General features: G+C 39.8%; 2 protein-coding genes across 2 annotated transcripts; one reads left to right on the top strand and one right to left on the bottom strand.

Moving 5' to 3' along the window:
- The first annotated feature begins 18,163 nt into the window (after positions 1 to 18,163).
- Positions 18,164 to 104,408, top strand: GTF2F2 (general transcription factor IIF subunit 2). Its single transcript, XM_051778758.1, has 9 exons — positions 18,164 to 18,334; positions 23,778 to 23,851; positions 24,348 to 24,366; positions 25,165 to 25,309; positions 33,421 to 33,459; positions 57,708 to 57,789; positions 90,652 to 90,751; positions 98,676 to 98,819; positions 103,533 to 104,408. The coding sequence occupies exons 1-9, from the start codon at positions 18,269 to 18,271 to the stop codon at positions 103,650 to 103,652; spliced, it is 789 nt and encodes a 262-aa protein (XP_051634718.1). The 5' UTR covers positions 18,164 to 18,268; the 3' UTR covers positions 103,653 to 104,408.
- Positions 45,814 to 47,446, bottom strand: KCTD4 (potassium channel tetramerization domain containing 4). Its single transcript, XM_051778759.1, has one exon. The coding sequence runs from the start codon at positions 47,042 to 47,044 to the stop codon at positions 46,271 to 46,273; it is 774 nt and encodes a 257-aa protein (XP_051634719.1). The 5' UTR covers positions 47,045 to 47,446; the 3' UTR covers positions 45,814 to 46,270.
- Positions 104,409 to 107,651: the final 3,243 nt, after the last annotated feature.

Raw genomic sequence — 107,651 nt, 5'->3', positions numbered from 1 at the left:
GTCAAACATTTTCTGTTTGCATATAACATATATGGTATATTTCATGGAATATATGTAGCTCTAATACCGCACAAAGTTAAAAACTATTTCCTAAAGGGTTACTTCAGAAATATAAAAATTTTCACTGTTTTCTCTTCCCTGCAGTTTAGTCTAAAACTTATTTCACATGAGTCTGCAAGACTGCCTTGTAAAGATTGCATTTGAGGTGTCTTGTAAAGCTTTGCAATGTGGCTTCGTCTCGAACTTCATTATGGCAGAGCATCGAACATAGGTAGGCTTTCTTTGGGTGATACTTTGCAGAAACTAAAACTATCACATTGTTTCTAATTGAGGAAGATAATATATGAAGGATATCCTGCACTACTTTGAAAGTGTTCCGTACAAATACAGCAGAAGGAATTCAAAAATTGAGGATGGCTACCCCTCTATCTGATAGTTAATGGTGGAGCCCTTGGCAGCCCAGTGGACTGTTTGCTTCTGAGCCTTGTGGAATTCCCATGCTTTAACATCCCCTCCTGGTTCACTCTTTTGACTAACATTACCTTCTAGTGATGGATGATCTTTATCAGGAAACAAGCATGGCCTTCTTGTGTCTCTGTTCCAACCTGTAGATCTGATTGTACCTCTTTCACATTAGTGCAATCCATACATTTTGTGACGAACCTGTGTCTCCGCAGAGCACTCAAGAGCCCAGAGCAAGAAAAGCTTAAGGGCTTTGAAAGGAAAAATTCTTGCCTTTGGAGTTGTGATGAATTTAAGGGTTCAGATCTGTCCTGCTGTGCTGACAATTGCTTCTTCCTATCAGGCTGGTCTCCCCACCTGCCAGAGAAGCCTGCTGCCCCATTCTCTTCTTCTTTGACATCGGGTTAGCGTTGAAGACCATTAATGGTACGTGGACATGTACATTTACACACAGAGGCAGCTGTCCTTGGACACAGCATCCTGTAGCTGCTTCCTGACTCCCTGCTCTGCTACCCCATAGCTGGTACCTGGATGTGCAAGCCCCTGGCTCAAAGCCCTGCTGCTGCAGTGTTCAGCCCTCTGCCGCTGCTCACCAACCAGTCCAGGATCACGTTTGCTGTGCTCACACACACCCACTCGGACAGAAAGCACACTCTGGTTTTACCTGACAAAAATAGGTTTTAATGAGAATACAGAACAGATTGGAGTGATCACATGCAGGTAGGGCTCAGGAAGAGCATACTGACCTGCCCTTTCTATACTCTTTTTTTTCTGACACTTGCTCCTTTCCAATCCACCTCAATTCCATCCTTTCCCCTCTTCTAATCCATCCTCCAACATCCTGAACTAAGTCCTGTATGTTCCCATAGCTCTCAAAAAACATCCCAAAACATGCTTTTCCCACAACATCTCACTATGAGTCTTGTACACATCATCTTGTTTTAAGTACCTTTAGGTGTTTCTCCATGTCCCACAAGAAAGTCACGTGCCTGGTCTGCAGGGCCTCACACAGGGTTGTTCACAGAAACAAGAAAGATGATAACAGTGGGAGATCCTGAATGCCATTCATCATTCAGAAGGGGACTCTCATTGTGTAACTTTTGGGAGTTATATATATGTTTGGGAATAGGATCTCCAGAACTCCAATAGAGGCTGGTGTTGGAAAAGGAACTGGGCTCCTTGTAAGAAACAATTTTCATAGGACAGGACAGAAGCTGGTTCTTCCCCTCCTGGCCATTCCCCATGTCTGCCATTTACTGTGATTTTGAGTTATATTTGTTGGCATCTTCCTCTTCTGACTTTCCCCTCTTTCCATTGCACAATACATGATGGAGTTGTGGATGGCACATTGGCCTCATGGACAAGGACAAAACAAGGTCAAATGCGTGAGCCATATACTAAGCCACGGGAACAGAATCCTGTTGCAGCAGTGGGAGGTCTGGTTCCAGCTTAGTGGCCATCATGGACAATCGCTGCACAATGCTTAGGAAGCATGATGAGGAGTGAGGACTCTCCACCTTACACAGAAGCTGAGAGAATTGACACTGAGGCCATGGAAGACTAACGATCCTTTCCACTTTTTAGAGTTTGCTTTTTTCTGTTCAGCTGCTTTGTACCTCTCCTTGAAGGTTTGGCTGGACTTAGAGGTACATCTGTGAAAGCAAGCAAGTCCACTTTCTCACTGCTGTTTCCCAGTGCAGCACACCGCCCCACGCCTAGTGCCCCACAGCACCAGGAGAATCCACAGTGGTGGGTTCCCATCTGGGGGGAAAAGGCATGATGGAAAAACAGGAACTTACAGAAAGGAGACCAGCCTGATGCTGGTGTGTACAAAGCCCAGAGCCTCACGGAAGCTGTCCAGAAGCCATCAAGGTCTTGCTGCGGTTTCCAAGGCAACTTCCATCTTCCACCACCCAGGTGAGGCTCAGCTTTTATCATCATGCGAGCAGAATACAAATAGTGGGTCTGAGGTGGAAAACAAAATGCACACAAAATGCCATGTGTTACCCCAGTTGCTCTGCTAGTAGTTTCTCACCTTCCACTGTTCCACGTCTGTCCACTGAGGCAAAGTGCCAGGAACAAGGAATCCATCTACTGCAGCTGAACCTCCATGACTCATTTGCTGCCAGAGGGAAGTCAGGTAATTCAAAATTACCTTAGGTGGCTTTCCAACTGGAGTTGCGACTCAAGAGCCCAGGGACCTCATTAATGGACAGCTCCTTGATGCCCACAACACATGGATCTGACCTTCCATACGTGCTCACCTGACAGGATCAATGAGTCCTCCAGCTGGCATTAGCACCAGCTGGGCTTGACTGTTGCCTCAAGGCCATCTCAGGATCTTCCAGGGACATAAAAGAGTGAAGGCCTCTCAGACTTCATCTCCATGGCAACCATGGGAGACATGGACTACTGTAACAGAACCGAGTAGCTCCTCATGCATACAGTCACACAGGTCAGTTGCTATTCACCTCTGGACCACCTGTGACAAAAGCAACTGGGTTTTAATTGCCTCTTCAGCATGAGAGAGGAAAATAAGAGAAGTGAGAGGATGCGGTCACAGCCATGTGCCATACTTTAATTCTTTGATGTACTCATTATTGTCCACAAAAAGAGAGTTTCCAAGAGCAAAGAAACCAAGGCCATCGCCAAAGACTTTGGGCAGTTCTTCCTGTCATTATCATGCTGTGCACAGACAGGGAACTCACACCAAAAATGCCAGATTTCCATAGAGCCCATGGACACACTCCTGGATTGTGATACTGTTGCTTCCCTCCAACACCTTTTCACAACACAGACCTTGCCTCAGAGAGGGATGCAGGTGCCAGACAGAGCCTATTAGGGTAGAATCTAGCACAAGACCACCAACTCAGTGCTGAGGGTTATGGGGGATGCTCTTGAGGAGGTTTCTGCTCAGTATTGATGCTCTGGCAGGAATAAGTGCATGGCCAGGAACCAGAAAGGTACCTAGCAATGACATGTTATGCAAATGTTGCCTAAAAAACTGCCAGCGAGAAGCCCTCTTTTCCAGGTATTTGCAGCTTTTCTGGAACGTTCTGTCAGCTGGCATTACCTATTCCAGGTGTCAGCTCTGAACCACCCACAAGACTCCGCATCACTTTTCTTTTTCAAGTATTTCAGAGTATAAACTTCAGTAGCACTGCGAATATTAAAGCATTCCTAGCTCTGTGTTGTTAAAAAGCTTTGGTTTGGAATATGGACTTAAATTTGGGAGAGGCAAATTTGGGAGTCTCACCAGAATCAGGAGTATTTTTTTACTTTTTAGCGAATTGACCCCACCTACAAGTCTTGGACCATCTGGAGTCCCAAATGCTGAGAAGAGATGGGCTGGAGCCTGAGGAGCAGCTCCCTGAGACCTCAGGTGATTCTGTATCCCTAGACAAGGGGGTTGTCTGAGATCTGCTTCCCCACCAGGGGCTGCAGCAATGCCGGGGTGAGTGGATCTGCGAGCAGTGAGACTGTCCACCCCACAAGATCAGGCTTCTCCATTTATGTGGCTGGGCTGGCCAGCAGGAACCAGATGGTCTTGTCCATTCCTGGGATGAAACGATGAATCACCATCAGCTGAGGCAACCAGTGAAATTTCTGTCCCATCCCCATTTGTCAAATTCTGCTCATCAAGGTCCTGGAAAACTGGGTGTGGAAGGAGCTACTCAGTCATCTACCAGTTGGGGATAATTTTCACTAACACTGGGAGATGAGTACAGCTTAACAGATTGATACCTCCTGGGACATGGACAAGTGAATTTAGAACCTCTCATCTGGCTTTAGGCACATAGGAAAAGCAGGGATCCCCACCAGCATCCAAATATCAGTAGCAAATGAGATGAGACATGACGCAGGCAGCTGAGGCATTATCCTATTTTGACTGCTGCACACCCTCAATTAGCAACTGAGCAGTCTTGATTAAAAAGTCATATTAAAAACTCTTCACCAGGAGGAATTCTTGGTTTAGCAGCTAATATAAGACAGCCAAACGATCGGGAGTTTGAAATGCACTAGGCACAACTTTGCAAAGGCAAAAGAAAGCTGCTTTCTCAGCCTGTCAAAAGATACAATCTTCAACTCTTTATATGAGTCAGCTGGGATGAAGTTCTTCCAACAGACAACACTTCTTACAGTGTAGTTGTTCTACCTCTGATCTCCCAGTCCTGATTCTCAAAGAAAATTCTATAAAACATTTTTCAGGTAAATATGGGAGCTGTATTATCTCATCCCTTCCCTGAATACTAACATTTTTGAATAAGTTACCATCCTCCTCTCTGCACCTTTTCCAATAATCAATTTCTCAGTGCTCTACATCATGCTGCTATTATTCTACAGATTACCTGCATCTCTTTTCCCCTTAGGAGATAACTACCAATATTGTCTTTATATTCCAGAGGTGCTGTCAGATGTCTAGCTCAGACACAGGTCTAATTAAACCGAGAACAATTGTTCCCCATGTGCAGTTAGGTTTGAAATTCACCTCACCTTTCCTGAGGAGCGTACATGCCCCCAACCTCATCTGCTTTCTCCAGCTATATTAATTTGCCTCATAAAAGTTATTGCACCTACCTAAAAATCTTTAAACCTTTGGTTCTAACAATACTGCCACACCAAAAGGCTTCATAGACTGCAAATAGAAGGGACAGCATGCAACTGGGCCTGGTTCATAAAAAATAAAGGTGTAACACTATGACATGCTTTACAGAGGATCTTAAATTCTGTTTCACAGGACACGGAGGGGTTTGAGCACAAGTTTAAAATTGGTGTTCATCTTTGACTAGCAACATTGATCCATGGCTACAAACCCCTGTGCAGCTCAGCCTCCTCTTCACTCCTTCAGCCCCTGCCTGGAAGAAACACCTCTTCACTTCTTCATAAGGCTCCTTTCCATAAGGGAAGCAGCATCCAAGTTGCCCTTTCACTGATCCTCAGTTTCCCATTTGTAGAGGTAATGGTCTTCCTCTGTCTTGGGAAGACGGGTTCAGGCTTAGCCACTCCAGGCTGCTGTCCCTCCATCCTGCTTATCCATTGCTCCTCATGTTTGCTCCTGACCATGGCCACTCTCTCCAGAGAGCCACCTGCACTGCTCTCCCCCAGAGGTTTGTACAGCATCTCACAGTCAACTTACTGTATGAGAAGGACCAATACCTCCCAGGGCAGCTGCATAAGTCTATTGCACATTTCCACAGCAGGAGAGGACTTGAATCTCTTCCCCTTGAAGCCAGGCATCCTGACTGGGAGCTTCAAAGATGGCTTACCCCGTGTTTGCAAAGCCCTCATGGTTTTGTGGCAGCAGCTGCCACAGCAGATCCCATGGAGAAGGAGTGTTGTTCATGGAAGGCAGCGGGCAGGGCAGAGGCTGAGGGACTCCCCATAGCGTGGGCCAAGCCAGTGTTGTTGCACTGCCCCCATGGGAAGCGCTGACTGTGTGGGTCTGGGCTGTGCAAAGAAGCAAGGAGCTCCGGGACCAGCGGGTACCCAGTCTTCAGTGTCACCATGATACGTATTTATCCCGTTTAAAGAACCATCAGAGGAGTAAACTTTGACTGCACCCAAGTTTTTAATAAAGCATGGAGATCAGCTGAGGCTTTTCTCATACCTGGAGTATTTTAAGCATCTCCTCCCTCAGGCTGCTCTGTTAGCTCTGAAGGGCTGGGTTTATACTTCTCTTGCTCTCTCTTACCAGATCTCTAGCAGGATGTCTTTCCTCAACTGGACCTTTAATTTCCATATATTTATGGCAGTATAGTATCTTTAGGATTTAGCTGAAACTGGTGGGTGGTTTCAAAAGCTACGGAGGGAACGACTGTCAAGTAGACACATACCTACACAGACAGCATGATCCCAGGGACCTCCCTCCCACAGAAAAACAAGCTAAATGCTATGTAGTCATGACATTCAAGGCTCTATTGCAACGTTGAAACATAGAAATACAGAAATAATGGTGCGTGAGCAGCCTAAATTTTGGCCTCTTTTGTTTGGCTACTTGACTTTGCAATTTTAATGACTCTTTCAAGGAAGCATTGTTATATGCAATGCAGCACTTTGTGAAATGGCACATTAACTTTGATAGACTATGTTTAGGTGGGGGAAGATCCCTTTTAAATTTCTAGTGATTTTCACCTTATTTGCATTTTCCCACACACACACTCTTGCCCACTAAGAGTAGATTCTCAAACTCATGCAAAAATACACAGAGGATCAGCAATGCAAAAGCTGTCCACATCTTTGTCCCATGCCACAGATGATGGGAGGCCGATGAGTCTGATCCTTGCACAGACAGGCCTATTGAACTTGACAGCACCACTTGTGTGCAGAGAGATGACTCACTTGAGTAGAGGCTGTGGGATCTGCCCCTAGTTGTGGAGACACTTAGCAAATTTGCTATTCTATAGCAAATACTGGCTGTTCAAACAACACTCATGTTTCTATTTTCTGTCACTGTTTACAAGTACAGACTAACAACTGTGGAAGAATGGAAATCTGCTACCAGCCAGTGGTCTCCCAGAGCTCTCAAAAGCAGTTGACAGAAGCTACATTATTGGTCAGAATGGACAGTTGCTTTAAATACCTTAAAAAGAGATGTAATTAGCTACCAGAGATATCACATTTCCTAAGAGGAAGGTAAGTATCTGGCACTTTCTCTAGCAGGTTAGAGCAGTAATTATTAGTGCGGAGACTTAGACACTGACTCTTATCTTTGACAGGTTGTCAACGATTTCTGAGACTAGGGAAGTATCATGTTTTCAAAATATCAGCAAATTTTCTAGTGAAGAGCTGCACAGTTATGGGTGCTTAACTGCAGCACCTCTTAATGGCTATCAGATATAACTTGCACTGTCTCTCAGCAGAGGCAATGGATGGTTTAACATCCAGGCCTTTTGTTCTGTACAGACATATCAGCTAAACACTCATTGGGCCCAAGGGAAATTGCTACCCATTCTTTTTACATTTGCTTCTCTGGGTGTGAAATCTCCTGCTACTCCAACAGCCATTTCAAAGTCCCTCATCAAAACCGTAATGGTGGTTCAATCAACAATGTTTTACAGGAGAGAAAATCACTTGATCCACAAGTACTCAAAATGGAGTTCATGCCAAACTTACAACTTATCAAAGCACGAGGGCATTTCACATGATCTGCCTTGATCTTCAAAAGCTGAGTTTTATTGAGCAGTCATCTTAATGATTTCGTGTTGTCCACCTTTCTAATATAGCAGTGGGCTCCTTTTTTTAAAGGATTCTGCATGCCTAGAAAGCCCACGATGAGCTGGCAGGCACAAATGACTTTCTATGTCTGTGTTTTCTTCAGCAAAAGCATGGTTGTATGTCACTGAGATCAGAACAAAAAGACAAGGAAAGCAAGTCACAGAAATTTAATCTCGGGTCTGGTACTCGTCTCTCCATATAGTAAGGAAATCCTTAAATATTTCCCTTTTTCAATTTCAATCATCTAGATGTTGAAAAGTATTGCACAGTTGTTAATGTAGTATTAATATTTAAGGTTAATGATGACAGAAAAGCCTGTTTGAGCCAAAGGAAAGACTCTAAGTCAGTCAAATGAGATTTAAGTGGAAGAGAAATCAGACTTCATTATTCCTAGCATGGTCAGAAAGATGTCTTCTCTCTCACCCTAGATGTTCTTCATGTGAACAAAGAAAGTTCAGGTAATGTAACCATCATGCTGTTAGGGAGTTGTTATTGCCTAGCATAACATACCAGCAAGTGAGGATAAAGTCTATGGCTGACTTCAAGTCATTGCTGTCTCCACTCCTGATCAAAAGGGTTAGGATCTTCAGTGGTAGCCAGGGCCATCAGAGGTGCCGGTGATGCACAGCAGGGACAGCGAAATGAGTGAGAAGCTCAGCTGGGTCCGGAGTTCTTTCTGGTGTTTTTTTATAAGATGGCTGAGTCAGATCAGCAGTGATAGCAAATCTATAACAGCAAATCAGTAAATTAGAGGCAGAGGTGCTGAAGGCAGGAAATGTGGTGGTTCAGATTGAAGTGTTTCTAAAAGGATTACGTTCTTTTTGTTCTCTAAGAAATAACTAGCTGGTGTGCCAAGCAGACATGAATCAGATCCATGGGGCAAGGCAAGGCAGGCAGAGAGGAAATACTCTTTCTCAAAGAACAGCGTAGAAAAGCAAGACTGGTAATTTGCTGGGGGATTCTGAGCCCCAGACTAAGGACAGGCAAATTAGGCAAATGCTCTGATAATAAGAAACCGAAAGGATAACCTTACATGTGCTTGGTGTTAACACTGGTGCTGCAATACAGGAAAGGGTTTTAAGAAGGTGTATGATAAGAATAAGAATATAATGGTAAGGCCCTGAAAAAGCTGTAACAACCAGAAAGGTTATTTGAGTGAGGAAAACTATCCCTGCTAAAAAGAAGGGCAACTAAGTAACACGGTAAAATGAGGCCAAGAGCTTGAATTCACAGAACAATGATAGCCACTGTAAGCCAAAGGGTGAAAGGAGGAAAGGTCCTGTGAGCCATAACAGCAGGGAGAAGTAATGGGATTAGGTTTACAAAGCTAGTGAAAATACTGCAGGCTTGGAAGGGAATCTCAGTGCAGACAGAAAAGGCCTATTGTTATTTAAGTTTTTTTCTTCTGGTAACTTTAAGAAAGAGTTTAGCATTCAGCTTTGTTACATAAAGCTTCAGTGACTCAGCCTCAGGAGTACATGAAGCAAAGAGTTGATCTGACCATGTCAGGACTCCAGAAATGACACTTGCATGTGAAACAGCATGTGAGCTTCTGGAGAGAGGCGGACGTATCCTGCAAGCTGCAAGTGCTAATTTGAGGGCTGCTGCTGCCAAATGCTCAATCTCCAGAAGAAATTGTTCTCAGTGATAAGCCTGAGGTTTTCAGCAAGAAGTAGACTGAGGAAATGGCCTCTGATAATAAATAATCCCAAAAACATCATATTTCTTTCTGCCAGCCCCATGTGTCATTTGCCAGAAGATAAAATGAAGCAACAGGAGGCCATCAGGGTTGGCTGTGGTCTCTGCCCCTCTCACACTGTTTGACACATGTTCTCATTGGATCTTCTTGTCCTCACTGGTCTTATTTTCTGTTTTCCTTAGTCCTTTTCTGCTTATTTTCCTCCCACTAACTGAAATGCCATTTTTTTCCCTTTTTTTTTTTTTTTTAATGTTTAACTCATAATAATTAACTAGAAGGCAAAATTTCAGACCTTATTTAACCTTATCCATCAACAGAAATCCAGTAAAATGGGATCCAGTTGTAGGTCTGTAACACTTTCTACTCATTCCAGTTTATTAATTTCAATTTACTGGGAAAGCCATTCTTTCTGGTAAAGAGAATGTATTTTGCTCTGGTCTGTAGTAGCACTGTTAGCTTATGAAGTGAGGAGACAAACCACTCTTGCATAATCATATTTATTAGATCATTAGCACTGTTTTAGAGAAGTGCCAACAATCAGCACATAGGGAAAAAAGAGAGCTGACAGCAAAGGCCATTAGGTGAAAAGGCTTTGGAAAGAACCTGCAGGCAGTACACAGCAGTAATGAAGCAGACCTGTCTGATGTCTCCAGTTAATTATATCATTGAGAGCTTGTTGTGAGGCACTGCTGTGGCTGAGCTGCAACCAGGTGCAAGGGTGGGATACCAGGTTGGATGTACACATAATCTCAAAATTATATACACCTGCCTATGCTTTCAGCTGTGGGCAGCTGCAGGAGGTTGTCAGCCAGTCAGTCCAGCTCAGTGTGACCCCTATAGAGCAGGCTGGCTTGGCTTCCCAACAGAAATGTCTTGTTTTTCTTTAGTAGCCATGTAGATTTGTTCTTCTGGTCACTAATGTTGTTTTTGCTCAGCTTAGTCACACGGCCTTCTCCTAGTCTCATTGGGAAGCTCCCTCTGCAAAACAATAGTCTGTTAGAATATCACAATAACATACTTTGGTGACTGTGCATTGTCTATACCTACATAATAATGGGAATATCAGTGGCATATAATCAAGTTTGTTTAATTATAACACAAGGGAATTAAATCCAATGCAAACAATTTTTTTTGGTAGCTGAGCAGAAAATGCCTTGCTCTTCAACAAGTCATTTGTGCATTCAGCAAGTCCAGGAGACAAATGAATGTAGATACCACTGACCTTTCATGCTGAAGTAGTACGTCACCAGAAAAAAGGCTCAGAAAAGAAAGGTAAAGGAGTGGAGAACTGGAAAATGGGTAGCACTGAGTTCTATATAACATCTACACACCTACAGTGAAAAGGCACTTTAGAAAGCAACAAGTTGCTCAGAGCTCATATTACTTTCGTACAATTACTGAGTTGAAAATGTTGATGCTTTAAAATCTTTCTTGAGAGACACTGGTGAAAAATACTAGATAATACTTTTTCATGCAGAGAGAGGCAAAACGTAGCTTGAGTTAAAGAGATAATGTCAATTTTATGGTCACTTTTAAAGAAATTATTTTAAATGAGGTTCAACAAGTATCTCTAAATTCTCTGACAAGTGTTTTCTTCCTTTAAAGAAAAAATGCAGCTGCATCTTTCAATTCTCTCTTCTTTTTTTTTTTCTTTCCTTGATATGGTGAAAATCCAAACAAACTAGAGGCCAAGATGCCTGCAGTCAAATTCACTGCACACTGTTAACATGATGGAAGACATAGTATGGGTGAAACTGTAAGCAAGCTGCAGTGCCACTACCCTGAAAATTAAGTGTTCTCCTATGCATAGCATAGATAAATATGTGTGGCTGTAAACATATAGAAAGAATTAAAAATTATTAATTAATGAATGAAGATTGCCCTCTGTTCAGAACTGGGAGGTTTTGTGTTCTGTTTTCAGGCAGAAGTGCCATGTTTAAGATTTCATACCGCCTAGCATTGTATTGAAATGGGCGCTCTGCCACAATCTTGATGCTTTCGCACCCTCCGCCACAGAACAGCTTGGGGTGAACAAGTCTGTTATTAACGTGTTGCTCAAAAGCAGTTTGAAAACACAATGGCTACAACATATATTTTGGCCTTAAAGAGACACTGAGAATCCTTTGTTGCCTCAGGAAATAGATATGCAGATTGGCCCAAGCCCTGTTTTGGGAATAAACAACATAGACTTTCTTTTCTCCTATTCCAAAATAAATGATCATGATCCCCCCCGATGTTTTTTGCCTCTCTGCAGATTATTTCCTCTCTTTTTTCCAGCTTACACAGACCACCTGCAGTGCAGGCAAGCAAATGATATGTCACGGGTGAAGATGGCAAAAGTTTGCCTTCTGCTTACCCTGGCAGTTCAAGTGTTAACGGTAGTTTTGAGATTTAATTCTTGCACCCTTGCATCTTTGCTGGGCGAAAAATCAGATATTCAGGCTATAGGAGAGATCCTCACTGGCCAGCAGAGCTCTGCTGATGCTGTGTGGAACTTGTAATGGAGTAGGACAAGCAGCCCTCTAATAATCTCACTCCATTAGTTTTCCTCTTCCAAAGTGAGTTCCCTGCTCACCTTAATTTGTTAATGAGAAGGCTGGCTGACAGGAATGAAGGAAGTCAGAGCATTAGCTGATGGTAGAATAGTTTTCCTGGCTCAGCTCTCCCAAATCAGAGTCAGCTTCTGCAGGAGCTTCCCTCTGTGCCTGGCAGCAGATCTCAGCTCTAACTCCAGACCCAAATAATTTGACCCTGTGGTTGCCTAGCATAGCTCCTGTGAACACAGCTGAACTGCTGAACTCAGGAATCCTTCAGATGTGGGCAGCACTCAGCTCCTCCAGCACCTGGACATGTTAGAAAACTAACTGGGTGTGTTACCTCATCGACAGAGAAGAGGAGAGGTGAAACCAGATTTCTGCAACATCACAGTCTTTACCTGTGAAATGCCTTCTCAAAACATGAGGACTAAGAGATGAGGAAAGATCACACACCTACCAGGAATCACTTGCAAATGCTAAGGGCTCCCATCAAATATGAAGTGTGTCTCAAGGAGATGGTAATTCTGCAACTTGCTCAGTGCTAGCAGCCAGAAAAGGAGATGGGTGGTCCAGCTGTCCCCCAGGAGACCTGCTCTGAGGAGGAGTGAGAAATCACCAAAGCAAGGTGTTCTAGCTGCGTGAATCTAAGTGAACACTTTGGTGTATCTAAGCACAGCATCTGGGCTGTGAGATGGCCAAGCTGCATCTGGTCATAGGAAGGAAGTTGTGGCCTCTGGCTTTTAGGGTGCCCAGTTTTTTGGGCCAGTCAGGTGGCCAGCATGACCTGGGCAGCCTCATTACCCATCCCAAAGTCTTCCCATCCCTATGTGTCTCCAGCCACTCAAGCATTGTGATGGGATGGAAGCTTGCTGGCTGTGTTCCAATTCCTTTCACAGGAAGGGGAGACTGTGGCCCAGGGGTGTGGTTTATCTTGCTGGGAGAGCCCATGGCTCGACTCTTGTGGCACATCTGGATTCTGAGTTCCAGAGCAGCAAAGCTGTTGCAGCAATTCAAGGTAGGAAGAGGCTTTCATGTGTTTCATGTGATTTCACAGGACCATAGTTAGGAGCTGTAGTCCCTCTCCTCTTTGCCTGTGCCAGACACACTTCACCTCCTCATCCACCATGTGGAAAGTATAATAAAGACAGGAAGTCTGCAAATGCATTGCTGGCAGAGCAGTGAAAAGGAGCCAAAGTCAGCTGTGACTCTGTTTTTCTGTCACTCAGGGCAATATCTTCTCTGTTGTCATGCATGTAGGGAAATTTTGTTCCTCTCATTTAAATTCCATGCACTCTGCCTTGCTTAGAAACTGAAACACAAGTTGGGATCCACCTGCTTGATATAATTCAGTGCTTGTAGTTTAGTGTGATTAGAGTTGATTTGTTTAATCTGATGTATAAAACTGTTTGTCGTCTGCTACTCTATCCAAATTAGAATGCTTGGGGACATCTGCACAGAGTGCAAAACAGATCTCTGTGTTGTATTAGCTTATAATACGTTAATTATTTTGTGCCCTATTTTTTTTTTCTTTTCTACACCAACTGCTTCACTTCCCCAGGTTTTTCTCTGCACCAGGAAAAATATATTAAAAATGTAGTTTTCATCAAGACCTCTGATGTTTCTAAAACAGCATCATCCCATAGTTTCTTCCTGACAGGCAGGGAATAAGAACTGTGTTGAAGTACCGTGTGCAGTTTTGAGCACCACAAGATAAAAAAGACATTAAGCTATTAGAGCTCATCCAAAGGAGGGTCATGAGGATGGTGAAGAGGTCTGGAGAGGAAGCCATATGAGCAGTGGCTGAGGTCACTTGGTCTGTTCAGACTGGAGGAGACTGAGGGGAGACTTCATTGCGGTCTTCAACATTGTCACAAGGGAAAGCAGAGGGGTAAGTAACAATCTCTTCTCTCTGGTGACCAGTGACAGGACTTGAGGAAACAGCATGAAGCTGAGTTGGAGGAGGTTTAGGTTGGATATTAGGAAAAAGTTTTTCACCCGGAGGGTGGTTGGGCACAGGAAGAGGCTCCCCAGGAAAGTGATCACACCACCAAGCCTATCTGAGTTCAAGAAGTGCTTGGACAATGCTCTCAGGCACATGGTGTGACCCTCAGGGTGTCCCAGTCTGGGCCAGGAGTTGGGCTTTATGATCCTGATGGGTCCCTTCCAACTCAGCATATTCTATGATTCTATCACTCTACGAATCATCTTGCAACCAAAACCAGTGAAGCTGGAGCAAAGGAATCCTGACATCTTCAAGAGCTGTCTTTGTGGAGGTTCCTCTGGTGCTATTAGGGAGGCTCAGGAAAAGAAAGCCTCCAGGGGTTGCTGGTCAGCTCTCTACCTGTATATCCAGATCTCCTTTCCTCCAGTGTGAACCAGTGAGTCACAAAGTAGTGACCAGTGTGTGCATGAGTGTTGTCCCTGGTGACACCCTTGGGAAAATAAGCTGAAGAGACTTCCCAGGTGTCCTGCTTTAGTGTTATCTAGCTATAAAGCAAGATTTCTCCACAGAGGATACAGCTGAATGGTTTGAATACTCTCTTATGGAAAAACCCAGCAGGTTTTTTCCCCCCTAAGAGCTTCATTTTATTGCTAAGAAGTGTTTTCAGTGGATCTTCTTTGATGGTGTCCATCACTGACATCTTAGATGGGGCCGCCAGCTTTCAGAAGCACATCTCCCCTCATTCTTGCCAGTTTTTGAGGAAAGCACGAGTTCCCCTTGGCAAAACTCCCGTCAGCTTCAACAGGACAGCATCAGGCCTTTTGCCTCTTCTGCTGTGCTGGTTTTCACCCAACACCATTAGAATGCAGTGATTAGCCCGGTCCTAAAAATCATAAAGAGAAACTTTGTGCAATGCTGATGATGTTGCAGACTCTTTATCTCACCTCACTGGACAAGGGGAAAAAAAAGAGAGAAAGGTTGTGCAAGTCTGAATTTGGCCACCTCTCTCCTCAGGCATAACATCTGTTTCAATGCCTGCAAGAAGAAAACGGTTGATTAACTCACAGCTCCGCTGCTCAGCAGCTGGCCCCTGAATCCTCCTCCATGGCACTAAATGTGTCCCTGGTAAACAGAAGGTTGAGATTTTAAATGATGAATTAATGAAAATGCACTCTTTTCCTGCTTGTTGTCCCTTCAAATTCAGTTTCCATGGAAACAGGTACGGAAAGGCTGCCTGGAGGGAGCCAGGAGAGATCTCTGCCTGGCCGCCTTCCCCTCTGGGTTGCCAGCTGAGCCACCCCCATTTGCCAGGCTTTTACAGAGGTTTTTACTATTGTCTTTTCTGCCTGGAATATGAATGATTCCTTCTCCAAGGAGTCTGAGGTGGTCAGCCGTGCTCCTGTCACCTGCCACTGAGCTGCTTACAAGTGGAGCTCCTCTTCTTCCATGGCCCATCTGGTGGAGCACAGGCTCATCTGTAAACCTGTGACTCCACTTTGCTGTAAATGTCACTCCTGTTAGAAACATCCACTCCACTGTTTTTTCTTTTTGAAAAGTGGTGGCGGGTGTGATCTGAGCACACAGATTGAGCTGGGAGTGGTGGCAGAGGGACAACTTTGTTGTTAATTCAGTGTTTTTCCTGGGGGAATATTTGAGATCCCACCTGGGGTACTGCATCGAGCTCTGGGGTTCCCAGCACAAGGCAGACACAGACCTGTTGGAGCTGGTCCAGAGAAAGGATGCTAAAATGGTTAGAGGGCTAGAGCACCTCCTCTATGAAGACAGGCTGAGGGAGCTGGGGGCCTGGAGAAGCTTTAGGGAGACCTTATCGTGACCTTTCAGTACATAAAAGGGGCCTACAAGAAAGATGGAGAAACTTTTTATCCAGGGCCTGTAGTGAAAGAACAAGGTGCAAAAAGGGTAAGTTTAGAAATGTTTTAAAATGAGGGTAGTCAGACTTTGGAACAAGTTGTCCAGAGAAGCTGTGGATGCCCCATCCCTAGAAATGTTCAAGGCCAGGTTGGATGGAGCCCTGAGCAACCTGGTCTAGTGAAAGGTTTCCCTGCGCAGGGCAAGGGGTTTTGAACTAAATGATCTTTAAGGTTGCTTCTAACTCAAACTATTCTATGATTCTATGAGTAGAACCCAAAGCAAACTGCAAAATGATGGTGTTTGTCTGTGTAGATCCATCCTTTTTTTAGGTGAACAAAACCTAAGGGTCTTAGACCTACAATATTTGGAAGTGGCACAGTCCTAGGAATCGTGGCTGGTTTTACAATTGTTAAGATGCATCTGCTTCCATTTTTGTTAGCATTTAAGGAGATGATCTGGTATGTCTGTGAAAGGTTGTCTTAATGAAATCTGAATTTCTACTGAAAGCTGACTAATAATATTAAGCTCAACCCACCCACCCAGGTGAGTTCTGCAGATAAATACAGTTCCAATGTAAAAGCAAAAGTAATTTTTAATTTTAATTAATCTTAATCATAATAGTTCAATGTTAGCTGTTATTTCTTCAGATATACATAAAAGCATTGCCCTCCTTGGTTACCTAGATGCTTGCCTATAAATAGAAAGGCAGACAATCATATCTGAGATGTAATATTGAGATCATTTTCTGCAAGCTAGATGAGCAATTTCTTGCATATTGTACCAGAAGAACTCTCTGCTTGCTGCTGGTACAGCCTCAGATGGAGTACAATCTTCATATTGAGCAATCAGACTTCAAGGAGGATGTAAATCTGTACTGGGGGGGATTTCAAAGAGCAATGGGCATGACCAGAGGTCTAGAAAATATGACCTATGAGGCAGAGCTGAACGAACTGGGGTTATTTACTATAAGTGGAGGCAAACCAAAGGGAAATAGTGAAGGGATAAAGTAAAACTGCAGAGAGGAAGGCAATAAAATGCTTTCTATGCCATAGAATCACAGGATCATAGAGTGGTTTTGGTTGGAAGGGACCTTAAAGATCATCTAGTTCCAACCTCTCTGACATGGGAAGGGATGCCACCCACTAGACCAAGTTGCTCAGAGCCCTGTCCAACCTGGCCTTGAACACTGTCAGGGATGGGGCATCCACAGCTTCTCTGGGCAACCTGAGGACCAACCAAAGTCCATGCCTTTCTTGTGAACACAATGGATAGAAGAGAAATAACAAGTTCAAATTGCAAAGAGGAAAACTTCTCCATGCATAGGGACAGTCATAAAGTAAGGACTTAAAGAGGTTTTTCTAAGCCAAATACGCCCCACTTCAAAGCAGGATGGGCAAGCACTTGCTCTCTCCTGATACAGAACATTTTCTGTGTTCGAGACACTATCCCACCTTCAAACACCCTGTTCCAACACTACCCCATGAGTTCCCTTTGCAGAAAGCTAAGCTTAATTCTTTACTTTTTATCCAAGGAAAGCGATTCACCAACTGTGTTTTCCTCACTTTTGTGACCTTTGGGTACACTATGATGCTCTGACCCTTTTCCTGGGAGCTGGTCCTCTACTGGCCATTTCCCTTTCATGCAGAAGAGTACTGTCATGGTGACACCTCCTCTCTCCAGGCTGCTCCTCCAGTTCCCCTAGATCATTTTGCATGCTGCTGTCGTTCTTCAGTGTGCTTGGATAACTTATCCTGTACAGGGAGAGAATAACTTCCCACTCTACCCTGCACTGGTGCAGCCTCATCTATAATCTGGGTGGAGTTTTGGGCACCACAAGATAATGGTATAAAGCTACTCAGGAGTGTCCAAAGGAGGGCTACTGAGGGGGTGGAGGGCCTAGAGGGGAAGCTGTATAAGGAGCAGCTGAGGTCACTTGGTGTTTTCAGCCTGGAGAAGAGGAGACTGAGGGGAGACCTCATTGCAGTCCACAACTTCCTCATGAAGGGAAGAGGAGGATCAGACACTGATCTCTTCTCTGTGGTGAGCTCTAATAGGACTGGACGGAATGGCCTGAAGCTGAGTTAATGCAGATTTAGGTTGGATACTGGGACAAGGGTTTTCAGCCAGAAGGTGGTTGGGCACTGGAACAGGCTCCCCAGGGAAGTGGTCACAGCACCAAGCCTGACAGAGTTCAAGAAGTGCTTGGACAACACTCTCAGGCACATGGTGGGATTCTTGGGGGTGTCCTGTGCAGGGCCAGCAGTTGGACTCGATGATCCTTGTGGGTCCCTCCCAACTCAGAATATTCTGTGGTTGCGCGATTCTGCAACTTTCTGCCGCCGCCACCGGAACCGGCCCCTCCTCGAGGCCCCGCCAGGGCGGGGACTCGAACCCGCGGCCCTGACGGACACAGTGAGGGCCCGCCCCTCCGCGCAGTGCGAGAGGAGGTTTGTCCGCCGCGGGCCGCCGTCTGCCGGGTGTGCTCTGCTGCCGCCCCTCTCGCTGCCGGATCGGCCCGCGCTGTGCCCGCCCGGCCCCGCCATGAGCGACAGGGCCGAGCTAGACCTCACCGGCGCCAAGCAGAACACGGGCATGTGGCTGGTGAAGGTGAGGAGCCGCCGGCGCGCCCGCGGGCCCGGCCCAGCGCGGCCTGTGACGGCCGGGCCCCTCCGCTCGTCCCCGCCCCGCTGTGCCCGGGGTGGCTGCCGGCGGGTCCCGCAGCCTGAGGCCGGGGCTGCCCGCGTCAGGCTTACCCTGTGCCCCGGGGCAGCCGCCCCCCCCGGTGCCTCTTCTCGAGGACAGCGCGGGACTGGGCCCGGATACCTGCTGAGTGAAGGAAGCACCGCAGGGAAAGCTGGGTACCGGGGGCCGTCATAGAATCGTGGAATGTGAAAGGGTCGGGATGGGCTTTAACGGTTATCTGGCCCAACCCCTCCCCAACCCAACCTCCCCCCACCCGCCATGGGCAGGAACATCTGTCTCTAGACCAGGTTGCTGAGGGCCACATCGAGCCTGGCCTTGAATAGTTCCAGGGGTGGGACAGCCACAAACCTTCTTGGGCAACCTGTGCCAGTGTGTCACCACCGTCACAGTAAAAAATCTCGTCCTTGTCCTTGGCTGGTGCTTTGTTACAAGTAACAAACATGGCAGCGTAACTTTATTTCCCCAAAACTCTGAGGCTTGAGGAGAGTTTGAGTGTGCCCAAAAAAAACCCACAAAAACCCCCAAAAAAACCAAAAACCAGTAAGGAAAGTGAATGTCAGTATCTTGTCACTACAGCTCCCTTTGGTGCTGGAGAAGTACAGCTGTAGTGAAGGGGCTATGAAAAGATACTGAGATCATCAAATCAGACCTGTCTGATGCAGGGCCACACTTATGTCTGGCGCTTCCTTTCCTTCCTCCTTTAGGAACAGGCTCAGACCATCCACTTCAAAGAACCTGTGGGGACAGGGTGGTACCCAAATACTGGTCCTGGGTGGTGAGGGAGGTGTGACATCATCATACTTCAGCTACCAAAACATCTTATTATGGCCCTTATAAATGATGGGGAATTTCAGACTTGATTTGCTGTGCAGAATTTTTGGTGGGCAGATCACTGCCTCTGTCTCCCTCTTTTGTAATGACACTGGAGTCTCTGGTGCGTCTTGTACTGCCACCCGAGTGTCATGAAACCACAATAAATGCTGCATAATGCTATAATTGTAATAGCTACCCAAGGCAGTATCAAGGAAAGCTGACAGGAGAAAGCTGCAGAAGTATATCATGATACACCAAGTGACAGGATGATAAAATGGCAGATAGAGTTGAAAAATCTAATCCGACGTGCAGAGAGAAGCATTATCCTACTTATACATACACAGCAGTTTGGTCTCTGCTGGTTATTGTCATTCAAGAAGAAATTTAGGTTTTCAGTATATGTGGGTAACTCTAGGAATGTCATGTCAGATGAGCAGAGTCAACATTGGACGTGATTACAAAGGATACAGAAAACAAAAGAGAAAATATTATTGCACCATCATGTTGCCTCTATTTGGAATGCTCTATGTATTTGTGGTCTCGTCCTCCCCACTGTGGAAAGTGTACAGTGACCTAGAAACAGTACGGAGGAGAGTACCAGGGATTGTCTTGGGAACAAGGAATGATGGCTGTGGAGGGAGCTCCTAAATATGTTATTACCTTTCAGGTTGGCAAGAGGACTAGTTTGGAGATCTTATAGAGATCTGAAGTAATAAGTAATGTCATGTGTGGACAAGGAAGAAGTGAATAGGCAAAAATGAATAGGAAAGAGTCATTTTGAACACAAGAATTAGAGGTGTGTCATTAATTCGACTGATGCGGCTTGGAGCAAACAAAGCAGGTACCATTTTGCACAATATCTAGTTAAATTTTGGAACTTGTTGCAATAAGAAGTTGTGAATTTCAAAATTGCAGAAGCTCAAACGCCATTAATCAAGTTCAGGCAAGAAAATTGAATTGAGGGATTAAAAATAAATATGCTGCAATAACCCAAGTCTGCTAAAACATCCTAGAAATTAGAAGAGCATGCTGGGGAAATATCTTTTCTTCGTATTTTCTCCTGTTTTTCCTGAAGTATCCACTGTTGGCTGCATTTGGAGACAGGACACTAAACTTACTTGTCCTCTAGTCTGATACAGTTTGGTGTTTCTTAAAGCAAGCCAGGAATTTTCAGGCACGTGCCTGCTTACAGTTGGTACCACTCTGTGAGTAGAGAGCGCTGCCTGGTTTAAAGAGAAAATGGGACTAAAACGAACGCTTAAAGATTACTCTTCCAAGTAAGTGTTAATGTAATCCTTTGTGTATGTGTTCTGAGCTTATCATTTGTCTGTCTTCTTGTATAATAGTGATAATAAAAAAATATTAAAATGTGGCTAACACTGATGGACCATAACAAGGGACATGCACGATTTTATCCTTTGATTTCCTTCAGACTTGAACTTTGAAACAATCATCCTTGTTAGTAGGACTTCTAAAACACTCAGAGGCACAGTACAGGTACTGTCTTCACTAGCTGGGATAATGAGGCTGAATTTATTCTTCCTTTGAGGGAGGGAGCAATCAGTTCTGATGGAATAAAAAACCTGACTTATTTGATTTCCTTTTAGCATGCATTCTGCTAGCATGGGAATTATTCCAGGGAGACTACTTAACAGGCAATAAAAACGCATTGATGAGTGTTTTAGAAACATGAGCAGTAAAAGGAGGTACCGTAGAGTGAGTTGCTTTAGTACAAGTCCAGAAAGCAGCTGTATTTTTTTCTGCTAATATAGAGAAATACTATAAGAACTTTTAGTTATGTACTTGTGGTAAAGTGAAGCCCATTTAGTGTTAGCCGGTAGAATTGTCAATTTTTTATTCCCTGTGTGTTGGTCAGGTTTTTTTTATTTAATGTGCTGCACTTATCTATAGTTAGAAAGATGATATCTTTATGTAATTATTTTTGTATGTTCAAAGGAAAATTAAAACATAGAACCTGACAGCAGCCTTACTCAGTTTCTGATGTACACACTGCATATGGATTGCTATATAGAGAAAGAGCTAATTTAGTTTCTTACAGAAAAGTGGAAGTAGTTTGTTATAGGTAGGGGCTACTTTTGTGTTTTCTCTTGAAGGTGGATAGGAAGCTGTGAATAAGCTGAAAGATGTGTGAAGCAGCAGCCCTCATGTCATACACTATCTGCAGGGTGCATTGTGTACTGGAGCCTGAGCGTGTTTGTGCAATGTGAGTAGCAAGAGGAAAGCAGCAGTGTGAAGAGGTCTTGAAGTGATGCTCCTTAGTACGTCAGATTTGTTCTAGTGATTAAAGTGTATATTTTTTTTTGAGAGAAGAGTATTCTTACCAACAAACCTCAGAATAAAGGCCTCTTGTCTTGAAAACGTTCAGTAGCCTTAATCCTGTTGTGGGATCTTTGAAAATTCTGCTCTGTAAAAGCAGGTTGCTCTTGTTTTCCATATGCTCTTTCAGGTATTAAGAGTTTGAAAACTGACTCTTCTCCATAAGTTAAACTTTTATTATGCTGAAGTTAGGAAAAAGGGGCAAAATAAGATGTCTACAGCGTGTAAGACTTTATTTAATCTTTCCTGTAATTGTTTATGACATTAGTGTGGTATTCCAGAGTTTATTATGTGGTTTTGTGAGTACTGTCTGGTTTTATCTGAAGTATCTGTGGATAGCTGGAAGTAATCCTTTGATCACAGTCCTTCATAACCCTTTGTCTTTCTCTGCATAGCCCTTGATTGCAGGTAGGCCAGCAGAAAGATGATTAAATGCACTCTTTGAGGCTCTTTCCCTTGCAACTGAAAAAAGCATGATTGATCTGCCACCTCTTAAATAAATTTCCTGTCTGAATATATTACATAGCAAGTCAGTGATTTTAAGAGCATGACTGTCCTTTACTCCTTGTGCACTCACACTGAATGTGCGTCTGCCTTACTACCTGGCAGTATAACTTAAATACAGGTTAGGTGCAAGTACATAATAATATTTCTATTGAGTCAACTGGAGCACATGTCATAGCATTTATCTTGGCCTTAGAAAGAGAATTATATGTGATCTGGTATGGAATCTGCTGTAGGAAATTACTACTTTGAAAACTGTGGAAAAATATATATTAATAGATGGTGCCAGTTCATGGCTCTCTATTGTGCTTTTGTGGTCTTTTCTGACCCACTGTCTGAACTTTATGGGAACCTGGACTGACATTCAGTTAGTCTGAACAGTTGGAGGACATCTGGATTTTCTAGGTATTCCACAGTACTTTATAGGAGTGCTGTGAGTCTAAAGGAAAGTGCTAAACACCAGTTCCAGGATATCTTCTGGAGTTTTTGAAGAATAGGTAAATGCAAAGTTAGTGTTAAATTAATTTGAGCTTTAGGAAGTTAGCAGGTTTCTTTTTGTCAACAAGTTCTTGGACCATCATCTTTGCCTTCTCAGCTCTGTAGTGAAACTTGGTTTTGTTTTATTCTATGCAAAGTCAGACTTCAAAGTGCTTCTTTACTGCTTGAAACAGAAAATACCACAGGCATAGCTTAGTGTGTTTCTCGTTGGCTGTACCTCACACCATTTTTCTACGTAAGCACAGATGTTTTCAGTAGCTATGGACTGTGTGAGCCACAATAAGCTTTGCTGTACAGTAAAGAACATTGCTGCAAAGTTCTGAAGAGCACACTACTTCCCAGAGGCCTTTATTGTCCATTATGAGCCCAGGTCAATCGATGCTGCAGATACCAAAATCTTTGTAACTGAAGGAATTTGTGTGTAGGTGAGTTAACATCACTGGAACAGCTTTTAATTCTTGGATGTGTCACGTTAAGCCTCCTTATTCCTGTCCTTGTACTGACCTCTAATTTGTGCATGTTTGGGAAAATGGGTTGAGAAGCTCATTTGGTTGTTCCACCCGCTAAATACAAAATCAGCACAGCTAAAACATGGAAGTCCCCCACATCTCCCAGGCAGATTGGTCTGTTTTCTGTATAATGACCAACTGCACAAAGACTTTTCCCCATACAGTGGAGGTGTGGGAATGAGTGATGGGAGGCAGATTTGCCTCAGGTAGTTCTGCTGTTGGTGAAATGGACATCTCGTAGAGTGGGGCTGTGATCTGCTGCTCAGCATTTCTGAGGTTTCCAAACTCTAAGCCTTCCCTTCAGAGACACCTTTTGGTCTTTGACTTGTAGTTCTCTATATTCTCATCACTGTGATTGTTTGGTTCATGGTTTTTTTTTTCCTGGAGAGAGGCTAGTGAAACACTGGCAGAGGTTGCCCAGAGAAGTTGTGGAAACATTCAAGGTCAGGTTGGATGAGGCTTTAAGCAACCTGATCTGGTTGCAGATGTCCCTGCTCATTGCAGGAAGATTGGGCTTAGATGACTGTTAAGACCCCTTCCAACCCAAACCATTCTATGACTATATTCATTTACCTCATACTGTGTTCTGAAGTGGTCAGGGTAAAAGCATTTGAAGAATATACACATACACAATTAATACAGAATTTTAAAATCTACTTTTTGTGAAATCTGTCTTCTTTGATTAGGTCCCCAAATACCTGTCACAACAGTGGAATAAAGCTTCAGGAAGAGGTGAAGTGGGAAAACTAAGGATTGTCAAGTAAGCCTTTAGTATACCTTTACTGGTTTCATTTATTAGAAGAAGTTACCTGCAGTAAAATAGTTGCAGCTATTGTAATACATAATCCAGTTTCTTGCCAACAATGTACATATTTCTCTGATACCTGAATGGTACTTGCTCGTATATGATTAGGAATATAAATTGTACAAAATTATGCTAGGGAGTCACTGTATCCCATTACATGATGTTTGGTTTCTTAAACCTAAGAAATGTAACTGGAGAATTTTCTTTAACTTACATGTGTTTTGCTGCTTCTGTTCTCATGTGCTGACTTTTCACGTGTATTCTTGGGCACCAGAATAAAAAAAATGTTGAGCAGCTCGGGAGTGAAGATGAGTAACAAAGCTAGAATTTGAATTTTCTTTTTTATCAGGAAAGCTAAACTTGAGGAATTAGGTTATGGAAATGTTGTTAAATATTTTAAATATTTATATACTTATTAAATATTTAAATATTTAAATATTTTCTTTTGCAGAAATCAAGGAAGAACGGAAGTGAGTATTTACTAATTAAAAAGACTATGAATGTTTATATTTTGAATTCTAAAAATTGTTTAGAGCATGTTGGTTTCTAATGTCACATACTTTTTGTTACACCTGTACCATAGAATCATGAGGAGAGAACTCTGCTAGTAGTTCTGCCTGTAGACTTACTGTGGGACTTCCATCTGGTCTGTCTGTTCCCTCAGTTTGTTTACCCATCTGTAAGCAGCAATCATAGTGACAACATTCTTTCTAAACGTTTTGAGATGTGTTAGTGCTAAAGGCTGTTGGATCCACAGGAGAAGCACACAGTGCTGGTCTGAAAAATCCCTCTTCAAGTTTCTTTCTGTGGCCTGTGATTCTGGTTACCCAGTCCCCCACTCCTTAGCAAAGGAGCCATGTTTAAATCTCTTCCAGGCTGTATGAAATTCAGGAGTCCCAGGCTAATAACACTTGTGATACTTTAGCACTTTTTCTGGAACTCAGCTGGCTGTGTGAAACATTTTTAAGCACTCATACTGTGCAATGGCTGAAAACTTATTATGCCTTACATTTTAATCAAATTGTTCTCTGACTTAAGGAGGAGGTAATTTACAATTTTTTAAAAGTTGAGTAAATTTTATTAAGTACATGAAAGCTTTAAATTCTGTATTTCAACAAGAGATTAATCTAGGACTCTTATCCCACTTGTTATGTTTTTGAAATGGAAATATGCTATACTACTTGTATTTTCTCTCTTTTTGTTTCCCTGTAACTAGTAAAACAGTGTAATTGAGTCTGTTTAGTAACGCTGGCAATTGTGACTGTTAGGTGTCATTTACTTTGAATGAAGAGCTTGCAAGCATCAATGATATTGGAGGAAAACCTGCTTCAGTCAGTGCACCAAGGGAACATCCATTTCTTTTGCAAAGTGTGGGAGGACAGACCTTAACTGTGTTCACAGAAACTCCAGTAGGTAAGTTAGAATTAAAGTTATTTGTTATGATTCCATTATTTATGATTTCAATAAACTTAATGCTGTAAAAGAAGAAGACTTGGAAGTAAGGTTTTGGCTGTGTTTTGTTGCTGTCTGCATACAGAGCACTGTTGTAATTTTTTTGTGTCTGCTGTCTCTTTTCTTCATGTGATTGAACAACTGATTTATGTTCTTCACAAAGGGTTATCATGTACAGTTCAGCTGTGGGTCTGCTGAAGAGAACAGAGAGTGTGGAGTGCAATACAGAGTGCGGTACATTGTGTACATTCCCATTTAGGGTTTTCACTGCGAAAAATGTTTCTGTGTTCTTATGTGTTTCTGAGATGAACTAGTATTTCTTTTTCTCCTTGAGTTGGTCTCCGCTGTGAACAGGGTTTTATAAGAATGTTGATTTTTTTCTCTATCCAGTTGAACAGATGCATTTGAACAATAAACACATCTGTTCAGCACATTTTCTGGAAGTATATACATGGTTTAAGTGTATTGAAGCTTAATAAGGTCATAATAACCAAACAGCAGTGAGGTTATAGTTTTTCTTACTGGATTTCAGATGCCTGCCTTAATTTCAGATCAGTAGCTGTATGAGTGATTAGGATATTCAAGATTGTATGCCCTAAACTGCATGTCAGACTTAAGAGACGTGGTAGTGTTATACTGTACAGTAAATTCAGCAGACTGCCTTGTATATAAGTCCCTTATGCTGTAAGGTTTTCTACTGGAATTACATGAGCAAGTTCTGGATGTTAGAGTGAGAAGGCAGGTGTCTGCAGAGCATATCTCATTGTCTGCAGAAGGTATCCCAGTTTCAGGAATGTAGGTTTCAGTGTTTCCAGAAGACAAATATACTAGTATTGTTTGTTACCTCTGTCTTCTGCAGGGCAGCAAACTACAGTGTGACCAGCTTCTGATTTTTTTGATATTCGTAGGCTGGCAAGTAATTGCTGTGATGTCAGTGTGATAAATAAATGAAGGAAGGAGAATTGTAACTCATAGGACAGACTTAAAATACTTAGTAGGTTTGACCACCTCCTTTTTAAAATCTATTTTAAAGCTTTAATGACTGAACAGTGAGATATTAAGGTACAAGTAGCTTGGCTATCTCAGTTGTGTTTAGGTATAAAAGCACTTATGCTACAACACAGGGGCTTTTCATTTGTTATCCCTTTCTCTGAAATTAATGTGATAGTGTTATTGGTTTTTCACTTTAAAAAATTTGTATTTTTCTGTGTATGACTTGCAACTTTTTAAAAATGCTGGAATTTGTAATTCATAGATTACAAATGTGGAAAGAGACAGGAAGCAAGTTTTCAAGAATTTTCCAAGCATTTTAGTAGTACCTCATCCTTTTTCCTTTCTCTGTGCCCCAACCTTAGAATGCTTGACAAAAGAAAGAGATTTTGGGTTTGAAGATGTGTTTAGAATATACATTCAGTGACTTTTGCATGTTTGCTGCAAATCCCAAACACTTTTGATACAAAATATTGCTTCAGAAACCTCTAACAGTAACTTAAACTACAGTGAGTGCTGATGCTTACCTGGATTGTGGAGTATTTGTCATCAGTTGGAATGAAAGTCATTATGTGGTAGTTAGAAGATGCCCATTTATCTCTGTTCTATCATCTGTTAATACCAGTGTCTCAAAACTTTTAGATACTCAGAACCTGTCCAGTTGTTTTATTTAATTAGTTAAAAATTTTGCATTTCTTAGCAACCAGAAAATGTTATTCAAGGGCTATGGATCTACTGAGTAGAAGTTATTATTTTAATTGGGAGCAAAGGGTAGTTAGTGACATGAGAAATGTTTGGAATGAAGCACTGAATAAGCGTAGACCCTGTCAAAATTGTTTTTGCTTGAGATTAGCAAGCCTAACATACAGTCAGTGAGTTTTCATGGAACTGGTTTGGGTGCAAAATGGCTAAAATCTCTTGCTGTTGTGTTTAAGTTGGTGTTGAGAGTGCAATCAAACATAAACTTTATTGTGCTTTTCTTGCCTGACTTCTTTTGCTTGTAAAAATGAATGTGACACAAATATTCCAAATTCCATGCAGATTCCTTACTGGCACTGTGTTTCCGCAGCCATACTTGTGTTTTTAAATGTGTATCTCCAGTATGTTTTGAGCTCCATGACTAATTTCAACAAATTTCATAGTGAATTATGGCTAGTGTGGAAATAGGTGTCTGAAACTGTATGGATATCCCAGCTGAAAGAAAGGCTGCTACCCTGTTTTCCATGCAACATGGAAAACCCCACAATGTTTATATCAACCATGGAAAAACACTCAAAAAAACCTTACACATCTTTGCACATCAGTCAATCCACAGTAAGAGACAGTCATAGGAAGCTGAAGTTCATTAATTTGTAGGTTCACAGACCTAGTACTTGTCTTCATATTATAGTTAGCACATTTTTTCTGAAAAGCATTGGTGGTCCCATTCCTCTTCCTTTTGTGAAGTGTACCATGTAACAGAACCAATATGCTGTTTGAACCATGGGCCAGAGATTAAGCTGGTATGGAACTGCAGATGTCATGCATCTGGAAGGATACATCTTGGGAATTAGGCAAATGAAATATGAATAAAAAAGTGCTTCATGCACTATTGCTCTCAGTCCTTCTTGAGGACTGAATTTACCTAAAATGGAGCAAATGGCATAAAGCAGTTTGTTTTATTTTGTAAAGGGTGTGGTTTATTTGTTTGTGCATTTGTGTTTTATTCCCCTCCACTCGTTTTTTTGAGCACATTGAATGCCTTAAGATCTATTCTGTGTACAGTCCTTTAATCCTGTGATCCTTATGTTGTAGTGTCTTTCTTATGGTCTTTCTGAAGTATGTTATAATTTTGGAAGACGCTGCAGGGAGTTCACATATTCTGGATAATTCAGCACTTCACATCGACTCATCAGGTCATTTAGAGCAAGCAAAAAAGATCAAATTTGACAAGTAATTTAATATTTTCTGTATGATGTAATTTCTAGACTTCTGAATGGATATTCTATGGGGTTTGCTTTGCTTTGTCTTAACTGAGCTTACTTCTAATACCTGTTTTACTGGAAGAAATCCTTTAGTTCTTTCACTGTAAACCTCTGCATCTCTAGGTGTCCTGTATTAGTTAATGGACAGCAGCAGGCTTTTCTGAAGTGCAATTTGTTATGTCCAACACCTAATGAATTGGTTTTTTGGTCTTCTGCAGTGTATGTACTAGATCTGAGTTAATATAAAGCTGGATAAAACGGCTCCCATCCCAGATACTATTAAAAATCTGGTCTATTTGCACATGCTGCACGTTCTGTTTGGACTAACTCTGGGGGTTTCTCCCGTTTCTTTTCTTTTCCTGTTTTTGTATTTTGAAATAGCTCCAGTGAGTAATACAGAGTAGTACAATGTAATCTGAAAGTAGTAGTTCCTGCTTCCTTTGCAAGGCTGTTTGCACATGTGAGACACTGCATTGTCTTCATTGCTGGGTAGATCGCTAAGGCCTGCGGGATGGTGTTCCTGAGCATCAGTGTAGCAAAGCTGGTGGGAAGTGTGGCTTCCTTCATGTCTGCAGAGGGATCCGAAGCACAGTTGTCTCTTGCTGTCTAGGTCTTGCTGTTGAGGCTGGTTTCAGTATTATTTCTGCATTAAATATGAACTACATTCTGTTCCATAAACATGACCATATGTACATCAACAGTTGCTATGCAACAATGCTATTTGTGCTTCCAGTCATTTTATTTTTTCTTTGTCATCAGCTATCATAGCTGTAATTTTTAGGGTGGGTGGAAAGGAGAGCATCTTGCTTATATTTTAATGTATTGAATAAAAGGAATCTATCTTATGTATAGCTACAAACTATCTAGGGGCAATTCATGGGCCTGGTATATAGAGTATATTTGGTTAAAATTGTTTTCTGAGCTTCCTACTGGCAGACACCCTGGCATAAGATAGTGCTGTAATTTAACAGTTTCTTTCTTGGTTGAAGGAAGAGGAAGACTCTTTTGTTAAACATTTAACAGCAAACATTTCTGATTGTGATTTTAAATTAGTTCCCTTCCTGCTTTAATTGCCTGATGCTTAATTTTTCTGTCAGCGTGTAGTTTAGGTTTGCAGGATCTAAATATAAATGAAAAATGCGGCTTTGTTAGAGATAATGATAAATGTTTCTTACTGAGCTGTTTTTTGGAAAAATGCGCTACTAATGTGACTTGGGAAAACACAGACCTTGGCAAGCAATTGCATCCCAAACTGTAAAGGACTGATGGGTGGAGAAGAAGATTTTACAATGTAGACACAAATAAAGTATAAGATATTTCTGTAAAGTTGGGTGAGATGATTCATTTTATTGAAATTTTGAATATATCTTCACAACTCCCCCTTCATAAGTGGGATTGCCTTAATGTCTGTTTTTGTGTCTTTAAAGTCTTTCATGCTCTTTCAATCTTGCCGAAAGTAAAACATGTTCAGAGAATTCCATTGACAGAATACCTGCCAGAGCTTTGCTTCTGAGCAGCATTCGTGCATGGATTGTCTCACTGTTTCATGCTTCACAGAACATTTCTGTCTTTTAGCATTGTGTTTTTCTCCTGTTTTCTGAGTCTTCTCTTTCAGAAACTCAATTCATGGCATTCAATTCTTTCTTTTGTATTCTTGTTCAGTAAAACACATAACTCCGCTATATACCTTAGAACAGCTTCTTTATTCCCACATTCCTTGAAAATTCTCCCACTGTTTTGAATTGTTGGGTTTTTTCCCTTTATGCAGCTTCTCATTTACAAAAGGACCTTTTCTGAGTTTGTACATGAATCACACCTGCCGTATAATGTACAATGCACAATTGTGTTCAGTGAAAATGAATATTCGGAGGTTTTTATTCTGTATTTTGTATATATGTATTTTTACATATCAGATATATCCAACCATTAAAGTAATGTGAGGGGAAGAAACACTAATGAAAATCTTTCATTCAAGCAGCTACTTCTTTAATTACACTTAATTATTTTCGGTAAAATACATAGTGCTCAGGATCTTGATGCCTTGTAATACTACTTCCACTCTTGTTAGATAAATGTTTGAATTCTGAAGTTCCTCATCAAACTGTTACTTGGGAAATAAACACCCTCGCTGTTTCGCCATCTTAGCACAGCCTGCTGAGGGGTTTTGATGTTTACCTGTATACTATAACGGTACTTCCCAATTGTCTCTGTTCAGGCTGTCACTTAACCACATATTCCAGCCTGCAAAACACTTTGGGATCTTACTTAATGCTTCTTTGTTCCGTTGTGTACTTTAGTCTTTTGTGGACTGTTAGCAGAAACAGAAAACCTATCAGCAGCCTCACGATCAAAAGAAATAGAAATAACAGCAGCCTTTCAGATCTCTGGCATTTATGCAAATTTCCAAATATTTTTGAGGATCATAAAGATGAAACCTGTGATCAGAAGAGCAGAATGTGTGACTCAAGCTAGTCTAATTACAGACATCATTTTGATGGCTCAAAATTTTGTGTGTATTATTGTGTCAAAAAGTCCATTTAGAAAACAATTGCAACTGCTTACATCATACCCCTTCTCCATGGCAAAAAAAATGGAAATTATATTTATTTAATTACTTTATATGCATGTTGGATGATTAAAAAATTACTGTAAAGGAGGCTCAGCTGGCTGGCAGGGATAAGCTAATCTTATTTTCATTTCTGTTATTAAAACTACAGACTGTTAATTCCTACACAAATTTAAACAATTGAGGATATGACACACAGATTATATGGTATGTTAGAACGAGCTCCCTGTGATGAGAATAGTCTTTCTGCCTGCTTTATTGACTTAAAATATCTTTGTTTTTTTCAGTTTCACGGATGTACATGTAAAAAACAATATCCCAACACCCTGTCACCACAACAACAGCAAAAAAACCCCCAGCAAGGACAAAAAAACCCAACTAACCTACCCCAACCTATTGATCTTTATCTGTGACAAGTACACTCCCCCTGTAGACATAATATACATGTATTGTTATTTGAATCAGAGATGCTATTAGCAATGTTTAAGTGTGATTCTTTGGCTATAGTTTTGGCTAGGTGACTGGTCTTCCCTTGAAACAGAGTTAAAAATGAAACAGCTTTTAACCCAGCTGCATCTCACATCTCAGTCCAGACAGGTGTTCATATCTTGGTATGTTCTTATGTTCTTCATTAACCTCTTTGCATCTCGTGTACTGAATGTTTCCTTAATTAAGTTACAACTGAGTTAGGGTATTGGTTGGGTAATAACATTATGATGTAATTGTGCTAAATACACACCAAAAATAGTGTCAACAAGAAAATGCAGGGTTTTCTGCAAACAGGCTATCCTGCATGTATATCTGAAAGTTATCAGGAATCTTTATTCACTTTATGAAGGCTCATAGCTCGGAGGAGACTATATAGTGATGGTTTCTGATTGAAAAAGCAGATGCCTTCAGTTGCTGAGACCAACGACAGCCACCTGGTATAAAGAAAGAAAGATTGGTGGGAGACTGGTTTTTAGATTTGCATTAATCTTCAGGCTGTCAGCAATCTCAGTGAGAAAAGAGGGACATCAGCCTTGAAAGCCAGCAAGAATCAGTGGCAAGAAAAAGATTTTTTTAAAATATTTCTTGTTTTCAATTCTATTAATACTCAGCCTGTAAGTGGCAGAAATGATCAACCTAACAACTAAAAAATTAGTCTTTGAGTTAGAGCAGTAATTCAGTTTTGTCTGTAAGTAAATAGCTGTGACTTGTTTGAGTTGAAAGCCAAAGACAAGTATATTTTACCGGTTTTAACTGTATTTTGGGTAGGTGAAAATGTTCTTTATATCCTCTGCCTTAGAAGATGTGTAAAAAGGAGAAATGTAGGAGGAACAGTCAAATATAAGCTTGACAAATTTATGTAGGGGTTTAATTTCATAGGACTGTGTAAGTGTTAGAACTCAGTTCACCAAAATACATCTACTGTCTGCCATTTCTTGAAACTTGGGATTGGAATTTCTTGCAGAAAACTGTTTCTGAATCTGACCCTGCCATTCACTTGAGTGATAATATTTCGGCAAGTCACTCTGCAGCACTGTGCCTGTTTCTCCTTCTTTCATACTTAAGATTCTCTGCTCTGTGGAAGAGGTGATGTTTCAGATTATGTGTATTTGGTGTACTTGACAAGTACAAATACGTGACAAACAGATAAAATGGGCTATAATATGGTACCATTTGAGGACAAATGTTATAGGTTTGAAAAGAGAATCCCCCTTCATTTTTTGCCGTGGCGCCGCCGTTGCTCCTGTGGCTGTGAGCAGTTGTTGAGCTGCCGGGAACAGCCCGCAGACAGCCCGTGAATCTCACAGGGAGCCACAGAGGCCACCAGCTGGGAAAGCAGGACTTGTTTTGAAAGTTTTGGTTGCACCACTGTTGCTTATTTGGATTTGTTATATATATGTTAATAAAGAGCTATGTTAATAAAGAGCTTTTCCACACCTTTCACCTGAAGCCTCTTAATTTCAAAGTTAGAATAACTTGGAGGAGTTTGGTTTCTTGTTTCTTCCTAACCCGCCGTCCTTAGCAAACATTTGTGTCATTTTAAACTAAGACAACAAACAACCGGGAAGGAGAAAGGTTGAAGAAATAAATTTTTGTGTGGTTTGTAAAAAGAGTAGAGAAGAGGTTGATCAAGTTCAAAAATCTACCTAGTGCCTATTAAGAGCATTCTTTTGCAAAACCTTGATTATTTTTTTAATATACAAAAATTGTATTTGTTTTATCTAGGCTGACCAGTGAGATAGATTAATAATGTGCTTTGCTTAAGCATAATCTTACTACTGATTTTGCATAAATATGCAGCTTCATTCTTGCAGACCTCAGTCAGAGGTGTAATAGAGTTCTTTCATTTCTCTCATTTTGAATTTGGGCACTAAAGGAATTCTTTTGTTGCTACTAGTGGCAAATTATTCTTCAGAAAGTAAATTTGTAAATATTAATCAAGTCCAGTGATTGCGATTTTGTCGTAATTTATCATTCTTTGCTTTCCAACCCACTTTTCAGATGTAATTTTGAATAAACAACACAGAAAGATTGATTCCTTTTTTTGTTTATTTTTTTTCCAGAAAGCCAATCAGAAGAAAAATCAGAAAGTGGCAGTGCTGGTGAGTATGGACACTTTCTTTGAAGCACTTAAAAAATTACTTATCACTGCAGCTTTTCAGTTTTACTTTAAAAAAAAGATGGTAGATTAAAAAAAAAAAGTCTTTTTTGTAATATCTGGTGGATACCATAAAATTGAAAAATAACTTGATAAACTGGTTATCTGCTGTGACCTAAAGCTTAAATTATTAACATTTTTTATTTAAATGAAGGGGAATAAAATGAGAAGGGAGAGGTTTAGAAATGTTCTTTGGATTGTTTTATTTATTTCTGAACTCTTTTACTTAGGTTCATTGTATGTATTTTTTACTTTGAATTCTTTCTTTTTGATTGGAAAGTTTGTAGCAAACTTCCAGATGTTTTGTTATTCTATTTCAATTGCATAAACTAAGCAGTCATAAAAGCAGTCCATAAAGACTAAGTTTTATCTCTGATGCACACATATTAAATAGTATTGGAAGTGGGATGGCACTCGAAAGTGCTAATTGCACAGATAGGAGATGGGTGGGAAGAATCTCACACCCCTACCTTTCTTAAAAGCAATTCCTAAACGTAAGACTAGTGCTAGTGGGTGTTCAAAATGTCTTCTTGAAAGTACTGTTTTGGACACTTTAACATGGAGATATATGCTTTTTCCAATATTTGACTTCTTTTGAATGGTATTTCAGGATCAGATGTTATCACAAGTGTATACTTTGTGTCTGGCTAGAAGTAGGGTTTGAGTTTTGTTTTCTGTTGTAGGGAATTCTTTGTAAAATTGAGATGCCTTTTATTACACTGGCTCAAGCATGTCAAAAGACTAGTGCTAGAAATGTTAAAGGCTTTAGACTTGTACTGAATCCAAGGTGGTTTTTATAGCTTGCAATTTTTCTCAATTACTTGGTAAAACCTGTTCAGTCTGATTCTGTGTTAATTGTCGTGTGGTTTTAAGGTTATGAAGGGCTACTTTCTAAAAATTAGTACTTTATACCACTTGGAAACAGACTCACTGCTATGTAATGACTCAGGTAAAATGGATGTTGAAAGTTTAACTGCTAAAATGAATCAGAATTTTGATACTTACATTTGGTTGTTTTGTAGTTTTAGGAATGCACCCTTGGTTTTGCTTGGGTTTTGTGATTTATTTATTCTGTTTGGGTTTGGTTTTGAATTATTGAATTGTCTGCTCTTTACTCGTGGTGCCTCTTCCTTGTTCTGTGAATATTATGTAAAGTGGCCACATGTTTAGTTGGTTTTTTTTTTGCTTCAGCCAGAAGAATGAATTACTGTGTGCTGTTTAAGTATGCTGACAAGATGAGTGCTAAACCCGTTTGATGGAATCAAGCTGGCTGTGGATTCAGTTTCTTAGTGATGGTAGCGGGTTACCCTGGGGCGTGTAAAGGATTCTTAACCGTCAGTTGTGATTATTTGCTTATTCACTTTTTTCCTCAAAATTGTTGTGGAACTCAGATGACCTTTACCAAACTAGCTTTTGAGTACTCTGTTTCTCTGGTAATCCACTTTATCCTGGCCTACAACAAGTACTTCTGAGGTGAAGATGATGTCTTTCATGTATTTATGTAGCATTTTATTATATACTATATATATAATTTATTGGTATTTATGTTATATATTGCATGCATATAAATATTAACATAAACATTAAATTTATATATGGTATATAATAAATAATTACATAAATAAATTAAAGACAACAATAAATTATATGATAAATTAATATCATATGATACATATATTTAATATTTTAGAAACAAAACTTTTGAGTATTACTGTAATACAACTGTGTGAGGTTTATTTGTAGCTAGAAAGTGAAGGCAGTAAATGAGATAAATAACATTCAGAAATTGTTTGATTTATATCCTTAAAAAAATTTCGTCACATTTTTACATTGTTAAACTTATGTCATAAATCATTAGTATTATGTATGATATTTTAAATCACATTTATTAATGGGATGGTTGTAAACCACTTATAAAAGGCAAGATAGTACCAGTGTTACTGCTCAACTTCATAAACATTTGGAGACAGGCAATGTAAAGCCCACCTAGTCCAACCCCCTGCAGTGAGCAGGGTCATCTTCGACTGGATCAGGTTGCTCAGATCCCTGTCCAGCCTGACCTTAAATGTTTCCAGTGATGAGGCATATTACCACCTCTCTGGGCAATCTGTTCCAGCTTCTTCCAACCTTTAATGATTCACAGTTCAGAGAGAAACAGAGGTGGGGGTGACAGTGTATTATTTAACAGGATCTCATGGATTTTCCCTCTGTGAAGTGTTCCTCTTGATTGAGCCCATGTAAATTTTAGTATCCATAGTATCTCAAATGATGCTATGGTTACAGTCAAAATATGCAAGAATCAAGATGTATGTGTAACAAGTTTACTTAAACTAATTTTGAACTCCTTTTGCATATTATCATTTTAGATCACTTTTCCACACAGAAATCCTATTTGTTTAGTGCTTGTGATAAACAGTGCTTGGTGATTCAAGAAGTGTTGTTTAGTGCCTGAAGGCTGGTTTATGTTAAATGTGAAAGGAATATAGCAAGCTACACACACAGCTAAAGGAAAAGAGAATTGAGAATTGGCTTTGCTTGATCACGTATGATGATAAGCAAGTGATTTTAAATCCAAATATACGTATGTAACTCTTGTTTGTTTATGGCGTTTCTTGCACCTACCTGTAAGTGCTGTCTGTGGTGACAGAAGCTGTGAAAACCAAGCATTTGTGCCAATATAAAGTGTGACCTGCTCCTTCCCCCCAATAAAAATACCCAAAAGCTGCTGCTCTGAGCCTGTACAGTCTGTTAGGAATGATACAGTAAAGGCATGCATTCTCATGTAACAGCAAATGTAAAGAAGTGCTGTCCTTGTGGAAGTGTGTTAAGTGGAAGTTGCATGTGAAGGAACTGAGTATATAGTGTTGCCTAAGCTTTGAGCATGTAGACAGACAGTATAGTATCAACTTATTTATTGATTTATTTATAATAACTTATTTATAATAACCTATTTATTTATAATGACTTATTTTTATTCACAATTTTACTAATTGTGAATGTACTTGTTTGACTGCAGACAAAAATACACAACATTTGATTTGTCTGTAGATCACACTTACTTAATTTTTTGATTTTGTAATAAAAAAAGGATTCACGTGTTGTTTATACATGTGTTGGAATATTTGAAATTCAGTGTAAGCACTATGATAGAACACTAAACTTCATGTGATAAAATCAGCAATTTTTTGTTAAAGGCACAGAGTTCTTATGTTATAACGTGGGGCTATATTAAGCTACTCAATGTACATTTGAGTTTATCCTCTTTCAATCAGTTAAAATACATTAATAATACTTCAAAAGAGAAACTCCAAATGAAAAATGATTGTCAAGAGGAGTAAAACAGTAATTCTTAATTTAAATACTAGCTTGAAACTCAGTGTTGAAGATAACTTAAATATGGATTCTGCCATTTTCAAGCCACAGGAACTGTTTTTGTCTTGGAAATATAACTGATTTTGTTGGCAGGTAAATACAACAAAACTTAAAATACAAGCTTTTCGGTACTTTTCCAGGAGTTGTAATCAGTGAGACTCCATTTGTAGCTGTTGAAACACAAAGAAGCAACAATTTCTGCTTTAAGGTATATTATACTGGTTATAATAAATGTTGTGGAGGAACAGAGAAGGTGTACTAGTACAACAGCAAAAAGGATATGGATTTAATTTAGGTCAGCACTAACTGAAGTTAAATTTTATAAGAATTTGCGTAAATATCCTTGGTGTACTTAGGGTCTGGCTATTTGTTTCAGTATACTGTATGAGTATTCCAACATTTATGCTTGTCGGAGCGAACTGATGTATTTGTTGTCATACAGTCGCCATCCTGAGAACAAGACCTGATACAAAACAGTGGGAGTTAATCCCACAATGCTGTTCTGTCCTTCAGTGGTGTCCAAGTTGAGCTTGTTGAACTACTGAACTAAGCTGAAGTGTGCTTTTGGCTTGTGTCAGAGTTCTTGGTTTTCACTTATGGCTCTTGAGAAATCCCAGGAATGTCAGCCATGCCTGGCGTTGCAGGCTGTGACTTCACAAATTGTGTTTGTCTTCTGTGAGGGATTTTGCTGATTACTGCAGTTCACCCACCTACCAGCATGATCACATTGGATGGGTTCAGACCTTTGCAGCATTGCAAATTAGAGCCTTGAATGATGGATCAAAGGAGCTGAGAAACAAGACTGGCGAGTAGCAGTTGTCTCCTAGCAGGAGGCAGTTTCAAAGTAAATAAAATGAGGTGGTTCTGCATGCAGAATGTAAGTGAGCAATTGAATTCCTTGACAGAAGATGTGGACATGAAGGTGGTATTTGCTAAAGGTGTACACAACCTTAGAGGTGACCAAAAAGATGTGTGAAAGAAGATCACAGAATGTTAGAATGGTTTGAGTTGGAAGGAACCTTAAAGATCATCAAGTTCCAACTCCCCTGTCAGGGGCAGGGACACCTTCCATTAGTCAAGGTTGCTCAAAGCCCTGTGCAACCTGGTGGGGAACACTTCCAGGGATGTGGCATTCACAACTCCTCTGGGCAACCTGTCCCAATGTGTCATCACCCTGGCAGTAAAGAATTTCTTCCTAATATATATAAATCTGCCCTCTTTCTGTTTAAAGCCTTTGCCTCTTGTCCTATCACTGCTTGCCCTTACAAAAAGTCCCTCTCCAGTTCTGTTGTAGCCTCCTTTAGGTACTCGAAGGCTGCTCTAAGGTCTCCCTGGAGCCTTCTCTTCTCCAGGCTGAACAACCACATCTCCTTCAACCTGTCTTCATAGAAGAGGGCTGCAGCTCTCTAATCGTTTTAATGGCCCTTCTCTTGACTTGCTCCAACAGATCTATGTCCTTCTTATGTTGGGGCCACCAGGGCTGGAAGTAGTATTCCATCTGGGGTTTCAAGGGAGTGGAGAGGGGCAGAATTACCTCCATCGACCTGCTCATCACCCCTCTTTTGATGCAGCTCAGGATACGGTTGGCTTTCTGGGCTGTGAGTGCACATTGCTGGGTTACCTTGAGCTTCTTGTCAATTCAAGTCCACCAAATGGTACTAAGATTGAGAGGACATTGGATTTAAGAGACCCCGAGCCACAAAAGCCAGGTGGACACTGGGATGCATACCCAGTAGGTGAATCATACATGACTGCACTTCTTTGTGGATATTCAGTTGTGACCGCTGTGCTGCTGGAGTCATGATGTTGAGCAGAGCAGCAGACGTTTAGTCTGATACAGTTCTCTTACTCTCAGGCTCTTACTCTCCTGTCCCGTCCCTGCCCGCCTTCCCCTTAGTTCTGTTCTGTTGTTACAGAAGTTCCAGCAGGGATAGTTCTTTCTTCTTTTTAGCCATGGAAGTAGCTTTTCTGGGGGAAGGCAATGAAGGCAAAGGCAAGAACAACTCTTCTAAGAGTAATTTATTTCTGCCTTTGCTGACTGCAGCTACAAGAACACTGTAGGCTGTAGTGCAGTAGAAGCTGAGCTTTCTGTATGTTTCAGTCTGGACACAGTCTGTCAGAGCTGGTTTGATGTTCTTCCTGAGCTTACAAGGCTTTTTCAGCCCCAGTATCTTGCCAATATCAGATACAGGAGCAGGAACAGTGTGTAGCTGTGCTACAGCATATTGTCTTACTCATGCAGGTTGTCTTGCCCTGTACTGTGTTGGCAAACCTAGAAATCATAATCTCTGCATGGCAGAAAAGGTATGGAGGTGGACTTCATATTAGAAGGCATAAAATAGCCTACATGTTACATTTCTTCATGTTGGGAAAGAACTTTATTGCAGTTCATTTTAGAAAATGTGTTGGAAATATCACAAGACCTGGCAATGCTGCAGGCCTTAGATAACATTAGTATTGATAAGACTCCTAACTTGAGAGCACGTTTTTCTCTGTTCAGCTGACTCTTATCAACCTGCCTGGCAGAACCTTTAATTTGTCTCCTCTGAGATTACCAGTTTCAGCACTGAGAAAATGTACTGCTTTATCCCTAATACTTGCCAAAGGCTTTATTTAAGTAGTAGAGAGGCAATAAATGACTGGGTTTGGTGTTAACAGTTGTTTGTTCCGTTTGCATTTTCTGATGCTTAGCCTGTTCATTGCTAGTTTGTGTGCTTATTTTTTTTCCTCCTGATTGAGAAAGTCTGTACCCTCCTCTGACCTGTTCTTTTTTTTTCACTTCATCTGTTCCCTATGGTACAAAATCAAGAACCCCCTAGGAGCTAACAAGCAGCTTTCTGTGGAGCTGCAGCAGTAGATTTGTAGCTCAAAGTTTTCTATTAACAAAGTTTTAAGAGTTAATTCCTCTGACTTCTACAATACAGAAAATTGCCTCTTTGAAACCTGATATATGAAAAGTCAAAAGAGAATTTTTTAAAAACTTTTTTTCCCCATTATTTATTTGTTAATTTCAGGATTATTAGACCTTACTTGTACAACCTCAGTGTTGCACTGTGTGGGCATCTGCCTTCTGCATAAACCCAAGACCCTCAGGTAACACCAGTTCCCTTCCTTTTCATCTAATAGTGCTCAGGTATTGTAGGCTCTCTCACCACACTCCTTCCCCATCCTCACAGCTCAGGGAGTCCAGCACTGCAAACTTCACTAAGCATCAGACTCCAGACTCTAGCAAGTCCCTTGGACCTCATCTTTCTGGGGTGTTTCCCCAGCAAGCAGCCTTGGGTTTTTAAATTAGAATTCTCATCTCCTTGTTGTGCTTCTGTAGCAGGTGAAGTGCCACCTCTCTTCAGGAGATGTGAGCAAGAAAGTCTTATGCTGCCTTTTGGCTAGGCTTTCCATGCCTGGGACAAAGCTGCTGCTGAAAGCTTGGGGTGGGGTAGTGGCAAAGGCAAAAAAAAAAGATGTATCCTGGAAAAGCATGGAGATCTAGCTTTTCACATAATTAAAATAATGCTTGGGGTGGAACTAGTGGAATGCCCCTTTAATGACCACAAGGATGATGGCTTTCCTGAACTCTCTGTAAACCAAGGTTATGTCCCCCAAAGTCATACCGTTGGCAAAATTTGCAAACAAACAAGGCAATATTGTTGTAATTTTTAGCATTACCAGGAGAAGTTTACAGACATTCAGAATGACTCAATTTATAACAGTCATCTTCCAACTACTTGGTTTTGAAATCTTAACATGTTGAACTTGCGTATCATTGTGTCATGATAGTGTTTTAAATGAGTAGATGCTGTTTACAGCTATATTTGTTGTACCAGCTTTGTGAACAGTTTTGTTTCTGGACTGGCAAAGCAGTATTCTTTTCTGAAACTTAAAATGAACAAACATGGTGTTAAATGGTAATGGCAATGATGTTCAACTGTTACCAGCGCCAGTAGAAACAGCTTCTTGGGAGACTGTTGCATTAGCTGTGTGTGATACTCCTACTATACACGTTTTTAGGAAAAGCAATCAACTGTTTAGTTCTACAGAATATTACACAATTTCTTGCAGAAAGAAAGGCAACTGCAGTTTCTTTTTCTGAGTGCTTGCTCATCCACATTCCTCAGGTATCATCATACATCTTCCTCCTAGCTTCCCCAGTCCTTGTCACACTGCTTGTTTTCTGGCATTTTGTTGTGAATGATGATGATTTGCAGAGGCAGTGTTTTGAGACAATGTTCTCTGTGATATACCACTGCATAGGAGTTAGTGTCTATTTCAAAAGTAAATAAACCCCATAATGTTATTTTTTCTGATCCTAAATTTCTTGTGTCTCATTTATTGATTTTGTTTCAACCCAGTGGATTATGCAAGCCTCTCTCTTCGTATAAAAATTCCTTCAGGTTTTTAACTAGTAGTCACTTTCCTATGAATCTGCCCTGTGTTGCAGGGCAGGAGACAAAATTAGGATTATGTAATAGTTATTTAGCAAAGATGATCTAGCCTAGGAAAATAATATTTATTGTGTTATATACCCAAGTTAACATGTCCTCTTCATCCCCAATCCTGATTCTTGAATCAACAGAGTAAGGGCAACATGACCCTTCTACACAAAATAGATAAGATGAGATACTGCTCTTATTAAATTGTATTATTTATTGCCTGCCATTATTCTGCTTGTATACTAATGGGGAGTGGAGAAGGAAGATAATTCTCTCAAGCTGTTCTCATCTTACTGAATGGAAACCTTGCAATGCTTTTAAAAGTGAAAATAATAATACCACTGATTGCTGCAAATGATGATGTAATTTTTTTTCCATTTATGATCTAGAGGGGCATTACCCACTGTAGAAAAGAAGAGACCAATTGTCACTTAAACAGTTGTAATAGGTACAAATAGTAAAAAAAATAAGACATGAGTGTTTGAAAATGTCAATAGTGCAATTATGGTGCTGTGAAACTTTGGCCAACGGATGAGCTAGAACTGGAGGTGCAGAGTTGGAGCTGCAATTGGACTTTGTGCAGCCTGTGTATTTCACAGCATCGAGGCTCCTCCTAGAAACCAAATCTAACTCTAGAAGTCATTGGGCAGTAAGTGTTTGGAGACTGAGGAAATACTTCGAGGGGGCATAATATATGTTTCTTCTAGTTTTATATTCTTTCCTAGGCATCCCTAGGAATGGCCTGGTGAAAGAAAAATGAAAAGTCGTTGTATGATGGGAGGAGAGAACAAGGGGGAAGATATGAGGGTCAAAGGATCAAAAATGGGGATTTCTACCCGGAGATGGGAAGGCTCAGGGGTTAGAAACAGTTCACAATGACCAGGGGACACTGGGCTAAACAGACCTTAGTCTGGTGTAGTGCAGCCTTGTAGTTTTGTCCTCATATAGAAATCCATGCAGTTGGTACCTATGCCAGTGTACTGTCAAGTGTGATAAGGAGCCCTTGGCTTCTCCTCTGCCAGTGGGGAAAGATGGGCATCCAAGTGTCAGTATTTTGGTCAGTTTGGCAACTATTAATATTTTTCCATGAGCAGTCATTCAAGGAATTCATAGGGGCAAGGATATTCTTTTTTGGGGGGGGTCCTACCTTCAACTGCCTCTGTCCTTTCTGCTTGGTGGCCTCTTTTCTCACCCAAGAAAATGGACAGGAGGCAAGTGGAGCTGACCAAGCCTGGGAGCAGGTTAAGTGCTTCCTTGGGGAGAGGGGAGGAAGTTCCTTTTTACTCATAGCCAAGCAGTTGAAGATCATTGGATAAATTTTGATAATTGTCATTCCTTCCTGATACTTGCAGGAGAGTTCTGGTAAGTTCATAGTGATCCAAGTCCTAATGACAGAAAGAAAAATAGAAATACTTTGCATGCACATTGTGTCCTAAAGGATGTTGTTAGAACAACTGTTGATATTTCTGACTTAAGCACTTGATTTTGCAGCTTTCCTATTGTCATGGCAGTTATTGAATTTGAAATTTCCAGCCTTAAAGAAAAGACTGAAGAGATAGCTGATGTATAACTGGGTACCTTTTCTGGCACACCCTACTATGGTGGAACACGAGTATCCACCGGACTGTCACAACATATGCAAAATATATTTAAGTTTTATTTAATACCTTTATGGAGTAAAAAGGAAACATTATTCACGGTATGGAGATTTTATGTGATCATTTTATTCAAAGCAAGACACGCCTCCACCCTAGTTTGAAAAATTACTCAAGTTTATAAGTACTTTGAAGTGTCTGTAGCTGATATGGCAGCTGATATATTCAATATACTTGTGGATTTGTTCAATGTGAACAGGGAAAAGAACGAATTTTTTACTCTATGTTCCTTTCTGCTGTGTAATTCAAAGAACTGAGTGAGGTGCCTCTGATCAGAGATGGCATGTAAAAATTTCAAGCCCTGACACTTGCAGAAATGCATGAGTGCTCATGAAAATGGGAAAAGAAGACAACACTGAAGTTAGTGTTACAGCAGATGACTTCACATGTATGCCATAGATGTCAGTGTTATTTACACAGAAATATAAAAAAGCCAGTTAAAAGTGTGTAACGTAATGAGTCATTACGGCACAAAAAAAGGCAACAAACCAACCAAACAACGCAGGTGTTTATTTTTACTAATGATTAGAGCTGTACATTTTTCACTTAAAAAAAAAGGTTTCGAGTTCTCTTTCACAGGTTAAGAGGGCAGTAGGTACTCTGAACCGAAAACCTCACAAATAAAGGCTTTCTGTAAATCTTTTATGATAGAGTATTGTATAGAATATTCTTAGAAGATGCATTTTACCTGTGATTACCAGTTTATGAATAACTTTGATTCAAAAAGTATTTTCTACAACAAATGCAGACCTATCAAATTCTCTACTGGTTTTTCATGAGTGAAGTCATGCTCTGATAAAATACAGGTCCTGCTTTCTGATATAAAGTGCTAAGGATTGATTCCTTGATGTTTGGCATCCTAAGAGCCCAACTGAAAGGCGAACAACCACAACATATTTTAATTAACATATATTAATTGTTTGAAATCAAAATTGATTTGGGCTTTTTTTCTTTTCAACTGCAATGACGTTTTTAATGTCAGTCAAAGATCCATTACAAACGAAGGTTATAACCACAAGCATTTAAGTGAAAATGGATGATTTGACATCCTAGGAGCAACAGCCTCCTCCACTTTGTGCTGATGCAGGCTGTATATTTGACAGCACTGAGAGTGTGCTGCTTTGAAACTTGTAGATTCGTTATGGAGCTTTTTTAGACTGTCATGTCACTTTTTCTTGCTCATGTAGAGAATTGTGTCTACAAAGGCCTTTTCTTGTAATTGTTCTGTGTGATGGTGTTTCTTGATCTTGTCCTAGAAGATCAGCAGGATTTTGGATTTCTTTTAGGGGAGCTTTCACATTTATTTTCACAGAAGTTCTACAGATTCTTATAAGCACAAGATTAGTGGTTAATGAGGATTTTTTTTTTAATATATCAATTAGAAAAGAACTTGGAGGGGGAGGAGAGAAGGATGGCACTTTGATGGCATATGTAAAGAATAGTACTTTACTATATTATACCTTTTGTTTGTAGATAGTTAATGCATTTAGACAAATTCAGAAAAGTTTTGGGATACATGGACAGTTCTTCAGCTTGTACACCTGAAATGTAGAGTGATCTGATTTTTAGATAGTTGAGTTTGGAAAAGTTCCACTTAGAACCACATCTTTTATGAACTGTAAGTCTGTACTGTGGGGACTGGATTAGTAAACTTGATCATTTCTAGACAGTGGATTCATTCTGAGGGAGTATTCTGGAGAGGTTGAATTTTCCCATTTGATAAAATCATACTGGAATATGGTTCAGTCACTGCTGCCTGGTCTGGAGTTGTGGAGTCCCCTCTTAGTTCATGTCTGGCAAGGAACCTAGTTAGCAACACTTGTTGTATGTTACAAGTGAAACAGTTTCATGTTGAAGGATAAATGGACCTTGTATTTATATTCGTAGTCGGTACTACTAAGGATTGATTTTTTTTCCCTCTAAAATCCAAAACAAAACTCAGCCTGTCTTGTGTTAGCTGTTTTTCTTGGTTGTCGCTTCTACTATAGATTGTACTGCGTTCTGTTGACATTCTTAGTATTTTTTCCTTTACAAAATTGATGTTTTGGGAGAACTACTTAGTTGGGTTTTTTATTTCTTTATTTTTTATTCTTTTTTTATTTTTTTATTAGCATTTTACCCGAATTTTGGGTTCATATGAGCTGTGAATGATGATTGTGTTCAATGACAAAGCTTAAACTTAGATTTAGTGAAGCTTTTTTTTTGCCTTTTGTGATGATTTTTCAGTTTGCTTTTGTGAAGTGACTGCTTTGTAATGCCTGTGGTTAAATTAGTTACAGTTGTTCTATAGAAGCTATTACAACTTTGTTTAAAATATAAATGAAAATATTTGATAAATAGTGGAGATGAGGAGAATGAAGGTTTATTCACTCTATTACTTAGAGTGAATAATCTTAAATGCCAGCAGGTGGTCTATTCAAAACTGATAGTACTAGTTGCATTTAGTAAGCCACTGTGCAAAGCAAGGGCTCTGGTAATTGCCTGTCCTTATGAGCACAAATGATTGCTAGGAAATAGTGACTATAGCATTGTAGGATGTCATTACTGGAAACCTGTTACATTTAGCTTTATGTCAAATATTTTTATTAGCCATTTGATATGTATATATATTAGAAAATGTAGCATTCTGTGCAGATTGAACTCGTTTCCCATAATAGAATGAATCTCCCTCAGCATTATTTTGTTGGTTTACATCTTTTTGGCAATTGTTATTAGTGTAATAACATAGTATAAACTTGGTTGTGAGTTGAGAAATCATTTAAAATCAAGTTGATTAATTTTAAACTCTCTTGCAATCTTGTTTTTTGCAAATGCAGTACAATAGATTAGCATAGACACTAATGAACAGTCAAAATCATTTATTCCAGTTAAAATCCATTTTAAATTTGTTATAAGCAAAACATATTTTAAGCCTATTTATTATGTGAAAATACTGCCACTGCTGTTCAGCAGAGCAGTTAGGTGTATGCATGTTAGTCACACAGGTACATAAAAATTCAGCTAGACTCTGCTTGAAAGACAGCAGTGGGAAAACATATTACAAAGAGCATAAAGCATTCAATCTCTGTTTACAGTGTTAACAGGTAATTTTTATTAAATTCAGACATAAAATTTTCATTCAGCTTAAGTAAGCCAGAGATAGATGTCATTATGAGATTTACATACCATTAGCTCACATCAGTTGATTAGCAGCTGAGCTCTGTGGTACAAGGCTAGTTAGATACATTATTTGTGATGCCAGGAGGCTGCAGCTGAAGGAGGTTTACTGGCTGCATGCTTGTGTCCTTTGCCTTTGTGATTACTTGATAAAATGCAGTGCATCACTGTGAACAATTGACCCTTTTGAGCAATCCAGACTGGTCAGCAGTCTAAATCCACATTTTAAAGCCGTCATTATAGCCTCAAACTTAAGAGTTTCCAAGGTGCAGACAAAGGTGTTATCCTCCTTCAGTACCAGTCGTGTACCATTTTCAGACTTTATGAAGTACTTGAATTGAATAATATTTGAAGATACTGAAAACTCTTCCGGAAATCCATCCAGCCTGCTTTTAGACACCAGTACAATTCTGGATTTTATTTTTGCAATGAAATCAGGAGCATTACAAAAGATTCTGAGTCCCTGTGAACGGTCGTGGCTGTCAGTTATTTCCAGGAAAGTAGTCTCTCGAGATGCTAGCTGTTCCTTCTCCCACCTTGATTTCACTGCATCCGAGAGTACCTTAAGCTGGAAAAATTCAGCTTCTTGTGCCAAAAGTTGATTTTCTCGAAACCCTTCTGGTAGAAGAAGTTCTCCATTTCGTAGGAAGTTGAGTATGTGTCTGAAAAGGAGTCCATCTCTGTCTATGAAGTAATGACCGTCTGCATCAAATGGACACATTATTCTTCCGTTTATGATCCCTTCCAGAAACGAATCAGGATACTTGGTTAGTGTCTGTTTTTGTGTGATATATAGATAACCACCAACATTCAGAGTAATCAGAGACGTTTTATATTCCTTGTCTTGCTCAGAGCCTTCAGAGTTGCTGGTTTTTTCTTCGCATTCATTTTCCCTTCTGCTTGCTTTTTTCTCCATTATTGAAGCTGAGACAAAAAGCCAGCTATCCTGCTTTGTTCTTGTCAGCTTGTAAAGAGGATGTTTCTTTTTAAAAAGCACCTTTATTCAGCTCCGGAACGATGTTGGAATGGAAATGCTGCTAGCATTGCTCTGACTGCCAGCTTGGGTTTGCAGTAGGTGGCGTATCAGCTGTGTGTGCAGGGTGATAGCAGGAATATGACTGTAAAGGAGAATTTGCATTTAACTGTATAAGGGAAGAAGGGTATAACAGCTGTTTGTCTCCTTCTTTTCTTTAAGTCTTAAGAAGTTTACGTAGCTTCTGGGCTTATCCACAGAAATGCATACTACTGTTCTAAATGACACCTTATCTTTAATACTTGAGGATATATTTGTAGTATCAGCTAGCCAAATCATATTTAGTGCTTAAGGTGTTAAACAGATAGCTTCATTTATGTTTCAAGGATTTTAATTTTCACAAGGCCTCTTTTGACATTTTTTTTTTTTTGGTAATGAGTATAGTATCTGATGCATACAGCAGGACAATACTGAAAGGAAAGGTGTCCCTGTCTGTACAAGGGGGCTGTCATCTATGGAGTGTGTGCACATGCATGACACTCATTTATTGGACACGTGCACAGCAGTGAGATGTTTCCACAGAAGATACTCTGGAGGTAATGCTTAGGGCTTGTTGGTCTGACTGTTTTAAGTTTTTGGTGAAAGCTCTCATTTGCAGTCACAGGGAATATCCTCAGCAACACAGGATATTCCAACAAGGAGCTGCAGCCTGATTAGGTTTTGCTTACTGCCTTTCTGTGTGCCACCGACAAAAACTGTTTTAGAGGGGGTATTTACTATTTATATTTGTGATTGCTTTTAAGTCATCAAGACTGTCTAGCATCAGTTTGTTCTTTTTTGATAGAAAAACTGAGCTGCCCTGTGGAACAAAGGGTTAGTGTGCCTAGAGATAGCTTTGAACATCACATAACATTATAGCTTAGCAACACTTGAGTGCGGGGAGGGGAAACATCGTCGGAATCGAATGGCTGTCTTCCCTCCTGTGCTTTAAGCCTCTCTCTCAGTTGCCTCTTAAAAAAAGGTTTCCCCTTTAAACATTTGCAGCTTGGAGCAGGAAAGGGAAAGCTCTCCACACATCTCCATGTGCCTTTCCTTGGGGAAGCGGACGGACGGGAGCCACAGCATGCATTCCCCAGCACAGGTGGAAGCAAACGCTTACCTTGGGCTAGATCTGGAGAGGAGATCCCATCTTTTTCAAGATGTATTTTTCACTTTACAGGTAGATGTGTCCTGTTTTGCCTGATTAGCAGTGGAAAGGCAATTATTCTTATGTAAATTCTTCTGCTTTATTTCTAAATATTTCTACTGCTCCCACTGTCTCTAAGGCTGTTTATTGATACTGCAGGGTAATCACTATCATATTTTATTAATTGATAACTGAATCTAGTGCAAATAAATGCACTTTTTTTTACTTTCTATTCTTCTTGCCAGGGTATCTCTAGCACTTACGCACTAAATTTTTCTGCTGCTGTATGTGATATATTAAGCAGATATTATTCATTAGGTTTGATTTATCAGGAATTAGTCATGGTTTTGCTTTTAACTCTTTGATATGATGGATATGTTCATCATAACTTCAGTTGAAGGAATTTCAACTAGTTTCTAATTTTTAAACATTTGGATTTTTTTAAAATTAAATCCTTTCATGGTTATTGAATTAATAATTGAGAAAATGAAAGAGCCAATTAGTTTCAAGTATGATTTTTTTTTCTGTTACAGGAGACATCCATTCAAATTTAGTTTATTGTCAAGTAATGGAAAATTTACTTAATGGGCTTAGATCAGGCATAGCTACAGTATTAAACATCTTATAGTCTGTTAAACTCTAAGAGAATGATTTCTGTGGTGCTTGCATCTTACACAGTGAACTTGAAATACTCTGAAGCTGAACTACGAGTGTCCTGGCACAGATGAGCAGGAGTTTAAAAGGAGAGCAGGGATTTGTAAAAGATAAGAAATTTTCCATGGCCAGTTAAGCTGTCTACACTTTAGGAGACAGAAGTTACAGAACAGTATCTCCTTACTTAAATTTTCATCATCTTCTCACTGTTATAACTCTTGCAGTTGAAATTTTCCACTTTGGTGAACGAGTAAGTATTCTTTGAAAGATCATGCAAAATCGTTCTAGTAGTTTGTATGATAAAATATTCAAAATGAATTTGATGTGGAAAATATACTCTGTGGAGTTCATGAATATTTACATTTAAACCTTTGAGACTTGAAAAATTTAGAGCTGCTGTAAAATTTTCATCACCACAAACCCATGTAACTTTATTTCACTTCAGCTGACAGTCATCTGTGATACAAAATTAAAGCCTGGCATTTCTTGGTGAAAATTTTCCACTTTCTGTGCCATACTACAAGACTTTTCAAAAAAACCATGGTTATTCCTGTGCACTCAGTGATACATATGGTATTGTCGTGCTTGTAGTTTTAGTGGGGCGGTTTCATATAGCTCACTATTTTTTGAAGGTGTAGCTATGCTGGATTTCCTTTTTTCTGTCTTTTTGTCCATGCACTGGAAGATCATCCAGAAGTTCATTTTGGCAAAGATATGGAAGTATTTCTTGCAATCAAGTTCAAGACTTTGACCGTTTTTGTGCTTTCAGAGTCTTTTTTTGTTGTGTACCAGTGTGACAGCTGAGTTATGCTAAATGCATCCCTGATCTTCTTCCTTCCAGCTTGTATTGAGACAGAGTAACTTGTTGCTGGGTGCATTCCCTTGCTGTGAGTGAACTGTCTGTTTCTGCCCTATCCAGCTGAAGTGTCCCGCTTGCTGATGTGTGTAGCTAGCAATCCTGAAATGACTGCTGCTTCACAGATTATCAGTGTCACCTGTATGCTGGGATTGGCCATTCAAGTAAGGAGTAGTGCTGGAATCCAGCAATTGAAAGCATATTGTTTTGGTTCCATATTAAGCCAGAAAATATACTAAGCACCCTTACACACACTTAGGAGAGTGGCTGTAGTAGTACTCAGTTTCCAAGTTAGTCACCCTTTGGGTTGCACCAAAGGGCAATCCACAGAGCTTTTCAGTTTCTTCTCGGTCAGACAAGCCATCCTGGAGACAGTGAAAATGCAGTGCTGGTATTTATCAGTTACACAGAAAAACAAAACCAAGGAGGAAGAGGCTAGCCTGCTGCTCCTCATTCTGCCCTACAAATTTCCTTTTGGAAAATAAGGTCACTCCCGCTCAGTTTCCACCCTCTTCCTGAACCTCCTGGTCTGGAAGCTTGAGCGTGCCATGGAACTGAGAATTCAGGTCCAGAGCACACTACAGAAAAGTTGGTGCTTTACCAATGTTTCAGCTTACCTATCCAAAGAGTACCAACCTCACTGACAGTCTGCTGTCAGTGAAAATAACCTGGGTTACAGAAAACAGCTACTTTTATTTATTACAGTACAAAAGGATATGAGGAGAAAATTCAGCTATAAGACAGAGAGAATTTTAGATGTGTATTAGGAAACCATGCTAATGAAATCCATTCGGGTTATTGAGGCAGCTTACTTGCCATTTAATGTCATAACACAGAAAATTGACCAGGTTGTTGGACAATTAAACCATTCAGTAGCTTCTGTTTCACAATGTTGGTAGCATAGATATTCTCATTCCAGTTATATCTCCAGATGTTGATTAACAGCCATTGAAGCTGTTACGTAGTAACAGCTCTACATAGTAATTAAAATTGAAGATTTTCAAATCAGCAAGTCTGAAAAATTTGCATTCAAGTGATGGTTTAAGGTCCATCTGTTTTTTTATTTTTCTAATTTTTATAAGTTTTATAAGTTGTTATATAGCAGAAGTAGGTTTTAGAAGCAGCAGCACTTATTCCCTTACCTTTAGCATAGTAACTACAACCCTTTTACCCCAATTCCCCATATCAAATATCCCCTGAATTCCTTTAGCAAATGTTTAGTCTGTTGTCAAGGTAGGCCTATTCTGTTTAGAGAACACTCGTATTTTGGCCTAAACCGCAGAGTACAGTCAAGAACTAGATGACTATGTGCCCCCTGTACCCTGAAAAAGATGAAGAATGATGAAGAGAGGGTCTCAGAGACCCCAGGCCCAATTCCCAAGAGGTGTGACTGAGGGTGGACCAGGGCAAAAACCGGGGGTGGAAAATCTGGGATTGGACAGACAGTATTATAAATTGTGACATCTATAACAGAGAGGCACACTCGCATCTTATAGCTTTATGCTTAGGCACAAATTAAATCCTTTCCTTATCTCACCTTCAAAACTAAATTGTCTTGGAGTTTTTTCTCCCTGAATTTTCTTTTAGGCATCAAAGAGTTTTCAAAGGGCTTTCTAAGAAACTATTCAGGTTGCTGTTGGTATTTTTAATAATTTTAGAGCACTGCAGTGCTACAAGACTGGAAAAGCAAATGCTGTACCAGTATTTGAAAGGTGAATTGGATGACACAGGTATTTAAATATGAAAAGGTACTGTATGAAAAACAATAAAATATCTGACTTGGAAATCAATCAATTAAAAATTAAGGGAGAATAATATAATACTGATCAATATGGGTGGAGAGAAAATGGGTGGTGCCAAATTTTTTTGCCCTCTTTTTTAGTTAGAATTTGTTCAGAAAAGCAGATGATGCTTTTTCTGTTAAATCTTGCAGTATGTTTCATTTGTCATTTTGTATTAGAATGTATACCATATTAGTTTTCCTATAATTTAGCTATACAAAAATTGTCTACAGGCTTCAAACTGGGAAATGCTAAGTAGAGAATTATCACTCAAATGTTCCTGTGATTTGGTTCTTGGTCCTATGTTTTTTAGTGAGCGATCAAGAAAGAGATAGTTACTGGTGATCTTGGAGATGATACTGATGAGAGTGTAATCTGCATTGCTGATGCAGAACCATTTGGATTGTTGGTTGGGATAGTATTTTAACATCACCAAATATGAAGTTCATATGCCCAGGAATACACCCTAGACAGGGCTTGCAGTGTATATGTTTGTAGGAGAGTTAGGGCAGAAGCTCTGATCTATATATAATACATCACTGGCAACTGAGCATAAGGTCATTTTTCTGTGCAGTGATCAGTAAAACAAATGTAGGATGCATCCTTGGATACCTAAATAAGGGAATGCCAAGTGAAGACTGGGTGATCCTCTTCTCTAGTTGCATAGCTGCTAGGGAAGGGTGGTCTGAGAAGGGCACCAGCTTTGAGGCAACCTTTTGAATGCAAGAGAGGTGCCATAAAATGCCTTTAGTCTGTAAGAGCAGAGCTTAGGTCTAGTGTAGAAGGGGGCTATTCCATGTCCAGCCAACGCATGTTTTAGCTGGGAAACTGCACAGCAGTTTAAGTGAGCAGAGTGGACTTCCAGGGCTTCCAACTTGGATGCTGGTTTTGGCTGGGGTAGAGTTAACTTTCTTCACAGTGGTTGTTATGAGGCTGTGTTTTGGATTTGTGCTGAACACGAGGTGGATAATATAGAGTTGTTTTTTTTTATTGCTGAGCAGGGCTTACACAGAGCCAAGGCCTTTTGTGCTTTTTGTACTGCCACGCTGGCAAGGAAGTTGTGGTGCATGGGAGGCTGGGAGGAGACACAGCCAGGACAGGTGACCCAAACTGACAAAGGGGATATTCCAGACCATATGACATCACACTTATATATGTAAACTGTGGGAAAGAAGGAGGAAAGGGGGAATGTTTGGAGTGATGATGTTTATCTTGCCAAGTAACTGTTGTGTGTGATGGGGCCCTGCTCTCCTGGGGATGGCTGAACACCTGCCTGCACGTGGGAAGCAACAAATTAGTTCCTTGTTTCGCTTTACTTTTATGTGTAGCTTTTGTTTTCCTTATGAAACTGTCTTTACATCAACCCACAAGTTTCCTGTCTTTTACCCTTCTGATTCTGTCTCTAATCCTGCTGGTGGGGGGGAGTGAGTGAGTGGCTGTGTGGGGCTTGGTTGCTAGCTGGGGTTAAACCATGACAGTCCTTTTTGGTGCCTAATGTGAGGCTCAAAGGGTTTGAGACAATGACAAATTTGATGGGAATGTGCTAGATTGAATTTATCACTTAGTGGTGTTCAGCTAGAAATGAGCAGGCTCATGCTCAGTCTGTGGGGCCTGGTTGCTGACTGGGGTTAAACCATGACAGCTGGGAAGCAACAGCTCAGCTTCTACCAGTCGAGGAGCTGGAAGCACATGTGCCCATAGCCTGTCCTTACTGCACTTTCATCTGCTTTTTACCACTGCCTGAGAACCATGCATACTGAGTAAGGTATTCATCTCCTTCTTCCTTGGCACTGCCCACAAAGTGAAGGAGTTGGTAAAGGACCAGATCCTGTCCCACATGCTGGCAAGTCTGGCTGTGATAGACAACGTCTCGGGAGAGACATTCATGAACTGAACTTTTTCAGGCCAATAGGAATGATTAAGAAGCTGAAAAATTGGCATAATGGAAGATTCAAGGAAACATGATTTATTTTTATTAGGCTTGATAAAGGTGAAGAGTACATAAGTGCATGGATGGGCAGAAATGCTTTCCTAGCAGGCTCTTCAACCTAGCAGTCAATGGTCTAATAAGACACAGTGGCTGGAAATTGGAGCTGAGTGCAGTCAAATAGAAGACTGATACATTAAAATCTCCAAGTCAGCCCATCTCTCTCTAAAAACTCCAACAATCTAATCCATCGTATCAGACCATATTCTGCACAATTTCAGTAAATTTCTTTCATGCCTGTTTGTGAAAATTACCTTAAATGCTTTTACCGCATTCTGTTCATTTGATAATGATTGTCAGCAGGACTTGAAGCTGGAATCAGCATCTCCCCAGCATATCTCTCAATTGTCTCACTGAGACAACAGTTGAAATTACTTTATGACTTAGCACCAGGGCATTTGGGCAGGGACGTCAGGGTGAGCGTGCAGTTGGCAGCTAACAATGAAGCTATGGGTCACGTAGACCAGCCTGTTGGGAGCTGCACTGACTGTGTATTTGTACCTGCCATCCCATTTAGGGCAACTGAGAGCATAAGACACTTGGGAAAATGTTGTATTTTCCCTTCTCATCACTGATCTTAGCTAGTCTTCCAGACCTATTTATTTATCTTGTACTACCTGCATTAATTTGAGTAGGTATTTTTAACAGGGAATTGCCACTTTTGTGCCTTATTCATCCGTTACCTTCTAGGCTGATGTGACTATGGAAATACCAAGGCAGATGTGTAGCACTTTGGATGTTTTCCAGTGCAGCTGTGGTCCTGCAACAGGAGAACGCAGACTCAAGTCTCTGAATTTGAGTTTGGTGAATGAAGGCTGAGTGGGCTGCAAAGATAGTAAAAACTGTATTCCCCCACTACAATCTTGTATCAAGAGGTTTGCATGTGTCTTTGCAGATTTATTCTGCTAGACTCTCTGGGTATGTTAAAATCCTTAAGAGGGTCCAGGGAAAATGGGACATAAACCTTGGCTTTTGGACAGTGGTTGAGCTTAGACATCAGACAAACTTAACTGCAAGGCTGTGTTCTTGGAGACTGTGGACAGCCTCGTACTGTGAGGCCATTGGAACATTTGATCTGGATTCGACTGCAGAAGTCAATCTGGATCAGTGGTAATTAAAAGAGGGTATTAGCCAAGACATCGAAGAGGAGATATCCAGAGAAGTCGTGGATGATGCATTCCTGACAGTGTTCAAGGCCAGGTTGGATGTGACTTTGAGCAACCTGGTCTAGTGGAGGGTGTCCCTGCCCATGGCATTGGGGTCGGAACTAAGTGATTGTTAAGGTCCCTTCCAACCCAAACCATTTTGTGATTCTATGATAATACTGAGAATAAACATGCTTAATTGGCAAGTTCATTTCCTAAATAGTTGGTATGGGGGAGCTCTCTGCTTTACCTATCCTAATCCCTAAAACTTAAAAATAATTTGAAAATTCTGCAAGGTGCAGGGAGATTGATGGTGACATGTCAGTGTTCAGGCAACTGGACTGGATGGCTCAGATGAATATAGGTTAGCAAGCCTTGAACCTGTGCCAGAGAAACTAGTGGAAAAATTGTTATGGAGTTCAAGAGGTAGATAAGATTGGAAATAACGCAAATGCTAGCAAACATGGCTTTATGCAAGGGTTTTCTGGTCAAACAAACCTAATTTTGTTTATTTGTTTATTTTGAAGATTGTGAGTTTAAAGTAACAGCATGTTTGCAGCCTGCTTAGCTTTTCATATTGCACATAGAGTCTTGTGACATTCTGATTTATGTATAAAAAAAATCAGCAAACACAGAACAAGATGAAAAACTGACAGTTATCAGAAAGTAATTATGAATAGGAAGCCACAGGGGTTGTAGTTTGAAGGGCTTCCTCCAGGATTAGCGAGGAGGATAATAGTGGTAAGTGAGAATCACTGCTTATAAAATGTCATGATTGACACAAATGGTGGTCAGGCAGTGAATAGCTATGACAGGACTGTCACGGTGTGACTGGGATCGCTTAATTCACAGAGTCTGCCAAAGGCAATTATACCCCTAGGAACTGGGAATGCAGAGCACATAGATAAAATGTGAGGTTAGAAAATACTCAAAGTAGTTGTGTTAGTAATATAATAGCCAGTCAGCTCCGTAAACCCTCAGATCTTGATTTTTAGAGACAAACTGATCTTAACACAGTTTAACCATCTAAGCATGAAGTGGTCATGGGACACAGACACCACTGTCCTGCCCCACCCCCTCAAAACCAAACCCCAAAAAACCACAACAAAAAAAATCCAACACAAGGCAGATCACTGAATTCTAAAAGAAGTGGGACCAATTTTCTTTCAGCGGTCTCCCTTCCTCCCTCTCTCAGCTGAATTCAGAGATTGAATTGAGATGGCTGAAGTGAGGTGAGAGAAATTCCAGCTCCTGTATCTGTTATTTAACCTCCATATATGTTTTTTGTAAGATCAGTACAATAGTATTATATCTGGTTTCTGGTCTCTGTATTCAACTTTATTTCAAGATTGAACAAGATGCAGAAAAGAAACCCGAAATTGATTTAAGTGTGCCATAAATGCCTTGTGATGAGATAATGCATGGGCTTAAATTACTTCATTTATTGAAAAGATGGTTGAGAAATGATTTGATTACTGTGTATAAGTACTTTCAAAGGGAGAAAACACCAGGTACTGAAAGGCTCTTTATGATTGTATAGAGAGTCATAAGAAGAACCAACTGCTAGAAGCTGGAGTCAAATTCTTATTAGAAATTAAGCAGCAATATTAGTACGACTAGCCACAAGGTTCTGTAGAGAAGAAAGACAATAAAATTTTTCTATCTGTAATACATAGTAAGTCAGGCAAATTTGCCAAGTTGTCTCTCCTGACCATAAACCTAAGAATCTGCAAAACCAGAAGTGTTTTAATACAAATTTTCTTTCTTTCATTCAAAACTATCTGAAAAAAATATGGCATTCTTATTCCCTTCAAGGATTACCAAGAAATTTTAGATTAAATCATTTTAAAATACATGCTGTTGGAGTAATTGCTCTCTGCGTTATTCAGGGAGAGCAGACTTAGATTTGCAGATGTAGTAATATTTCAGTCTATAAGATAATAGAAAAATCAGAGGCTTCTCTTGGCATCAGTACATCTAAGCATTTCTGTTTTCTTTTGTGTTGCCAACTGAAAGTGACAATGGCAATGTGGTGCCCTACCCCAACAGCAAGACAAGACTCTCTGTTGGAAAGACATTTTAAAGAGTGAGAGCTAATGAAGCCATTAAAGCCCATTGTTTGTTGTATGGCAAGGCTGTTCCAGAGGTGTTTGTTTTACACATATTGTACTGGCGATGTCCAAAAGAGAGGAACAAATTGACAGGCTCTCCCCTCCCCCCCCATCATTATGCATTAGAACATTGCAGTAGAGATGCAGGTGTTTGCCCACCATCACTTCTCTCTTCCTTTCTACATCAAGTTGCTTTTAATTTTTGGGCTGTTACTGCTCTGTTAGTCATCATCACTTCAGGTAAAAAGGTGGTCTCGTTGGATAACAGCGACTGTCACGGAGGTGACTGTACGGAGACAAGCATTAGCTAAAATACATGTACGTGATGTCCTAGGTTATTAACTGAAAGTTTTTATTTCTTTTTCCTGAGTGTTAGCATATGTTGTTCCTTTAGTGAATTTTTTTTTTATATTGTAATAAGATGAAAATGTGTTACTCTTTTCCTGAGGATAGGAATAAAATTAACTTTCATTTTACTGTCCACTAATTTTGGATACTTGATAATTGATTCTCTTTGTACATTATGTTTTTATAGTCACTGACTATATTCATTGCACATTTCCAGAAAGCAGTTCCTAGGTAATCAGAGTGCAACATCTAGAGAAAGGAGTTGCCACTTCTTCAAATTTGATCTTTGTGTTTCATTCTTAATATATAAAACATCTGAAGGCAAAATAAGGAAGTCTAGAGTATACCAACTGTGCAAACATGTTTTTCCTGCTTATTTCTTTGGTGTCTAAATATCAGATATTTTAGAACTTTATTTGAGAACTTATAATTACATTTTATTTAGTAAATTCTTACTTAGTGAAAAATAATTCAAATTTTGACCATGTTGGTGACACTCATTTTAATGTCCAGTTTTGCTTGGTTTTTTTCATTTTAGATAAACTTGCCTTGGAAGGAATAGTCGTACAACGTGCTGAATGCAGACCTGCAGCTAGTGAAAATTATATGAAGCTGAAAAGGTAGGAGTGTTTCATTACGAATGGATATGTGATATCCGACTTTGATGCTTTTATTATTGCCTTACTAGGGATGGATGACTTCAGTATTATCATGGTCTTCACATTTATACAGGATCGGAACTGGTCTTGCTTTTGGGGTGGATTTACAGTAGGGAGGGAATGAAGGCTGGTGTGGGACTTGTACCTCCCTCTGATTTTGTCTGGTGGGATGATGCAGACCTCTCTGTCCTATCATAGGCAAAACTCTTACTAGAGCACGTGCTGTGCCTCTTCAAACCTGAACATGTGAATGTATGACTATATTCAAATATGATTGAAGCTGAATTTCCTGAAGACTTAAAGGTTTACATTGGTCTGTTCAGGACACACTTCTTGAGTATGGGTTTTGCTGTGGATCGTCCAAGTTTAATTCCACTTAATACTGTGCCATGTTAGACAAAAAGAATCTCTGAAAAGATATTTAAAATGTCCAAAATAGGAAAGAGTTTGTGGAGAAGTGCTGGACATAAACTGGCATGCTTGCTAGAAAAGGTAATGACTGAAAGTATCAGAAGTGGTATGGAAACCACAACACATACATTTAAAAAAAATCATTTAGTGACTTCTGAAAAGTTCAGCAGATATGTCTAGAATTGTGATATATGTGATTCATGTATCTTATGGATAATTAACTTTATGATGTTCTCTAGTAATAAATCAGATTTGGGATTGAAATGTGCATTGTATTAAGTGCTTCTTTATATATATTAAGCATGTGAGTTTTCATTAAATCACCCTTTTGTACTGTGAGTTTGTTGTAAATAGAGAAATTCAAAGCAGGACATTTCAGGAAAAGAATTATGTGTGACTAGTTTTAGAATTGTCAAAAGAAATGCAGAAAAGGCAAAGCGATGTTTTTCTCTAATTCCCGATCTGTTTTCTATGTATCATATACATTTTCAGTATCTTATGTTTTATTAACCTCCTCTGTCATCTAAATTGCTCCAGTATTTCCTTATTGCATTCATTCATTTTCAAGACTTTATGTTCTAGCTGTTGGCCAATCAGTACCATAAGTTTGTTCCTGTGCAGTGAACTGCTTCATTTCAGACTGAGTTTTGTGATTGCTATCATGGTTTTTGTCATCAGGGGGAAATGGAGTATGAGGCGAACGTGATGGTGGCAGAAAAGGACTCATTTCAATCTGGCAATTTTAAATATACATGAATATAATCTGTGGGATGTATTTGCTTCATAATTGTTCTAATTACAGGTTTCCTGATCCAAGTGCTTTTTTGCATTTTGCACATAGTTGATCAGATAAGCTGCTTCTGGTAAGGCCTCAGCAGGAGACTGAAACAGAACTGATAGCTTTAATTATGTGCTACCCAAACTTTGAATTTTTCAACATTCTGCTTTCTGTCTCACATGCATGCAGCCCCTCCTGGTATTCAATTTTGTCATGTTCAACTCCTATAGGAGCAACAGAAGTACAAACATGAAGGCAGATTTTGTGTTTGGTATTGTTGTTTTTTCTTTCCTGTAGAAAAATTGTCAGGCTGTGTATGCCTACTTTCTAGTTTTCCATGTTTGTAAAGATTTTTTACCTTTTACCAAGAAGTTTTAAAAAAAGTAATCTGATCTGTTGGGAATCAGCATGAGATTTAGCAGATCTAGCAGTCACAGCTTCAGAAGAAATTGGGTTTAGTCCAAATACTGTGTCTGGTATTTGAGTAGTAGGATCGAATTTTTCACTCCCTTTACGGTCTCCCACCCTCAACATGCTGCAGTCTGTACTTGTGCATAAAAAAGGGTGACAGTATTAAAGATAAAACACATGAGTTACACAACCATGTTATATTAAACCATTTTATTCATTTTTCTGTTTACTGTTGTGCTTTATATGAGACAGACTCTCCAAAGATGAACTTTATAATATTGACAGAACAGCAAGTCTATTGTGTAGGCTTTAAGTGTTACAATATTAAGTTGAGTTGGGGAGGAAATAAAATTAAAAGATAAATACAGTTGCTTCAAACTTTTAAGATCTAGAAAATGAAGTTAAGCTGCACGCTCTCAACAGCTGTAATCGTTTGTTTTCTGAGAGCTAGCAATGACCAAAAGAGATTATATATCTCCTGGTATTAAATGCAGATATGGATCCTGTCTATTTTACCATCTGTATCTGGGTCAACAAGATCAGCTGATGGATACATAGTATTTGATTTCCCTGCTGCTCAACCGAGTTTCAGTGAGAGGACAAAGCAATGGTCTTGTGATGCAGTTGCCAGCAGTTAGGTGGGAGATAAGTGTGACATGTGGGTTTCAGGATGAATAATGAAAACACAGAAATTGGTGAAACGTGTGAGTGAAAGTGTTATCGAGTGTAGTAGCTGGGAGAGGTTTTTCCCCAAGAAGCAGCTTTTGATATGATTACAGGAAGGCTGTAGATGGCTGATGTTCACAACACTTTGAATACAAGGTACAAATGTGTGTCTAGGGATAACTAGCTGGAAAGGTAAAATAAAGGTTGTGTGACCTTCACTTGGTGTTTTCTATTTTGGAAGTTTTGTTGTTGGCAGATTTATTTAATTTTTTTCAATTTTCCTGAACTTCAAGTTCTAGAAGGAGAACAAATACCATGAAACTCCTGCAATCCTGCAGGAGTAAAGCTTTGTGCTGTTGAATTTCCTAGAAAATTTTTATTAGCAATGTATTTGTTCTTTGTAACAGCTTAATGATTAGTTGTACATTTGCAATTACTGCTGCTGATGCTATTGAGGCTAGCTGGAAAATAATGTGTGGTTTCCAAGCACCTGTCCTGATTTCTGTCTTGTGGGAGTGGATCTCATGATCCCATTTAAAATATTTTAACTGTGTGGGGGGAAAAATGAGCAGTCTATTCCCAGCTGCAGACAGTTTTACTGTGCAGTGGTCACAGAAAATACTGTGTCTACACTATACTTACTGTTTGATAGTTCCCCTCTTTACATCCTCCCTAGCCGGTCCTACCCAACCTAGACTTTTTTCTTCATCTTACTGTAGTTGACTTTCCACCATGAAGATGCATTATCTGTACCTTCATTTTTTCTTTCTGTGCGCAAGAGATTTTTGCTTCTATTACATTAATTTCGTGATCCCAGTGTTTAACCACCTTGGGGTTAATGGCTCTTCAAAAAGAAAGATCTCCCAAGAGGCTTGTCTGTACTGGGAAAAATGGGGCACAGGGAGAGAGGAGTCCCCCAGACATTCAGGATCTCTTAGGTTCCAGATGATTTGAGAGGAGATGAGAATAAGATGTTGATACTCGCAAGGGGCTTTTGCTATTCACAGAAGAGGGGAAATGGGGGACTGGCATGCACCCATCTCAGATTCTTTCTGACAAATTACCTGTTTCTATCCTTCACTGGTCCTCATGTCTATTCTCTTCATCCTTCTGATCATAGCAAACTCTCTTCTTCCCCAATTCTTTCTCTGTCCCCCTTTCCCATTTTTGTTTGCTTCTGTTTCTCCATTTCCTCACAGGAAAAAAAAAATTTTCAAAAATATTTGGAACACATTGGTATCATATACCTCAAACTACATTTCATTTTGAGGTAAAGAAAAAAAAAATCTAAGAGCAACTTCTGCAAAGCTCCAATTCAAACTGATATTGTCAAGTTCAGTAGCTACAGAAAGCTCTAGAGGGCTGCTCAGGTCCTCTGCAATGTGGTGGCCAGGCACCAGACCCACAGTTCTCGCGGGAGGTTTTGAAGGTACATGAAACTGCAGCTCTGGCAGTTGTCAAATGCACTGTTGGATAGCGCTTCCCCAACAGCAGAGGATGGCAGGCAAAAACCGAGATAAAATCATAGCCCTTGTTTCGTTCTCAAATGTGCTGCTGAAATACTGGTCACCTTTCAGAATGGATTTTGGAAGACTGATTCAACAACACCTAATCTGAACTACCAAACTGTCACAAACTGTACAAAATGAAGAAGATTAGGTAATCCTGGGACTCTTTTTTTTTAAAGCCTGCAGGAGCCAACATTTAACACTGCAGTGAGGCTGGTAATGCCTACAGTTCTCTTAAGTAACTTAAAAATACATTTTGAAGTATGGTTAGTCTAAAGTGGTGATTGTCAATATGGCAGCTTGTAACAGGATTGCAAGAATTCTGTATATCTTTTTGCTTTTTCCTACAAGAGTTTTTTACAAAGAGTAGGATGAAAGTCCTTAGAATAAGCTAGTGGAAGAAACAAGCATGATAGGGTTTTAGAAAAAATGAGTTGCAAAATGTTCTAGAATAGTTAAGGAGCTTCCATGTTTGAAAAGTCACATGTCTTTACAACTACATTGTGGAGGCCTCTAGAAGTCCAGACATTTGGTGGTCTGTGTCAAGCAAGTGAAATTTATTAGTGCATATGAGTTGCTCACCTTCTCTAAAATACTGTGAGAGTATTGACTGACTGACAGTTCAGTATATTTCTGAAAATGAGCATTATACCAGTTCTTTTTTCACAAATAGCCCCTACTAGCAGAATAAGATTAATAACTTGGCCAGCATACTGTTTCATATATGTTCTTGTAGATATACTTAGTTGGCTATGAATTCCTTTCCAAAATGAATATGTGTGCATACATTTGCGCATTTTCCACAAAAGCTGACATGCTGCACAAAGGCTGCTCGGTTTGTTTGAGGTGGGAGGCCATTTTTATGCAAAGCTGAGATTGCATCTGCCTCTGAGTCAATACAACCTTGATTTTTCAAATACCGAAGATCATTTTCTATGGCTCGAAGTAAGATTCAGCATAGTACAAAAATACATTCCTCAGGATGATTTGAGTTACTCATCCCATACAAAAATATAATTTTTTTCCATGTGCTAAAATGTTTCCAATCACAGTTTGTCTGGAGAATTTTATGCAATTTGTGAAAAATTATCTATTAATCATGTCCATAAGGGTACTGTTAAAAGACGTATTTTATATTATTCTTGTGTTCCTGGACACCCACCAGTTCTTACAAGTCAAGCAAATAGTTTTCTGGTTGTGAACAACTGAACTGCAAAGTAACAGCCACACTAGTACTGAAGTCTCTTTGTCCATTTTTAGTCCATTTTTCACATTTCTTGAAGAGACTAGTGGAGAGAAGCAAGTGAGAAAAATAAGGTTAAAGACAGATCAGCTCGGCAGCACAGAGGAGTGGTTATTCCCCGTTTCAGGGGTCAGGAGAATTGCTTTTGTTGGTTTGCTATCTATTTCTTTGTGCTCTTAGGTTTTCTCTGTCTCTCATCCTTTTCATTTTGCCCGTCATGTTTTACTGTTCTTACAAGTGGTGTTCTGAGACTGGATTTTAATTAGTCTTTTATATTACCATGCTTTTTGTTCAGTGATATGAAAAGGTCGTAATTTTGGTCTCTGCTTCCGGCCATTATAATAATGCTAATAAATAAGGAATAGCTAATGTTGGTAATGCAGCAGGTATTTTATCATATTCCTCTTAAATCTGCAGCTGAATGCAGAAGGTTAGTATGTTCTTTTTACCCCATTCTTGTCTTCAGCTTCTAGTAGCCAGATGTATATGGGCTAATTGGGGGGCGGGGTGGGTTTTGTAGGGAAAAAAAAGAGGCATGGTACATTCCTTCTTCTTTTGATACATTTTCTGGCATATGAATTATATTAGTTATGGAAACAGATACTTTCTTAAATTCTGGGAGATACCGTTGATCTGATCACTGGATCTCAGTTTCCTTCCTTTTTGTAAATGTCTGAATACAAAAGATGAAAAGTGTAGGCTTACTTGGTGGCTGACTTACCATTCTCCTTTTGTTTTAACTTAAAATGACTTTGTTACGTGTGACATGAAATTTGCCTTCTTTCTGTTTTTTAAATATCATCATTTCCAGGTTAGAGTCATAGAATCACAGTATAGTTGAGCTGGGAAGGGACGTCTGGAGGTCATCTGGTCCAAACACCCCTGCTCAAGCCAGGCCACCTAGAGTTGGTTGCCCAAGACTCTGTCCAGACTCCCCCTTGTTTCTCTGGAATTGAAATAGTTTCTTAACAGTGAGCATAGTGAGTGTGTTCTGTGCCTTTTTAGAAAGGCATATTGCTGAGAGAAGCCTAGCATGAAGGTCATTTTCAGAAAGAAGAGAGATTGCATGTATCAGAGGGAAGATACATATTTAAGAAGAGTTTATAGCAAATACTTTTCCTTATACCTTGGGGAAGAAAATCAATAGTTGTGATTGGAGAGTTCTCATTGTTCTGGTTTTTTAACACCAGAGTTCATGAAACAGTATTCCTCTTCTGCTGGTTATACTACTCCTTTTCCCCTGCCATCGGAGGCATTGCATTTAAGAACATACCTAATTTGCTTTTATGGTAATTAGCAAAAAAGCATCCATTTCCTTTTTATCTGCTGAAAGCATTGAGGCTAAAAATAGTCACTCTGGAATATGTTCAGGCTTCAGTCGTAACCAGCTTCTTCAGGCTGAAAAAAAGGCTCATTCAGTACCATTGCTCAGCACCAGAAGTTCTGGATATTTGTAATTCCAGTAAACCTATATTCCTGTTAGTGGCACACATTCCTTCTCTTGAAACCAATGTCTTTGGTGTCGTACAGTGCTGGAGGGCTTTTAACCTTACTGTTAACAGGACTACAATAATTATGAGGATGTCTCTGCTGTTAAGGTGCTTTGCAGATTTCAATGAGGGACTTGTTTAGTACATAGGGACATCCTTCCTCTTCCCAGGGCAGCACCAATTCCTTCTTTTCATCTCTTTTCCATCTGTAATATGAAAGTCACACTATAGTGGGTGAAAATCTGAAAGAGCTTTCAGTTTTAGCTGTCATGAGTTACATGTTGTTACTAGACGTGTTAACCTTCTGTTCTCATTTATCATCATGTTTGACCCTCCCAGGGAAAGTGGGATAGCCAGGTGATCTAAAAAAGGCCATTTCTGTATCGGTGTTAGCCTTTAGATGTAAATCTTCATTTTCTCTGTTGCAGAGCAGAGCTCGCTGAAGCTCATGTGTCTCTTCCTGGCTCCCATGCCAGATGCTATAGTCATGCTGCGTACTGCTGGTGTTCTGGGTTCTGCAAAGCTGCTTTGGCAACTACTAGGCTGATAAGTTTAAATTTTCACAATATGTAGAATGTCAGCACCATAGCACATCTTCTATTTTTAAGCAACTTTGCTCGCATACTACTGGTGATATTTAGAGTTTGTGACATACTACTGATGATATTTGGAGATCAGTAGACTAGTATCGTCCAACAGTAACCCTGATGCCAAGGAGCTCCCAAAGTTATATGATATCACTGAATACTAAAAGTTATCCTAGTGCAAAATCAAATATTAGAATCAGGTGGCAAGTTCTGTCTGTGGCATAGTAATTTCCTGGCTTACTGAAGTATTTCTGGAACTGATGAAACTGCAGGAAGGCAGTGAAACAATGGCCTGAAAGATGACAGGGTACATATCTGTCCATCCAAATAGCACTTGTTACTTGGGATGTCACCAAGTTCAAAAAAGTTCATAGATGACAAATCCTCTGGTTTCTGGTTCTTTTTTGAAGGAATGTCTGTCTGTAGGACTCCAGCGCTTCTCAGACTGGACTTGCCTGTGATCAGTGGGTGATTTAATTCCTGAAGACATGGCAAAACTCCAGCAGGAGCTTAACTGCCAGAGTGCCACAGGACCAGCTACACCATGGGGGAAGCAGTGGCAGTATCTCCAGTGCTCTTCAAAGACTCTGTGGGAGGAAAAGATGCCAGCTTTAGAAACTAATCACAGCATTACATTTTATGGAAGAATCGTTCATTCTCTAAATATCTCAGATATTAATACAAGATACTGAAGCACTACAACCATCAGTTAATACTCAGGCACAATCCTGAAATATTTTCCAAAGGAGTGGATACTGTGCAGCCACCTGCTAATACTTGAGTCTGGGATGTTTTTAAAATGGCTTAGGAGTTGAATTCAAATGAACAACATACCTGAGATTGAAATTAAATGTTTTTTTCTGAATGCTGTGATGTACCCAATAGGAAAGCATAAAGAGTGCTTGTGGACTGCTGCTCAGTTCCTCCTTCCCTGTTGCCCAGGGCAGAAAGCTGGAACTAAGCAGCTTTCTGACAACTACCTGAGATCATTAAGGTTTAGGATCAGTGTTATTTTACATTAAATTTTTGTATATATTTGTTCTATAATATGGGTTCTGTAGAACGCATAGATATATGATAATGTGCAAGGTCCTGCGCCTGGGGCAGGGCAATCCCCAGAATCAGTACAAACTGGGTAATGAGTTGACTGAGAGCAGCCTGGTAGAGAAGGACTTGAGAATACTGGTAGATGACAAATTGGGCGTGAGCTGGCAATGTGCACTCACAGCCCAGAAAGGCTGTTGCACAGCAGTCGTGAAGATCTGTTTTGCCTTGGAATACCATGTTCTAGGTGACTGCTCTGTGCTTTCTCAGTGCCTAACAAAAGCCTGAAATGTCCAAACACAAAGTTAAAATGGATAGTGCAGTACCTGGGAATTGTCAGCTTCTCCTGCTTCAGGTGCTTGCAAGCCATGAGTTGGAAGCAAAGTATGACATAAAGTAGTGGAACTTAGAGATTGTATGCTGGTATTTGAAATTAAAGTTTCCAACAGAGTGTAATTAATACAGCAAAGCCACTAAATGGAAATAATTAAAGAAGAGAATTATGCTTATCTTCACCTAAGTTGCTGACGCACCTCAACGTTGATAATGTTATGTACTAAAAGTGATTCTGCATAACTGAATTAATATCCTACTGATACCCATGTGTATCACATTGGTAGATACAATATATGTTACCTGCTCTATTAAAATTTTTAAGTTTTCTTCTCTTTGGGATCCATTGTCTCTCCTAAGGTGGTGTAACATAACTACCTAAAGCCATTTCTTGTTGGGCTGTGTCTGAACAATTTAGAAACCCAGTGTGCAAAGACCAGAATTTAGACTTACGAGATAGAGGACAGGCAATAGTGAAACCTGCAGCAGTGGACTGACTGGAGTTTGGATGTTTTGGAGGACAGACTGACTTTTTTCAGTTGATCTTTTTCCATCCTCCACCCTTCTCTCATCCAGCCTGTTTTTCTTACTCAAACTTTAGGTGTGCTGGATGCTCCTAGTATTGTCAAGCACTGTTGAATATTTGCTGATAGAAAATTATGGTGGCCCTTTCTGACTCAGAAAAATTGCAAGTGAATTTATCTAGGAGTTGTCTTCATCAGCAGTTTTAAAATATAAATCAATTTAAATCTGTGCTCAACTCCTATGATGTATTTTATTAACAATTTGCATTTAATTTTCCAAATGCCTGAGGTAGCAAACCTCCAACTTTATTAATATATGAGTCCATCGTGACAGACAGTACATACAATTAATTCTGCAAGTCCAAAAAGACCTGTCAGAAATTAACAGGTGCAGCACTATCTTGCAGGTCCTATACACACTGAAACAGTAACAGAGAAAAGTGTGAACAAACTGGGTCCTAACCAAAGTTAATGCCAATGGAATATCTTTGTTAGATCTTTGAACACGTCTGTGTTTTTGCAGGAATAACTGACTAACCTCTTTTTAAATGATAGTGGCAAAATCAGGAGGAACTGTACTCTATGACTTGTAATAGAAATTTGAATTACTGCCCTGCTGTTTCCTCTGTGTGAGTGTGCTTGAGTGCTTACTGAGACCTTGCCAAGGAGGAAGATAAAGAAGAAATAGTAATGAATTAGGCAAAGAAACAGCTCACTGAAGAGCTTTCCTCTGCTCCTTCTGCTCTTGGACTGTATTCAATTCTGAGGCTTTGTGCAGCACTCCCATTAATAGGCATGGGGACGTTTGAGATTTTACAGGGTTCATTTCTGTGTATAACATAAGGTTCTGAGTTCATGAGTCCAGTCTGCAGATGGTGGAGACACACCACGGGCATCCGTCCTTCTTCAGAATTGGTGGAACTGAACACCCTGAAGGTGAAGAATCTGAATGTAAAAAACTAGGCTAACACCAGTGCTTAACTCCTCCTGAACTCAGGCTCTTGTTAATCCTTAGACCATCATGACCATGACAATGCAACGGCTTCTGCTTTAAAAGCAGAGGGAGGTGAAAAAATCACTTTCAAAACGGTTCAGATTTAAAAAAAAAAAAAAAAAGGTGTTTAGTTGGGGCTAGAAGCAATGAGACACACATTCTAGCTGCTAAGCTCATTTTTAAAAGTTCCTGTGTTATTTCTGAAAAGATCCTAGCTCTCCAGCGGTGTTAACTATATCTGTTTCTGAGCTTAAAGAAAGCCCCATGTTCAGAACTTGTTACAAGGTTGAACGTTATCTGTATCATAGTTCACTCCATTTTTTTTTCTAACTGGAAAACAGACAGGAGAAACAGGAGCACAGAAATATCCATGGCCAAATTTCTTTATGTAATAAAAGAAGAAAATCCCTGCATACTGGGATGTATTTTGAATTGAGAAGTCACCTTGAAAGAGAAATTTCAGTGTACGTGAGTGTAGGCGGGAGTATAAAAATGCGATAAAAATAGCAGACTACATGGAAATCAACACTGATATGTGGATGCATACCTAAAGATGTTACATGATAACATCTGAGAGGGAATTATACTTTAGAACTGTATTTATATAATACATTCCAAAAAATTTAAAAATGCCCTTATATAATTTTCAAATTATATTTCAGATAATCTCTTTATTTTGAATTCTAATTTTGACTCAGACATTGGCTCCTGTTCTGACTTTGGGAACTGCTTAGAAAAATCAACTACTCTTTAGTTGGTGGCACATATTGACAAAGAACTTTTCAACAAAGTCCTTGAGAAGTAGGTACTCTTTCTCTGAAGTAAAGTGCAGGGAATAAGTACTACATCCTGAAAGTTTGAAAATTATCAAAATACTTAGAGCATAAAGAAATTGCCATATTGCAGAAGTGACCACCCGGTTAACAAGAGGTTAATTGATCCAAATTGTGATTTTCAAAGTGAGCGTTTTTGTAGGCTCTCATAAAACACAACTATGGGTACAGCAAACTGAGAATTTTTTCATATGCAGTGTTTATAGTATGGGAAGCAAAAGATAAAAGTTTTGTCAATCTGCAAAGTATACTTTATGAGGTTAATTTGTTTGTACTGTATAAAATAAACTGCCTTTCAAGTTGGTATGGTAAAGCAACTGGGAAAAAACATTGATACTTTTATTCAGCACTGTTTTTTTATTCTCTGACTGTACCTAATGCCATTGGAAAACCACCCTTCAGATGTGCTCTTAAGTATCAGTTTTCTTTGTTATTATCAGCATGATGCAGGAGCAACATATGTCTCTGGGAATGCAATTTATGATAAAATACACCTAATTAAATCCCTTGAGGATTTATATTCACACATGCTGTGAAATCGAATCATACGAATACTTCCTATTAAATTGTAGCGGACTTGAAGCATCTGTTTTAATTTCTAACTGTGCACCTAAACCCTTTTCCCCTGTCTTTATACCACAAATGTAAACTAACATGAAATACACTTTATTGCTGCAATATTGACCATGAGGTACTCAGGGCAACTTGGAGAGAAACACAGCATAGTTATGCTGCCTCATATTAGAGTAGGAGTAATAGTGTGGGTTTTGTAGATTGATGCCTAAATCACCCAGTTTGAGTAGATCATTAAAGCTGTTTTTATTGCTGTTTCTTCTTTTAACTCTTTTAAGCTCATTTTTATATTAAAGACAAATATCTGATTTAGTATCCACACTAGGGGGGAAAAGTGCTTCCCACAAACTGGTACAGTTTGTGGTATCTTAGCAAGGACAAAGCTAGCAAATAGTTCTTCCAGATTTGATACATTTTATTACAATCATACACGGATATTTTTTCTCTCTTCTCTATCCTGAACTCTAATATGTATGGTGTGGTACAGAAAGAATTATCAGTTAATACATCCTTCTGCTGCTTTTAAAATAAAAAAATAGTAACTTTGAATGTCACTTGGATATTGGTTTGTGCTCTGTGGAGGATGCTTATTGGATACCATTTAGATTTTTTTTTTAATTATTTCATTAACCTGTATGTAAGTGAAATATGAGGTTAGTAAATGATATGTTAGACTTAGTGAGCATATTGATTTTTGTTCCTGACCATGCCTGAGAACCAGTGCTTGTGGAAAATGAGCTGTGGTTTTGTGTATTCAATGAAGTATATTAGTTGCTGCATAGCCTGTACTTAACGTAACGAAATTTGGTAGAACATAGATTGGAATATGGCAGTTATTTGATTTAATTCCATTATAGGCTCTTAAAATTTAAGAACTTGTTTTCTATTTATACTCTACTTCATGTTTATAAATGTACATTACACAACTGAAAGAGGTATTTTACAGCTTCAATTACCTAAGCATAGCATTTGTGGAAATCTAGAAACTGGTTAAATGGAGGACAGGATAAAGTTTTTTGGAAATAACTAGGACCTTATTTTTGTCTTCAGGGTATATACTGAGACTTCAGCTGTATGAAGGAAAGTAAGATTTGTGAAGGCTGCTTGAAAAGCGGCTGCTTGCTCTAAACAGGGCACAGTTGTTCATCTAAATTGATGGGAACAGAGCAAACAAATCATAAACTGATCTATTGTTACTATTTTCCAACAAGGATTTCAAACTGCCATTTCTTTAAATATAGCTTTTAAAAAATACTTTAAAATGGTATATAAGGAATCACAGGTAAAGCATTACCAGCTTTAGTGAATCCAAGCTGATATGTTTTAGCAGTAGGTACACAAGTTGGGAAATAAAATGGCAGATGTGCTTTACTTATGGTTTTATTTCTCTGAAAGGGTCAGTAAATTCAAATGAGTTTATACACCTCAGGGACTTTTCAGTCTCTGAACATCTGGGTGATGAGCCTGGAACAAGGCCCTTGAAAACCGTATCCTCACTTCTGGAGGAATAGAACCAAATGAAATGTGTATAATTAGTGATGTGTTCCAATCTATACATGGGCAGCTGTATGCTTGGTGCTGTGTAAATATTGCAGAGATAAACATGAGTAATGAAAATCAGGAAGTGCCTAATTATGCATGAAGTAATTTGAAGATTATGGGCAGATCCACTTCAGAAGCTACTGAGTGAAGCACAAGTGTCCTGTGTGTCATCCAGAGAAGATGAAGAGGATTTGTAAACGTATTTGCCCACATGTCACATATGCCATTATTTTAATAAAAGAATAAACATTGAATTCAAGTCTACGATTTAGGAAATGTGTTGAGTGCAAAATAGAAGTAGTACATGGTATAGATGTCTGAAACTTGCTAAAAAGCAAGTGCACAAGCTCTTACTAAGTTCAGACAAACCTGTGTCATTTTTGGAAGCAAGGGAAACCATCTTGTTACATGGTCAGCTTTGATGGTTACATGGGCCTTTTGATGTATTTCTCTGTATAAAAAATGACTTGATGCACAAGACATTTATTTAGCAAAATTTAAAAGGCAGAAATAAATGTCATGAATTCATGACACGCTACAGCAACCAAGTAGTTAGTAGGAGCTTCTAGGGTCTGATCCCTAAATCTTATCAAATCAAAGAGGAAGGCTTCTGTTGGGTGTAGCAGTTATTAAATCCATCTGTTTAATGGTGGTGCAGAATCCATGTGTTAGCTATATTTTGTGGTCATATAATACTCGGTTTGCTTTCTCAATTTTTTTTTCTTTTCTCACGGGTCTGCTTCTACTGTGTAAGCAAAGAAGATACTACTGTAGCAGTGCTTTTCCCCCCTGGAATAAAATGCAAGGTGGAGACCACCCATTCTGCAATGCTGCCTTCAAAATGATTAAGTGTTGTTTTGTTTCCCAAGCGCTCCTCGGATAACCTGGCTTCTCACACTGGCTTGACAGTTGCAGCTCTTCTCTTTATTAATCACTATGAGCACAAGCAAGTGCTCTGGACCCAGTTAATGTCAGAATAAAATAAATTGAACCTGACTTTGTCTTCAGTTTTGAGTGTGAATTGAAAGTCCCCTGTGAAAGGAATTGAGGCTAAAAAGGGTCATCTGCTCTGAGTTCTCAGGGACTGGGCAATTAGCACACACTGCTTTTTTGCCTTCTATTAAGATAAATCAGTAGTTTCATTTGGAATATAGACATCTTCCTTACCTTTTAAAAAAATAAGGTTTTGCTTTGGTTTGTTCAGAATTTTTCTTAAGTTGAAGAGAAAAGATTGTTGAAGGTTTGGCAGGATGCAGAAGTACTTCCAGTTCATTGCAATATTAATAAAGAAGGGAAAGAAAAGTCAGTTTCAGAGGCTTTAAAAGCCAGCTGACAAGATGATTCTTGTTCAGGTACAGCTTCTTGCTGCAGTAGATAGGAGCTTTTAGGAAACAACTATGTCAAAGTAAATGACTCAAACCAAGTGTCTAGTAGCCCGTCTTCAAGGAAGGTGAAGCTCTGGGCATTAAAAAGAAAACAACCAAAAACCCACAAAACCCCTCTCAAGATTACAAGAAGGAAATACTTGATGCCATCAACAGTTCCTGTTCCTCATTGAAATAGCCTTGAGGACGCCCTGTTTTAACTTCTGGATGGAGACTGAAGTGCAATAGTAGTTCACTGTCTCTAGCTACAAATGGATGTGTTTATCCAAGAATCCCAAGTATTCAGACAAAATTCTGTCTGATGTCTCTAATCTCCTGTGTGAACTACAGAAAATTAATATCTTAGGAAGGCTGTTCGTGGGCCTCTCTTTTCTATTTGTTGGTTATCTTTTTTCCTCCCAGTTGTGCCTTTATTCCTTTTTGAAGAAATCCTCTTTTATTTGATTGTGACTTCTTAGTTATTTAGAAAACTCTTCCAAAACCCTCCCAATTTTCTGTAGTGTGTTTCTGTCTACATTTTTATTCTTCATTTTCTCTATCTTTAGGGGATAGTCCTATCTGAATGTCTCTATGGGTGCATGGGGTTCCTTGCTTGAGACTGTCCTCATCAGGTCAGGACTATGTTACTTCATCATAAATAAATGTAGTAACTTGTAGATTTTTTTTTTTTTACTCTATTTTATTTATTGTAGTTCTTTTCTATCAGGGGTGTAAATGTCCAGCTTTGTCATGTATGTCCATCTTGAGGTAATTTAATTTCTCTGCAGTTTCACTGGTCAACAGGAATAAGTGTTTCACTTTCTTCTTCTTCTGACTGTTTTTAGGTTAACTGTTTACAGAATCACAGAATCACAGAATATGCTGAGTTGGAAGGGACCCACAAGGATCATCAAGTCCAACTCAGGCCCAGGATCATTTGCAAGGGTCACACCATGTACCTGAGAGTATCATGCAAACTCTCCTTGAACTCTAACAGGCTTGGTGCTGTGACCACTGTCCTGGGGAGCCTGTTCCAGTGCCCAACCACCCTCTGGGTGAAGACCCTTTTTCTAATATGCAACCTAAACCTCCCCTGACACAACTTCAGGCCATTCCCTTGGGTCCTGTCACTGGTCACCACAGAGAAGAGCTCAGTACCTGCCCCTCCTCTTCCCCTTGTGAGGAAGTTGTAGACTACAATGAGGTCTCCCCTCAGTCTTCTCCAGGTTGAACAGACCAAGTGACCTCAGCTGCTCCTCATTCAGCTTCCCCTCAAGGCCCTTCACCATCTTTGTTACCCTCCTTTGGATGCTCTCAAAGAGCTTAATATCTTTCTTATATTGTGGTGCCCAAAACTGCACACAGAACTCAAGGTGAGGCCACACCAGAGCAGAGCGGGACAATCCCCTCCATCGACCAGCTGGCGATGATTTGCCTGATGCCCCCCAGGACAGGTTGGCCCTCCTGGCTGTCAGGGCACTGCTGACTCATATTCAACTTGCCATTGACCAGGACCCCCAAGTCCCTTTCTGTGGCACTGCTTTCCAGCATCTCATTCCCCAGTCTGTCCATACATCCAGGGTTGCCCTATCCCAGGTGCAGAATCCGGCACTTTCCTTTCCAGAACTTCATCTGGTTGGTGATTGTCCAGTCCTCTAGTTTGTTGAGGTCTCTCAGTTGGCTGATCAAACCTGGCAGCTGCTCCACTCTCATTTGGCCTATGAGTACTGTCTTCAATCCTGGCAAGCCAGCAGCCCATTCACAACCATGTGGCTATCATTAGTTGAATTCAATGTGTTTCACTATCAGGAGATATCATAGAATCGTAGCTTGCACATTATTCCAAAGTGGTACCACTGTGTTTATTCACGTGTTCATGGCACGGCTCAGTGGGGTTTGTTAACAGTCCATGTAATATGCCTGTATCCAGGGGTCATGAAAGGCTTTGCATTTTGGATGGTCAGTTTTATGCTGTGTTTTCAAGTGGGGAAACAGGCGTATGGAGAAGCTGACTAGCCCAGCTTTGGTGAGTGAACTGATGGTGTTCTTCTTCATATTGTGACAGAAATTCTGTGCCATGGTCACTACCCAGCTTCAGGCAAAAAACAGGTTCATCTTATTTTCCTTTGACTATATGGGTCACATAAGATGCTTCTATCCCCTCAAGACTCTGAAGTCAAAGGCCTTGGCTTTGAAATAATACTCACTCGACTCAGAAAGTCCTCCTTTCTGTTTTTCTTCTGTCTCTTAGACTTATTTCTAGCAATAGGATTGCAGCAATATATGCCTTTGTGTCCTTGTCTTGGATCCCATCCTTCTGCTAAGAGGTACCTTTGAGCAGAAGCTAATTAAATCTACACACGTTTAGGGTGACATTAAAATTCTTTTTTTTTCCCTTTCTTACTGTAGCTGCTTTATGAAATATGATTACTGGCACAGCAATTAACATTTCTCAGCACTGTCATTTCAAGTGAGTGAGAAAAAATCACAACAATATCTGATATGTTTTCTCATTCTGGAGTGTCAGTTTTACTGAGCTGGAGCTGCGCTGTAGTTACAAAGGGGAGACTCTCGACAGCTCACTTGATATGTGGTAGAAGGCCATGCCTCAGTGCCTCAGTCTGCTCAAGGGAAGGACAGACTGCATTGTCTCTTCAGTTTTCCTGCTAAATCCAGCATGTTGTGCTTGTCCTGTGATCCATGTAATGTTATATTTGATGCATATGACAAGTTTAATGCCTGAATTTAAGATTGTCTGCTGGGACAGGGCAAAAACTGTCTCACGGAATGTCCGAAAGAGTTACCAGTAATGGGTTGCTTAGAGAAAGAAGACTGTTGGAACAGGGTAGGCACCTGATGATCCTTTCTCAGCACAGTCCCTGAGTCTGCAGCAGCTCATATCTTAAGGACTGTTGGGTTGTCCTGGTTTTTACCAGTTGTCAATAAAGTTATTTTTTGGGAACTCATATGCAATTTTAGCATCCATAGTATCCTGCATCAGGAAGTTCCATCATGTATTTACAAGTTGTGTGAAGAAGTGCTTTCCTCTGTTTGCTTTGGATTTTCCTATGGCTTAATGCCTGCTAGTTCTGGTATTCAAATCATACCGTTGTTCCCTATTGTCTTCCTGGACCGAACGAATTTATAGACCTCAGTCATACTTTCATATCTCTTTTTTTTTTCTTTTTCAGCCCTGAAGGGTCCTGCTCTTTATTTTCTTAGAGCCTAACTTGTTCCATATCTCTGTGCATTTATCCTGGGGCAGATTAGTGCCTCAATAGTTCTTGTTTCTTTTACTGTCCTTTCAAAGAAGAGAAGACCACAATTTTTAATGAAATACTATTTCATTAATTGTAATCAATATCTTACTGGCCTGGAAATAATTGTCCTTGCTACTGAGGATGCATAAAATAATAATGGTGGAATCTCACCCGGGCTTCTCAAGCATTTATCTCAGGTTCATTTTTGCGATGCTGGTCAATCAATGTGTCACAAAATGTCACACTAGTATGCCAGCCTGACTTTTCAGCTGCTTATAAGAAGCGTTCTAGTCTGTGAAGTGTCAGCAGTTCTAAAGTCTTCTGGCTGGTACTGGTGATGAGTGATGTGGGGAGCAGGCTGGCTTGGGAGTGCAGGGCTGTGGCATTCCTGAGCAACTGGAGTTGGAGTCTAGTTTTTGTCATTTTTGTCACCACAGCAAGCCAAGGAAATGGCAGTTGTGAAATGACAAGAAATACATTAATTTCAGTTAGCAGCTGCTGAGGATACTGGGAAAGCATATCTTGTTTTGGGAACATAATGTTTGGGTTTCCAAAACAAAATTTTGAAGGATTTCTGTTCCACGAAAACTTCAAATGTTGACTTACCTCCTGATTTAAGGGGTTTTTTTTGTTGTTGTTGATTTTGGGTTTTGGATTTTTTTTTTCCTTGAAAACACAAAACCCATTTAATAAAAATTCAGATTTCCAGCCAGCTCTACTTAGGCTTCAGTTGGAAGATTATTTCTCTTTTTTTCCTACATGTTATTAGTAAGAAACTTTCTTGCATCTATGCCTTTTGCATTTGTATTTCTTTGATCACTGCAACAATTGTTAGTGTCCCAGTGTGCTGCTTAAATTTTCTTTTGCCTAATTTCACTTCGCTGCTTCATTTCACAGCCTTAAATAATCCACCTACTTTTTTGTTTACACCCTTGACATTCTCAAATTATGATGCTTTTTAGTTATTCTGTAGCTAAGCTATACCTATTTGTCTCAAAGTCTTCTAATTACAGAGTAAATATGCAGCTATAGAAAATACACATTTTCTAATGTATATTAGTAGAAGCAGATGGTGCAATTTGTTCATCGATGGAATTCAGTTTCTAAAACTGATTTAATCTGGTTTGCAGCAAATACCGTTCCAGTACCGTCTGTCATGGAACATGTGCAAAGGGAGACATCCCATTTCAGGTTGTTTGTATTTCACTGCAATAAGGTGTTTATTTCATGTATTACATAGGGTATGCCGTAACAGAACACCTGCTGTAAAACCATGTTGTTTCAATGCACATGACCACTTTGTTTGTTATTTGTTATTTTTATGTATTATTATTTTTCACTGCCTTTTTTGCATTACAAAGCTGTGTACTGTTGGTCCCTTTGTAAACCTAATTTTCATGCTATCATTAATAGAATTTACACTTGAGAAGAAACAATGGAGAACTATTTTCTTAATTTGTGAAGTGGAGAGGAATCTTAAATTAATTATAACAGCATTTTGTGTAAGTTGGTATTTTTCCCATTGTGAAAAAGTTTCTTCAGAACGGAGGATTTTCCAGAATTAGGAAGGCTATATAAACTGTTTGCGTTCTGCTTCTGCTAAGCCAAATGTAGAAGAGAATACAGTGGTAGTATCTGTCTTGTTTAGCTGAGAGAGGTCCTGTAATCTCTTAAGCAGGATCTACTTGGCCTGAAATGCTGAATTGCCATAGAAGTCTTGAAGCTCTGAAGAGCTGGAGAAACATGCTAGCAGGGAGAGTTTTCTTCTCCCCACTTACCACAAAATGTTTGCAGCTTTAGATACAGATTTTGCAAGCAATAAAGACAAGAAATTGGTAGGTAATTTCTAGTTCATTTCCTTCTGCAGTGAAAGATGTGTGAATCCTTCAAAATCTTGTGGAGTTAATAAAGAGTGTAGCGGGGTAGAGCAAGTAGTACAAAAATTATTGCAGAAGTAGCATGATACAAAAGCATCTGTTTGGAAAAAAAACTGTTAGGCTTCTTGCCTTTTTGATTAATTGCTTGACTGTTTTCTGCATTTTGAGATTTAAATATTTGCTACAACTGCTTTTTTCTTTTAAGTCATTCTGTTTTCCAGTTCTGTTCTCTGGAGTGTCTTCATCTCCTCTGGAGCTAGAATTCAAAAACCGATCTCCCACACAATTTAAACCCTGTCCACCAGCTCCAAAGCTGTCAAGTGTCACAACTTTCACAAAAGGTGGTTTGTTTCCCAGTTCCCCTAGAGGTGCTTATAACTTTATTTTTGTACAAAGCCAGTAAATAATAATGATAAAAATTAATATGGGTCTTTCAAGGTGATGATATTGTGTAAACCAAAAGGAACTTAGTAGGAGACGTGTCAGTGGGGAAAATAAACTTCCTTTTTCATTGAATCATAGAATGGTTTGGGTTGGAAGGGACTTTAAGGATCATCTGTGTCCAACTCCCTGACATAGGCAGGGACACCTTCCACTAGAAGGTGCAGTAAAGTAGTAAGTGTATGTGATATGCCGAGATGGTTCCTAGAAGTAGACCATGTATGCGCTGAAGGGACAGCACATACCCAGCAGTTACATCGTTCTGAGCTGACCTGTATCTACTGCTGTTACTCTGCCAACACTAGTGGCTGTGTTGTTTCATCCAGAGAACTTCTCCTCCTGATGCTGAAGGTTTTTAAAACATTTACAGCTCTAAATATCTCTAATGCTAAGGTAACTTTTTATAATGTTACAATTTTTTGGCATTTCTAAGTGTGGTGTGTTAACCTTGACTGGCTACCATACTCCCATCCAGCTGTTCTCTCACTCTCCCTCCTCATCAGGGAAGTGGAAAAAAATAGTATGGAAACTATAGTGGGTTGAGTTAAAGGCAGTTTAATGGAAGAAAGCAAAGGTTGTGTGTGGAAGCAAAGCAAAAAGATAGATTTATTCTCTACTTCCCATAAACAGGTGATGGCCAGACACTTTTGGGAGAGCAGGGCCCCAGTATGCTTAGCAGCTGCTTTGGAAGACAAACACCTTAGTAATGAATGTCTCCTCCTCCTCCTTTCTTTTAACTTTTATTGCTGAGCATGACATTGTATAGTATGGGATATCCCTTTGAACATCTAGGTCAGCTGTCCTGGTTGTGTTGCCTCCCAACCTCTTGCCCACCCCCAGCCTACCAGCCCTTGGGGGTGTTGGAGAGACAGCCTTGGTGCTGTGTGGGTGCTGCTCAGCAGCAGCCAGCACATGGGTAGGTTACCAACACCCTCCTAGACACTGTATGGGCTACCCTGAGGAAGGTTCAGCCCATCCCATTCAGGTTCAATACAATGAGATACAGTGTTTTACACTGCCATTTGATAAGTATATGCACACTGAATTAAAAATTGTAGAAGGTTTTGGAAAGGTTTTCTCAGTAATAATGGTTTCACATTATATTATATTTCATGTTTGGATTACTGACTAACAAATTCAGTTCCATGCAAGTTAATGACAAACCAATGAAACTTCTGTGGAGCATTTCTTCTTGTATATATGTTTGGGGTTTTTTTTAAAATTGCAGCCTTAGGTATAATTAAGAAAAGAGCTATGCAGAGCAAGCTTTAAAATACAATGGTCCTGGAACTTCTTTCAAGACTTCTTTTTTTTCTGTGGAGGACTCAACAAAATTACACATGAATGGAGTCTCCTTGCACACAGATCTTATGGAGGACCCAGTTATCCAGCTTCCTCCTGGGGAAGCTAGACAATGTTTGTGCTTCAGCCATTAACTGGTTTTGGACTTTGTCCTGCCAGACAAATCTATAATCAAATCTTTGGGGTTTTTTATTTAATAACAGACTAGGTATGACTTCACAAAGCCTGAGTAAGTTTCTTTGTGTTCACAAATAACAGGAACTCTTCTGAAAATCTCTAATTAAGAGGAGAATATTAATGTAGCAGAGCTCAGAAGTGCATGGAGCTAAGTTTATTTCTTAACAAATAAGCTCTCTACGGAGTGTTCAAAAGATAGTGTTCTGAACTACTAAGATTATGATAGTTTTTTCTTCAAAGCAAAGACAAAGTTATTTATAAATTATATTTTTCAAATGCAAAATCAAATCTTACACCTTCTGGACTCACCTCAAAACCTAGACATGTCCTTGTGCCTTGTGGTCATAGTGTGCTTTTCAAAGGAAGATATTTTGAAATAATTTTGAGGATTGTTGGTTTAAAGCTATAGAGGAGCTTAAAGCTGCATCTGGAGCCACAGTCTCCAGATCCTGAATGTAGTTTCAATTTACTGAGTGAGAGCTCCTATCAGGGCTAATGGTGATACACCTGTAGCTTTGGCGAGCACCACTTTGAAGATGATGCACAGAAGCCAATTAAGGCTTTTTAAGAAAATAACACATTTGCCCTCTGCAGCAGTATTTCCAAGAGCAGACCTTGAGGAAGGTGACTCGGACCAAACTGTGATGCCGTGCTGGTATAAAACCATCCTTCACAGCTTGGCAAGCAGGAGCAGAGTCCTGTGGCAGGTGGCTCTGTGGTGGCTCTTCTTTCTCCATTGCCATCACCTCCCAGCTGCAGTGCAGCCCAACAGCTCCCACCCATATTCCTGCTTTCTGGGCTCCCTCTGCACAGCTGGTTTCTGCCTCTGGCTTTGCTGCAGCCACGCACCCTCTTGCTCTGCTTCTGGTAGCACAGTTCCCACTTGAACAGGTGAGGAATGTCTAGTAGTGATTTTCCACTGGGGGTGGGCACATATGTAATGTGTTGGAGAGGGAGCTGAGGGAGCACTTGTTTTGCAAAATAGGAGGTGGTAAAATGTGGTTAAACTGTTTGAGCAAATACAGCAGAGCAGTAGTGCTGTACAGTTGGCAAAGGAAATACAGTTGGCTGAAAGAAGGATCAAAGTTTTAAAAAAAACAACTCAGTTTTCTGATTTAACTGATACATCTTTCAGTCTGCTCTTCGATTCATTGTGTTACATTTATTTTTATTTTTTTTTCCATGTTTTGCAGGAGAAACTGGTAAGTTTTCCAGCTGGGGGTTGAGCAAGACTGCATTTTTGCATGGACTAAGGAGAAAGGTTCTTTACTGTATTTGCTTTGGGTTCCTAGGGTTGCTGAACCTACACAGCTCATCTTAACTTAATCCTGATTTTGTTTGGATTATGTGTGATTTCAGAGTTCAGTTGAAACCAATTTCATTTTCTTTGCTTGCAGGAAAGAATGTTGAGTGGGTTAATTGGCAGTTCAATGTGAGCTAATTCGGCAGTTTAGTGCAACCATATGTTTAAGTTATTGCACAGTAGCTGAACTGTGCAAGATTCCCTTTTAAGCTATCAAAGGCACTATGTAGTCGTTAACACATGGTCATGCCCAGTGTGTTTTCCCAGCATCTTCCTTTCAGTGCCCTTTGCAGCAGTCCCTTGTTGGTTGTTTCCAGATGTATTTTAATAGATGGGAGGTGGAGGTCCTCAAAAAGGTATCTGCTATCCAGCATTTTAGGTCTGAATGCTAAGGAAGGAAGAGGCAGAGAAAATCCTCAAGGATTTGAGCCAGCTAGGTTTTTTAGGGAAGCAGTCCAAATGTTTCCCAGATTGCCACAAACTGTTCAATTGTTTACAGTAAATTTTAACTGGAAGATCCCCAATGGAGCCAGATGCCGTGGCTGTTTGCAGAGTGATCGGAGGAGCGGTGAAGTATCTGGAAAGTGGAGTTTTAGAGATGGGAGCATGTAGTTGGAGGCAGAGTGCTGGCAGCTGTAACTTGATAAAGACATTTTGCAGAAGGGGAGGAGAGGTTCAGATTTAGATTTAGCTGAGATGCTGTAGGGATTTTTATTTTCATTTGAGGACTTGTAGCCAAGAGGCTGCCTCTTTCTTTCCATCTCCTCTTTAGCTGTGAGCAGTTTCATTGCGGAGTGAATTGACTGAGCCTGTAAATCATCCATCCTTTTACCAGTAATTCAAGACCTAGGCCTTTTAGGGTATGGTAAAGATGTACCTTTTCTGTCTAACAGACTACTTTTAAAATTCTCTTTCTTGTCCCCATTAGCAAAGTGTTGCAACATTTCTGGATCTGCAGACTGACAAGAAGTTTGTGTTGCCTGGATTTAACAACCCCTGTTATTTCTACCAGTGGTTTCAAAAGAGCAACAAGCACAGCAAATTAGTTTTGGCAGGAAAATGAAGATTATGTCATTTTGAGACAAGTCTATTTGTTGTACTTTTAAAAATAATTAATAGTTGGGAATTTAAAATTCCTCTTCTAAAATCTAAATTGAAAATAATGTCTAACAGATAAATCCATTTGTTATGGAGAAATTTGAGGACTGAGGAAACTGGGAGCAGGAAAGGAAACTACATCTTCGAAAATAGAAGTTGGAAAGGAGACTTCATCTTTAGAAACATGATAAAAAGGTATAGACATGCAGTGTTTCTAAATAGTTTTTGGTTTTTTGAATCATGACAGGATGTTTTTCTATAAATGATGTGTGGCAAAATTGAAATTATATCACTGGATCCTCTTCAGTCAGTAGTATACAGAAGAAAAGATTAGATTATCGTTTCATGATTATAATGGTAATTTCTGTTCTTAACACATATAGATACCTGAAGGTAATTAATTTTTAAAGATCTGGTTTGACTTGTTTTTGTCTCTAAGATGTCAGATTTTTTTCTTCTCTCTTACCTCCTCAGGCACCAAAGCATAATATTGCTGCTAATTGTTTTATGACATCAAAGAAAATATTCAAGTTGAAGTTCTTAAACAGGAAACAGTTTAGAGTAGTATATACAGGTGCACACGCATTGTTTATTCATACTGGTGGAAGAGTGGGCAACCAAACATCTGATTGCAAAGCAAGAAAAGGTCTTGAGCCCAGATCAGGGGAGATAAAAGTATTCCTTGCACTTTTGCCTTAAAAATAAGAAGTACATTTCTTAATATGTTTTTGCATGTTTTTAAGCTAACTTGTATATTTTCAAGAAGTCTGTGCCCTTTTCCAAAACCATGCAGTCTTCTGGTTTTTTTCCAACTTGCCTTCAAAACCATCTAGTAGCATAAAAGAGGAAGAAGTGATGTTGTATAGTTGTTTCCTAAAGGTTCTTTTTTGATTAGGAGCAACTAAGATATGTATGCATACATAATTAAAATGTTATGTGATTCTTTTGGAAAAAATATGTCTGGCTTTAATTCAGGAGATAATCTTCATGTTAAAATTAAAGGGCTGGGCTTTTTCTGTCCTGCTTAGATTGCTAATGAGTCAGTTTTCCTAGATCTTCAGTCTTTGCCTTCTGTAGTATTAGTAATGGGCTTGTGAGACTCCTGGTGCTTCCCCTGAAGCAAGGAACTGCTCTCTGTGGTTATTCATCCCTACTGATATTTAAGGTGCAGACACCTGTCTGCATTATATAGACTGCTGTACAGACAGTGTTGAATGGTTAGCTCAGAGGTAGAGATCTCTAGGTCTTGACACACATGTCCCGGCTGAACAAACACGAAGGGAAACTAAGACTTTTCAACTTACTTTTCCCCCTTCCTTGCTGTTATTCAGGAGTATGTCCACCAGACTCCTGCCTATCCAGCCATTCCCACTGTGTTGTGCTTCTCTTGTAGCCTCTGTGTTGCCTCTCTCTCTTTTGCCATATGGGACTGACATGGCTCTTCACAGCTCTCTCAAAAATTTCACCTGCATTCCCACTTTCTCTGGTATGCTGCTTAAATTTTTATGTTTGGTGTACCTTGTCACTCTCTCAAGCCTCAACTCGTGCCTGTGGTTGAGGCTACATGCTCTGGACAATATAAAAGGACATCCAGGTTTTACTTAACTCTAGTTTTAGACCTTTCTATCACTGGAATAAGCCACAAGTGTAAACACCCTGGTATAAAAATGTACCATGTCCTGTAGTTTTATCCACTTAGAAATTAAGATGAAGTGCCCCACAGCAAGATACAGCATGTAACTGAGCATATGTGGATGGACTTAGTCCTCAGGGAAGACTGTCCCCTTTAGCTCTGCTTTTGTTTATTCTTGCACTTCATCTTCTTGCTTGTGTTGGGCTGAAAGCTGAGCAGAGCAGAGATGTTCGTGGTGTGTGTTAAATGTTAAAATGGTGTGAAAATGTTAAAAGTATGGCAGGAACCAATAATGGAGGGTTTGTTTCCCTTCTCGGCACTAACTGATTGAATATGACTGTAGGCTGGAAAGGACTGCAAAATCCTGACATTTGTAACAACTGCAAAGCTGCAAACTTCTCTGCTCCTCCAGAATACATTAATTGTAATAAGGAAGTGTTGATTTCTTTGCAATAATTGATAGGACAAGAGGAAACAGCCTCAAGCTATACCAGGGGGGCTTAGATTGGATTTTAGCAACCATTTCTTCAGTGAAATGGATGTCAAGCACTGGAACAGGTTGCCAAGGGAAGTGATTGAGTCACCATCCCTGGAGGCATTTAAAAGATGTGTAGGGACTGTTAGGGACGTGCTGTAGGGGTGGACTTGGCAGTGCTGGGTTAATAGTTAGAACTGATGATCTTAAAGGTCTTTTCTAACTTAAATGGTTCTATGATTCTGTGGTTGGCCTTTCCATCAAATCACAGCCTGAATAGTGCTGAAAGGGCCATTTTACTTGGCAAGGTGGTGATGCTGTGACCCAAGTCCTACTGGAAGGCTAAGGAGAGTGCAGAGGCTGCTTTGCTTCACAAAGGAAAATGGGAATCTGTGCCCTTAAGGATATGTGGTCAAGGATCTTTTTCACTGCAAAAAGGGGTGCTGAGTAAATGGGGAAGCAACAAACCAAACATATAGAGACACAAATCTGGACAGACAAACCTAATGGAGGAAGAGACAAGAAACAAACTTTGTCAGCCACAGTAATTGATGGGCTACTTATAATCTCATTTAACAGTCACATTGCATAGAAGATATCTCTGAGTTATGATTCCTTTTTGAGCTTAGCCTTGGATAAAACACTTCCACCCACTCCCCAATGTGGACCAGGTACTGCCAGAGCCTGACTTCATTGGTGTCAGAATGCTTCTAGAGGAAATATCTGTAGACACATGTGAGCTAGATTAAAAATATCTCTGATGTCAAGCAGATATTATAGTTTCCTTCATGCTAATTGCATTAAGGTATCACTTAATATGTTAAAAGTTGGACATCAAATAAATAGAGAAAATTATTCAATTATATCACTCCTAGAATGCTGAAGTAGGTCTTATTTTATCTTTACATGATTTGTTCTCACAACCTCAGCGGAGGTTTTAGTCATTTGCAATGCTAAATTCAGAGAGGAAAAATGGGAGTGGTTTTAATCAATTATTCACATCTTGTCAGTCCAGAAAACAGAATGCATAAGAAATTGTTACTTATTGTTGAATTGCCATTTATGTCATCTCATTTTCTGTACTGGAGAAAGATATGTAGAATTGGAGTCTTCAGTTGTGACTGTGATGCCTGTCTGAGTATTAGACATGAAATTATCATATATTCCTATGATTCACTGCTTAGCCTTCAGCATATATAGTTGAAGATGTCAACTTCAGAAAAATCTAATACATTTCCTGAACATATAATAATTGTAGCACTTTTCTTGAAATGTCAGGATTTCAAGACTTAAAATTAGTTATAAATCATATTCCGTATTAATAATCTGAAACATTTCATTGGCAAATGCACTTCTTAATGCCATTTCCATTCAGCTCATGCTCTTCTCTGTCTGCCTGTCTAGTCTTAATAAATGGGGACAGACTCACTTTGCTTTGACTGTGTGTGTGTGTGTGCTGGAGTAACACGCAGCATCTCAAGAACAGTGGATTCATCCGTGCAACAGTGGAGTCATCAGCCTCCATTTAATGTGAGACAGTAGGACTTCTTGCAATGAAACCACAACATGCTGAATTTTCATGTTGCTAGTTCTTATCTTTCAGAATATATGACAAATTGTTTTGTGTAGCAACAGTTTGTAATTTTTATTACTATATAATGTGTATTTTTACCAGAATGGCCATTCTGGTAATTTCCTCTGTTGTTTGTGCATGGGCATTGCCATGGGGTTGTTTTACCAGGATGTGCCCCACAGGGTGCTGAATTCCCTTAGTTCTCACAGAATTACAAAAACTTTTTAAGTTTCAGCATCTTCCAGGAGTGTTCATCTCTTGCCCATTTCACTTCTTACATTACTAATATTCTTGCTTGGAAGAAAAGTCAAAAGAGATGCTACCTGAACCTCAGCAAGGTGCAGTAGTCCAAATGAATACAAAAGGAGTAAGTGTAAGGCTATATTGTTACATTTATTGCATTAGTTTGTTTTGGATGAGGTTTTTCAGGATGTACCTACCTCTGTCATTTTTGGGATGCTTAGCAAAATAGGAAAGCAGAGAAAAAGCTTTGTGGCCCATATCAAGTACTGTGAAACTTCATGTCATGCAGCTGTCAATGTCTGGTTCAAGTACAGAATTACTGAGTAAAAGACTATGAGAGCATTAGTCCTGGGCTTTCAATTCCCTGGTGTTGGGCTGGGAACTTCTGTGCGCAGTCAGAAAAAAAAGCTGCAAAACTGTGCAGAGCTGGAGAGTTTGTGTTTCTTCCCCTCCAAAGTTTGGGCAGTGGGCCTACTCTTTTCCAGTGCATTTCTGCTGGTTGATACTGTGGAGAGAGAAGCAACCCAACTTTTCCTTTTTTTGCAACAGTAAGGCAAAGCTCCTTACTTACTAGTGACCTGTGTACATATAGCCAAGCACAAAAAGTATTGAAACTTTCCTCTCTTGTCTGTGAAATAATTTCTTTAGAAATGTAAAGAATTCAAGCCCTAGCAGTGTTTCTGATTAATACTTTAATGCTTCGAATCTTTGAAACATTTGTTTTGTGACAAAAGATTAATCACAGTAGATTATCAGTTCTAAAGGTCTTTGGTTTATTTTGTATTGCTGGAAATTACATTGATTTAAAAACGAATGAATATCTCCTCCTAGGAGTGTATGTACTGTCTTCATCTGTCTCCCTGTATGAGCCTGCTGCATGTTGACAAGTCCTATAGAATTATTTTCAGACTGTTTGAGTGTTTTTTCCTCCTATTCAACTGTAAGCATAATGACAAATCAGAGCTGCAGTATAAAATGTATTTTGCTGGGAAATGACTGTGATGAATTCGATGCCGTGCTGGTTACTTGCTGTATTTCAAGGCAGAAGAGCTATATTTGATCTTGGGGGTGGAAGAGAAAACCACAGTGTGCAGGCTAGTGGCTGCTCTGTTTCTAATTTATTGGCAGTTTTGGGGGAAAAAGTCTACATTCTCTTTTTATTTTTTTTTAGACCAGATATTAGCATGAATTATGGCTCTAGCTATTTCAACAGGAGTTCAGTGGAAAATTTATTTCCTTGGAGAGTCTTGTGTAGTTCTGAGCCATAACTAAGTCTTTTAACTACTGCAAATCATAATAAAGAGTAATAGGTAAAAAACCACTGCTCCTTTAAATCAGTGTCACCAGTGACTCAGAATATCTATTGATTTTTTTTGTTTATTCCTACCAGCAGTTTCAATTAAGATTCAGCAGGTCCACTCTGAGAAAACTCTGCATAAAACACTGCTTCATATTTTTGGTTAATACTGCTTTTTAAATTCTCTTTAAGAAGTGAACAATTAAAAGTAATTATATCTGTAACACATTAAAACATCAATCTAAAAGGCTAGTATAATGCCCAATTCATAGCTTTTGGTGTGTATTTTTGAGTGTATAATTACTGGAATGTGTGTGTGTGTATATATATATATATATATACATGTATTTGATCAAATTTTTTCAGACAACAGCTATACAAATTTATAAAGTCAATTGTATTCACCCAGACATACTACTTTCTGAATATGAGAGAACTGCAGCATGGTTTTGAAAAATAAAACCAAATGCTGTATTTTCCCTGCAAGTAGTGTCTGTATCAACAAATCATCTGGACAAAATGATTACAGGCTGTTTGTCTTCACCCTTTGTAATGCACTTAGCAAATTTCAGTGCTTAATCCACACGTGAACCATTTGATAATTTGGTGTTTATACCACATTTGTCAGTCCCTTTACTTGTATTTGTGGATTTTAGGGAAGCTAATTCCAGATGTGCAACAGCTGTTGTTCCACATAGGATTGTGTGGCGATATTCTACATGGAAGCCTGATGGAAGGAAGGTAACCTGAGGCTATGTCATTCTCTGTGAGACCTTGAAAGCTGCAGAAAAAGAAATGAGAAGGGCAGCCATTAGGGAGAAGAGCAAGATGCATGTATAGAATAAATGATAGTAATAAAAAGGTTTCCCTCCTGATTCACCATGCTTGCCATATAAATTTCTGTATTGGCATGTGTCCACTGCTGTAATTGTTTGCATTAAAAAGTAATACCAGGAATGTAGTATATTTTTAGCTCTCACTACAGCAGTTTGTCAACTAGAAACAAAAAAAAGGTTAACATTTTACTGTAAGATAGTTTTCTAAAGACCATCTGAGATCTCTGAGATCTGTGAATCCTTGTAATTTGGAAACCTTTGGCAAGAAATCTCAAAGTACAACACAAACATCTCTGAAATTTTAGAGACATACATTTGTAGCTGATTAATTTGTTATTTGCTGTATGTAGATCTTCCTGAAGTCTTCTTCCATTTCACAAACAACCTTAGATTATCCATTTCCGTTTTCACTTGGTAGGCTTCCGTTCTGTTTCCTAAGCAAGCAGTAAGTTTTTCTGTGCTTTCAAGGTTGTATGCTGGGGCACTTCCCTTGTTAAATGTAACTTCACTGCCATCAACCTTTGGAAGAAGGCCTTTGAGAAGTGTATTAACTCTCCTACATGTTTGGGTTTCTGCTGGTTTGGAAACTGGCAGGTTAAAATAATAGAGCTAAAATGCATATCCTGCATGGTGAGTGAAAAATGTTAAGAAATAAGTTGCTGGTGTTCTTTTATGCAAAGAAGGATTAATTTAAAGGAGCTGCACTGAAGTGGGGCTTGAAATGTCCTGTATTGTGATTTTAAAATGCCAGAACAGGAAGAGACCTTTAAGATTGAATGGTGTCTGATGTTCATGACTGACAATTCACCATTGAAGGGCTAATGTTCTTTGGCTGTTTACCCGAAGAAATGGAGGATGTCGTAAATTTACATTGTAAAAAGTAATCAATATAAAGCCCAGTGCAAGGAGGATTAATCATGATGAAATGACTCCATCGAATGCCCATCTCTCCCTGAAAATGTGACACCAACTGATGTATTTAGGTATTGTTAGGACCTTGTGCTGCAGCTGTAATGAGAAGGACTCTCAAACAATATCACAAATCAAAGAACTAAATCTAGTGCACGTGAAGTTGGTGTACTGGCCTTGGAGGAGAGAAGAGTGACAAGAATTCCCAGTTCGTCTCAAGGACCCCCTGTTTAATGAACAGGAGCAGTATCAGTAAGCAGGTTGAGCAGAAAATCTCCTCTAAATTAAAACGTGGGGAGAAGTGAGATGAAAAATAGCTAGAATAGGGGAGAGGGAGGACTGGAAAACTCCCCAGGTCAAAACAGTAGAAAACATGGTGAAGAACTGCAAAAAAAAAAATAAAGCCAAACTATTTAAAAATTTAAAAAGTCACTGAGACCAAAAACAAACAAAAAAAAAGAAATGGAGAAGTGGAGAAAAAGACAGATTTGTAGAAAAGATATTGATTTAACTTTAGCCTATGGCTCTTTGTGAAACGTGAGTTTAGAAGACCTTTGGTAACCAGATCAATAAAACCTTTAAAATCATTTAATTAGATTGAAGGCCAAATGATAAACCCTTGTGATAAGTAAAAAGTGTTCATTGTTCATTTGCCTTCCAATTGATGTTCCTTCAAGCTAAGAAAGAAACATGCTATGTTTGGACAGAAGGCAACATTGATACAGAAATGTAGAATACAAGGCAGTGGTTGCTTAGGGGTAGTTAAAACTATAGAACAAATGACAAGTTTGCCAAGATTCAAGAGGAAGCAGGTTTATATCTATGTATGAATCAAAACTGTCCCCACCTACTGTCCAGCAATATAGCTATGAAAGATGATTGGCTTTACATCTAGTTGCTAAAACTAGAGAATTCAATTCCAAATTTAATACTTACTTCAAATCAATTTATTTAGGTTGTTCAGGTGTTAAATCAGAAGCATGCTGAATTTAAGCTTTAGCTTTTTCGGTGTACTTTATATCTTTACAAAAATAAAACAGTGATTTCAAACATTTACAGGGGTTTTTAAAGAACTGTTTTATCATTTTTATGTTTTACACTAGTAAACATGCAGTTATTATTTGAATTAATGTACCATATTCTTGTTTGGAAAGAAGCAAGCATCACTGTACATTTATTGGGCTGTAAGTCTTGTGTTTAGTAAAAATTTACTGTTCTGCCTAGAAGACACACCTTTGGAAATAAAAGAGCTTCACTGATGATGATGAACATATTAATTGTATGTGCCATAAAGCTATTTGTCTGAAGGGACCACATCCTGCATCTTTCTAGAGCTTGGTGTCTTGTGTCATTTCAAGTAGTAATTCTTGAGTGCTAAACCTGAAGTAAATGGAACACTCCCTCTACACCATCATAGATAAGTTTTAAATTATGTAGGGATGAACTTGACAGGATACCTTCAATCTCTGACCTTCTCAGAGTCTTTCCTAAAGAGGACTGGAAGTCCCCTGTTGTTGTCTATGTGATAGAGTCTTTATTGCACACTGGTTTGAAGTTGGGTGGATTTCTGTGGCTGCACATTTTTTAAAGTGCTCTTAAAAACATTATTTGTGCTCTTACTGTACTGTAATGCCAAAGGAAAGGTCACAGAAATTTATGTTTTTACATTAAAATATATAAGAGAAGGTCATGGAGTCAGCAGAGATGAATGAAAAGCTTTTTCATCCCTCAGCTGAGTAAACTGTGAGATTCTGAGTTTATTTGGGTTGGGTTTGATTTTTTTTTTCAACCTGAGCATTAGGCTTTTGGAATGAAATTTGTGTTCAGACATTGTTTTTAGTATCTTCCCTTCACAGTTGCTTCGTTTTCAGCATTTCATTTATATTCTGTAGCATATAGCACCATAATAATTCAGTGCCCTCAAGCAAAAATAGAGAAGAAAAAACCTAATTCAGAAGAGTGCATCTGTTTTTGCCTTATGGTTTGTTTGCAGCTGACCTTTGATAACGGTTGGTTCATACTTGCAGATTTTTAAAATTCATTTTGAGCATGTGCTTTTCTGAACTTTTTATTAATTATTTTTTCTTTTCTTTTGCAGATTACAGATAGAAGAATCTTCTAAACCTCTGAGGCTATCACAACAGCTGGACAAAGCTGTAACCACGAACTATAAACCAGTGGCTAACCATCAATATAATGTAAGTAGCTTTTAGTATTTTCCCTTCTTCTCTTCAGGAGGAGTTTGGCTTAGGATTCCAGAATTGGTCTGCTGCAGTCCTGCAGCATTTGCTCAGAGTTGGCCACTGTCTTTGGAAATGCTCCATGTTATCTGGTTTTCTCCCTGATTTTGTCTTCTGGGGATCTTTCTGTCTCATGACCAATATCACCCTTGGGGCTGAGGTCTGCCAGTTCTAACTGTCTTGTGTTACCTGATGGAGGACAGACCATCTTCACCCAAGCCTTTTTAGTGGCTTTATTACATTCTTCCTCTAGTCTTTTTTTTTAAATGCAATTTTGAAGTTTGTGGATAAAAAGCAGTTCTGGCTTTATGCTATGAGATGTGGAAGCACTGCTTAAAGCCAAATAAAATATCATCTGGAGCAGGGTAAAGGACTTGAAAAGAATCATTAGTTTCCAGTCTTTTGGAGCAATTAACAAGTAGAAAAGAATAACAGCTGATAATTTTTCACATTTCATACCTTCACAGTACATGTTATTGGCATCATTGGCTTTGTCAATATTACACCCACACTGCTCTTCCAGATCAGTTGATGTACATACAAACTATGATGTCCTTTTCCTAAAGATCCTCTTTGAGTAATTTGTATTTGTGCATATAGAATCATTGTTACTGTTGAATGTGAGAAATGTTAAATCATGCTTAAAATGAGTCACTGTGTTAGTCATTTAAACTTTTACACTTTTTATTAAGATTTTATTTACATAAAACAAATGACAATATACTAGATGATATTTAATCCTTATTATGAAAGTCAGTCCATTTCCACAGAACCAAAAATAATCGTTTCTCTCTCATGGGACTGTTTTGTAGTAGTTACTGTTGAAAGCCTGATCTATACATAGATGATCATACCAATATAACTATTGCAACTGAGGGAATGACATTTAACCAAAATAGTCACACTGGTATGTCCTGCTGTGGAGATGCAGTTTTGTGTGAGTAGATTCTTTTATGATGCCACTGTTATTCCCCTTCTTTAATTCTGAAATAACCTTCAGTGATGTACAGCTTCTCTTTCTAGCAGGATGCTGTGCCATTTCCCTGACACTACCATAATTACAGCAGTATGACTTCAACCTGGAAACAATCTTAGTATCTTTATTCCAGTTGCAAACTGCAGTCATCATGTCATTACAGAAATTAAAGTCTCCTGTGAGCTTGAGGGGGTATAAATAGAACATAACTGGGGCTCTTAGAAGTGATGATTCTCTTGTAATGTTTTTTATTGGTTACATGTAATGGAAATTCATTGGCAGTGTGTTTACTTTTCGTGTCTACCTTAAAGGTGTTCTGATAGGAAAATGCTAGTAAGAAGTACTTGTACTTGAGTCACCCTTGACCTTGCCTTGACTCTAAAAGCCCAAGCATGACTACCTTTCAAAAACATCTTTCTCTTCATTAAGTCTTTTATTAAGGTACAAGTTAGATGGCTGGGAAAAAGTCCGTGAACTTTTTAAACCTCTTGTTCTCTTGTTTGAATTTGTCTGCTGTGTTCAAGCAGCAATTGCTTTCTTAAAACTTGCTGCACTGCTTGTAATCATATGACTTATGTTGGGGACAGGACTTTTCACAAGAAAGAAGAAAAAAATACCATATGCTGATACATTCAGTCATCATCTGGGCAGTTTCTGAGAATAGAATGAGTATCTACTAAATAAGAAAGAAAGGGTTAACATTCCCTGAAGGAAAGCATTTAAAACAGTGGCTGCTCCATGCACCTATAAATTTACATACAAGAAGAAGGAGGAGGGAAATAAATTATATGTGGACGGGAAATAGCAATAGCTTGTTTGAATTCAAGGACTGGTAAAGTGATTAGAGGTTTTTTCACTAAATTATATTAAGCCTATCTTTTGTATTAGAAAAAATTGCAATTCCATTACAATATATGCTAAGACTGTGACTTAGCTTTTCTTCTCTGGGAAAGGGACCTTCGTTTTCTGTATGTCTGTAAGTGTTACACGTGTTTGCAAGGTTAATATTTTTGCAGCTGGATTCTTTACATGATTGAATTGTAATACAGCAGAAAATTTCTCTAGTGGTCCTGGTTACCTGTGCTGGTTTAGAGGTAAACCAGCAGGGGAAATGAACCCAACTAAAAAGAGAGATTATAACTCAGAATAACAATTTAATAAAATAATACAATAAGTACGATTATAAAGACAAACAATTGGTTTTAACCCAGAAAACCCAAATGTATAACCCAGCACCCTGGGGCATGAACAGAGTGGTGTTCTTTGGGCCCCCTGAGTCCAAAGTAAAAGGAGAGGGGAAAACCTCTTGGTGAGAGTGCTGTTGCAGTCTGGTCAAGAGTGGCGATGGCAGTCCAGTCGAGAGTGGTGGTCTGCAGTCTTCCTCTGGATCCCACGAGTGGTTAAAAATGTCCCAAGACTCCAAGTTTATATATCCTCCAGTTCAGGCAGGAATGCTCAGTACCTCCCTCAGGGCAGGGAGTTCCACAATGGGTGTGAGGACAAGAACACTCTCCTATCTCACAGGCCTCTTAACACCCTGTTTATAGCCTGAGGAGTCAGGCATGCTGTGGGTAGATAGTGTAAATGGTCTATTGATAACAGTTTCTGGGAAATAGCATGGAAGGCTATAGAATACACAGTTTTGGGTTACACCCATACGGTGATGAACTGGTCCCAGCTCTTCTAACTAGGACATTACCCCTTCAAAGACTTCTTTGTGATCCCCTCTTCCCACTGTCCTGGACTGTAGAGGTTGGTACCCATGCTCCAGGAGATAGGGAAACCTTTGAGACTTCTTTCAAGCATCTTCAGATGAAACTTTAGATTTAGATTGCTTCTCTATCACCTTTGTATTATCTGTCTACTGAAGCAGCTACATCAGCTTCAGTGTTAATGGTACTTCAAGAAGGCAATTTTGACAGCTTTTCAGCAAGCTTAGCAACATCGTGGGAAGGTAAACAAAGAGAAATTGATTTCAGTATGAAGTCTTGCAGGAATAAACTCACAACTTCTATGCTAAACAGTTTCTTCTAAGATGGTCTTTCCTTGAAGTAAAATCATATTTGAATGCTTTTTAAATTAAAAAACTACACAGCTTTAAAACAAATCTAATTAGTTTACAGAGTTGGCACATTCTGTAATATGATTATTAAAAAGTGTGTTAAGCCTACTGCGTAAAAGATTCCATTTGCAAAGAAAACAGGAAGGAAAAAATGAAAGGCTGCATTGTAACTTGCTATGAGCAGTGTATTCACAAAACAAAAAAGAAGAAAACAGCAACAGAGATACCATTCTTTTTTTTTTCAGTAGCACTTCACAATGTGCTCTGTGTTTTTAGACAACTATGGGAGCTGTCGCTAAAGTTGGAGGGAAATGCTAGAGTGTTGCTAATTAGAATGTGGACAACTGGGACACCAGCTGCAAATAACTTTTCAGTAAAGGGATATTCAGTTTTCTATGTGAGTTGGTTTTATACATTAATGAATTAAGAATATTGGAATATTCACATTGCATTTGCCTAAGGAATACAAATACTCCTATCTGATTTACCTTAGCTCATCCAGAGAATGTAAAATAGAAGCTTCTACTGCAGAGAGTGTGCTGAGGCAATAAAATAATAGAGAAAGAAGAATGCTGGGCAGTACAATTTACTACCAAAAAAAAGACTGTGCATTGATTAAAAAGACTATTTCGTGTTATTTTCCAGGAGACTGTTAATTGCGTCCTTGGGATTTTATACCCAGTCATGAAATAGTTGTCTCAGAGACCTAATATCAGTGAAGAATTTTCTTATTGTTACTTTGGGGTTTTGTGTAGGAAGCATCAATTTTTAAGCAAATATGTTTTTTTCTGCACATGGAAAGAGTTATAGTTGATAGCTGGTTGCTTGCTAAGCACATTTTCACTATATGTCATTTGAAGAGTACAAACAGTACCGTGGATTTTTTGATGTTGATCTTAGAGATTGCCTTGAGAGTCCCAGCAGCTTTTCCCGTTACAATCATGTTGCTTACCCATTATTTCCATAGCTCTGCCTCATACAGAAGGAATAACCTCAGTGCTTCGCTCTTGTTCTTGCTCCTTAAAAACAAGACAAAAACCAGAACAGGAGGAAATCCGGTTCTTCCATCACTTCAGCTTAACCTTCCACCTAAGGAGGTTCCAGTTTGTTTCTGGTTTTCTTCTTGTTCATTTTGATTTTGTCAGTTGGGGAGGTAGAAGACTTCAGAAGGGTTAGTATAACAGCTGCTGGTGTGGCACAGGGATGCAGCCTGTGTCTTTGTCTTTTATGCCTCATCTTTCAACTGGTGCATTTTTGAGTCAGAGAAAAGTTGCTACCCTCAGAAACAAATGCATAAGTCTTTGCACTGAAAAGTGACCTTAGGTGTATGCAGGAACCCAGAACTCAGTCAAGCATTGCAAATAGAGATGCCACCTTCTCTCCTACCATCTTCTGAACTTCAGCTCTGAAGTGTTGGATGCTTTTCTGGCAACAAATTAAGGCTGGATAATCCATCTCTTCTTGTAAAATGTTAACATCTGCATGTATTCAAAAAATTTTTAATGTACTTAGTCCTAATTTCCCATAAACCAGTGTATCAAATGTAATAGGGCTCCAATGAAAATCCAGTAGCGTGTTTTTTACTGATATCATTTGTGACCTGATCAGCAACTGCACAGAGAAACTGGAAAATTCTGTGCATCCCTAAGTCAGAAAAGGCTGAAAACTCAGGCTCAAGAAAGCCAGCTGCAGCTGATTGCAGTGACTAGTTAGGAAACTGCTTCCAGGAGAATACAGTGTCAGTGTCTTGATTCCATGAAGTTGTAGGTGTGCTTTCCTTCTCGTGTCATACAACATATCCTACAGGGCAGTAATTCCAATGAACTACCAAGGGAAAGAATCTGGAGCAGTTTTCTAAGAGGACCAAAAATGTTTGTTGATTAGGTTAGATGATTTTTAAAAAGACCTCAACAGGTTGGAGAGATGGGCAGAGAAGAACCATCTGAAGTTCAACAAAGGCAAATGCAGGGTCCTGCACCTGGGGACAAATAACCCCAGGCACCACTAAAGGATGGAGGCTCACCTGCTGGGGAGCAGCTCTGTGGAGGAAGACCTGGGGGTCCCGATAGACTACAAACTGTCCATGAGCCAGCAATGTGTCCTTGTGACCAGGAAGGCCAGTGGTATCCTGGGGTACATTAGGAAATGCATTGCCAGTAGGTCAAAGGAGGTAATCCTGCTCCTCTGCTCAGCCCTAGTGAGGCTGCATCTGGAGTGCTGCATCCAGTTCTGGGCTCTTCAGGACAGGAGAGACAGGGAGCTCCTGGACTGGATCCAGTGGAGGGCTGCAGAGATGTTGAGGGGACTGGAGCATCTCTCTTACGAGGAAAGGCTGAGAGAGTTGGGCCTGTTCAGCCTCTAGAAGAGACAACTGAGAGGGAACCTCATCAATGTGCATATTAATGCCTTTTTGACACTTGAACACTCACGGATCTCATACTTCATCCTACATTTTGCACAACAAGGAGCCAGTCTCCTACTCCCCACTCTTTGTGTCATTTCTTTAGGTGCTTCATACAGAAACCCTTGTTCACATACCAGGACATGGATAATGCTGTAGTTATAGTAACTTTTAGATGAATGAGATTTATCCAGCTTCTTCAATAACTGCATGATGATGTGAACATACCCACATAACTGGGCAACTGCTTTGTTGGTGGAGCTGCAACCAAGAGAGGCAGGTAACCCCTAGTGACCCTGGCCATACTGTTTGGTAAAGAATTCAACTCATGTCATGTTATGGTGTCATAATTTTCTATTGTATTAATGGATCCTGACAGTATTCGGGGTTTTTAGTTTTAAAGTGTGTCAACTGAGTAGACTTGTTCATATATATATATTTCACTGCCATTGCAGTTCTACTTCCTGTGTTTTTGACTAGGTGCAGTCTACGTGCATTGTCCTGCATGGTGAGATTGTACCAGTAGAGAAACAGAAATGCAATCTACAACAGGACCTCCAAAGCTTGCAATTTAGACCTTTTCAAGGTCAACAGAAGCTCCTAATAATTTTCTCTTGGAGTTCAGAAGAAGCGAATGTTTTGACGTACTATGGTTTATAGGAAATCCAGTGTGCTAGGTTTACGTCCCTACTCTAGTGTCTGTGGTGTAGCAGCTCTGCTGTAGATCATGACAAGCGAGATGATGTACTGTGAAGTTGGTTTACTTGATGTTACAGTTTGCTATTGTTGCAAAGCTATCACTGTTTTAAAGATTTGTTCTTCTTTAAATGCAGAGGCTAAAGAGTTAAATAATTACACAAACCTGTATTAGTGGATAAAAATCAATTGTGTGGTGGGTTTGTGTGATTAGATTGTAGCTTTTATAACACTAATATGCAGTTAGAAAAGCAGACAAGTATTTGGTTGTGCAAACCCCTTTTAGGTTTAAAGCAGAAGAAACAGACTTCAAGCTATAGGTTGGGAACAATTGCTCTGCATTCAGTTACATCTGTTTCAGGATTTGAAAGATATTTGGCTGGCTGGAGATCTGTGAGCTATGGCAAAGGTGGTAATAGTCTTAACCTGCTTTGGGACATCTACCAAGAGACAGACTATTTTCACTCCGAGACTAGGAGGGATTTAGCTGGCAAGGAAACATAGGAAAAAAATAAATTGTGCCATAAAACCAATCTCTCTTCTTAAAAATAAGATTTTTAGTATCCAGTAGAACTGTGAATTTTCATTTCTAGGCTTTTTATCCAAAGGCCTTCCTTTTGAGGATCAGGTTTGAGACATCAGAAGCGGAATGACTCGCATACAAAATTATCCTAGCTTACAGCCAGGCATGTGTCCCTCATGGATCACATGAATCTTTTCTGCTGTACATTGTGCCTCTATGGATTCACCCACGCAGTTTGCCTGAAAGCACTTGATGATTACATGAGTTACATTACCTTCTGCGTCACTTTTGTTGGTTCTGAGGAGCTTGGTGGTTTTCTGTTATCGAGGGTGGTATTGGGGGTGGATGGGGTGATATGCTGGCAGGTGTTGTGGTTGGTGCTCTGTGGTAATTGGGGTTTGTTTGGGGTGTGCTGGTCTGTGCAAATCATGCTGTTAATGATGAATCAGAGGAAATATTTTTGGAAGTGATAAAAGTTTCTGCAAAAATACATGGTCATCTTGTGCAGATTATAATGGTTAAGTAATTTTTAATATGCAATTTGAAGTAGTATGATGTGTGGCAACAAGGGGCCTCTCCCTGCTTAGAAGGTTTATGTTTTTGGGTGTAACTGTTGTAACTTTGGGTATACTACTGGGATTTGTCCTGAAGAGAAACCATCTGCATCCTCAAAGCATGTCTTCCATTGCTGAAGACTGTATATTAACAGGGTGGATGCCTTGAGTACTGTTTCTGGAGTAGATAAGGCAGTGCCCAAGGCCTGTCTGAGCATCCTTTGGGTTGTTATGCTTGCAGATGCAGACCATGTTGGTCTGTGAATTTTCCCAAGTATGGCAGTTTGTAAGTGGTTTGACATTTGTTGTTATACTTCAGAAGCTGATATCAACAGAGGTGGATGGAGAATCCCATCTCAGTTTGGATTCCTGACCTATTATTAATTTTTCCTCTAGGTTTGGGAACACCATGCAGGCTCTGTTTCTGCGGTTTTTTTCTGGTTAAAGCAGAAATACATATCTGAAAAGCTTATTGTGCTGAGGACAAAATGCTTAGTTTGTGTTCGTAAAAGAACATTTGAATCTTCAAAAGAAAATTTTCCAGATGAAAACCACTGAGTCATTAAACAGTGTTTTATTAAGTAGAAGAGGTTTTTTATATCTTGATGTTCACCACTGAGAATTACAGAGCATTACATATGAATTGTCTTCAAAATGTGTTTTGTAACAGATTGAATATGAGAAGAAGAAGAAGGAAGATGGAAAACGAGCTCGAGCTGATAAACAACAAGTGTTGGACATGCTTTTTTCAGCCTTTGAGAAACATCAGTATTACAACATTAAAGACCTGGTGGACATAACCAAACAGCCCGTGGTATGTACTAGGAGTCTTGTAAATACAACCATTTTCAGTAGTTACTATTGTGTATATTTTACTTATCCAGAAAATAGTTTAGTACATATTATATACCTTTGAAACAGCTCTCTAAATATGTTTCACAATGGACTGAATTCATCAGTTTTAAGTTTGTTATTGTAGGACAGTGTAGGATACCAGTCATTGCAGTGAGTATGCTTTTTCTCGACAGGGATGGTTTAAATAACCTAAATGATCACTTTCTTATTTAGGTTTGCTTTAATACTGGGAACCAAATTCTATAATGCTCTCATGTCTCCCCTGCTACTCTCCTTGGTGAAACCTAGTTCTTTTGGCTGTAGACAGCTTGTATAAGTGTGTGGTCAGTCCTTCCTTCAGCTTCTGAACTTTATCTTAGCAGAGCAACAGGGGTTACTCTTTTTCTGTGGGTCTAAAAAAAACTGTGTTTCATGGAATTAGTATTAAATGCAGGCATTATCCAGCTCAGGCATCATGTCAATGTTCCCAAAAGCACTGGATTTCCTTTACAAATAGAATAATTTTTAGGATAAGAGTTTAGGTGGTTGATATTTAGGATTTATTTTGGGTTAAACACTCTTTTGATACACAAAAAGGAAAAGCACAAAGGCATCTGCTTATGTGGTGGTTTTGTTGTCTTGCAGTGTCTGCCAGCCTCTTCATCTGTTTATCCTAACTTTCCAGTTCTTTCCCTTCTTCCCCTGTTCAAGCTTTCCTTGAGCAGACCTGTTGCGATGCGGAGGGAGATGATGACACGTGAAGTATCTTTGGTGTTTTTGATGTTTTTCACTGCCAACTTAAATATCTATCCTCAACCCAGCTGCAGATTTCAAAAAACTTAAAGGGACTTAATTTTGAGTCTAAATGAAGCAACAATGTCACAAGAGCTAAAGCAGAAGAACAGCAACATCTGGATTATGGAAAAAATACTCCTATGTAAAAAAAGGGGGGGAAAATAAAGATGCTTACTAGTTTTGCTCACTTCATGTTTAGAATTAAGTATACCTGTGTCAGAGCATTGGCATAAGGTGCACAATATAGTTAGAAGCTGCACAAAGATGTTACCCAACTCAAACCCGTGTAGGTTCACTGTATTCTAGTACCTTGAAAGAAACTAGTTGAGTAACATATTTGTGTCTTCCATTCCATTCATGTATCTCACGAGTCAATTCTTTATCTGTGTGGCAGAGAAGGTACGTGGATCATGGGAAATGAGAAGGAGGAAGGAATAGGAGGAAGATATGGAGGAAGTGGCAAGAAAATTTTAAGTGTTTTTGTTTGTTTGTTTTGTGGTTTTCTGGTTTTGGTTGTTTTTTTTTTTTGTTAGAGAGGTGTAACAATCACTGTCTTGATCACTTTGAATGTACGTAGGTGCAGATTTATCCCATCTAGCATGACATCAGCTAGCAATAGTCATCCACAATTCCCACTTAAACCACTAGAGAACTTGAAGTTACAAATAAGTAAGGGTATTTTTCTTACATAATGGTAAATGTAAATAGTAAATTAAACCCTTGCTACAGAATATGTTGCATGTTACACAGGAAATTGCTGCTAATTTTATTTGTGATCATAAAATCACAAAGCAAGTCTGTTCTGAATACAAATATTATGGTAACCTGGGTTTATTTGTTTTCCATTTTAATGAAAAATAACAATTTGCACTAGTAGGCAAATCTGTTGCCACCTACCCAGATGTAAGTACTGAGTGCTCCCTGGAAATACTACAGTAGTTCTAGATTTGGGCTACATGGTTGAGAACATAATACAATTTTCTGTGAGCAATCAAATGTTTGTGAAGAATGGAACCAGTATGGAACCAGTGGTCTAAGATGAACTGTCTTTTTAAAAAATTACATTTTAGCTTGAAGTAATGGTTGTCCTAAACACAGTGGGGTTTGTTTTCCCCTCGAGGTTTCAGAAGGATTTTCAGAGCTTGAAATTTCACTCCTCAGTAATTTTTATCCCACGATTCTTTAATAACATTTCACTTTCTATGAAAAAAAATCAAGAGGGAAGGTGGAACAGAGCAGGGGATGCCTTGAATGTACAAACAGATCACGTACAAATGAGCTTCTGTGTTAGAATTCTATGTATATAAGCATACTGAATCCCTTTCTGAGAAAAAAATTGTGGGTCCCCAGTATTTGGCATTAGTGGGGGAAGTGTGGAGTTCCTCTTGATGGTATGGTGTCAGAGTAGTATGTTTCATGATGTATAGGCCAGCCTGGTGCAGTGAAGATCCAGATGGATAGTCCTGGTTTCTAGGAGAACTGATCCTGCGGGAAAAATCCTAACATCCCTTGAACTCCCCTCATCAAGACACTTGCTTTCAAGTAAGGTACAGCACAACAGGATTACCCCTGATTTGTAATTGTCTAAAAGCTCCAGCAGTTCACAGTTATCTGTGCACGTACAGTGATTTTTCGGGGGGCTAATGTTTTTAGCTGCCCTCTCTAAAGCCACTGCTGCCTGGTTCTCCCCTGCACCAGAGATGGCAAATCATCAGTTGCTGTGGTTTCATTGGTTCCAGCTTGAAGTTCCGTTACTTGTGGCACTTGCTATTCAGTTTGGGTTGGTCTTGTTCCATTTTATTATGCTGTTGAATCAAAACTCTTGGAAGTTTTGCCCTGAGAGAAGCAGAACTGCCTGGGGAGTTAGGTCTGAAAACTAGCTGAAATTAAAAGTAACCCTCATATAGCTGGGTGGGCAGTTTTGAGTGAGTGAGCGCCAGGAGCTTTGGAATGTGCAGCTGCAGTGGTTTTGCACTGCCTGAGCCCAGCAGCACCATCACGCCTTGTGACCTGGCTTCCCAGATACAGACCTGTCAGCCCAGGAAATGCATATGGATGTACTTCATGAGACTAAAAGCAATTATAGGATTTTTTTCCCCAATTCTCTGTTCATGTGGTCTAGAGCAGAATTTAACCTTGCATCCAAGAGTTCCTTCCACGCTCTCTGCCATGTTTTGAAGTCTCTGTCAGTCGTGCTACTGAAAGCTACCTTGTGAGCCTGCACAGGGATTGCAGTCAAGGCAGTGGATATGCAGCTTTACACATCTACCCATAACCCATGTAGAAACCTCTTTCTCACCTGCTTTCAGCACCTTCAAAAAAGTGCGTGGCACAAAGAGAGTGTCGTCCTACAAAAACGTTTGTGCACTGATTGCTGTTGTAGTGAGCGCGTTTGTCCTGCGTACCTGACTCCGGAATAATGACGGCATCTCTGCAATAGGCAAGATGCGGAAAGGTGTGCGAAGGGATGTACAGCGATCTGCTGCTGCCACCTGCTGGGGTTGGCATCCTGCGCCCTCGAAGGCCAAGGAACCATCCTGGCAGTGCAAAATAAACTCTCTGCTCACAGCTCCTGTGCCCAGCCACTCCGCTCCAGGAGAAGACCCTAAGAAACTAGTTCTTATATGCAGTCTGCTACAATCACCTTTCTTACTTGTGGGACCAACACTTCTTGTTGCTTTGAGATAGGTTTTTAAGAATAATTTTGCTAGATGAGTCCACATGAAGTGTCATCATTAGTGTGGGATCTGGATTTTTATTTTACTTTGTATATTTTTGATGTGTACCTAGAAAGTAATGATTGGTTTCTCTAAAAGAGACATTTTCTTTTCTGACTGAGAACATAGTTTTTATTTGTTTATTTCCCACCTTTTCCATTTAGCAAAAGGGAGAAGAGTGTAAGGAACAGACTGGGCCATCGGCATTTCTTTTTTCTATGTCCTCAACAAATATTTGCTGGTTTTAATGAGTTAGAGTATATTGATATTTGCGCTTAGTGGAACTGTAGATGCAGAAAATACATGGGTTCCAATAACTCCAGTACAGTATATGCACTCCAAGAAGATTAAATTGCTCAAACTAAAGCAATTATGAATTTAATGTGAGGATTCTTAAACTGTGGTCTGTGGTTGCCATGGCAATCCATTCACATCAGTCCCAATTAATATTTAAACAAACAAGCAAGAAAATGGCTCTTAAGAAAATTACTGGTGTTTATTGTAAAGAGTAAAGCAGGGCAATATTAGTGAGCTGTGTTTTCTCAAAGGTTATACTGCTGGTATCATAGCTGTACTTGTTTTGGGTTTCTTTCTTTCTCTTCCAAGTCTAAATAATTTAATGTATTAGAAAATCTTCTGACATCTACTCAGTTCTCCTCTAAAAATGAGGCCATAATAAAATGCTTAAAGCCTTTAAGCCAACAGTTTGGGGTTTTGATAGTCTGAATAAAGCAAGGAGTTTCAAGATAATCCCAACCCAAGCAAGAAGAAAGATCAAGAGCTTTTAGCTCAAGTGGAGGAATTCCAGCAGGAGGATGCGTGAGATAACCGGCTTCCCAGGAGGTTCTGGGAGCTTCATTTTGGCAGCCCATGGAGCAGCCCATGGAGCATCCATCTTGCTAGTACTTGCCTCTCACAGGGGACTGCATGGGAGTCATCATCCCTGGGGCTCGGGTGCTCCCTGCTGCCTCCCTGGGGCCTTGCACCAGGTGTTACACCCGGGCTGCTCTAATCCCTGTTGGAGCCTGAGGGTTGAAGTCCACGGCAGAGCCGTTATTGCCAGCGCCAGTCAACCAGCCTTGCTGTCCACGCCTTGTGAACGGGGTGAATGCAATTGAGCAGATATGTAGGAACCCTGGCAATTGCCTGCCTGTATAATATGAATTTTTGTTTTCTTTCAGATATACTTGAAAGAAATTTTGAGAGAAATAGGCATCTACAATGTGAAGGGGACCCACAAAAACACATGGGAGCTGAAGCCAGAATACAGACACTACCAAGGAGAAGAAAAGAGTGATTAACAAAAAAATTTCAAACCAAGAGAGAATTAGAGTTATTGCACTGAGGGAACTGTGGTGGATTTACAGGCAGGACGAGCACAGTGCAATTATGCAAGGATAAAGATAAATTAAAGCAGCTGATACTTTGTAATTTTCTGTAGCTCTTTTCCCAAGGAATATTTCTTGTATGTTTCTATAAGTGGGTTGTCTTTTGACAGGAAAAAAATGTTTATAGAATAAACTTGTATTAGATTTATCTTTACTAGAAATCTTTTGAGCTCTGAACTTACTTTTTCTTTGTAGCTTTGTGGCTTTTCCAAGCCTCAATGACTTTGAAGGAAAACGTGTCCTAGAGGAACCCAGGACTTTGTGGTTTAGCATTCTACTATAACCAGGTTAATAAACCCTCAGTTCTGCTGGGATCTGCTAGGGCTTCATCTGGAAGGCTGCAAGGGTACACAACCCTTTGTGCAGTGTTTGGGTGGAATGGACATGATGCTCCTATTAGGATCGGGCTTTAGGAAAAACAGCCACAACCATGGTGCTCATCACAGTCCTCAGACTCCGTGGGAACAAATCAATAGTTAAGAACCCGTAAAGCAAAGGCTGTTTGACACACAGGTCAGTGGGACAAGGACAGTCCCCTCCAGGTGATTACTGAGAAAAAATTGAAATGCCTGTTAGGTACAGCAAGGAGTAGTTTTATTTTTGTTTTCTTTTTATGCTGATACCTATGTTCTGTTCAAGCATATCAATAAAACATTATTTTAATTTGTACCACGCAATGTTCTACAGTATTGACTGAACATGTGATTTAGGTGGCATAGGTCTGAAGGGTGTTTTCAAACCAAGGGGTTTTTATTGCAAGCTTTGCCATTGGATTCCTCTGTGCTTTGGGAAAGATTGCTGAATTTATCTGTGTCTCTGTTCCCCCATTTTTGAAATGCATATTGCAAGGGTTGTCTGTTCAGCATCCTTTTGGGAGGGAACTATTTAATTATATTCTCAAAGCTTTTATGTTAAAGAAAGAGCAAAGAACACGCTGGAAAAAACCTTATTAGTATACCTGTAAATGAAGCAGGTGAGGTTTGATAGCACAACTTTCACACTCCCTCAGGTCCTTCAGACTGTGCATCATTTCTGCCCACTCTAATGAAACAAGGTCTGTGTGAAAAGCAAACATCCCACTATTGGTCCACTTAGAAGCAATGAAAGGCTTGCAGGAGTGTCAAATGCCTTTGGAGGCTTGTAAAACTCTGACCCCAATTTTACTCATTTATTTTTTCTAGAGTTGTTTGTGTAGTTATCTCTGTACAGATACACTTCCTGCTGGTGCTCAGCTTCCTGTGGTGTGAAGTGTTCAGTTCCTAGGAGGTAGTCTGCTGAGAGTTTTGAAGAGCAGATCACATTCCAGAGATATGTGTGTGCTTTCATAAATACTGCCATCAACTTGTGTCTCCTTGGGCTCTACAAGCAGGACCCAGCTTGCTAACAGTTGCAGGAGACATCTGAGGATGCTGAGGAACTCAGGAAGTCAGCCTTTGTGTCTTGCTGTGGTACATGATGTGCTCTCCAGCAATAGCCAGAGCCTGCACACATTGCTGTCCTCATTGGGCTGTTTGAGTCCTCCGTGGGCTTGTGTTCACTGACATGTAGGATGAGAGCTCCTGTTTTTCATGAGCTGGGCTCCTCTGTTCAATTTGTGTCCTGTTTTAGCAGCTGAAGTACCTAGCAAGTCTAGATCAGCTTTTCCTTTGTGTTGCTCCTCACATGGTCCTTTAAAACCATGCAGGGGAATGCCATGCAGTCCTGATTTAGGAGTACTGTAATTCATTGTCCCAGGTAAAAATGACTGTGCTGTTTCAGAGGGCAGTGGTTACCTTTAGTGGGATCCACGGCAGGATTAGCTTAGCAGGAGAGTGTTTTGGATCTGCTTTATTTTTGGTATTATGAGCTGTTTCACAGTTAGACTTCAATTGAGAAGGACATAATCAGTCAGTGTAAAATGCCAGATGATTTAAGTAAAGGAGGTATTTTATTGATCTGTAGAATGCCTTGGACAGGGTAGATAAGTTCTATTCAGGTGTAATGGGAAGTGTACAGAGCTTTTTATGGGATTTATGGTTTTTACAAAAGACTGGGGGTTTTTTATGAGTATCATTAAAAACGTGGAGAGTGCTAGAAGTAAACAAGCAGTGGAGTTTTCAACTGATGAGCAACAGAAAGGTTGAGGAATGCCAAGGTGCACTGGTTTGCTTGCAGCCTTCTGTGTAATAGCACCAGTTATAAAAAATGAGGAACAGGACAGTGAGGAAACACCATTTAAAAAATGGAACTAGGAAATGCTATGCCAGGGTAAACTAAGAAAAGATAACCAATGGACAGTCCAGAAGCCAGGTAGCTTGTGAAGCACTTTTTTACCTCCTTCCTGCATGATTTTGAAGGCTTTCTGGCTTGCTAGGGTGCGGTTGGAATTTTAGCCCCAAAAGCTGCCACAAAATCCAAGTGGCATGAGAGAAGGGATCAATGAGCCCACAGATATGCTGATGTAGAGCATGAAGAATGTGCCATGCATTCAAGGACTCTGCTGGCTCCTGCCTGGTAGGAGTGCATTAGTTCTGCAAGAGGACCTTATGCAAGTGCTGTTACCAGGATTGCCATCTGCCAGAAGAGAGGAGGAGGCTTGTAGGTGTTCAGGTCTGATTAAAATGAGCTTAAAAACATGTCCACTCTCAAGCATTACTTCTCCCAAATGACTAGTTTGAGTCACTGGACATTTCATACTCAGTAAAGCCAGCCAGTTACTAGCATGGACCTGAGCAGACAGGAGGTGATGGTAATGCAGCTACTCCATTAGAGACACCTCCATGCCAGGGGGCTGGGAGTGGGCAAGAAGACTGGAGGCTGCCACTGTAAACCGGGAAAGGCATGGATTCAAACCCAGAATGGGATGGGCTGGTCCCAGTGCTCTTGTGTTCCATTCCCTGCCTGCCCACAGCTCTGCCTGCCTCATCCTCTGCTGCCCTGCCTGTAGCCAGCCAGGAAGCTGCTGGTGGGACAGCCCGGTGGCCAGCAGGGTTGCATGAGGAATTGGAGCGGAAAACACATTAGTTTTGAGCTGGCAGAAAGTTATATGGCTACAAGACCTGGTGCTGATGCCACATCTTTGGCACAGGGCTTGGAGTGGGATCAGAGCTCACTAGCTGCTGTGATCCCAGTGGATGCTCACTAAAAGTTGTCCATGCTTTGAGTCACCTACATATTGCTTTCACCAGCTGCTTAGAGTTGGCTCCAGCTGAACATACCTCTTGCATGTCAGCTATGCCCACCCACATTCACATATCCCTGTCGCCAGGATGGCATTTTCATTAGTCACTGTTTTTCTGGACTCCTAACAAATTGTTTTTCTCACTAATGCAGTATAAGAGCTGAGCCATGGCTCCAGGCTCATCCAAAAGACAGCTCTGCATCTTGAGCTTTTTAAAGAGCTTTGGCTGGGTACAACCTGCCCCTTTTCTCATACCAATGGCAGGACTAGAAGACTCTTTCTTGGCTCTCCTAATCAAGGCTATGTGTGGCTACCAGGCTGCAGGGTCAGCCTTTCTCAGGGAGTATTTAATTATTCACACAAAGATGACAAATTCCAACACAAAAGATAAAAAAGGCACCTTTAAGCCAGAAGGGTCAATGAACACCACTGAGCCTCCCTTCGGGTAACTATACCTAGGGCTTGTGTTATAAGTGACAGTCAAGGACTTTACAATGGAGACCCCATTTTCCTGTCCAGCTCAGCAAACCTCAGCACAAGGAACTGCTTGGGGTTAGTCTTATGAGTACCTCAGCCAAAATGTATTCCTTGGGGAAGGAATGCACCCCCAAGAGGGCTTTCTGCTCCTGATGGTGTTTAGGCTTTTGCAGGCAGTATGTTTGCAACTACAGGTAAATAAACAGGAGAAGCTGCAGTAGTTTGTTGTCAATCTTGAAAGGAAGAGAATGATAGTTTCTTTTCCTCTCTACTCC

The sequence above is a fragment of the Manacus candei genome, unplaced genomic scaffold, assembly GCF_025592945.1.
Source record: "Manacus candei isolate 608988 ecotype Guabito, Panama unplaced genomic scaffold, ASM2559294v1 h1tg000014l, whole genome shotgun sequence".
In the NCBI taxonomy this organism is placed as follows: domain Eukaryota; kingdom Metazoa; phylum Chordata; class Aves; order Passeriformes; family Pipridae; genus Manacus; species Manacus candei.
Note: the sequence above shows the minus strand (reverse complement) of the source record. Positions and strands in the feature narration are given on the sequence as shown.

What these genes read in the sequence shown, in the direction of transcription:
- GTF2F2 (XM_051778758.1), top strand. Translation starts at nt 18,269, where the DNA reads ATGAGCGACAGGGCCGAGCTAGACCTCACCGGCGCCAAGCAGAACACG. An exon ending in ATCAGAAAGTGGCAGTGCTG is followed by an intron (nt 33,460 to 57,707) that starts GTGAGTATGGAC and finishes TTTTCATTTTAG; the next exon opens with ATAAACTTGCCTTGGAAGGA. An exon ending in ACATAACCAAACAGCCCGTG is followed by an intron (nt 98,820 to 103,532) that starts GTATGTACTAGG and finishes GTTTTCTTTCAG; the next exon opens with ATATACTTGAAAGAAATTTT.
- KCTD4 (XM_051778759.1), bottom strand. Translation starts at nt 47,044, where the DNA reads ATGGAGAAAAAAGCAAGCAGAAGGGAAAATGAATGCGAAGAAAAAACC.